Raw genomic sequence first — 144,179 nt, 5'->3', positions numbered from 1 at the left:
AACCACAGTTATAAATTTTATAAGTGGCATAGAGAATGATTTATGACAAAGGAAAATATGTATGATTCTAGGTGATTGACCTTGATTGAAAGCATCTTATCGTTTAAGTTGGACCAGTTTAAGTTGGACCCGAGGTAAGTAAAGTACTTACTTGTTTGATCTGTCCTTCAAGTTTGTTACTTTGTGAAGATTTAAGTGGTTGTAGTACGTGATTTGTTGTGTGTATTTATCGGAAAATTTTGATAACATATAATATGAAATTATGCATGTGATCAAATGAGAATATGATGGTGTAATTGAACTGTGTAACTGTGAGATAAGATAAAGTTTTTATTAAGCCTTTTGTAGGCTTGTAAGGGTAGCCTTTAAGGGCAGGCCAGGTTCGATTATCGAATATGAGTTGATCTTGCCTCCTCTATGTTGTTAAGATCTATGTGATCAGATACCACAGAGCAAGGTATACAACGAGCCACTCTGTTGGTAATGGCGCCTGAGGAGGTTTCCCATGGGATATTATGTTATAAGAAAGCCCTGCAGGCAATTGTGTTGAACATGGTGCACTAATTAAATGTGTCAAGATTCATAAAGATTAAAGATAAGATGAAATGCATTTATACATGTTGGATTATTTTTGTGTGTTAAATTATCTTCAGTTACTTTACTTACTGAGCGAAGTAGCTCATAGTTTTCTTATGTTGCAGGAAAGGGTAAAGATAAAAATAAGTAGAAGGGGGACCGAGCTGAAGCAGAATCTTGCCTGGATGATGTACATATGGCTACTTTGACCTGGGGATGGCCTAGTTATATGTTTTGTTATATGTCACCTAGTAATGACACGAGTATGGTTTGTATTATGGTTTTTGTTGGAGGAAAAAAAAATGCTATTGCTTTTATGATGAATTCGCAATATTATTGTAGTAAGTCTTCTTTTATTAAGTTATGCGGGTTGGGGCGTTACACGTCTTTTAACTGAATGTAATGACTGGGACTAGGCATTCGGTCGGTTCGGTCCAGATGCGGACCAAACCGAAAGAACCGAAAACTGAATTATTGTTTTTTCCCGGATCGAACCGGACCACACCGAAACCAAACCGAAATAATTCGGTTCGGTTCGGTCTTTCTCTAAGAACCGAATTTTTCTTAACAAAAATGAAAAAAACAAGTTGAAACTTGAAGCACAGGATCCAGGCTTCCAGCACAATAATCAAATTTAAACATCGAATGCAGCACATTTTCACAATAAACTCATGCTTCTCTGGAACACTTTGTCAAGCCAACATTGTCCTACTGAATTATCTACATAATATAAACAAATAACATATGAATACACTACAGGTAGCTTTTAATGGAGGAATACCAGAGCTGCTAGTTCTAGGTAGTATATAGAGAGATTCTGATATCTGAATCTCCGATTCTTGAATCTCTGTATGCAGCGTGTTTGGTTAGATTCTTGATTAGGGTTTAGATGGCCTGCGGCTGAAAGAAGTGGTCGGGGTGTCTATTGACTATGGTGGCTAAAACGTATAACTTATTATAACATATATTTTATTTTATATGTTTAATTAATATTAATGGTTCAGTTCTTTCGGTCCGGGACCGAATTTTTTTTCAAAAGGACCGGACATTTAATTCGGTCCGGACCGAAAAACCGAAAAAACCGAAATTCTGGAAAAAAAGGAACCGAACCGGACCGAATTTTCACTATTCGATTCGGTTCTTCGGTTCTGGTTCGATTTTGCTCAGCCCTAGTAATGACATACTAAAACTCTTTTAACTGAATGTAATGACATACTAAAACACTATTAAAGTGATTATCATTGTCAAAGTTGTAATAGTATGGCTAAACATAGGTGTAGAAGTTTTAGGCATGTAATTAATTTACTTGTCTACTGCATTGCAATGTGAAGGCCTATAAATAGATAGCTTGCTGAATGTAAATATTTGCATCGAGCAATTTTAAATATTTGATCTCTACCTCCATCCTAGTTCTTATTCTCTCTGTGTTAGATTAAGTAGAGATTTTATTAGCTCCTTTAATATTATAAAAGCTGGTATATTACAACACGTTATCAGCACGAAGCCCTACCGAAACTGAGAAGGATTATTCACTGAAATATATTGTTCTCTAGAGAAAATATGTAGACGCAAGCGTTTGTATGGTGGGTGAAAATCCATTTGTTATTTTATATATAGATATGTTCATAATATCAATGATAATAATGATATACACATTTATTATTTTTTACTTGTTAACACACCCTATTTAGCAGGATATTAAGTAATATTTATATTAATAATTTAAGTTAATAATTTTTGTGTTAAATTCAGATTATAATGACAAATCTTACAAACTTGTTGTTCATTGCATTAGACATTTCAGGGGATAATTATTTATAGTAGGTACAAGATCTAAAATTGCACATGGGTTCGAAGAAATTAAGCAACACGATAAAGATTAAAAAAACACGCCTATGATTAAAGAAAATTTTACCTCTATTATTTTTCTCCGACACCAATGCATGAAGATTATAATCTGAATTCCTAAAAGTTGAGGATCCCTTATTTTATGAAAAAATATAAAGGATAGGTTCGATCATTAGAAACTAGTTTATCAACCTGCAGCTGAAAATGATTGGACTAATCTAAGGGCTCATTTGGCAAATCTGAATTAAAAATATCTGATTGATTATATTATCTGAATGATCTGAGTCGATAAGTTATCTGAATTCAAAATCAATAATATCATTTGACAAATAATTTTTGAAATATCTGAATGAAATTAATTTATAATTTTACCTTGCTAAATTAATAAATATGTCTAACATAAAATTATTTATATAACTAATAATATCGTATTTATAGAGGATATAGGATTTTATTAATTATAAACCAATAAATGTCAAACTAAACTAAAATATTCTTTTGGTAATAATTAAAATATTTAAACAAATTAACATGTGATGTTATAATATTATTAGATAACATCAAACTTTCAAATTTTATACTAAACTCCACGTTTTACAAAATTTTGATGATTTAATGGGTTAGTTTTTTATTCTTTCATAAGTATATGTTACGCTGAATATCAAATTATTGACTAATATTTGCTTATCCACGTAAAAATGAGTTGCTGAATGAATGAGTTGTAATTTTATAACTGAACCGGGCAGCCTTATCTGATTGATACTGCTACTTCAAAAACCTTCCCAAATAAACTTAACGTCTGATGCGGTAAGCAGCAAGGTTCATTCAGCACTAATAAGAGGCAAACAAATGGCCCCTAAGAGTTCTAAGATTTTAATAGTGTTCGGTCATATAGCTTTGTCTTATTCAAAAAATAATTCTAGGTTTATTATGTGTGTAAGGATGTTAGTGAGAAAAGAAAGATCGACAAAATATATCCACTTTTCATTCTAATAATATCTACTTAGCAGAAATGTACAAAGAACGCAAGTTTGGAAATCTCCTTTAAACTCTCCTTGTTGTTGAGTAGAATCATGAATTGATACCTAAGAATCATCAATCTCGTCCAAAGGGATCTACCCCTTTACCAGAAGTAAATAACACGGCATTCTAGCAAAATGTACGTGGAAAAGGGCATAGAGGTGAATGAGGTCGTGATGGCTACCGTGAACGAGGCTACAGTCGTGAGCATTTTCGTCCTTATAACAACTCTGGTCACCATAAGTGGCAACCTGAAACACATAACAAAAGAGAGGCACCGCAAAGAGGGAAAATGACAATTTATGCCACAAGTATGTTATGGAAGGGCATTGGTCACGTATTTGTTATATCCCAAAACATCTTGTTAACTTATATCAGTCATCTAAAAGATCGAAAGAAAAATGGTGGAAACCAATTTCGCCAACAACTTAGATGATTCCCTCATAATAGCAACCGAAGAAATTTGCATTAATGTTTCGAACGAATCTAAGGGAACTCCCACGTGGGATGCTGAAGATTAGTTTAATAAATGTACTTATTAGCAACCAGAAGAATAAGCATTAATTGTTCGAATGAACCTAACATAACTCCCATGTGAGAGATTGAAGATTAGCTTTATATAATTACTAGTGTGCTTTATTTTGTTTGAACTATGTATTATTTTATGTTCTTAACAAATAAATTGTGTTTCTTAATTATATACGGAATGGATTCCAAAGATATATGCATTGCTGATTGTGGTACAACTCATACGATCTATAAAACCGAAAATATTTTACTCATTAACCAATGAAGCTCAAGTTGGAACAATTTCTAGCGAATCTAATATAATCGAAGGTTTTAGAAGAGCTAGTTTCGTCTTACCTAGTGGTACACACGTACATATTCCAAATGCATATTTTTTAGTAAGTCCACTATAAATCTTCTTAGTTTTAAAGATATCAGACTTAACACTTTTCACATCAAAACCACTTCTAAGGCTGGTAAAGGATATCTTCTTATTACTTCTGCTAATTCTAGCAACAAGAAAATTTTAGAAAAGTTTCCCTCACTTTTCTCGGAATTATATATGATGAAAATCAAAACCATTGGGTTACACAATGTCATTGCTTTTAAACTCATAGATTCAAAATCATTTACACTTTGGCATGAAAGATTAGGCCATCCTGATGTCTCTATGATGTATCGTATAGAAATTTTTACTTCTAATATTAGTTTCAAATATAAATAATAGTCTCAAATAGGGCTGAGCCAAAAACCTGAAACCGGTAAAAACCGGCTCGAAATCGAAACTGAAAAATAAAAAACCAAACCGATGTTATGGGTTCGATTTCGGTTATTGGTTAAAACCGAACTGAGAAAACCCGAACCAACTAAACACACACACACACACACACACACACACACACACACATATATAGTCCTACTCCAATAAAAACTACTAGAGTAGAAACTAAATAGAAACCAATGTGATTAAGTAGAATGATGCAGGTTTTGGGACCGGGGATGGACCCCCAGATGGCCTAGACGGGGTCTAAGTAGGGCCTCAGAGGGCCGGGTCGGGGCCCAGTGGGACCATGATGGGGTCAAGGTTTGGCTCTTTAAGCCTGTCTAGGGCCTGTGAGGAGCCTTGGTGAGGCCCTAGCGGGCCCATGGCGGATTGAGTGGGGGTGCGGGTGGGCCTGGGGCGGATTGAGTGGGGGCGGATTATGTGTTTGGAATTTTTTGGTGTTTAGAATTTATTGGTTATAAAAATTTGAATATAAAAATTATTAATATAATAATAAATTATTACAAATTTTCTTTATAATGTACTTATTATATATTTATAAAATCAATTTTCGAAAATAAAAATAACTTTTTAAAATTGTTAGAATTTTCAATTTCTCAAATTTTGACTTCGAAGTGAGAAATTGACTTAAAAATTGTTACACAAACAATACGAATAAACTATTTACGACTAATAAGCTGAGTTATAAGCCCAACCAAACACTAAATAATATTGAATCTTAATTAATTAATTACTATATCTATTTTGAAACATAAGTTGTTTAATTTTTTGACCTGGACTTCTAAATCCTTTGATCATGTAGTTAAATTTGTTATTTTCAAATTTTCTAAATAAAATATATAATTAGGATTATAATTTAAGATAATAAGATTTTAAAAATAAAAAATTTAAAACGTGTTTAAAAGTCAAACGACATATATCTTAAAACAGAAAAAACTAATATTTATTGTTTTTATCTTTGTAAGCATATATATATATATATATATATATATATATATATATATATATATATATATATATATATATAGGGTAGCACTCCATAGCATACCCTCTTATATGGAGTTACGTAGCACAACATTATAAATATATACATAATATATATTCTATTATATTTTTTATGAAATATAATTGCAAATTTTGATTATTAAACTGAAAACGAAGTTATACAATTATTTTATTCCAAAGATCATATAAAATTATGCAATATCTCAACATGATTCTATAACAGAATAATAATCATCCAGAATTATTTTGTTGTAGAATCAGTTTCGAAAATATATTTTTTTTAATCAAATTTTAAGTGTTAAATTACTTAAAATAGATTTATTTTATAGTATTTTATATTAGAATCACGTTTTATATGTATTCTATAACAGAATTTATAATAAAATTGATAAATTATAGTGGCGCGCTATGTAACTCCATATAAGGAGTCCCTCTTTTGAATGTTGGCATATATATATATATATATATATGTTCGCACAAAATCACGCAAGCGTACGTGGTCACAAGTAGTAAAGAATCAAATTCAGTTCGTTCCCACAGAGACTAGTGTATTCAAGAATATGCACTTATGCACCAATGTATGACTATTATTCAATGCTCGGACAATTAACAAATTCGGTTGGTTTTATCTAAATTAACTAATTAAGTCGAATTATAACTAAGAGAATTAAAATCGAATTACTATGGAGAATAAAACATGGGATTCTAACTTCATTATATACTTCCTTCAGAGTTATGCCTTATCGATATGTGATGATTGATAACTAATCAGATAACACGAAACTGATACACGCTAACTGTCGTTATACGTGCACCATACTGCTACACATCCACAATTAAGATAGAAGGTAAACAGACACCAATTATACTTAGACCCTATATGTCTATAGAATTTGAAAACATAACGGTTGAAGAACAAGTTATCTATCAAGATTACATAGGGCGATGCAAGATGGTTAAAATCACACCACTAATCATGTATATCGAATACATAATCCTATGTTCGCATGGCAAGTTCTAAATCAATATATCCACTGTCGCTTCAATAAAGATTAACACACAACTTAGATGTTAGCTACGCATCCAAGAAGAATAAGCACAACCAATACGAAGAAATCAAACATTCATCACACAAATAATTAAGGCAAATCAACTACTGAAATCCATGTATAAATCCGCTAGAATCCCACGATAATGATTAGTTCATAATCGAACTTCTCATCATCATGGGTTCGAATGTAAACATGGTACGGAATAGTCTAAACAATATTAAAAGAGTAAAGCAAGAGTTTCGAAACAAATCCGAATGAGCATCCAAAGTTACGCCTCCTTCGAAGAATTACAAAAGTAAAAACTATGAAATTCGATCTTGATCTTCTCTGTAGCCGTCACGTGCTCCTTGGAATGATTCTAGGTTATGTTTTTAATACCCCAAGTCTTTCTTGTACTTCCCCAACGAACGGGCCTTCAAACGGATCAAAAACGGTCAAAACGGGCCAAAAATCCCGCTCACAGCTCAGGCCGGGGCCTCACAGTGGCAGAATTCTCAGGCCGGGGCCTCACATCTCAGGCCGGGGCCTCACGGTGGCAGAATGCTTCTTTGCCCATAACTCTCTCCTCGGGCATCCGATTGCTTCACCGTTTTTTTTCAATGAAAGCTATGATTCTCCTCTTCATCCTCCTTCCAAGAAACCTACATAACACAACACTAAAAAATATCAAAAACACCAAAAGCTTGAGGCCATTCCATCGTTTTAAGTCAAAACGAAAGCTTCCAAGTGGATATGAAATCCACTTATCACACCCCCAAACTTAAACCGATGCTTGTCCTCAAGCATATACACACACACAAACAGTACTAATAAAATGCATGAATGCAACTAAATGCCTACACCTAATCGAATCATGAAGTGTAATCCTTGCTAACATGAAATCCTCAGAATATGCAACATTCTCGGCATTCATCTCTTTCACATATTAGCCATGTTCTCTTCCACTAACAAGTGTGAAGTGCATCGTGTGTGCTAGCATGCTCTCTAGTGAAACAAAACAAAGACCATCAAACTTCAACAGAGTCCTCACTATGAACCGTTAATCAGAATCAGGTTTAAACACTTCTTTACTAAAGAGTCAACTACAATTTAGGGTCACTAAAGAATTCCTATGCCTCTCCTATTTTTTCTATTTTTTTTTTCTTTTCTTGCTAAGTCTAAGGTTGGGACGCTTCACAGTGCAAGTGAGTCACGACCGCCATTCGACTCCGCTTATTCTATTTTTTTTTTAATCAAGTAATTCTCCAGTAATCAAGGGTTGTGAAAAGTCACCAAGAAACTGCTTATTTCTAATACATCTGCACTTAATACCAGCACAAGTACATGGATCGTCCCTTTCACATGGCATTGCATTCTACCCATTGATCTCAAAGGAGTACTTGATAAATTTATTCTCTTTTTTTTTTCTCTTTTTTTTTTCTTTTTTTTCTTTCTGAAAGGCGTGTTCATCCCTTAACTCCCCCAAACTTAAGATTTACAAGCTCTAAGTTCAAAAAGGGAATATTCCAAACTCTACGCCCGACTCAACGCAAGGACTCAAGAAATAAGTTAGTCTAAGTCTTATCTCTAGAGCATAAGTGTAATTACAATTTTCACACAAGCAGTTTCCAATTACAAGGCGTCACATATGATCAAGACTACTTGCCAAGAAATTATGCACATAAACTCATCATAGGACATCAACTTGGAAAACAACTTCAAGATTCATGCAAATGCAACTATATGCAACTACTAACACATACTAAACACAAGCATATATATATAAAAAAAACTAACTAATATGCAACTATATGCGATAATATGCTAAACTATATGCAACATGCAATCTATATGAACACACACTACTACTAGTCCTTAGATTACCACCCCCAAACTTAAAATATTCAATGTCCTCATTGAAGGTGATAAAAAGGATCGAATGTACCTAGAAGTCGGGTGGATCACCCTCCTCGGGTGGAGGATCAGGTGGTGAATATACCATGCCATCTCCAAACACTGGCCAATCAACCTCCACACCAATAGCTCGAAAAGCACTCCCAAGAGCCTGAGTCAAATCCTTTGCAAAACGGCGGTGAATGTCATGCATGTCATCTATGCGCCGTGACAGCCTTCTAAACTGCACATCACTTAAGAGATCTGGTGGTAGTTTGAGTTCGAGTATGGGAGCTTCTTCAATAGATGGTTTAAGATGCTCCTGAATATTTTTAAGCTCTGTTACTCCTTGAGACTTGAATGGAATACCAACCTTCCTCTTCCATGGAGATGCATTCAAGAACTGAAGTTGCTCTGCTTCCTCTTCACCTCCGAATTCAGCTTCACCTGTTAGAACCCTTTCCAAGATGTCAGTTTTCAGCCTTGGGTCAATTTCTGGATGAGCTGCAGCTTCTATTGGCTCCACCTTAAAGCATTCTTCTTCGTCAGTTGGAAATTTCATTGCGTTGAACACTTTGAAAGTGACACTCTGATCTTGAACTCTCATTGTAAGCTCTCCCTTTTGCACATCGATCAAAGTTCGGCCTGTAGCTAAGAACGGCCTTCCCAAGATAATGGGAATCCTCTCATCCTCCTCAAAGTCTAGAATGACAAAATCAGCAGGGAAGATGAGCTTATCCACCTTCACCAAGACATCTTCCACTATACCTCTCGGGTATGTGATGGACCGATCAGCCAGTTGTAATGACATGTTCGTAGGTTTCGGCTCCGGCAGCCCAAGTTTCTTGAAGACAGACAACGGCATCAGATTGATGCTAGCTCCCAAGTCACACAAGCACTTTTCGAAAGATAACTTGCCAATGGTACACGGGATTGTGAAGCTTCCCGGATCTTTCAGCTTCGGAGGTAATTTCTGCTGCAACACCGCACTGCACTCCTCGTTCAAAGCTACATTCTCCAATTCCTCAAGTTTAAGTTTCCGAGATAGAATACCTTTCATGAATTTAGCATAACTCGGCATCTGTTCTAGAGCTTCCGCAAAAGGTATATTGATTTGTAATTTTTTGAAAACCTCTAGAAATTTAGCGAATTGTTTGTCGAGCTTATGCTTTTGGAGTCTCTTCGGAAAAGGTGGAGGTGGATATACTTGCTTGACCCCAATATCAACTTTCGGGCTAGATTTCTCAGCTGAATCCTTGCTTGCTTCCTCGTTGATTTTATTCTTGTCAGCTTCAACAACAGTTTTTTCCACTATCAGACTCAGATGAGAGCACGGTTGTTTCAACCTTTTGATCACTCTCTTCCTCGTTTTGCTCTGTTGCTGATTCTTTTTCCTTTGTAACCTTTCCGGACCTCAAGGTGACAGCCTTTACCTGTTCTTTCATCTCTTTCTTACCCGGATTGGCCTCGGTATCACTAGGAAGCGAACCTTGTGGTCTGTTTATCAACGCGTTAGCAATCTGCCCAATCTGATTCTCCAAAGTCTTGATTGACACTGCTTGGCTTTTAATCATTAATTTCATCTCTTCCCATTCAGATCTTTCGTTGGAAGACTGTCCAGCCACCCCATGATTTTGTTGCTGGAATCCAGGTGGATGGAATTGCTGCTTCGGTGCAAACTGTTGTTGAAAACCAGAAGGGTTGAAAGGTCTAGCTCCTTGCTGCTGAAACTGCTGAAACTGTTGTGGCATGAAGTTCTGATTATTGCTCCAGCTGAAATTCGGATGATTTCGATTATTCGGGTGATAAGTAGCCGGAGCTGGCTGCTGAGATCGCTGAAAATTGCTCACAAACTGAGCTGACTCGCTAGATATGGCACACTGATCAGTGGAATGTGTACCCGCACAAAGCTCACAAACTGAAGGTGGCTGCTGAATCCCCAAGTTTACCAAAGAATCCATCTTCATAGTAAGAGCCTTGATTTGCGCAGTCAAGGCTGTAGTAGCATCAACATCCAGAATCCCTGCTACCTTGCCCTGATGAAGACGCTGGGTAGGATTCTGATATTCATTTGCAGCCACCATCTCGATCAACTCATAAGCCTCCTCATAACTCTTAGTCAATAGAGCTCCACCTGATGCTGCATCGAGCATTGGTCTCGATTGAGGACCCAAGCCATTATAAAAGCAATTAATCACCATCCAATCAGGCATCCCATGATGTGGGCATTTTCGAAGCATCTCCTTGTAGCGTTCCCAAGCTTCACATAAAGTTTCACCAGACAACTGAGAGAATTGAGTGATAGCATTCCTCATTGCAGCTGTTTTGGCCATAGGGAAGAACTTAGAAAGAAATTTCTGAGCCAGATCCTCCCATGTCGTAATAGATCCTGCAGGAAGAGAATGTAACCATCCCTTAGCTTTATCCCTCAGAGAAAACGGGAACAACCTCAATTTAATGGCATCTTCCGTAACACCATTGAACTTGAAAGTGTCACAGATCTCAATGAAGTCTCGAATATGCATATTAGGATCCTCTGTCGGAGAACCCCCAAACTGTAATGAGTTCTGTACCATCTGAATAGTGCTAGGTTTGATTTCGAAAGTGTTGGCCTGAATCGCTGGCCTGACAATGCTCGACTGAATGTCATTGATTTTCGGCTCAGAGAAAGCCTTAAGGGCCTTAGTATCATTAACTGCTGGTGGTTGATCATCCATTGTAATACTCACTTCTGTTTCTTCCTTAACCAATGCTTCTTTACGAGCCTGAGAACGTGTTCGCATACACGTCTCTCAAGTACCTGAAACACACACAAACGAACTAAAGTGAGAAAAGAATCCAAGTCACTGAACTTTAACGACCACTAATGACAAGCACATAAACTAAAATATAACACCGAGTCCCCGGCAGCGGCGCCAAAAACTTGTTCGCACAAAATCACGCAAGCGTACGTGGTCACAAGTAGTAAAGAATCAAATTCAGTTCGTTCCCACAGAGACTAGTGTATTCAAGAATATGCACTTATGCACCAATGTATGGCTATTATTCAATGCTCGGACAATTAACAAATTCGGTTGGTTTTATCTAAATTAACTAATTAAGTCGAATTATAACTAAGAGAATTAAAATCGAATTACTATGGAGAATAAAACATGGGATTCTAACTTCATTATATACTTCCTTCAGAGTTATGCCTTATCGATATGTGATGATTGATAACTAATCAGATAACACGAAACTGATACACGCTAACTGTCGTTATACGTGCACCATACTGCTACACATCCACAATTAAGATAGAAGGTAAACAGACACCAATTATACTTAGACCCTATATGTCTATAGAATTTGAAAACATAACGGTTGAAGAACAAGTTATCTATCAAGATTACATAGGGCGATGCAAGATGGTTAAAATCACACCACTAATCATGTATATCGAATACATAATCCTATGTTCGCATGGCAAGTTCTAAATCAATATATCCACTGTCGCTTCAATAAAGATTAACACACAACTTAGATGTTAGCTACGCATCCAAGAAGAATAAGCACAACCAATACGAAGAAATCAAACATTCATCACACAAATAATTAAGGCAAATCAACTACTGAAATCCATGTATAAATCCGCTAGAATCCCACGATAATGATTAGTTCATAATCGAACTTCTCATCATCATGGGTTCGAATGTAAACATGGTACGGAATAGTCTAAACAATATTAAAAGAGTAAAGCAAGAGTTTCGAAACAAATCCGAATGAGCATCCAAAGTTACGCCTCCTTCGAAGAATTACAAAAGTAAAAACTATGAAATTCGATCTTGATCTTCTCCGTAGCCGTCACGTGCTCCTTGGAATGATTCTAGGTTATGTTTTTAATACCCCAAGTCTTTCTTGTACTTCCCCAACGAACGGGCCTTCAAACGGATCAAAAACGGTCAAAACGGGCCAAAAATCCCGCTCACAGCTCAGGCCGGGGCCTCACAGCTCAGGCCGGGGCCTCACAGTGGCAGAATTCTCAGGCCGGGGCCTCACATCTCAGGCCGGGGCCTCACGGTGGCAGAATGCTTCTTTGCCCATAACTCTCTCCTCGGGCATCCGATTGCTTCACCGTTTTTTTTCAATGAAAGCTATGATTCTCCTCTTCATCCTCCTTCCAAGAAACCTACATAACACAACACTAAAAAATATCAAAAACACCAAAAGCTTGTGGCCATTCCATCGTTTTAAGTCAAAATGAAAGCTTCCAAGTGGATATGAAATCCACTTATCAATATATATATATATATATATATATATATATATATATATATATATATATATATATATATAGAGTTAAGTTCTATGGAGTACAAAAAAAATTGGAGTATTGGAGTACAAAATATAATAAAATATAATTTAGTCATCTAAACTTCATTTTTTCTGTTCTACAATATTTATAAACATTCAATAAACCGCAGATTATGTTCTACAACATAAACATTATAATCAAAACATATAACAATTACTTTTATAAATCAGAGGACATTATGTTCTGCAATATAACTAATAAGCAGAACAATAATCTTAATATTTGTTAAAATTGAAAGATATGAATGATTGATTGATAATTACGTTTAAGACAACTTATAAATGATAAATTAGGTATAAATTTGAATAATCAAAGATATTTTTTTTGATTAAACTAAAAATTTATGACTTGTACTCCAATACTCCAATGTTTTTGTGTACTCCATAGAACTTAACTCTATATATATATATATATATATATATATATATATATATATATAGGGTTGCACTCCACACAGAACACCTTAAAAAAAGAACAACACAGAACACTATTATAACACTTCATTTTTCATAAAAAATGATTTGTTAAGGTTATAATTACATAGTTAAGTAGTAATTAAACTTGATATATGAATTTTAACATCCAAACTCATCCAAGTTATTAATATGAAATATTATAGAATCCAGATTAGAATCAATAATAGAATCCAGAATAGAATCATATAGATATATCTTTTGCACGATTATTTTACATAGAATCATGTTATTTTTAATTTATATTTATTGTTAAACATGGTGGATACTATTTTTATTTATAATAAAACGTTAATCACTTTAAAATTTGAATTTAATTCAAGTTTTTGATAAGATTCTACATTTGATTCTAAAGTGTTTTGTGTTGTTCTTTTTTTAAGAGTATTCTGTTTTGAGCATTGGCCTATATATATATACTAGCTTATAACCCGTGCAATGCACGGGCGGTTAACATATTTGTTATTTTATTATATATATTTTAAAGTTACCTAATTTTATTGTAAAAATAAAATTATGATAGAATAACATGGTTTAATAAATTTTTTACTTAACAGTTGGATAAATTCTTCATAGTTAAGTCCGTCAAATGGCTAATTGAAAATTAGGTCGAACATATATATTTTAATGAGAATGTTAAAATATTTTCTTTTACATGTTATAATTTAAGGTGGCCTATAAACTCAGATATAAACTAACCAATCAACCTTTGATATTTTGTTATTAATAATTAATAATATGGTATAAAACATACGCATGAAACCAAATATCTCCCCATCATACTAACCTAAATTTAATGTTTTGGTTTAATTGATAATAAAAAAATATACTATAACATGTTATAAATTCAAGAGCTCCGTGGGTCGAATACCAAACGATTCACCAAACTCAACTAACTGACCAACCAAGTGAATTTTTATTTTTGGCTTTAATAGTGTAATAATATATAGTATATGACAGATTTGTAATATTTCTTTTAATATGAGATCATTAGAGTATTTAAAAATAATGTTATTAATGTATTTTGGTTGAATAATATCACATGTTATTTATTAATAATTATATTTAATGATATTATATTTTTATATATATGGCGCCCGTGTTAATTGTAAAAACTCGGTTTTTTTAGTTAGAAAATCTAAAAAAGATAAAGCGTTTTGATTAAAAAGACAATTACTATGTTGCTCGATATTATTTTAGAAGATTGAGTTTTTTTTATCTAAAAAATATATAAAAGATAATTTATTTTAGTTAAAAAGAATAATTGGTTATATATAGATAGGCCCGTACTTCGGCCCAAGTACCGACCGCCCGACCAATATAATAATACTCCCTCTATTTTTTATTATTTGACTTTTAGACTTTTGGCACACATCTTTACGTATAAATATGTCGCCCATGTCCGTATTAATTGTAAAAGATTAATTTTTTAGTTGGAAAATTTATAAAAAGATAATATATTTTAGTTAAAAAAGTAATTACCATGTTTCTCAATGTTATTTTAGAAGATTGAGTTTTTTAGTCAAAAATATAAAAAAAAATATTTCAATTAAAAGGATTATCTTGTTATATAGATAGGCCCGTACTATGGCCCAAATTAAAAAGAATAATTGGTTATATAGATAGACCCAGAATAATTGGTTATATAGATAGACCCGTATTTTGACCCAAGTACTGACCTACCAAACTTTTAATGTTTCAGTTTTAAAAGGATTATTATTAATTGGTTATATAGATAGGCCCGTACTTTGGTCCAGATTAAAAAGAATAATTATTTATATAAATAGGCCCAAAATAATTGGTTATATAGATAGGACCGTATTTTGGCCCAAGTACCGACCGACCGACCAAACTTTTAATGTTTCGGCTTTAATAGTATAGTATATATATATATATATATATATATATATATGGAAACCGGTCCACAGCCACCGGTGAATAAGGAGCGGTTTTCAGCCACCAAATCGTAACCATCCGTTGTTGTGATCCTACGGTTGAAAAAGAGACTCCCCGCAATGAAACATTGCAACCCCACAATGAAACATTGCGGGTATACTAGGCCCCGCAATGAAACATTGCGGGTATGCTAGTCCCCGCAATGTTTCATTGCGCGGAGTCTCTTTTTATTCTCTGGACCCTTTTACCCCTCCTTTCACATATTATATGCCCTGTACAATTTATTACATTAAATTGTTATCATTTAACATTGTTAAATTAAATTGAAAATATTGTCAAGGTTAGAAATACTGAGAAAATCTTGATTTTTCTTATTATAATATAGAAATAATTTTCTATATAATTTCTTTATATTTTTATCTTATCGACTCTTTTATGCCTCTTTGTTATACGGATAATTTAACTTATTTGAATATTATTGCTTGTTTCTTAAATATATCGAACACATGTTTGAACTATGTTGTTCACATGTTCTTTTAAGGTTAATTAATATTATGTAGCTAAAGTTGCATTATTTTATTACAAATTATTGAGTTCTTCCGATTCTCTAATGTACTAGCAGTATTTTCAAATATACTCGAACGTATTCAAATCAAAGATAAATATCGAAATTATGAATAAACATCACTTAAATTGGTTGAATATTAGTAAGAACACATATAATTAGTATTTTTTTGCTAGAATTTAATAATTTTTGACAAATTATTAACTTTTTCCAATTCTCGTATGTACAAGTAGTGTTTTCAAATATACTCAAACAAATGCAAATCAAAGAAAAATATCTAAATTATTAATAAATGATATTTAAATTAGTTAAATATTAGTAAGAATACATATATTTCTTTAAAAAAAAGTAGAATACATATATTAACATTTTCTAGCTAAAGTCGAGTAAATTCTTACAATATATTAAACTTTTTCTAATATTTTGAATGAAATAAGTAATATTATCCTCCCCGCAATGAAGCATACCGGGGATAGTTTATAAAATTTTCATCCCCGCAATGAAACATTGTGGGGATTATGTAGGGCTGTGCATTCGGTTAACTGAAAGCGAAACCGAATTTTTTTTCGGTTAACCGAAACCGAAATTTATGAAATCTCTGCCGAAAACCAAACCGAATTAATATCGGTTTATAACCGAACCGAATTTTAAATTTTGGTTAAAACCGAAAATCGAATTTACTAACCGAAATTCTTAAATGTTGTATGAAAATCTGAAAATAACTAACATAAAATGAAGATAAGCATGTTTCTTGCCGTGGAAGACTTGCAGCACATTAACAAAGTGAATCACCAACGGCAGACTTAACTACTTGAGTTTGCAGTTTACATTCCAAATCAAAAAAAAAATTCCTCAAGCAGCTAAAAAGCAACTATGCAATCACAGCAGGTCAGTAGCTAAAACATTTAAACATGCCATCTTGCTCACTCTGAAGTCTGAATCACCACCAATCACCATTCTTGAACCTTAACTCCTGTTGTAAGCGGCTAATTAAGTATGTAGGTTTAGGTCACAGACATAACCATACTATATTATTAATAAAAATATTAATTTTTTTAAAAGTAAATAAAAATTCGGTTAACCGCGGTTAAAAAGCCGAATAACCGAAAAACCGAAAAATGGAAATTTCGCTACCGAAAATCGAACCGAAAAATAAATTTCGGTTAACCGAACCGAAATTATTTCGGTTATTCGGTTCGGTTATATGTACCCCGCAATGAATCATTGCGGGGAGTTAAATCTTCATTTAAAAGGTGATTGGGTGAGGTGGATAGTTTATTTTTGAGTAAAATACAACTTGTGTACTCCAAATTTCCGACATATTCAATCTGTGTACCTACATTTTCATATATACCAATGCGTGTGTACAGAGTTTGGAGTCACGTGCGATACGTGTACATCCGTCAAAAACAGATCACTCCGTTTATAAATAAAGAAAAAAATGGTACTCCCTCCGTTTCTTTTTTCTTTTCTTGTTTGTGATGTCGGTACTGTTCATAACATGAGACAAATTACTAATTTACATCTAATCTATAAAATTAAATATAATCATGAGTGATCTTGTTAGATTTGTATTCACAAGTACTTAAATACGATAAAGTTTTTATATTTAATGCTACTACGAAATGAAAGATATTAACGATCAAAAATGCGTGTTGGCAAACGTGAAAAGTACAAACAGGAAAAGTATTTAGAGACGGAGGGAGTAGTTTCAAGTTTAATCTGGTGGCGAAGGAAAATAAAGTATGCGTCTTCCTTTGTACATAGTTTTATCGTCCGAGAGGTTTTGACTCCAGAGTACTCCCCCGTTCTTATATATTAGTCGCTTTGACTTTTTGCATGTATTTTGAGGTGCAAAAAAAATATATCGCTACACATTATTTTTCAAATTTTCTTTTTCTGAATAAAAATATAAATGTTAAACTTTTATTTAGAAAAAGAAAAGTTGAAAATAATGCGTAGAAGTATATTTTTTGGGCGCCTTAAATTACGTGCACATAGTCAAAGCGACTAATGATAAGGAACGGAGAGAGTAATATATAGGTTGTTGCCTGATCATCATGATCGAGTTCTTGTGAAAATGACAGAGTCTACATATACCAAACTGTGTTATCGCTTTTGGGATAAATATCAAGTATTTTAGATAATATATTTAGATTTTTAAAAATTTATCTCTTATTTATTTTTATTTAAATCAAATAAAACAATCAAAAAATTAAAAATAAATAGTTGATAAAATTTTAAAAATCTAAAAATACTAGTGAAAATAGTAGGACTTGGAATCTTTCATTTGGATGTAATATCATTCATAAAAAATGTGCGAAACTCAATATATAATACTTTCAAAATTTCGACTAACGATAGAGTGATATTTTTGATACAAATTTTTCAAATGAATATCTCATTTGAGTCAATTTGGGAATCAGTGACTCAATTGATACATTTGGACAAAACGAGTCACCAACTTGATATTTATCCCTATCGCTTTTATGTTAATTTTATCAATAAAATTGCGGGAGAAATTTTTTGAAAAAATAATTTTGATATCTAACCCTACTCTTGATCTAAGTTTTTTTTTAATTATTTCTATTTTTTTATTTTTATCAGTTTATGAATGATTCAGTATTAAGAAACAAAAATCTAAACCGTACCGAAAAAATTATTTATTTTGATTCTTCTTTTTTTAGGAGTATTTATTTTGATTCTCTTAAAAACCAGTTTAAATGTTATGTTGGTGAAATTTTGTTAATAAATTTTTCATACCAGATTCATCATGAATCCTAGCACTGTCGGGGGATATCATTGTATTAATTGTTGTTAAAATCATACTGCCTCTGTTTTGAAATATAGATGGCTTGACTTTTTTGAACGTATTTTTAAGTTCTTTGACCGCATGTTAAAAATCATTATTTTTGAAAATTTCTTTTTTTGAATAAAAATATATATATATATTTTTATTCAAATTTTTTTTTAAAAAACAATGATTTTTAGCATGTGGTCAAAGCATTTAGAATTGCGTGCAAAAAATGTCAAGCGACCTATATTTCCAAAGGGAGGGAATATCAAGTATTTATTCTCTAAAGAACATGTGTTGTTCTTGCATCACACATTTGTCATGTTTTGTTTTTATTTCTGAAACTACTTGTGAAAAGAAAGACGTGTACAGGGTTTGTTGATTTTGGGGAAGATTCTATCGGGTTTGATCATGGGTTACGGGTTGTATTGGTGATATAACCGTTACATGTCAAAAATGCAATTTGGTTACTCATCTCTTTAAACTATGACTAACGCCGTTAGTCACCAAACTAACGCTTGTACACGAACTGTAGCGATTCAAAAACTCTGTGTACACACATTGCAATATGTGAAAGTGCAGGTACACACATCGGATATTTGGCAAACTTGGTGTACACGCATTGTATTTTACTCTTTATTTTTCCAAAAGACACCCACCGTGAGTCATTGCGGGGAGTGCTTTATAAAAATGATAGCCCGCAATGATTCATTGTGGGGAGAATTTTTTTTTTAAAAGACACCCCGCAATGATTCATTGCGGGGAGGATTTTTTTCAAAAGACACCCCGCAATGAATCATTGCGGGGAGTATGTTATACATACAAAACACACAGTTAGATTCGAACACCCGCACCTTACAGGTATATGAGAGATAGTAATACCAGTTTGACAGTGGAAATTTCCTTGCTCTGGATCCATTTCAAAGATATATATACTTGTATATAAAATTCAATAATAAATGAATTTTACTATATATTAAAATGCATACAAGAATTTTGGTGATATGGTTACATTCAACTCAACTTATTGGGCTAATAGGTATTGTATGCCTTTCATACCTATCACGGGGGTTAACCGTCACTACCAAAATATATTATTTGGATTTGCACTCATTAGGGACGGTTCAATTGAAAGAGAAAAAGAAGACGAGTCTAAACTAAAACCAGTTTCAAATCCCCGCAATATCTCATTGCGGGGTGTTTTAAAAACTTTTAGTTTATTCAAATAGTTTATATTATTAAAGTTCAAATGAAATTATCTATTTTAATTCAAATAATATAATAAATAAATAGTTTATATTATTTAAAATTTAAACGGAAAATATTTTTAATATATATAATATAATGAATAAGTAGGTTATATTATTTAATATTTAAAAGAAAATACACATATTAATATAAACAATATAATAAATAAATTCATCTCAATTACAAAGCAAAAGTTTTAATTAAAATGGAGAAGGAACCTGTAGAAGGGTATTTACGGCAGGAGGAAAGTGGAGGTTTTCAAAAAGATCCCCCGCAATGTATCATTGCGGGTACCAAAGACCCCGCAATGACATTGCGGGTACTACAGATCCCGCAATGTTTCATTGCGGGTACTAGATGCCCCGCATTGTTTCATTGCGGGTACTTCAGTCCCTGCAATTAGAGGTGGCCAAACGGGCCGAACCGACTGAACCGACACCCCCCGAACCGGGTTTTTAACCGCCCGGAACCGTCTAAACACGGGCCGATTCGAAACCGGCACGAACCGATACTAAGCACGTGCCGAATACGGGTTGAGAAATGAAGAACCGAACCGTAACCGGCCCGAAACCGCTGGAACCCGCGAAACCGGCCAGATTGAAACCGTGGAACCGCGGAACCGCGGTTTGAACCGTGGAACCGCAGAATCACGGTCACCTACCTGCTGCACATAATTATATTAAAGGCCAAAGTTTTCTATTTTTCGGCTAAGGTGCTACTGTTTTCTTACTTCACTTAGTATATATAAAAAGTGCATGGTATATTAATTCTGGGAAACAAATATTAATTTATTTCGTTAACTATAAAAATAATTTACTTAATTTTATTTTGTTTTAGTTTTTAAATTTAGGTAATTTTCTTTAAAAATATAATTTAGTTAATTTTAATTCGGTTAGATTTTTAAATTTAGGAATTTTATTTTTAAAAAAATAATTTAGTTAATTTTACTTCGGTTTAGTTTTTAAATTTAGGTAATTATTTATTAGTTTACAATTTATTGATAATTAATTACATAATAATACTTAACAAGAATATTTCCAAAATTAATATTATATAAAACTTTATTATTAAATTATAAAATTAAAGAATTATTAAAAATTTACCTGTTATTATAAAACAAAATAAAATTAAAATTAAAAAAAAAAACAAAAAGCAGCACACAGTGATAGTAAGTGATTGTGACACAGACACAATTGATGAGTGATGAACCCTCGAATTATGAACCGCGAACCGCGAACCCGTATTAACCGGCCCGAACCGTCGAACCGTTTCACCCGTGTAAACCGTATAACACGGTTACGAATTTCGTTTTCTCCAGCCCGGCCCGGCACGGACCGGACCGCTAGTCTTGGCGTGCCGGTTACGGTTTCACCGGCGACGGTTCAGAAACCGCCTAAACCGGCCCGAACCGCACCGGCCCGCCCGAATGGCCGCCTCTACCTGCAATGTTTCATTGCGGGGAGATTTTAACATCAAACGGCTCTCATTTGGTGGCTCCTTATCCAACGGTGGCTGTATAACAACCCCATATATATATATATATATATATATATATATATATATATATATATATAGGCTCATGATCAAATACAAACCACCCTCTAAATAAAAACTAAAAACCACAGCCCAATCCAATCAAATACCAGCCCAGCCCAATTACTTTAACCTATCCACTTTCTAAACAGTCTGCTAGCGTGTTTTCTAGAGTCTAAACCAGTGATATACACGCACAATACATACAACATAATTAATATTCACACCAAAACCCCCATCTCTTTCGTGTTAATCGTCTTCTTCTCTCTAAGTCTGCTAATTAAGAGTGTTTCCACGGAGTTCTAAGTAATTACTCTGTGTTTTGAAGTCTCATTGAACAAATCACTAATTTTATAGGAGAAATCACTAGTTTTTGGAACACAATCACCATTTCGCAAAGAGAAAATCACTAATTTCTGAAGTGCATATCACTAATTTGTACAGTAGAAATCATCGATTTCTGTAGATGTATCAACAGGTATATTAAAGCTTTACCAACGTTATAATCCACGAGAGAGAGAGAGAGAGAGAGAGAGAGAGAGAGAGAGATCGTCGAGAAATGATCAGGCGAGGGGAAGGGAAAGGATGGAGGTGGTGATGGCAGAGAGAGGATGAAGGTGATGATGACGGAGAGTGGGCGAGGATGGTGATGGAGGGAGGGGCAGAGTTGGTGAAGATGATGGTGAAATCAGGGCGGTAGTGTTGGCCTGGGTGTGACAACGGAGGTGGAGATCTGTGAAGGTGGTGGAAGGGGCGGTAAAGGTGGGGTGGACGTTGTTGGTAGTGATGGTGGAGGCGGAGTGGAGAGATAGCAGTCGTGAACGAGGCGGCAGGAGGTGGCAGATGTGGAGGGAGCAGCGGACATGGAGTTGCCGAGAGTGAAGACAGAGTTTGAGAAGATGGAGATGGAGGTGGGGTTGTTAAAAGATTTAGTGATATTGTGTTTATAATTTAGTAATATTGCAGCATGGTTTTTTGTTTGTAGAATAAGAGGGTTTGTAGTGGAGTAGAACTCTATATATATATATATATATATATATATATATATATATATATATATATATATATATATATATATATATATATATATATATATATATATATATATATATATCCTAAAATCAAATTTTATGATTTATGATTTCTAAATGCACGTGTGTTATAAAATACTGATTAAAGTTTGCTATTTAATTCAAAATAAGAGACAGTAGGCATGGACGTAGAGCAGCCGGCGGAGCAATGTCTTCTCTAGGAAGTTTGTTCCCAGCTTCATTCCGGAAGCGTAAAGAGAAAGCTTTATGATTTAATGATTTAATGTTTAAAAATATTAATAGTCATAGTTAAGAGTACATGTTAGAGTAGATTGGTTTGTATGCATGCCTATGTATTGAAAGTTGAAACAGCAGTATGTGACTTGGCAGCAAGTATTTAGAAACCACGTGCTGCAGATACGTGTCAGCAGCATAACTCAAAGAGAGAGCGGCAGAAGTTGTAAATTGAACAAATCTGAAGGGTGATTTCAAAACTGTGTAGAAATACTATGCAGAAGAGGCAACAGGAACTAATATATATATATATATATATATATATATATATATATATATATATATATATATATATATATATATATATATATATATATATGTATATATATATATGTATATATTATATATATATATATATATATATATATATATATATGTATATTATATGAATTTAAAAATAATTTCAAAAAAATGAATATATTATATTTTATAAATTGGGCTAGTGTTAATTTCTTCCACATGATGCGAAATCCTGGCTTTGAATTTTCTAGTTGTGCTTCAAATTATTGACTTGACATTTGGTTTTGTTAGTATAAGTTATAATTTCACAACTCAATATAGGGATATCAGAATCCGGTAAGCATTCATATTAGGCTTAATCTCACCATCGTCCATCTCTTCTTTAAGCTAGATAATTATGTCAGCAACCTTAGTTTAGTAGATTAGTATGAGGGTCAAATTTCACAAATTATGCGCATAAATTTGTCTCGTTTGTATATTGTCTTTCATTTTTATATTTGTCGGTTTCAGTTTAACCGAAACAGAGCCAGTATCATCGAACCGAGGTTTTTTAAACCGAAACCGAATCCGAACGGGCAGTTTCTGTTTTCGATTTTAAAAACCGAAGATATATGGTTGCGGTTCCGGTTTTATCTGGAAACCGAGCCGAACTAACCCATGCTCTCCTCTAGTCTCAAACACACTGAAAATATTGCATAAAAATATCAAACTATCAATAGATAACATTTAATATGTTTGCAAAACGAACATTGAACTTTTGACTTGTCTTTTCCCGCCTAATTCCCATGTTTCAATAACATTTAGTACGTTTGCAAAACGATCATTGGATTTTTGACTTGTCTTTTCCCACTGATTCACATGTTTCCATCCAATGTCAACACTTCGAGCCATTTTTAACTATGGCCCGAGTGATCAGTACCTTTTAAGAGAGTAATGTTTAAGAGAAATTTAATTAAACACCTAACAAATGTTGAAAACATTATTTAAAATTCAACATATAAGCTAAATATATACTACAAGGATATCGAAGAAAAAGTGTTGACGCACAGAGAGGTAAAAAAAGAGGGTCAAGAGAAATTAGAGTTTTTTTTAACTAAAGGATATTTTAGTCTTTTTATATTATTGCGAGTTTTTGCAATTTTTAGTGCAAGTTTTTGTGAGTAATCGTAATTTTTAGCCAATTTCATAATCGTGCAAAATCGCTCAAACGCAACTTGTGAAATCCTCATCAAATCGCGATGGGCGGTTAATCGCGATTTTAACAACATTGCACACGACAACTTAACAAATCCAACATTGTCCTAAAATAAAATTTAATACCTTTGAATATATTAGTTCTCTAACAATGTCCTGCTCTGTCTTGAAACACTATGACATTTGAATCCAACAATATCCTAAACTAAAATTCAAGACCTTTGAAAATATTGGTTCTCTAACGATGTCCCACTCTGTCTTAAAACACTATGACATTTAAGAATTATCTCATATTCAAATGGCAACACCATGACATTTAAGAATTGTCTTATATTTAAGACATTAAGAATTATCTCATATTCAAATGGCAACACCATGACGTTTAATAATTGTCTTATATTTAAGACATCACTGATATGTTCTAAATCATATTTATCAATAAAAAAAATTCAAATCTCTCCATTTTAGCACATCTCTTTCCAACCATATTTTTCCTTCCTTGTAATAATAATTTTAATATATTATTATTTTAATAATACATAATCACGAGGCACTTAAGAATTTATACAATAAAATGACGTCATAAATTACTATGACTATTTATTAGGATATTGTTGAAAGCACTACGACTTGCCATTACTATATGTTGAACTTGCTCTAAAGTAATGGAATGCTAAACTTGATTGTATTGCCATATAATTTGGACCTAAATAGCAGAAAAACGCCTCTGAAACGGTTGCATATTTAGATGCAAAATCCTTATATAGTTGGTACCAAATTTGCAAATAAAGATCAGTTTCCGGATGGATTTCTGTTATGCATCCTAGGCACATCATCATTCTGTATAAATGAAATGCAAGTTGATGTACTTCGTTGAAAGATGAGAAATGGACAAATGTTCTGCAAATTTGGAATATTATGTTACAAAATGCATTGGAGTGCAAGTCCAAAATTTAGGAACAGAAAACACTTTTTTTGGGCCATGTTATAACAATAGCTATATTCATTTTGCATCTGGAATTAGACTTGCTCTTTACAAAAACATGACGAAGTAATAAGAAGTTGTGATTCGATGTATTAACACAAACCCTACCAACTCGATAGGGAAAGGGATAGAATGGTGGGAAAGGGGTCGACAACAGAAGAATAGAAAACAGCAGTAACCACATTACTTCCACAAAATACAAGCATAATATTAACAAACATACAAGAGGTACATATCAGGCTACTATAAGCTTTCACATACACTCTGAGTTGCATACCATCAATTAGCTCAAAAGGCAATATTAACAAACATACGAACAGTACCTCCAAAAAAACGTTGCTGAATGACATCTTCAAGGTTAAGCAGGCGAGCTAAGCACATTCCTAATAGAGAGTATCAAGCAAAATAGTTTCAAGTTCCTCCTCCCAGGTAGTCATATCTTAGGCAGCGGCATAATGTTTTCAGGATAACAACCCACAAGAGACACACTTACAGTACTGGAATCAATCTTTTCAAATTGTTCAACAAAATTAATCCTTCTATAAGTACTCCTTTCCATATCACAACAAACAATTTTCGGAATAGATGAACCAGTATTGTGATTTAAGCAAAGAAAGAACTCACTAGTATGGCTACTACCACAAGGCAGAGCATGCATCAAGTTCCAATCATACGGATAATCCATGCTCTCCATCACCCATTGCTCATTCTGATAGTCCTTCAACACCCACATCCTTAACTCAACATCATCGTATTCCAAAACAGCCAAGTAACTTCCGACCTGAATCAAACAAGGCCACACACTCGTTTCCTCTTCAAATTCATCCTCCCTGTCATCATCATCCTCCTCCTCCTCCTCACCATCATTACCATATCCATCTCCATCAGCATCACCCAACAAGGTATCAATACCAATCCCATCTCCCAACTTAATCACACGAAACCGTTCAAGACCAAGATCAAAAGCAAGAATCACCCGTTTATCCTTAACCAACCAATGTATCGCGCCATTAACACAAATCCCAGGTGTACACGGGTTAAAACTCACCGGAACATCCACATTAACCACCCTCCACGCCTTCAAACCTCCAGCCAACCCGAAAATCCCCAATTCAACTTCCCCTTCAACCCTCAACCCCGGAGCACCCACATCACAACAAACACCCACAACCTTATAATCCTTACTCCCCACATCAAACCCGAAAAAATACGAAATCATATTCATATTACTCCCAGGCCATGTCTTACTAGCACGATTAGGCAAAGGGGGCAGTGACAAATACTCTCTAGTACTCGGATTAAACACATAAACATCATCAACACGGTCTCGATAAAAAGTCTCGTGGGGCCGAGTATGAACAAGAAACATACCATTAACATTCTGCGAAACAGAAAGCTCAGCACCAGTTTCCAACACAGACAGCAAACAAACGGGGCGGCTGTCGAGTCTTTCATCGGTGGTCGACGAGATGAAGTACTGCTGGCCGGAGGCCTGGTCGTGTGTTGTCAACAACAAAGAGGTTCCATCGGGGCGATTGAAGGAGTTAGCGAGGAATCGATCCACGAATTCAGGGTTTTTTATGGAAGAGTACCAAGATTTTTTCACGGGTTTTAGAGCGAGAACGGATTTAGCGGAGAGTTTTGTGAAGATGTCGCTGAAAAGTACATCTTCCGGCAGTTGTTTTTCCTTCTTTGAACCCATTTTTGTTATATTTGATATGGATGGCTTTCTTCGCCGAACGCGTAATAACATCTTTAGTTAATAAAATTTCGTTATCACATATGAGAGGTACCGCATATAGCATAGGTATGCGAAAAGGCATTATTAATTAAATATATTTAATAGACAAATTATCTTTGTAATCATATACTTATACTTACATATAATTGGGGAAAATATGTATTTAATTGTATATAGAATCCATGATTTTATTCTTCAAAGTTCGACAAATTTAGTTTTATTTGAATCTATTTATCAAAAAGAGTTCGTTTTCTTTTATAATTTAATAACTAAATAAGATTAAATATTAATTAAATAATTATATATTTAATCAGTTCGAAAAGTCAATAATTAATCATAATTAACGTGTGTATATAAAAATTACTAATAACTTGGAGTGGAGGGGTGCAAAATTTACCTCGATATTGACAAAACAATTTTGTGTTTCAGAAGAATACCACCTCCATCATCACTTCAGCCCATAGTTTTCAAGTCTTGATGTCAGTAGGTTCGAGGAGGGGTATTCGATTAAAATTTTCATAAAAATTTTAATATAATAATTTGAATTTATAATTTATTTAAAATTGAAAGCGTTTAATCTAGATTTTGAGAGAAAGTTAAAGTTTAATATTTTAAATTATTTTGGATGAGTCAATAATTTATTGAAAATAAAAATTATTTTTATTATTATTAAAACATAATTGATGATGACTCAGATGACAACAAAACCACCTCTTTACTCAAAACCATTAAAGCCACTGACCGTCCATAGTTTTGGTTGCAAGTCTGGTTTTGAAGTATAAGAGCATCTCCAACAAGACGACGTATTACTTGGTCAAATGAGCTAGTCAGGCTGGGATTCCCAAGTAATGACGTGGCTCAACAATTTTTGAGCAGTTGTAATGGGCTTAGTTACTCGGTTTTTCGCTAGCTATATTACTCCAAAGGAAACTACTTATGCTCAATTATTTTAATATACATTTTAGAGAGTGACTATTGTTCAAATCAAATATTATTAAAATATGATAAAATAACTTTTAATACATCAAGTAAAATATATTTATTTCCAAATGATATTTATAGTTATTTTTCTTATTAAACCCATGGTTTAATTAACTTGCATACAAATATAATACTATATAAACAATATTAATATATTTAAATAATAATAATAAGATTTATCAATTATGAAATATGAAAAAGATGATATGCGTAAGTAGTGATGGAAATAATAAAAAATGAGAACTTAGTTGGATGAATTAGTAAAGGATGATAAGCAAGGGAGGGAAAAAATTGGTGGAGAAATAATTAATAACGAATAAAAATCAGCAGAAAATTTTAATATTTCTAGTATGATATATATATAAAATGAGAAACTGAAATTTAATACTTCCTTCGTCCCGCTCAATTGTTTGGGAACTCAAGACGTATTCAACACTCTCGTAAAATATAGTTTAATAATTTTTTTAATTTTTTTTTCTAAATAAAAGTTTAGTGTTTGAATTTTTTACAGAAAAATAAAGGTTTAAAAGAAATTATGAACTTATACTTTATGCGCACATTAAAATGCGTGAAAAAATTCGAACATACGAGAGAACGCAGAGAGTAGTGATTAAGTGATGGAGTAACTTATACGCATTATTGATGCTATTATGATGTTAGTGTTACCAAGAGTGACACGTAAATTTAGATAATATTATTTATTTTGTACTGTAGTTATAGGTATGCTGTGGGCGTTTGGGAAATGAGCTTCTCAGCTTTTTCAGCGTAAAAGTAGGCTTCTGTTTCACCTTAACGGCACGTATTTGGCTAAATATTTGAAGCACTTAGGATCTAAGAAGTTTTAAGAAAAGTTAAGTTTGATAGTTTTTTTTCTAGTGCAGCTTCTTCTGCTCTTTTTAATACTAAATTGTCCAGAATTATATGCTTGCATGACGGACAAAACACAATTATCTTTATTTTAAAATATCATTAAAATTAAAGTAGGCATTCTATTTTAAATCAATAAGTTCGCATGACGGACAAAACACAATTATCTTTATCTTAGGATATCATTATAATCAGAGTAGGCATTCTGTTTTAAGTCAATAGTTCTGGTCATGGAACTCGTAAAAGTTACTTATACGAAATCTAAATAATAAAAGGTTTTGTATTATTGTAATTTAAATAGTAAAATTTTTTTATTTTTGTAATTTATTTTTTTGATAAAATAAAAAAAATTTATACAACAAATTTATCAGACTATACTAACTTATAAGTCAAATTATCCTAACACTAAATGATTTATAAGTTCCGATATCCAAACATGTACTTTTAATAATATATAAATTCAAATCAAATTTTCACTTATAATCCACTTTTTCACTTTAAGCATTAAGTCACTTCTTTTTAAGTCCAGCTAAACGGTCCCTATAGTAAGATGGTTGGGATCGGAATATGTTAGTTTCTTATATATTCATGTTCAAAATTTTATTATCATATTCCATTTATATCTATTTCAATCCTGAAGAAATTAAATTTCAATCCGATCCACCAACTGGATCGGGTTTAACTAATAATACTATTGTAATGAAATATATATTTAATATTAATATAAAATAATCTTAATTTAACACATTCAATATTCAATATTAAATTATCAATATAATTCATTAAATAAATAAATAGGGTTTAAACATAAGTCTAAAAATTCCTAGCATAAACTCAAGATATTTTAGGAAGTAGAGTTGTCCCGTAAAATCATATTAACAACTCACGATTGCTTATGTTGAAGTCTTATATAGCAAGTTTTCAAATGTATACGTTACGTTGCTCAAATAATAATTAACTGTAAAAGGGTTGAATATAATTGTATATAATTTTCGACTTAATTAATAGAAAAAAAAACACAAATATCAAAATATCAAATTGTTGCTATTAGATTCTGATAAAAACTGTTACAAAACAATCTCATGAAAAACTGATGTTCTTGAGAGCTGCTAGGTCACATGCAATACCTGATTAAAAATTTACAATTGTGTAAACCTAAATTGTATTTATATAACACACGGCTCCTCTGTCAATTAATTTCTATTTATTTCAATACATATCCCAAATGATAACTACGATCCAATAAATCATTAAAAAAAACTTTAGCCAAGATTTTAGCAATAATATGTATCTTGTTAAGATATCGATCCTCATCCCAACGATGCCATATCGGGTCTTGACCGGCCTTATCAGATCCTGACCATCATTGAATCGGTATTTGTAACAATCTCCCCCAATTTATGTCTTGTGAAATAAAGCATAAATTTCTAGATTTAATGATGTCAAATATTTTCAAAGCATATGATTTGTTTACTTCTAAGGATCTTAAAAAATAGTTTTACTGAGAAACTCAGCTAGCTTCTCATCTCCTTTGATCACAGAAGTTTGATCAACTTTTCTTTTAACACTCTATGTTCATCAACATCATCATTTTTGAAACAGAGCCGCTCTTATGTTTCCGAGAATACTGAAGTGCAATCTTTCATCTTTAAGAGCAATGTATATCAGCTTTAATCCTTTTGGATTAAGATCTAACTGTCTTATTCCCTGAAATTCCTTCACTCTTGCAATTTTCCTCTCAATAAGCACTTCTTTGTTGAATAATGTAAATAACTGGGAATATACCCACCTGTATAAGTATAACATCCCAAACCCACAACTAGATGCATACCAGACACAACAACCCACCATAAATCGGTCCAAAAGTGCTAGCAAATTGGTATATATTAGTTGTTTGCTTGGGCTTCAAAAGGCCCAAATACTCTTTATCAACCGATGTGGGATGTTACAAACGCCCCTTCTTCGACGTCCTCGTCGAATTCACACATAAACTTACAAACACCCCCTCTAATAAATTTGACGTTCTCGTCGAATTTACACATAAACTTATGAAACTCGGGCAGTGCCCTGAAATTACACACCCAGAGGGGGGGTGAATAGGTGTTATGGCTAATATGACCGATTTTTAATGTTACCGAATAGTTAGACTGTCACAGACAGCTTGCTGTTAATTTTCAGAGTAAACAGTCAGCTAGCTAACAATGCAGATGCAATGCAAAACAAATATAATCAGTAAGCTAGCAACACAGAGAATTTTAGCCAGGTCCGACCCCTAATCCTAATGGTCTACGTCCTGGTCCCCTACCAACTGGTAAGAGATTATATTATTAATCAAGAAATGTCAACGATTACAAGATTTAATAATATAATTCCCTTTAACCCTTGTTCCTGTTATCAGCTTGTTGAAACCCCTGAACCACGAACCGAAAGCTCTCCAAAACCTATACTTCCCAAGTATACTCTTCTAGCTAACTAGTCCCTTTGTTCCCTTGTTTCACAAGCTGGATACACAGCAACAAACCTTTACACTTTGAACAATACAATGTATGAGTGTAACACAACCGAAACTATGAACTCAATATATATATATATATATATATATATTCAAATATAAGTACTAGAGCTCAAGTAAAGATTTTGCAAAGTATGTTGTATTTCAGAAGCTTGAAGTGTGTTCTTGTTATTGAAAACGGAAACCACACTCAAGTATATATACACAAAGATCCAACGGTCAATTTGCTAACAAAATCTAACGTTCTTGTTCCAACCGAACTCACGTATATTTTGTTCCCAATTTGAACGTTTAATCTTGTGAAGTTTACTGAGTAAAAAGCGTAGAAACGTAGTGAATATATCTCAGTAAAACGTTTATATAAAAACCATAATTTGAAATCAAATAGGAGTAGTTAAAGATAAGATCGAGTAAGAGATAAAAACTCCTATAAGTTAGGAAATCGTTTTTGGTTAAAACTCTTGTTTAATACTGAGCTCTAATATTTATATGAGTCATATATAAATATTAAAGTCCTTAAAAATCGATTCCTAATAAATCTCCATGATTTTAGGACTTCATCTTTATCCGCTTGCTTTCATGTCAGTATGCTGTGAGCCTGCTGATAGTCTGTGAACTTTCCTGTAAGCTTGCTGACAGTGAGCTGTCATACTTAATTCCTGAAACACTGTTAGCACAGATATATTTCTTTGATAGCTCGCTAACAAACACCAGTATCATGCTATTAGCTTGCTGGCAGTGTGATCATCAAAACCTTGAGAGTATCATGCCCTTGCACTTCTCGCCGGGTTTTTCGACAAGATTCTTAGTGGCTGCACTGCACTTAGGCTTTTTGAACTAGCACCAAGCTTGGTTGAATAATGACGTTTGAAAAGTGTAGGAACTGCTAATCTTACACAATAGGAAGCTAAAGAAGCTACTTAAATGATAAATATAGGAAGCACCAGGAGATGTTAATCTATAATATACCTTAAAAGAGATTTAAAGATCAGCGTTGTTTGTTTTCTTTCTCCTTTAAAAAAGATATTAATATTCAAATCTTTTTATTATTTCTTCCAAAGTGTTATATATATAATAAAATATTTGTAATCATCCAATAATCTAAGGCAATCAAAATAATTACTATATCCACAAAATAATTTCTTTTGGAATCCATAAATTTTGAAATAATGTACTATTTATATTTTTATATATAGCAAATGTGAGGGGTTTGAGATTACTAGAATAGGGTCATGTTCCTGTTAGAAACCTTAGCCTAGAATCCTAGAAACCTTCCTGTATTAATAAGGGTTCTGCAGCAAAATTGCACATGCAAAAAGTGTCATGTTTATGTATTACATTTTAAAATTATCTTCGTACACACACATCGATGCAAAAAAACATGTATTTAGATTTAAATCTTGAGAATCTATTTAAACTTTACGGTTTCTGCAATAGTTACTTACTGGTTCTATGTTTCTATTTTAAGGACTGTTTCTTTCTTGAGCGTGACCCTACTAGAATAATACAACTAATTTTTTTCTATATTTATAATTATATTTAGTTTAAATAATATCATCATTGATAAAATAACTATTTTAAATATTATTTACAAAATAAAGAAACTATTTGTATTAAGTCAACTGATTGTGAGTTCTGAAAAACATTTGAAAGAAAAATTAGATATTTTGAAGAAATTTTAAGTATATTTACTTCTAAATATTGCTAAACAAATTGAACTATTGTCGATTAAAAATTGTTAGGTATGGTCAATAATTTGTAATTTGATACATATTTGAAAAGAATATATCCTTGTTAGGATTTATGGGTGATAGACAACAGTCAACTTAACATTTTCATGTACTTAGATTTATCTAAGTAGAACATACTGTCACAGCCAGAGTATGTCTTTGTAGTGTCTTGTTATCACTGTCAATTGTAATGTTTGTATACTTGGAAGAAGTTCAATTCACATTGTTCATGCCTCGAGACGCGAAGACTAATGACAACAAGAATAAAAGACTTCTACTGTCAAGATGTTTGACAGCAGTACTACAAAAGGCAGACAGTTGCAAGATCAAGACAACAAGTTTGTATTTGACAGCAACATTGGCTGAAACTCCACAGACAGCAAGTTTCCGCTCGCATGACAGCAGAACATTGGCGTTCCTACCTAAAGCGTACTCTGGAAGCCACTATTATCCCAATTATTGTTTGACAACAAATTCTGATGTCCTTACGTCACTATCGTCGAAGATCTTGAATTAGATTTGATTCCACATTAAGTTAATCCTGTGGCAGATAAAGATGTTCAACTTTAGTATTGCCGCAGAAAAGACGTTCTATAGCAGACCTACCAAGCCTATAGCTTGAAACTCAAGGATACACAAAGTCTTGGATAGCTACCTAGAAAGGAGACAAGTCACTATTAATTCACTTCTGTTATGCTCAAAATAGTATGTTCCTAGGTTGCTTTTCATACAATGTAACAACTGTTGATTAGCATTTTAGGAATGTCACATGGGCTGTAATCTGTTAAGTAGCCGCAAAAGCAAAAGTCTACTTTATAGATCTGCAGAACCCGTGGTGGCCAAGTTAGGTTAAACTCTGATATAAGTATAGGAACCATAACTTGAGCCTGAGGGTGATTGAGAAGATCAAGCAGAGAGAACACCAAGGGAGTGAAACATAAGTGTATTCCTTGAGATAACTGAAGCTCGAGAATTATTTTCTTGAGGTTGTAGCAAAACAACAAAATAAATAAGCCATTTATTTTGTGAAGTTAAACTACAAGTGTTCATAACTTAGTTTGTATCTTTCTCTACTAATATAATTAAATCTTTAATTGGTTGTTGAATTAAGATTTAAATTTATTAGTATTGCATTCAACCCCCCCTGGCAATATATTTGAGGACCAACAATCCTAATAAAGGTTTAATTATCAAATGGGTCACTTATTCCGACCCAATGTATCATCCGCATCACTGCAAAAAATTTGGTCTCATATAAACCACTCAACAGACTAACGGTTGCATTCCGTTAAATCAAATTAAAAAAGCTAACGGTAGCCGCTGAGGCGAAAAAGTAACGGATACTTTTGCTGACTGTGTATTCCACTTCACTTCATTCCCAGTATATATAAGTGTGTGTATCCGGCGTTTTAGACTTGTACTGAAATCTTTTTGGTGTTATTAATATAAAATCTTTTGTCACATTTTTTTTGTTTGATTTATTTACTTTTTAGTTTTATTAATAGAAAATCTTTTCTTTTTGTATTTGATTTATTTACTTTTTAGTTTTACTAGAATTGAAAAAATCAAGAGCTGCAAAATTTAAAAACAAGCATAAATACTTAAGTTTCAAAAGAACAAGCAAACGAGTAATGTTAAACATCATGGTTCCCTAGACCAAACATAAACATAATTTCTCTAAAAGATAATTAAAATCAGTGAACATCCACTGCAAAAGAGCAAACATAGTCTTCGTTGTCATCATCGAGGTCTAGTGCAGCCTCAGGTATATTTTTGAACTTGAATTGATGCTTCGTTTTAGTTTATTTGTTTAGTTTAAACTTATTTTATTTCTTCATCCACGGAAGCGTCATGTCACTTGAACTTAACGAAAAAAAAGTTCACTTTAACATCTATTTTGATTTGATTTAACGGCATGCAACCGTTAGTCTAATGAGTGGTTTATGTGAGACCAAAAATTTCACAGTGATGCGGATGATACATTGGACTAGAATAAGTGATCCAATTGATAATTAACCCATCCTTATAAATAACATTATTTTTTGTATTTTGGACGAAAATAATATATCCCAATATTTTGTACTCATTTTAAACTTGAACTTTATCAAATTAAGAATATTATATACAATGTTCCGTTACTATGGAAAATACAAGAAAAACCAATAATTTTGATTTGCCCCTAAACTATTATGTTTTTTAAGTTTTAACATATTACCAAAAAAAATGCATTGATTTTTATATAACAAATAATTAATAACAATATATGTTATATAACAATACAAACAATGAGTACAGATTATAGAAGGGGGGTTGAATACAATCTATCAAGATTTTCGACTTTCTTTTATTAAAACAGATTGTATTCAAACACAAGAGCAATATAAATAACTAAACAGAAATTAAGAACAAGGCATTTCAAAATTTCAGGTGGATTGTTTTGTCAACTTGAGGATTTTCTATTGAATAACCTCTCAATTAAAATATACTCGACTGCTTACAAAAAGATTAAAGAGCAAATTTTACAAAGCTCAGTTTCAAGCCTATCTTAGCTGCTATTCAATTCTTGATGTTTTTGATAGAATGAAATGAAACATTGCATTGCTTTTATATACTAATACAAACTATATATATTTATACTAGTATGAAAAATCATACACCTACTCCATTCTTTGCAAATACAAAAGTAGAATTTCTTGATCTTTGACTGAAGATATGGCAGTTAAAATTCTTGTTGCTTTGCTTAAAATGATAGGCTTCGAGATTCACAATATTTGACTAAACCTTTTATAGTTTTGCTTCAAAAACTGGTGCAACACCTTTCGCATCAACTCATGTGACTTTTGTCCTTTTTCTTAACTTATAACTGTTAATTGATAATTTGTAGAACCATCAACTAATACCAGAGTGAGTAGCCGTTGATGGTTTCTTGAGTATATCAATTGATACTCCATTTTGAGCATAGCTGTATGTTGATGAGTTGAGATAACAGTTGATGATGCTGTTATTCTTCATCTATTGATACTTCTGAATAGTAGTTGATTCTTCACTTCACATGTCTAGTTTACATGATTTGGAATATTTACAATTTATCACCCTAACTACACATCCGTTGATAAAACAATTGCTACAACAGTTGATCAACTAACACATATCAACTGCTAAAGATACTACATATTTTACAACACCTCATCATCCGTTGATGGGTAATCTGATCAATGGATACTACAATTAAGCATGCCTCTGTTGATCAGCTACATTTTTGATAACATAATACAAAATTAAAATAATTAAAGTGCTTCTACATCATCAAGCATTACATATTCCTAACAATATATGATTTAATATTATATATTATAAAAAATTCATGTTCGCAATGTATGGACAATGTTGCTATAATATTACAATACAACCATTAAAAACTATATAGTTGAATAAATTTTACATTTATGAATCATATTTATATTATTACAACATTAGTCATCAATACAAACAAGATTTTCAAGTTAGATCAAAACTTACCTCCATTTGTTTGAATGTTTAACTAGCAGAGACTCTTGGAACGATCGGAGTATAATTTTTAAGTTAGATCAAAAGCACACCTCTATTTGTGGTTGTGTGTTAGAGTCATGGTAATAGAGTCATGGTAATAGCAGATGAGTTGCTGCACTCCGATATTAGCATTAGCATGTAATTGTCTAATTGAGCTTAAATTATGATAATATAGTTTATAACTTGCTACTCTCTAGTATCAACATTATCATGTAATTGCCTAATCAGGCTTAAAAATTCATTGCTGAACTATTTATTTTCATGCCTATAATATGTATTTTGTATATTATTAATAAAAAATTAAATATTTAAATATAATAATTTCCTTTTTATTTTTTTACATCCTAATTAAAAGTTTTAGTAGTTTTAAATGTTTTTGTTATATTAATTTAATTTTATACACATGAATTTATTTCAAGAATAAATTTGTAATTTTCAAAATAATACCTTACATAAAGAATATTATATATTCTTAAATAAAATATTATAATTTTTGATTAAATTAAATAATTTATAGGAAAGTTAGGTAGCAAACTAGCCACCAATAAAATATACTCTTTCTGTTTCAATTTACATGTCCACTTTTAAAAATAAAATTTGTTTCAATTTAATTGTCCACTTCAATTTTCAATGTAAAGTTATATTTACAAAATCAATTCCACTTCACATATATATTTCTCAGATCATCTTCATTTCACATGTTATAATTATTTAATGCAATTAATTCATAAAGATTCATTTTTATTAAACTGCGTGATTTTTTAAGATGGATACTAATTTAAAATGAAGAGTGTACAATATACAGTAGAAAAGGAAAATATTAAAGAGATGGGTCGGGCTTAAATGGGTAGTTGTAGTAGTGATATAGCGGCCCAGTGGGATTGGCGAGGAGAGTGCGAGTCCGAGGCCACTCCGCCAACAATTAATTAAATCGATCTGACGGAGAGGTTTGGGGGTTTAGGGTTACATCTAGATAACAATACAGAAGAGCCTGAATCGGAGATTAGATGGGGCGTCGCCATTACAGAAGCAGCGACTCGTCAAGTGATGATGATGAATACAAGAAGAACAAGAGAGGTAGAGAAGACGATGAGCGAGTAGGGCGTAAACGATCTGATGATGTCGACAAGGAGGTGGTTGTGGAGAGAGATGCGACCAAACTTCCTGATGATTCTGAAATCAAGAGGAGAGGAGGTAGTAAGAGAGATAGAGAAATGGATAGAGATAGAGATAGAGATAGAGAAAGAGAGAGATATAGGGAGAGAGATGGAGAGCGGGAGAGAGATCGAGAGAGATATAGAGAGAGAGACGGAGATGGCCGCCGCCGCCGCCGGGATGCTGAGGAGGATGAGGATAGGAAACACGAAGATGATGATAAGAAGAATGGGCGACGAAGCAGCAGCACCAGAAGAAGCGACGATATCCGTGATAGATCTGGTCGTCGGAGTAGGCATTCTGATGTCGATGATGATTTGGAGGAAGGCCAGATTCGTAAGACATCAAAAAGTGATGATAATGGTGAGAAGAGGACGAGTAGGAAGGAGGACAGGAGAGATGATAATTCGAAACAGGAGACAACTAATGTCTTACCTCCCCCACCCCCTCTTGACAGTCGGACTGGCGGGGTTTATATTCCCCCTTTTAAGTTGGCTAGAATGCTTAACCAAGTGGAGGATAAGTCTAGTGTTGAGTATCAGAGATTGACTTGGGATGCCTTGAGGAAGAGTATTAATGGTCTTGTCAATAAAGTTAATGCTACAAACATCAAGAATATCATTCCTGAGCTATTTGCCGAGAATCTCATTAGAGGCAGAGGCTTATTTTGTCGTTCTTGTATCAAGTCTCAGATGGCTTCTCCTGGTTTCACTGATGTCTTTGCTGCACTTGTTGCTGTTGTCAACACTAAGTTTCCCCAAGTCGGTGATCTTCTTTTGAGAAGAATCATTCTTCAACTGCAAAGGGCCTATAAAAGGAATGACAAGGTACCAGCTCACTTCATTCTTTCTCACATACAACCAACTACATTCTCTCCCTCATTTATTTATTGCTTTTGTCTTGTTTTTTTTAGCCCCAATTACTAGCCGCCGTCAAGTTCATAGCACATCTTGTCAATCAACAAATAGTTCATGAGCTTGTAGCTCTGGAACTACTCACAACATTGTTGGAGAATCCTACTGATGACAGTGTAGAGGTTGCTGTTGGCTTTGTTACCCAATGTGGGTCAATCCTACAAGACCTCTGTCCCCGAGGTTTGCATGGTTAGTATCTAATCCCTCTATCCCTTATGTGCATTATATATTGTAGGCTTAATTATAGTATATCGGGTTTCTGCGGCAACAAAATATTCTAATAGTTTATTTATCCAATTGTTTTAGGTCAACTGTTATGTTGTAATTACAGGATACCCTTGAAGAGTCTTTTTGAGTGTAGTTTGTAGTGATAAAACAAATTATAAAGTGTAATTGATATAGAGTTTATTCTGAGCTACCCTAACCACCCTAGTTTTAGAGAATTTTGAGTGAACTTGATATTGCTGGAATTAACTTGAAATATATATAGCATTTGAGGTTTATATGACAGCCTTCTAGCATAATAAAGGCATGAATTGAGGTAGGTATTCTTTGTGGAGCTGTTAGTTTTATGTCGTTTGTTGCATAAGCTTTGTAGTTAATTAAGCAGGACACTACTCTTTCAAAGTAAAACAAGACTATCAGGTGCTTACTCCGTAATTTTTCCAGGTAAACTCTATATACATCAAGAATTCAAGATAGATGATGATGATGCTGAGCCTCATATTATATGTGTTATGTGATTAGGGGTGATCTATAAAGCCATTTATGCCCATGTGTTTTGTATGCATATTGGCTTTTGGTCTACCTAGCAAAATTTGTACAAGTTGCCTCACTAGTATACCTTTTTATGCTATGAAAGAAAATTAAAGAATGAACTTTAACAAATGAATAGTTGTTGCTGGACTGATTGCAATTAAATAATCCACAATGTTTGACCAATCTCTTTAATGTGGATAGAAATATTAATGGATGCTAGGGAGGGGTGGAGCGAATGCTTAAGGCGTTGCATACACTTAAAAGTGTAAAACTTCTGGCATAGTTTAGAATTATGTAATACTTTGTCGCAAAATTATAGGAGAAACACATGGAGCTAAAAGGGAAGAGTTAAAACAAATGAGTGCAAATATTTTATGAGCTGTATGAAGAAAATAATTAGGGAGAAATAATTAGAATGGGTACAGGAGTATTTCTATCTTAAGCTCTATCTAATTATGTAACTGAAGCTCTGATCTTCATTTTTGTTGTATTTATATATCTATTTATATTTTTTATGAAATTGAACTTTGTTGTCTTCAATTTCTGTCACAGATCATCATTTAGTATGTTGATTATTAAATCTTATAGAGCTAGTTGTCAAAACTAATGGGTAAGTTTTATCGTTTAATCCACCCAAATCTATGTTATATTAATCTACCCAAACCTATGTTTTATTTATTATCCTGCATCAATTATATTTCTAACAATGTTAGTAAATAGGTTCGCGCTCAGAGAGAACTAGTAGTTAAAATAGAACCATATAACCACTGAGGTTCTGCTGCAGAACCCTAAATTTTAACTAGATTTTTAGGATCTAAATTTATTTAAATACATGTTTTTTGCATCGTTGTTGGTGTTCAAAAATAATGTTATAAAATAAAATATAAACACAACACTTTTTGCATGTGCAGTTCTGTTGCAGGACCCTTATTAATAATAGAAAGGTTCTAAGGGTTCTTAGGCTAAGGGTTCTAAGAGGAACATGACTCTAGTAAATATAATATTATATATTATATAATATAATAGGTCATATAGGCTTAGACTTAGGGTATGCATTGGTAACCCTTGTTATTACATACCACAGCCCTGCTCCTTGCTTAACATCTATTTTTGTGTTGGAATGTTTTCTGGCTTGAGTGTCCTCTACCCCTTTTGCTTCAGTTTTGTTATTGGACTTGAAGTTCTTTATTTGTGTAGATTTACTATTAGATGCACTCATTTACACATTTAGGAAAAGCTGGCATAAAATTTAGGACACTGTATTTTACGGTTTGCAGTGTAGGTTTATAATATATTCTTCGTGAATTTTATGCAGGTATTTTTGAACGTTTCCGTGGAATATTACATGAAGGAGAGATTGACAAGCGGGTTCAGTTTTTGATCGAAGGTTTATTTGCCATACGTAAAGCCAAATTTCAGGTGCAATTTAATTAACCGCAATTTTGTTCTTTGTTTGCTGATAGTGTTATGCTGGTCAATTAATCATATGAAGTCTTTTTGCAAATGCAGGGTTACCCAGCTATCCGTCCGGAGCTAGACCTGGTTGAGCAAGAAGATCAACTGACCCATGAAATATCACTTTTAGATCAAATAGATCCTGAGATTGCTTTGGGTAACTACTTCTATTTTACTTTGTTTAGCTTTTTGGTTGACCTAATTTATAATGGACTCTAATACTTTTAGCATGCGCCTCAGATATTTTTAAGCCAGACCCACAATTTATTGAAAATGAACAACGATATGAAGAACTGAAGAAAAACCTGCTTGGAGAAGAGTCTGAAGATGAAGCCGACTCAGATGCAGCAACAGATGATGAAGAGGATGAAGATGATGAATCTGATGAAGAGCAAATGAGAATAAGAGATGAAACAGAAACAAATCTTGTGAATCTTAGAAGGACAATCTACCTAACAATAATGTCTAGTGTTGATTTTGAAGAAGCTGGTCATAAGCTTTTGAAAATTAAGCTAGAGCCTGGACAAGAGGTATCTTTATTAGCTATCATTGTTAGTTGAAGTTGCCTTATATATTTGTTTGATCACTATATGATGAAATGTGCTTAGCCCATAGTTTTTGGTGATTTTTCAACTCATAATTTATCAAATGAAACATGACACTAATGACACAACTTAACTTCTGCTTCTGTGTTTGTCCAAATAGCCCCTTAAGGTATACTCCCTCCGTCCCCCTCCATTCTTAACATTGGGGGACGGGGGCTCGGCACGCATTTTAAAGCTCTCATAAAATATAGTTTGATAAAAAAAAATTTCCTTCTGAATAAAAGTTTAATGTTTAAATTTTTATACAGACCATGAAATTTAAAAAAAAAAAAGTTGTAAACCTATACTTTATATACACCTTAAAATGCGTGTCAAGAAGTTGAAGAAAAGTGTTAGAAATGAGAGGGACAGAGGGAGTATTTCGTCAAGAAGTCAGGAAAAAATACATTAAAGTTGGTTTGCTTGAGTTTATATTGTTCGGTAATCATTGTTATATATGTTTGTAACTCTAAGTGCTTTGCGTTAAGCAACCTGCAAGTTAAAACCTGTCTTTTCTTAATAGAATTATTTTTCTTATGTATACAACATCCATAAACTTTACACAAAAGAGAATCAGGAGAAGAGCCTAAGAATTAAACTTAATGATTAGTCCTAGACTCCCTAGTAGGGCTGAGCATTCGGTCGGTTCGGTCCAGAACGGGACCGAACCGAAAGGACCGAAAACCGAATTTTTAAAATTTTCAGGACCGGACCGGACCGAAGTTTGCATATGGACCGAACCGAAATAATTTGGTCGGTCGGGTCCGGTCCGTCAAAACCGAACTTTTTCAAAATTCAAATTAGATCTGTACTATAAAGAAAACCAGCAAGCATGATTAACGGCCATCAACAGATATACTCTTTTGATCATTGGATGTGTCATCCAAATCAGGAATTACATTTTGGAAGAAACAAGTATAAGCTTTGTGAGGGAGTTACTTTGATTCTCTAAACCTGAGGGAATGACTTGTAGTGATGCTGCGACGGAGTTTGGCTGACGAGCAGTGCTGTGTGTTTCATATAGTTAGGGTTGAGAACATGAGGCGCGGCGCCGCTGGGTCTGGGGTACTAGCAGATAGGTATAGCATAGAGCAGATCAGGATATTAGGTATAGATAGAAATAGTATAATATATTAATATGTTATTTAATATATAAAATAAAATATTAATTATATATAAAAGTTCGGTCCATTCGGTCCAGAACTGAAATTTTTTGATGGGGACCGGACCGGACCGTATTTTATTTCGGTCCGGACCGAAATACTCGAACAGACCGAAATTTCAGAAAATTAGGACCGAACCGGACCGAAATTATTCGGTCCGGTCCGGTTTTTCGGTTTCGGTTCGGTTTTGCTCAGCCCTACTCCCTAGTTACATAACAAATATGCCATTTGTCCCGAAAAACATTTCAGTACCAGGTTATGGCTGTAATTTTCATGATTTATTATTTAGTCCTTTATAGTTTCTTACTGAAGGAATATTTTGTTCTTTTTTACTTTGTTCAGTGCTCATGTTTCTTAGGTTTTTTCTCGGTGTTCTAATTAGTGACCATTATTTGGTGTTTGTAACCCGTAAATTAAACACTTATTAAGTGTTATGTTACTTATGCAGATGGAGCTCTGCATTATGTTGCTAGAATGCTGCAGCCAAGAAAGAACTTATCTTCGTTATTATGGTCTTCTGGGTCAAAGATTTTGCCTGATCAACAAGATTCATCAAGAAAATTTTGAGAAATGCTTTGTGGAGCAATATTCAATGATTCACCGGCTTGAAACAAATAAGTTGCGTAATGTGGCAAAATTTTTTGCACATCTTCTTGGCACTGATGCTCTACCATGGCAGGCCCTAGCTTACATACGGCTGACTGAGGACGCGACTACTTCTTCGTCTCGTATTTTCATCAAGATACTTTTCCAGGTAAATTTTGAAAATTTGTAACAGTAGTGGAAGTGAATGCCTCCGAAACTAGTCTCCATTAATTTCCTGATTAAATTTTTTTGAAAGTTATCGACTTAATTTGCATCATCTCTTTAGGGTTAGTTGAAATATCATGGTATTTATTTTTTTTCCTTGCAATTATATATATATATTTTTTCATACAACATAATTCTACTTATTTTATACGGTTCAGGAATTATCAGAGCATCTAGGGATTCGCCTTTTGAATGAGAGGCTGAGTGATCCCACAATGCAGGACACTTTCGAGTCGATATTCCCGAGGGACAACCCCAAGAATACGAGATTCTCAATCAACTTTTTCACATCCATTGGGCTTGGTGGCATCACTGAAAACTTGAGAGAGTACTTAAAGAATATGCCTCGCCTTATAATGCAACAGCAGAAGCCAGTTTCCGAATCTGAAGACGACTCTGACACTAGTAGTGCTGATTCAGATGCATCTAGTTCTGAATCAGAATCGGGTTCATCAAGTGAAAGTGAAAGTGAAAGTGATGACAGACAAAAGAAGAAGCGGAGGAGACGATAGAACGCGATATATGTTTCCGGGATATGGAATGGAATATTGAGGTGATTAATATCTGTTTTAAACCTGGTACTTGATTAAATCATTTGCAAAGTCAGGCCATCTCATGGCACATTGGAGAGTAATCTCATATAAGAGATGGTTAGATGAAAAGACGATGACTGTTGTCCACCTCAGTTTCTATTTCTGGGTAACTTGTAAGCGGTGGGATCCCCTGCATAGCATATGCAGTCTGAAGTAGATGTTCTGGCATGGAATCTCCTGGCCCCATTAAGTGAAACAAATGTATGTTTTGTGTTGATGCTTGCAGCAGTCTGTTAGTTTAAGGGGTTATTTTCTTATACATCAGAGTCTGCTTTATTTTTTAACACCCTTCGGAAGTTGCTTGAATGTGTTTTTATTTAAGTTTATGACCTAGGGTGTATAACTGATTAAGACATGTCAATGTTCAGTGAGTATTTATATTATATGCGTACTGAAGTTTAGGTTTATTTGATCCTAATATTGTGTTTGAGTTGTTGACTCTGTTGTCCAACTAAATTTTAACCGCAATTGAAATTAAGATGATGCTGAATTATGTGGTCGTTTGACTAGCTTTATTTTTCAGAAATAAGGGTTTATTTGATTATTTCTGGAAAAAAAGTATATAGAATTCTATTGAAATAAGCAATTATTTAATTCTAAATAACAAATATATGATGCCTCCTTAATATTTGTATCTAAAAATATGCCCTTAAATTTTGAGTAGAAGAGCTTATCTAAACGGCCCCTGTGCCAAGCAAAATTTGTTAACCATATTTGCTGAATGTGTGTAGTGAAGTCAGTTGGTCACAACTCACAAAGTAAAAATTAACAATTATCAAGCCATGGCGCCGTGATATTTGGTGGGTGGCGCCCACTTCTAGAGTTTTAAGTTAGAAGCACTTATTTGTACCCTTTGTGTAAAAAGTCGAGAAACACTTATAAAAAGCTAGGATTCCTCATTTTTGTTTCATGACATCTACTTTTTTCTTAAACACATTAATCACTTATTAGTTTTAACTAAATTCTAATTTCTATTTCACATTTTTTACTTTAAGTAAAAAGTATTTTATTTTAAACTCACCCAACCTCAATATATTTTGCTGAGAAGCTGATGTAAAAAGAGTCAAATAATTGATTAACACGTGAAGGGTGGGAATGAATAAGATTCGTGCGTGGGGTATAATTGCCCAGCAGGCCGGAGACCGAGTACAAATTAAAATGATGCTTCTCCATCTGTGATGGTGATATTTTGGTTGATGTAGTGATCGGGCAGAAGTTAGAGCCTTCAATACCCACACGACAGATACAGTAAGAAATGGAACATAAAAACATACCTCGGCCGACGTTAATGTCATGCAGTAACACATGCAACAAAAAAAAACAGGAAAATTGTACATAGTAATAATATTGGGGGAAGCGTAAGAACCAATAAATATGCACAATAATACTAATATTTTGAAAAGTATGAGACCAATAAAATGTAAATAATCTCAGAAATAAGTATTTTGGCAAGTGAAAATTTTCAAAGTATTGAAATTTTTTCAATTAATTCTTGATTAAATTTTAAAATATATTTTATCGATTCTACTCCGATTTTGTCTAAAATTTCTCAATTTATCAAAAAACTCTGGATAAATTTTGAATAAAGAGGATTATACTTAGATTTATTTATACCCAATAAAGTATAATTGTATTGATTTAAGATGTTTGATATCGTTAACTTGTTACCATTCTTATAAAATCGTTATTGATGCTCTCAGAAAATGATGATGGCTCTTTTCATGTTCAATGAGGATTGTGATTTATAATGCATGGGATATGTACCCTAATCTTGTAAATATTAACCAAATTGCCATTATTTTTATTGATTTTGTTAAAAACAATTAGTACTTGATCAATGATCTTAAGAAGGGTTTCTCAATTTTTCGATAGTATGACTTTCTCTGCAACTTCAGTCTAACTCTATGTATAAAGTACATTGTGGGTTTAGACATGATTGTGAATGAAATCCTGTCCAAAAATAAATAGATCACGAGTCATAACACAATGATGTCGTGACGATCATTATCTTAATAATTTATAAAATTTAAGATCTTAATAAGTGTGATAAATCGGAGGGAATATATATGATCAGGGATTAAAACCATTAGATTTTAATAATTTAAAAAATTTCAAAGAAATTATTTGAAGGTTTTAGTTTGAGTATATTGAAAACACATTATTCACAAATCGAGTGTTCACCAACCATCTCCAAGACTCCAACTACCCTTCTTAATATCTCTCACTCCTGTATCCATTTCCCTTTCCATGGTATAATTGCAAAATGGAAGCCACAGCCGCAGCTCATCTCGTGTCTTGTTCTGTATCTAGCCGGAGCAATAATGCCAACACAAGGCGAGGAGCACGAACAAGAAGCCCTCCTCAAATTCATTTCTTCCACACCTCAATTCACAAGAAAAGATTCATCAACAAGTGCGCATTAAGTAGCGATTCTGACCAGGGTTTAGCTTTCACCAAAGGAAGCAGCATGTAAGAAAGAAGCTCAATTATAAGCACTTATGTTATCAAAATTGTATTTCTCATTAAACTTATTCGTTTTAAAAAATTGTCAGTGTGATACCAGCGGAAGCGGAAGCTAGCTATGACATAGCGCCCAGTGTCCAGACCGAGCTCATAATGCTTTCTTTGCCCGCTATCGCGGGCCAAGCAATTGAACCACTGGCTCAACTCATGGAGACTGCTTATATTGGGAGACTAGGTATTGCTCTGTGTCACATTACATCAAATGGATGCTAGTTTGTGCAACGATTCTACGGGGTATATTGTTAAACAAACAATTGCATTGCAAGCCAAGACAATATTATTCTTTTCATTTATCTAAAAAGGGTTGATACCATTCATAAAAAATGTGCGAAACTCAATATATAATACTTTAAGAATTTCGACTAACGATAGAGTGATATTTTTGATATTTTTTTTTTGGAGTGACTCATTTGATTCAATTTTGTAATTAGTGATTCATTTGATACATTTAGACGCAGTAAGTGACCTACTTGATAATTAACCTTATCTAAAAATTGCTACATTCATAGACTCGAAATTTCAGAACAAGATTCATCTACATGACATTGTTCGTTTTATCCTTTTATATGTACTCTATATCATGGCTATGTACGCTTCTTTTGTTTTCGCCAACCATATTGGAAGAGAAAAGTCAAGGAACTACTCAAGCTACATCACTATATCAACTGTGCTTTTTATAAGAAACTAAGAGCAAGCTTCTTGTTTAATTTTGTGTGGTAAGTCTCTTATAAAACAACATTGACACCAGCAATAACGGCATGCTTCAAAAAAAAAAATCGGTAAAGGGTTAGCTTCTAAATTTGAATTTAGATTTTTTTACAAGTGAGATTCATTTTAGCTTATTTTTATGCTTTCTGTTTATAGGATCCCTGGAATTGGCTTCAGCTGGGGTTTCAATATCAATATTTAACATAATATCCAAAGTATTCAATATTCCTCTTCTTAGTGTTGCCACTTCATTTGTTGCTGAAGACATTTCTAAGCATTCAACCCAAGGTTTTAGCTCAGGTAAATGTGGTCCAGTCTTTTTTCTAAATAACTGCTTAAGAATAAGGGAATAGATATTACTGTATGGAGGGTCAAACAATAAGACTTGAAGTTGTTTGACAGCTGAGAGGATGCAGTTGCCCTCCGTTTCTACTGCATTAGTGTTATCTATTGGAATTGGTCTACTTGAGGCCACAGCATTATATTTCGGATCTGGGACGTTTCTTAGCATCATGGGCATATCAACTGTAAGTAGCAATTTAGAAGAAAAGTTATTATAACTAACCTATGTTTACTTTCTCCATGCTTATCTGCTTCAACTTATTATGTGATTAAGTGTTCTCATTTATATAAGTTTAACATGGTCTCCTCTGATTTAGTGGGTGGTTTTGATTGATTAACCATGATGCTGTGGACAGGCATCACCAATGCGAATTTCAGCACATCACTTTCTTCAACTTAGAGCACTTGGTTGCCCAGCTGTTGTGCTTTCTCTGGCTATTCAGGGCATCTTTCGTGGTTTCAAAGACACGGAGACTCCTGTGAAATGTCTTGGCAAGTATTTTGAATGACATTTTCCCAATATATGAATCTTTATTCGTTTCCAATCATGTTAACTTATCATCCCATAAATTTAACCTAACATAACTTGTTGCCAGTTCTTTTCTGTATAATTCATCTTTGAACAACCATGCGTCCTAAGTAAATATCAATTAATTATATTAACAAAGCAAGAGGTCTCGTACTTCAGCAAAGTAGAATAATATGCAGTTGCACGCGTATTAGTAAATTCCCATGAAGGTAATGCTAAGTACCTTAAATAAATGCAATTATTAATATTTAAGATGATTTAGGTTGTAGGCCATTATATCAGCCCATTACCTTAGCACTAGATTATCATTACTGTGTCATACTTAGGAGCTAAGTTTTTTTTTTTTAAAGCTTGGTCTCTCTTTTGCAAGACGCCAAGATGCCCAAGACACATGACTTACATACAAACAATACAACTTCAGTCCCTTGTCTCATTATTTTATTGCTGATTCCCCTCTTTCGAAGTTCAGAATAAATATAGATATATAGAGTTCCACTCTACTGAGAATTGAGAACTGATATGTATAACGGATACCGGTGACATGGACTTTACGTGTTTATTTATCTCTATTTGGTCTTGTGCTAGTATCTTATCAGCTTATATTTGGGATGTTGTGTGTAATATATATCCCAAATTGTAAGGCTGCCCAAAAGTGAAGGGGTGGCAATATCAGACACGACCCGAAACCCGACACGAACCCGACCCAACCCGAAACCCGATTTACTGAGACGAAAACCCAAAAGTGACCCGAAAATACCTGACGGACCCGAAATAGACCCGAAATGACCCGAAATGAGAATTTCATTTGTAATAACTTCAATTTTTAGTTTTATTCTATTTTAAGTGATTTTAGCTTGACCTGAAATCGACCCGATTGCTGATACGAACACGACCCGTTACCCGAAATTGCCAACCAAGACAAAATGCATATTTAGTGCCTTGGGTTTGTTGGATTTGAATTAATTTGTAATGCAGGGTGTTGTATATACCTCTTCAATGAGTACAGGTACTCCTTTAAGTGATGGTAAGACCAGATCTAGGAAGGCATTTGCCCATAAATTTGATGGTATTTTGTTGGAATTTGATGGAATCATGTACTCTGGCATTTAGATGATTAAATACATAAATGGGTGAAGAGCTATACATTCAGTCAATCCTTTGGGTAAAAGAGCTAAGCATATATTTAATCCATGGAAAAAGGTTGGGGGCATATACTGGGGGTAATTTGTTTAAATCTTTGGCTGTTCAAGTATGTTAAACTGCAATATTTCAGGCTCTTTGGTAAAGGTAGTGGTATAGTAATAAATGACTATCTCCCCAGAAGTAAATATCCAACTTTGTTGCTGGATTAATTACCTTTGATTCATTACCCACCCCCATGCCCCCACCCCACCCCACCCCACCCCCCACTCCCCCAATAGTTACTAAGCATACGCATGTCTAACTTACATATCTGCTTTCTGGTTATATTAAATGAAGCAAAAAATGAGTGTGCAGGTCTTGGAAATATGGCAGCAGTTTTCCTTTTCCCTATACTGATGTACGTATTTCACTTAGGAGTAACTGGTGCGGCCATATCCTCAATTTTATCGCAGTACGTGCTGTTATGTTCACTCATTTATGCTAATGTGATTGTGGCTACTTTTATTAGGCTGATATACCTGCAATTGATACAATTCCCATAAATATTCTCAGATATATAGTGACACTTTCCATGATATGGCATCTTAATAAGCGAACTGTACTGGTACCGAATTTGGAAAAATTGCAGTTTGGTGGCTATCTAAAATCAGGCAAGTGTTTTGTAAATGAATCTTTACTTGTTATTGGCCAAATTTGGTATACAAGATAAACACTGCATTGCATTTCCATAGCCGGTGCATGAGGTTATTTACTATTAAGTTTGTGTTGGTTAGTGATTTGATGCTAGTTCCTGCTGATCTGCTTATAATTGCAGATTTTAAAACTTGTTAATATTTTCTTATTTGCTCGAAAAATTTACCGCAGACTATGTTATTTAGCCAACTCTTCTGAAAGCACAATTTGTAAAGATTAATCTAAACAGTATATCATATGCATCTGAGGACTATATAGCAGATATGGGTTTCCATTTTGTTCCTGCATTGGCATTTAAAAATTGAAACTCTACATCTTGTAACCCGTCAGGAAGCATACTTATACTTCAAATTAGTACATAGTTTTTTACCAATAAAAAGAAAAAGCTATCCAGTTATTGTATGTCCCATGTATTTATCCTTATTGTCTATACACTTTCACACCAATGACCTGGCAACGTCCTCTTACAATTGTTTTTTTTCCAGGTGGTTTTCTTCTTGGAAGAACTCTTGCTGCTGTTATGACTGTTACTTTAAGTACGTCAATGGCTGCTCGTCAAGGACCATTGTCCATGGCTGCTCATCAGATTATCCTGCAAGTATGGTTGTCTGCGTCTCTCCTTGCAGATGCCCAATCTTCATCTAGTCAGGTAGCAATATGTTTTAATTGAATTAACATCACCATTAGATATTAAGGTCTGTGGCATGCTATCTTACTCATTTTTTATTCCTAGAATATTTAATATATGGAGATCAAGGTAGGTTTTTGTGATTAGTCTATAACGAGAACCAATCTATACTCTAAACAAGGGTGGGGCTATAAATACCTATATAGTATCTATGTGCATGACCTTCAGTGTCCTTGTTCAACAGCAATAATGATTCTTAATGTATAAGATTTTTTCTAAGAAGCTGAGATATGCAACACCTAAACTTATTATATATACTTGTGGATCAAGAAAGTTTTCAACTGGAATCTTCTTCTAGGTTATGCTCTTTAGTATGTATTGTCACTCAGACTACTCCGATTGAAGATTTCACAATAGCTTTTTGTTTTTGAGTTCATGCCATGCCATGTCAATTACGATAGCTAAGCTGTTTATATGTATGTAATGTTTTTTAATATTATATCTAATTTGAATTGTATCTTTAGGCTCTTATTGCAAGTTCATTTGCAAAAGGGGACTACAGCAGAGTTAGAGAGATAACTTACATTAGCATAAAGGTAAATTAACATTCCTCTCCCATTTTGTCGCTTCTCTTATGTTAATCTTTTTTCTAATTTGAATCCTAAACTTCCTTCCACCGCAAAGGAATTCTTCTTGGGGAATATTAGATAATGTAACAATCCCCTTTTTGGAAGTTGGGAAATAATAGACATTTTTTTGTTCTTTTATTTTTTGTGCAGTTCTATGTTATTAGTTATACTTTTAACTGATATCAATTTTAACCCAGGCAGGACTATTTACTGGCATCATGTTAGCTATCATCTTGAGCTTGTCATTTGGTTCGTTAGCTACTTTATTCACCAAGGATGCAGAAGTGCTAAACATTGTTAGATCTGGGTTATTGGTAAGTATGTATATGCAGCATGTATAGGGTCCATTGTGAATATCTATTTGATTATGTTGTATCTATGTTTTCACAGTTTATCAGTGCCAGTCAGCCTATCACTGCTCTTGCTTATATTTTTGATGGTCTCCACTATGGTATATCAGATTTCATGTTTGCTGCTTGCTCAATGGTAAATTTCACCTCTCACTCAGTAATTTTTTAAATTTGTGTGCTACACTGCATACTAACCTATTATTGATATATAATTTTTTTTCTATAGATGGTTGTTGGGGCATTGTCATCAGCATTTCTGCTATGGGCCCCTCCACTAATTGGTCTTTCAGGAGTTTGGTCAGGTTTGACCCTCTTTATGGCCTTGCGCACTGTGGCTGGTTTAATGAGGTATATACTCTAGCTATGTTAAAATTTTATCTGAAACTTAGCGTGGAGATATTCTATATATGCATCCCATGAATCCTCTTTTTCTACATCTAATTATTTATCTGAATCCTCGCTTTGAGGAGATTATCTTTTCATTCATCCCAGGAATCCTCCTTTGTATCATGTAGGCAAAGATTTACAACTCCTCACTTTGCAACTAAAATAAAATAGAATCTTATAACTGTAAAAAATAATCATAATGGCAGAACACTTAAAAACTACATAGTATTACTTCAAATCAACCGAGTTAGGTTGGTTATGATATTTCAGTAATTTTGTGTGTTCTTGGATCGAACCCAGACGTCATAGGTTTTGTGTGTTCTTGCATTTAAATTGATTTTGTTGTTAATCTTTAAACATTTTTTTGATTATGTCATTGTATATTAGTTTGAATGTATGTAAAATTTTCCTTTACAATCTTAAAAAATAGGGGCACCATTTTCAAAAATCATCTACGTCACCCAAATCTCTAGGGCCGGCCTAGAAAGACAAAATGATCCAATTAAGCCCTCGTCCTATTACTTTAATGTTTTAGGATGGCGGTAACTTAGCAAAATATATTTATGTCAATTTTCCTAGTACCGGCCTCTTCATATATGTATTTTTTTAGCAGAAAAGCTTCGTAAATAACCCGCATTCTGTTTTTGATTTGTTAATGTAAATTTCTGACTTCCATAATATTTTTTTGTCAGACTATCTTCAAAGAATGGCCCCTGGTGGTTCTTGCAGGACGTTCACGGAACTGAGGTTTGTTTTATGGTGTTCTATGTAGCCCAAGAATAACATTAGTCTAGTTTGCTTGATCCTCGTGCTATACTTCATGGACACTTGCGCGGCCTTAAGAGCACATGTTTAATCTGTTTAAAGCTTGTTTGAACACTTTCTTGTAGGTTGCTGTTTGACACAAGGACATTGGTTGTTTGGATCATTGACAACTGCATTTCTGCTCAGTAACTAGTACTGGTATATATATAATTTTGGCTTAAATATGTATTAGGGCCCGGAATTATTACTTATTTTTGTCAGTCGAGTGTACTCTAGAATTCTAGATTGTGTAATATGTTCTTGTTTTATTGCTTTGCAGCTTGTTTTAAATAGATGGATGATTCTTTTCATTGGGCCTTCAGCCCAAGAGAAGCCCATCAAGACTAAACCCAGAAGCCACAGTCCGTGCCAAGCACATGAGCATGCAGGAAAAAACCAATATAAATAGCATAGAAGTAGATCTAGAGCCTGTTTGTCCCGGCTTTAAGCTGTTTCTAACTTTAAGCTGAAAAATGGGGTTTGGCTGGGCTTTTAAGCCTCATTTTAAGCACTTCTTTTAACTTGCCAAACGGTACACAAATAAGTTGAAGCCGCTTCTCTTCCAAATAAGCCATTAGCTCAGGGGGGCTTTTAAGCCTCATTTTAAGCACTTCTTTTAACTTGCCAAACGGTACATAAATAAGTTGAAGCCACTTCTCTTCCAAATAAGCCATAAGCTCGGTTTGCCAAACACTCACATTCTGTCTGTGTAGTAAGTCAGAAGTCGGCTTAAAGTCAGTAATAAGCCAGAAGCTGACTTATTTTTATTATTATATTTTTAATAACCCAGAAGCTGTAAATAAGTCAAAATTATCTAAACAGACAATTTAAACTCCCAGCTTATCAGATAAGTCAAGTCATAAGTCATGTTAAGTCATAAGCCATAAACTCAGCCAAACGGGCTCCTGGAAAGGGGTTGAAAACTTGAGGATTATGCCCTCGGTAACAGACAGCATATTCATTCTCTCTAGTCTAACACTTTTGTTATTCTGGTGTAAATTTGAGCTTATCAGTACTCTAAATTTATTTTAAAGTGCACAAAATGATGTTGTGAGAATTATGTTATTGCAAATACATAAGATTATTCTTTATTTTATAGTTTCTTTCCGGGAAGGGGAGGCGTGAATGATTGTTTTAACTTTACTCTATCAAATGATTATTTTAGTGTTTACTCTATCATATGATCTTTACACGTACATTCTAAAAAAATGGCCCTTGTATTAGGGCCATTTTTTTACTTGGGAGAAAAATTACTTGGTTGCTTACTTGGTTGTTTTTACTGAAATTTTGAAAATGCAATCCCAAGTAAAATTACTTGGTTGCTTACAAAGATGAAATTTCAGGTGGGTTGTTTTTCTCCACCTGGAGGATCTTTTATATTTAAGGACCTCCCAAGTAAAGTTACTTGGTTGTCTTTATATAGCATTCAGTATTTCTCCAACTTTGTTAGAGATGCTCATACAGATAAATAAAACTTCACCAGCTCTGTTTCTGAATGTTTCTATGGGACGAATTTCTTGTATATGTCAGACTGTAACTGCTAAAGCCGTCCTTGATATATAGACACTAAGGATGACAATATTGATTTGGATATTACCTGGGACAGCTCCTGAATCAGTTATATCAGCACTCTTGAGGAGTCCGGTGATAGTAGTAATGGCTTGGCATCTTATGAAATTATCAATGCCAGTAATATTGATCCAAATGATGGAGAAAAGACAGATCAAACCTCACTAAATAAAGATGCTAGCATGGTTCAAGAGTTTCTTGTTTTCTAACCCCTAGGACATCGGTGTACAAAATCCTCAAGTTGATTATCGAAGAACCTGCTACCTGAACCTGAACCTGGGTCTAATGTTACAGATGAGACCCATGAGAGAAGCTAGTTTCTGGAGAGTACAGGATTAACGTCTCGCTGAAGAATTTGAGATTTGGGCATCAAGGATTGTCCAAGTGAAGTAATGATGATACTTTACCTTTGCAACATCAAGTTTAAGCAGTTACTCAGTTTTACTGCAATACACTTGCGATGCAATTCAGACGATGTTATCTGATATATACTCAGCAATATTGTTACTGATGAATAGGAAAACTTGAAAGTCGAGACTTAATCATGTTCCTCAACTATCAAGAGATTTTTTAATCGATTTGTGAATACACAGCAAGAAAAGAGGAGCCATGAAGTTGTAATCGATTTGTGAATACACAGCAAGAAAAGAGGAGCCATGAAGTTGAAAGAGGTGTTGAAGAAGGGGAAATATATTTGGAAAACTAGCATTCAGAATTAGGGGCTTTCTGGTTATGTTTATTTTTCTGTCTTTTTTCTGAGAGCAAGTTAATTGTGTTATCAATGTAAACGATGTCTCCCCAAATGTTCTTACTATCTTACCAAAAGAAAACTCAAAAATCAATCACCAACACTTAAATACAAAGCAATAAACAAATATTCTTGGAATGGACCAATATGCTGAAATTTGAAAATATTTGTGAAATATAGTTTTCATAATATGGCATTTTTCTATCGTTATATGTAACCTTCGGTATTTAGCCCCTTCTTTTTTCTAATCTGCCTAACCTCCTCATAAAAGATCAATTAAATTTTTAAAGATTTTGATCATCTCGAAAAATAACAACGAATGTATCATCTCTGTATATATATATGGAACAAGCAATACAAAATTCTGGCGCTGGTGTCTGGCCACCTACTAGACATTGGCACACTATATTCTGTTCTATTAACTTCTGTAATCAACTCTACATTGTTCTGTTAAGCACATGTCCTTTTGTACAAAAGATACAAGTAATGAGAACTGTTTTTGTACTGACATAAGCAATCAAACTATCAAGTCCAGAGCTCTTGCCGATGGTCCTATGTAAGAACATATATTCTGTTCATCTTATGTGTCACGAAAATGAGAATCGTGAAAAAAGTGAGAGCCCAGAACCTGTAGCATCAGTTCCTGGGGTTGACTGGACTTCAGCCGAAGATCGGTATGCTTGTTGACACTTTTGCATCTGCAGGTGAAATCAAATATGCCAGCATTCAGTATTTATTTCTAAACAAAGTAAGGATTTCTATTCCCCTTACACCTCTTTAAGCTAACAAACAATTGCTACCTTCCAGAAATAATTGATCATATTTCAAAGAGGTTTCAGCTTGAAAATCAGTAGAACTGTCCAAATAAAGTTTTATATTCTGGACTAATTTCAGGTCTGGGTGGTTGGAAATATATCAAAATTATATAAATTGTTTTTATAATCTTATTGAATTGAATTCAAAATAGTTAGTTATTTTATAGTTATAGTTTTAATAAATCGTGATATTTAGGAAATAGTTATAGATATTTGGTGAATTATTTTTGTTTACTTTTTATAAGTGTGGACAGGATTACTTATTGTCCAGTGGATTTGTTTTATTAAGGCTCACGGATGTAATTTATTTTATGGATCATAATAATAAAACACTACCGTTTATTTTACTTTTGTTTTACTTCTATTTTATTTATCGCCTTTTTTTTATAAAACATTGACAATGTATCAGAGCCTCATGAGCTCAAAGGGCTTGTAAAATTATACAGAGGTATTATTGTAATATTCCATAATTTTTAATATTATATTAATAGATTAATAATAATAAAGGATTAAAAGTGAATTATGCATAAAATTTATAATTGAATTAAAATAATAGGCCTAAAATATGAATCAGAGTTGTATTCAGATAACTGGTAAGTATAGAATCAGATTTTTAAACTCTTTATATCAAGGGGTTCGTTTGGTTGGGTGGTATTAGGTATGAGTATGAAATCAATCAAACACATGGTGTTTAGTTGAGTGTTGGAATGAATTTGTTTAATTTTAAATATTATTATGTTATTCATTAAATTATTTTATTTTATTAGATAAAAAACTATAAATACTTTTATTATTATTAATAACATTTATTTGTACATAGATCATCTGATAATTGGTATGGGATATTATTGATAATTGGTATGGGATATTATTGTGTGCATCTTTGTTCTAATTATCATCGAGCATGATGCGTGATTTTACGTGATAATAAATGTGTTACATGGTTAAGTTGTGTTTTTGAAAAAGATAAAAACATTATTTTGAGTCATTAGACTGTAGTTACTTGCTCGGCTTCGCCACTCATCAGTTTAATATTTCAAGTTTGGTGTAAGAGCGAGTTGATGTGCATTGCAGTTGAGAGTATTAAATTTGGAGAAGTTTGACGCATGGATTATAGATTGTTAGTTGCGCCTTTGTAATAGTTATTTTTGTGACAGATTTTTGAATTAATAAATTACGTTGTATTTTAGTTTTAAATAGAATATTAATATTCCGAGAAGTCAGCATGTTAAAATTATAAATGAAGGTAATCATGGGTCATCATGATGGAAGCATCACAAATTCGGAAAAAATTGAAGTGAAAGTCCATGACAGAGTTCGTTGTGGATGAAAAAGAATTTTTGTTCTGAATTGTGGGTGATTATATGTACTTCAGAGAAGCGCTCCAATAATGATATAGTTTTAGAGGGAAGTGCTCCAATAAGGCAATAAGTAGTTGAAGAGAAGTGCATCAAGACACGGATTTCGGTGAACAGTGCACCTAAAACTAAACCTGGCAATTCGGTACACGACACGAAAAGTTAGTGTTTGAAATTAGGTACACGAATCCTAAACGGGTCGGATATGGGTTTCACCTTCAAGTACATGAAACATAAAAGTACATGATATAAAAATAGACGACACAACATAATTGACAGGTCTACCTAAAAGGAGAGAAGTGCGCTAGTAAATACATTAGTGATTAAAAAAGTAAAAATTTTGAATTAAGGGGGAGTGTCGGAAATAATTCAAAATTATTTTAATTGTTTTAAAATCTTATTTAATTTGAATTCAACACAAGTAATATATAGAAAATAGTTATAGATTTTAGGTGAGTTATTTCAAGGTGTTTTGTTTAGCAGTAGATAGGGTTACCTATTTCCTAGCGAATTTGTTTTATGTACAACCTATATAAAGGCTTACGGATGTAATCTATTTTACGAATCATAATAATAAAACACTTCTGTTTTACTTTTAGTTTACTTTTATTTTACTTTTCAGATTCTCTTACCACCTTTTAGTTAACTGGCAGATTTCTACTGGCTCCAATTTTATTAATAATGATGACCCCTTACATGAGAAAAATCTCCATAAATAAACAGACGTAAATTTTGTTGAGCTATAGTTTGTCGTGCTCGATAAACAGACTGTCATATCCACAAATTACCACATACTTAAAATAAAATAAAAAGGCATTAGAAAGTGATGCACCTCTTCTGGACTAAACTGAAGGAGCATTGCAACCACTGGTAGTAGGGCACCAACCTCACCTAAAATCAGAACAGTTGTAATTAATAATAACTGCGTAGGCAATCACCGTATTAATTATTCTTACTTAAGAAATCTTAGACAGATAACAGGAAACAACTGAATTCGAGCATCTCCACAGACTTTAACATATTACAGGTTACCTGTTTCAAGAAGCTTTAAGATAACATTTTTAAGGTAGGTCATATCTACTCCTCCCCTCTTCTGCATTCTTTCCATATTTCGCACTTCTTCTTTCAACATAGCTTCCTGCACTCATAGCAAAGTAAGTCTGAAGAAAATACCAGAGAACATATCTACTTTAGAACATATAATAAGGATGGATTTATTTTTAAATATAGTTTGTTTAATTATGCAATTGAATTACTCATGGTTTTCTTTTTGTTACTGTAAATACATTTCTTATGCAAGAGAACTAGACAACAACCAAAAATTGTAACCGCAATTGAGATCTTACTTTGCCTTATTAAAGAAGTATATCCTAGTAAATGATGCAAAATTGCTCAAATACTATGCTAAAGTTGGCCTAAACTAAATTGCAGCAGAATAACTTTTCACCCTTTAAAGTAATGAATAGCAGACATCACAATCCATATATACCTGTTGGCTGTGCAGACGATTTTCTCGTTCAAGCTCCTCAATTTCCTCCTAAATAAAATTCATTAGTTCCTACCTCAGAGATACGACATCAATACAACATACTCTATAAATCCGTTACCTGAAGTACAAGAATGTGTCTTTGGGATTGAGCAAGCTCCTCCTCTCTCTGAGCTTGTTGTCGTGCCAGAATCTGTTAATATAAATAAATAGGACTGTAAAATTAGAGTTCCAACTTGTGGCTTCTCAGCCAGGATTTGCCAGCTGTGTATGTAGAACTGCGGCACTAAATTAAAGGCATATATAGCAACATGAAGGTTATACGGAGAATTGAATTAATACAGCTTCAGTGAACAACCAGATAGTACTACTCCTTTAGGGCAGCAAAAAGCCAATGAAATCGTAAAAGAAATTTGACAGACTATGACAAGCCAGCTTTGTAATATATCTTTTTTGCTCCATTAGTTTCAGGGACAACCAGATAGAAAACGCTACACATCCGCAAGGACAAAAGCCAGTGATCAAGTATTTAGCAAAGTCCTAATCCTATTATGTATTCGATCTAGGCTTCTAGCAGTAGTCATCAACTCAGTGACCTTTTCTCATCTACATTTTTAGAATCTCAACCTCTGAATTAAAAAATATAAAGGACAAGATATCAAGTTCAAACTCTTTCCTAGTTTGATAAATGACCTGGAGCAATAATGTAATATACAACTGAAGCTGACTGAACCTCTTAAAGAAATGACCTGGAGCAATAACGCAATATACAACTGAAGCCCTCTTAACTAGAAAAACTTATGAATTTCAGCTGACCAGCATGGCTGGCTTTCAATTGCTAAACCAAGAACCTAATGGTCCAAGTTTGGCCTACTTACCATGATAAAGCTAAAAACTGAAACCAAATATGCAGAGAAATGAATACTTTGATGCGTCTGCCTGTTTGTTATTAAGATAACCACTAGGAGAGTAGCAGATGTAACACTAAAATATCGGTTATACTATCCTAAACATAACTATTCCAAATTTCATATAACACATAGCACTTCTGCATAAGCACTACAAGATCAACTAACATCACACACGTGGGTTGTATATAGAATCTTTTCCTTGTAGATTTTCATAATTTGACTGTAAAAAGGACCAACCTAGTACTTCCATATAAGTTTATTACAGTCCGCAGAACTTTGATTTCACAAGTTCAGTTCAGTTTCTGGTTATAATTGCTAGAAAATTATACTAAGGAAAGCATAGCAGATAGTAACGTGTGTGCAGCAACCATTGCCTTATCCAAAATTTCTATGAATTATCTACAAATATTATCCATTCTCTTCAGAAAATGTGCTATTCAAGAATAAAGTAATCTCCAATTTTCTTATAGGCTGAAACCATATTATTAGTTTTCTATTTAGCTTAAGTTCTCCATATATCCCCAAATGTGCCCTTTTTATTACAAAACTAAAATAAGACTTAAAACAGCTTGCTTTTCGTGTCCCAGCTATTTGGACTTATTCATACTATGAACCAAAACACAGATCTCAAGGAAAAAAAGGCCTTCAAAAATACATAAAAAGATAAATACTGGCGTACCAGAATCTGATGTTCTGCAGCTGAGGTGCTAAAGCTTGCTGAATCCTGTTTCTGTGGAACTGTAATATCACAAAGTTGAACAGAATTAGTAAAGTGCCAGAGGACAGTTCCTGCAACCCTTTTAAGTATCACAAAAGACAATGAACGTTCAATTACAATACTATGAAAATGTCAGGGGGGAATAAAGAGAGCTCATACCTGTGTTCTGGTTATCAAAGCTATTGACCTAGAAATTTTACCCAATAGTCAGGTCATTTCCATCTTCATAAGAAAGCCAGTGTCTATGGAACACCATAGGTACATATGCACCCATGGGAATCCCGCATGGACATACACACACACACACACACACACACACACACACACACACACACATATATATGTGTGTGTGTGTGTGTGTGTATATATTAACTCGCATGTAAATGAGAGAATGGGAGAAATATACCAATGTTTTAGAAGATAGCGACTGATGAAGGTTCTTGTTATCATTCAAAAGTCTAGAAATTTCTGTGTCTTTCTCTTCAATCAATTTATCAGCGAGATCACGAAATGAGTCATGTTCTTCCTACAAGGAAAACATCCTGTTATCAAACAGAAAAGTATATTGACAGTCCTTATCAAAGTTAACCTTCATACTTTCAATTTTTTAAAGTTCAGCTTAAGGTTCTCCAGTTCTTTCTGAGGATTTTCACTGGATGCCAGCTGGTTTTGAGCCTTCAATGCTTCATATCTCACTGTAGAATAACATCAAATAACCAGCATTCAGTTTAAACACTATGTAACCATATTGGGATAGTTGAGAAGGACAAATATGAATAAAACATATTTGTTAGTACATCTCCAAGCTTCCTCTAGATTTTGCTGGTTCTTTTCCCACTTGGCCTTCTCTGATGCGTGGCTAGAAAGGAGAGAATTCAGCTTTGTTTCCATGTTCTTGATCTGCTGCTCTGCTTTGTATAGGGCTGAATCTCTGGAAAATAATGGAAGTTAACCTAATTAGAAGATTATTAAACCAATCCAAGTAATATGAGCCCAAAATGGCAGCAAGTACATGCATAACAAAAGACGTATAAACACAGAACATTATATCATGCATCCGAAGCCTTCAAATTTTATTACAAGTAACAAAAATGAGGCAAGAATAATGTAAGAAAGCAAATCGCATTACCAAAGAATTATTATATCTCACTTTCAGCCCGTCTATTGACATTTCTACCAATAATATTACCTTGAAGAAAGTTCCTTATCATGATCATCCAGAGCATTCTTTAGATCATTAAGTGCCTTATCCCTCTCAGCAGATACCGCTAAGATTTCTTTCTCCGCTTCCTATAGGAGAACAAAATAGCAAGCATATAATTATTACAAAACCAACAAAAAAGCAAGCTATTTCAAAATTTTAAAGATAAATGCTTCAAAAAGTTACTTTTAATGCTTCTTCCTGATCTTTGAGTAGTTCATTATTTTTTGCAGCAGCCAGCTCGGCATCCTTTTTTTGAAGAAGTGCATGTGCACGCACCTTGTAAGATGCAAATTCACCATCCAACCGCGTGATCTGCAAGTTAAAATTCAAGAGCATATACAAATAAGAAACAGACTAAAAAGGTATATTTTATCACGTTAAAAAATAAAGTGTAACTAGCTGATCTAATTAGCACGTAGAAGTGTTTACGCCCAAATGGAAATTGTTGCGGATAAAGGGCCAAATCTCAGCGGTTAAACTATCAATTACAGAAATATTCTCAGCAAGTGGAAAGACATTTTTTCAGGCAGAGTTTGAGAGGTTTGTTGGAGAATATTAAGAAAGTCAACCTAAGATCCTGACAGTTCAGTTTGTTTGTGCACAACAGTTTAAACTGAAAGGGGCTATACAGCGGCTAAAATGATATACAGTTACCTTACCTATATAGATAATATTAATAATGTAACTTGATCGAAGCATTAAAAGGTCTGTGAAGGGTAGAGTAACCTAGAGTACATGAATGTCTCAAATCTAGACTAGTTCATAATGCTGCATATATACTTTTGTTCATATCTTCTTGAACACCTTTTCCTCTCTAAATAATTAGAAACACTAACAGTAACAGGCATTGCAGTTATTTTTCCTCTCTAAATAATCTAGACAGCAATTGTTGAGAGAATTGGTGATGATAAAAAACATCGAGCATGGAAGTAATAAACACAAGTTGAAGCCAGTAATCGCGACAAAATGAAATGCAACTTTTGTATAGGAATTTTGTCTAGTGGGCTTAACCGGATTAAAAACATTGGATATGGGGATGCAAAAAATGCAAAAATAAAATAAAATGAATCCTGAATTTGTTTGAAAGGATATGGAGAGTAAAGAAGCAGGAGTCATTGAATATGACATGACAGCTGTCATTGATTCTGATTTCTGAAGAATCAGTGCAAGTTTCAAACAATATAATTAGAACTATAGCTACGAGTGCAGCTTGTTGAAAGCAAAAGGGTAAAGGACAGCTGAGATGAGCTAATAGCTCCTAAGTCCTAAGTAGTAAGTATTAAGGGCATGGCATACCTAAACCAGCACAAACCCTTACTTGAAACAATTTATAAGATAGACCTCAAAAGTCCTAAGTATTAGGAGTAGAGAATTTAAATCCTGTTCAGACTACTGCTCTACTTCCTAATCTATAAATTTAGAAAGAGGTTAGTTTTCTAAAATGAAAAATCAGAAGGTACTACAAAATTGGCTACCAGCCTACAACAAAATGAACATAACTATCTTATTTGAAGTCAAAATTGGCAAGCATAACATTTAAAATACTAGAATACCTCCTCTTTTGCAGTCAGTAACTCAGCGTCTCTCGTGTTTAGCAATCGAGTCTTGGCAGACAACTCCGATTCTAGCAGACCTGTCCAAAAAAAAGAAGGTTACACCTCAATTTCCACCAAAAATAGTACAAAAGATCCAGTACAATTATAGTACTTTTCATTTTAGCTGCTTCAATTTCTGCACGAATGCAGTTACTCTCTGCAGTCTCCAGCTTCCAATTGAGTGACTTTGAGGCGGCCTGCCAACTCTCTTTTTCTTTCTCCTAAATATATGAAATTAATGAATTAAAACATTAGAATTGTATAATATAACATCCTTTGATTATAAGCATGTCACCATTTAAAGCTTTATCAGATAAGAAATTTGGTTGAAAATGGTATTTTATTATTACAATTTACACCCTCTATCCAAGTTATGTAAACGGGTATAACTTTCAAAAATATTATAAGGTTGTGCGTATTATTATTTTTGTACTTCAGTTTCAAAATTCTGTATACGTACTTCGCATAAGTTGGAAAATAGGATGAACTTCTAGAAGCAATTTGTGCTGCATCACATATAACAGAGCACAGTAAAATTGGGATAAACAAGGAGATAAGTGTATCCTACCAGATAATCATCAGCTCTATAGGCTGTAAAATAATAGAGCAGGTACATAACTAATCTGAAAGAAAGTTCTTGCTTTCAAGAAAGACGAAACTGGACCTGAGTAAGACTATTTGAAAAAAGAGTTAATAGACCAGAGGGCGTCCTCAGGGGCTTGTCCTAAGGTCAGGTCATTTTCCAATACAATACTATACAGGTAAATCTGTAAATACAAAGCCCACCCCTTCATTCACGTATATCCCCACACTTTTATACAAGCTTTCCTTTTAACCACCGGCACCAGAGGCCAATCTCATGAACAGAATTAAAATTAAGTGCATAATATTAACTCTTAAGTTTCAAGTCCAGATGCCAATCCAATAAGTAAGACAGGGTTAGAAAGAGGAAATGCATAGTTGAATTGATATGATGTTAGTAATCTCAAAATTCGAATGCTTAAGTATGAGCTGAAGTAGACGAACAGACAGTTTTGGAATGGGTCAACCTCTAATCTTCACAGTTAGTATAAATTAGCAGAAGAAACGGACACATGTCACAAGATGAAGAGGCAATATACTCCGACTCCTTTCATGTGCAACTTATAACCCAGAAACAGCAATTATGTCAACAAAAAATCCATTTATCATTATTAGACGAATTTCATATAATGACATCTAGAGCTATAATAAAATAAAATTATGTTAACTAGTACTTAAATACTTCACAACATACATGCTCTTGATTAAGTTGCGCAAGTTCTCCCTTCACAGTGTCAATAGCAGCTCTAAGTCGCGCTACTTCACCGCTTGAAGCTGCATCCATATCTGCAATTTTTGACTCCCTCTCTGCAACCATTTTCTGGATGATGTAAAAGTGTTTTCAATAAGATAACGTTGATTAACTCAAAATTCAGAAGCACTTGCCATCTTACATTGATACACTACAAACCCAACATGAAATAAGTAAAGAATGTAATTTATAGTGGGACAATAAGGTTGTGGGTCTGGCGTTCATGTTACCACTTCTTTTGACTTATTTCTGAAGTAAGAAACAAAATGAAACTGATAAGGTGATGACAGCTTGTACCTGCAAAGAAGAGATAGTTTCGGTTGCTTTGCTTCTTTCTGATATCATATCAGCAACTTGAGCTTCATAACTTTCTACAAGCTGAAAGGGGAAAATGTGAGAAAATTTATATAGAATTAAGTCCAAGTGGATTGCTGGTTTAAAACATTTGAACTCTTTTGGACTGACCATTTACCTTTCGGTGTTTAGAAGAGAGTTCAGTCATCGAAGCTTTTCTTTTCTCTTCGGCTGCTTGTAGTAGCTCTTGCATATTTTCCAAAAGCTGAGAATGATTCAGGTTATAAATTTGCTATAACCAACGATGTGCTTTTAACGTATGAATGTCTTTTAATATTAGTTATGCCAAAATCAGGTCCCCATGCTATGAACAGTTGTAAGAATATAACAAATTATATTTATCTATATTCTAAAGTTTATTCAAAAGTTATGATTTATATGTTATGTTCATATCTCACTTCTTTTGAAATAATGTCTGTACCCTAGAATTTTCAATTTTTCATCATAGCTATTTATCATGTCTATTAGAAATAGACATACTTAACTGTTAATATTTTACTTAATATGCTCTATGTGTTACTAAATTGTGTGATATATAATATACTAATACTCGAAATGATGTAAGCTAAATAACTACTGTTAATATCTGAAGTAATAGAAGGAAGTAATGAAGTATTAAGACTATATCTTTCGATTTAACACAGGCTTTCAGTTAAAAGCTAGCATAAATATTTAGTCTTTTTTAATTTTAGCTACGGATAGATTATGAATAGGTTATATAAATCAAAATAAAAAGTACAATTACAATAACATAAGTATTAAATAAAAAAGGGACAAAGAAACTGAAAAGCCGATTGTGATATCAAAATATTTTCTAGACAAAAGTTTTTCTAGACAAATATAGAATAAATTATGCAACATAGATATAATTTATCTATGTCATCTTCTTTAGTTAACTTAGTATCAATAGAAGACAATTAGTAATAGTTTATTTAGGTATGCTTGATTCCTTGTATTTCATGAAGGTTCTTGGGCCTCTTGGCCAAAAAATAGCAGCGTTGAAGCATTGATAAGTGATAAGTCCATGAAATACTTTAGTGCTTTGACTTATTTTATTACATAACGATTATTACCTTCTGCTTCTTAGGTCTTTGAATCTTATACATTCAATTTGAGTGCATATATACAAATATATTTAATAATATGTAATTTATTAATATGGTTTATTACCAATATTATTCATTACTTACCACACATTCTATTCCTCCATTTGAAAAATTAATATATATAATTTACAAAAAATGCAGAATTAAAAATACTCCAAGTAAATTTTTTTAATTTTATTTATCTTTTACCTTTTCATTCTAATTAAATATAATATAATAATACCAAGTATATATATTAAATATAATATAATATTACCAAGTATATATATATATATTTATATAACAAAAGTATTTATTAAACGAAATATAGTATAACAGTCGACCAATTTAGGATGAAGGTGGCCCTATGCATTTTCCAGTGACCATTTTTTTAATGACCACCTGATGCTTAGTTGGCATATATGTAAATCCCTGATACATGAAAGTGTTCTTAGTTCTTACCCACGGGAGATGCTCTTAAATCAGAATACCACAGTTTTCCTTAGTAAAACTAATCAAAATAGTGCAACATATATCCAGCAATTCAAATTTATGTGAAACTTCTAGCAATAGGTCCTCCATTCAAATTATTTTACTTTTTTGTTGAAATTTACCGAAGAGTAAACAACGTAAAAGTCTTGCTTTTCTGTTGATGTTTTCCCCCAAGAGTATATGCCATAAAAATATGATTTTAAATAGGTCATCCTGCTTTAAAAAGTACCAAGTGATATGCAATTACCTGTTCTTTTTCTAAGACTGAATTTTGTAGCGCTCCAATAGCATCTTCTTTGGGTTGGAGAGAACGGCGCAACTCTTCTAGGTTATCTCGAAGCCTGTATATCAAGTTTTTAGATGCATGTTGGAATAAACCACTATGAGAGATATGTCAGCTAGAAACAGCTTAATAGCTATTACTAACTCCTTTCACAATGCTAATAATAAAGAATATCAGTAGTTAGGAATTTTAAATGATATTTCCAAAAATATGATGCATGCAATGATAAACAAGAGGCACCGACATGGATCAGAATAATAGACTTCCAATAAAAGCCTACAGACAGAAGGTAGAGATAGCACCAGAGTTATGTTTAATTCAGCTATATTAATTAGGTCTCAATATAGGTTACGCATATATAATTATAATGTATCTAATCAAGCTTTGTTCAACACTTGATATTATGATATGTTTGACTAGATATTGGGCTTATGTGAATATTAAACAATTCTAAGAGTGTCTAGACATTGTACTTATTGTTTGCGCTTCTCAATTGTTGCCTCTCAATATCCATAGCTTTCAGTGTTTCATTAGTTTGTTGGCGTGTTCGCTCCAGTTCCTCCTGCAAAGTAGACTGTTGCAACAATGCCCTCTCACACTTTTCATTGACATCACGAAACTGAGCTTCAATATCTTCTTTTTCCTGAAAGGGGAAACTCGTAAAGACAATTCAATTTAATACAGGGAAAAAAATATACTGTACTTAAAAAATATAAGCACGCAAAGAACAAGAAAGAAAATAAAAAAATAAAGATGAGGTCATGTCCCAGGTGTCAAAACATGTGCATTAGCAGCTAAGGAGTATCGTATTTAAAATTACTCCTTAATCAGAATACAAAGCTGATACAGAAAGGGAAGGATGGGAAACTCAATTCGAAATAGGGAACCGAGTATTAATCAGAATACAACCTTATAGGAAGGAAGTTGTGGATTCTAATAAAATCCATAAAATTGACTAAAAAGTTGTTAATACCTCCTCGGTAAAGGTCAATACAGATTTTACATATACACCCAGAAATGCCTCGGCTAAAAGCCTAAAACTCAAACCCTCGTCTTCTTGTTACCAAAAAAAGAGGGGTTGACTTGGCTATAATACAACAGATAGTTGTATAGGCGTCACTTATTTGCCAAGGCTCTAAAATTTGGAAAGGAATCACAATTACCTAGGATTTCATAGTCTACGCAACGCCTTTTGGTTCTTGGGGTTCAGGCAATGCCTAGCTGATGCTTAGGCACAAATGGCAAATTACAAATTTTTATTTCTGGATTCACATGTAATATTCTACCCTCAAAATTTTAATATATTGTGTTCTTTGGATCCTATGGTCCCTGAGCCCTGTTTGATATAATTGCATACAATACTAATATGAGTGTGTGTGTGTGTGTGAGTGTGTGAGGAAAAAGACGATAAAATGAATATTTTATTGAGTGCCTAATTCGTCCAAGGGGCTTACTAAATCTTCCTCCTCTAAAGTACAAACTAATCTCATGGGTCTCGGCTAAATAAGCATAAATGAATAACTAAAGCTCACACTCAGCTTCCTCAAGTGAAGGATTAGAAGGTGACCAGACATTTCATACAGCATAAGGGAAGCAAAAATCCGGTAGTTTTCAAATTCTGTTTTGCCCTCTGGAGTAAATTTGTCCATGCCAGAGAAGGTAAAATCAGACCACAGGCCTTCTAGCTCTATATGGATCCTGTTGTTTCACCTGATAAGTAATTTCTAAAGTAAAACTTACATAGTAATTAATTATTTGATTGTTTGTACAGTATGTAAAGGTAACTTAAAAGTGACTTATTATTTTTTTGCTAATTATTTAAGTAACTAATTAGTTGAATCCTGAAAAGTACAAAATGTGTAATTATTTTGATTTTTGTAATTTGATTGCATTAAAATGAATACTATCCCTTTCGAAGATAACTTCTAGTATTTTATTGTTTTTTTAATATTGTACATTATAAGTTATAGATCAGTGATAATTTTATCCATATTTCTAGTGGACTTATAAGTTATAAGCCGGAAACTATTATATTTTAAGTATAACCGAAAGTACTTTTAAGTGAACAATTTTTTTAAAAAAAAAATTACCTAAACAAACCCATTAGTGTTTATTGTCTTATGATAGTTATGTATGAGACTTAATGCTTTAAAAAGTTTTAAGGATGTCAAATACAAATGTTACATGAGAACATTAAAGGTTTTCTTCCATTAATTTGTAATTTAGTTCTTTGTATTTTGCTTTTACCCTCCGGTTAAAATTTGTTAAGGACCCTAATTCAAGTAAGAACTTAAATTTGAAGTGCTATATGTGAAGAGTATTCATTTAATGCTGAGAAGAGTAAAGAAGTATGAAATGTTAGATAAAAGACATACGACAATAATAAAAAGTATGAAATTTTTGAAAATAAGAAACCTTTTACATAGAAATAAAAACATATTTTTTTCATATAGAGTGATATGAAGTCAGTAATCATCGAAACAAAGTGAAACTAGTGGCACAAAAATCGAGAATTTGGCAAAGTAGAAGTTAGATGTGAGTTTCCAAACCTAATATTTTTTAATTTTTCTTATTTTTTGAGTCCATTTTCCCTTTTTTCTTCTTCATTAAGTCCCTATTCCCTTTTTAAAATTTTTCTTATTTATTGAGTCTAGCATGCTCTTTAACTAACTTTCCATTTCTACCTGTTGCTAAAATACTCTACAATCAACTACAGCCAACATACTTCCTCCAACAACTTATGGCTTATAAATATAGTCTTGTTAGTGTTGCTCTTATTATACATGAATCCAATATTGTATAAAAATTCGGATATCGTTAAAGATGTAAGATCCATTTGGCAGCTTATCACAAAAACTGAAGGGTTTGGCAGAGCTGATCATCTAACATGGTATAACAGCTGAAGCAGAGCTCTTATGTCCGAGCTCAACTACACCCAATATTCCCAAAAATTTAGTTTGGACAATATATGATTAAATTCCCAAAACATAGGCTCCTAGAGATCCTATATTAAGGCCAAAGAAACGTTTCAAGCAAGGGGATTGTTACAGGTATAATAATATCCCTTCAGTGGTTTCTCATAACACTTTAAGGGTTTTTATTTTTTTTGAACAGCACTAACATGATGGAGGCATTCAATTTGACACTTCGTAATTTTTTCTGTGATATTAGACTGAAGATCTAACTGTGGTACAAACAATCTGGCTTGCGCTTTGAGTTTATGGTTCAAAGGTGAAGTTGCATGAAAGGAAAAACGAACAGTGTATACATTGAGATATACAAGACCATATTGCATATATACAACTTATAACACATCTTATAAGAAAACCTAGAGACTATTTTACCTTCTGAACCTCTTGAATACGCTGTTTAGCACGTTTGTGAAGCCTACTGAATTTGGAATCAAGGTCAGAATACTTAACATCTCGCTCTTTTAGTTGTTCATCCATCTTCAGTTGAGCTAGACAAATAAAACAGAATACAATTTCACTTCAAAAGAATATAATGTAGTCTCGTGAACAAATAGGAATTAAGCTTGCAAATGTAATATAAATAGAGGAATGTAAAACCTTCAGCGAGTTTAGCAGAAAGCTCTTGCGACTTTGCATCTGCTTCTGAATAAACAGCTCGAAGATGCTTCAAAGCCTCCTCAGCAGCACCTCGTGTTTGTCTTTCTTCCATAAGTTCTTTATTAAGAGTATCTATCTTTAAATTTAGTGTCTTTGCATCCTCATCCTGACGAATTTCTCTCTCTAATGGGTAATGACCATCAAAATTCAACTGGACTCTATTTAACTCATGAAATTGAGATTTCATGTAATCGATCTGGAAAGAAAGTTCTAAAACCATTTCTAGAAGTTGATCTTGCGTATGAATATCATGTGGTTTAGTATCTTGAAATCCATTCTCCTTGGACAGATCTGCATCATGCTTTTGATTCGCGACAATTGGGTTTATATCCGTTTTTGTAGCATCTTCTACAAGATATTTGTTCTCTGTGAGTAGACCAGCATCATTCTCACAACTAGAAGCAGTATGATTTTCCTCAGCATTTATAACATCTTCCGCATGACTTTCATTCTTCATGGGAAGATGTTCAACGTTTTCATAATTTATGTCAACAGTATCAGCATCTAAGGAATCTTTTACCGGCATTTCCAGCACCTTACTATCTTCAACTTCGCCAGATGACATTTTTGCAGCCTCTAAATTAAAGAGATGCCTCCCTGTTATCTTCCCCAAGTTTTTTCAACAACTAATACCATATCAACTCGCTAGTAGGACCAATAGCATTATAATTTGTTAGTTCGTTGTTAGAGAAGGGAAAAAGTTCATAAAGTAGACATAATTATAATTGACAACCTACTATTTTTGTGAACACTACGAGTTAACTAGCACAAACTTCACTTGACAAGTTCAGAACTTCAAATGCACCTTGGGAAGTTTAAAAAGAAATGCAAAAAAGCCCATAAATGAAGAGCGATTCCTCATCATCCATGACATAGTATATTCAAAATTTAGGTTTAGACCAGTGAATGGGTATGGGGAGCCCGTTTGAAATGACAATGTGTATGAAATAATAATTTGGCTTAGTTTGTATGCGAGAATTCAGCAAGATCAATACACTTTTTCATCATCCAATACACTAGTAATTATCTCAATAGAGTTGTAAGCCCCTGCCGATTGCTATTAGCACCGATTGTTTCGGTAAAGTTGAAGTACACACACATCGGAACACAATAACACTGTAATTTGTTTTAGTTCAAGTTTACAAAACAAGGGAGCATAGGGCTGATGACAGAAGCATCATGAATTCTATAATAACAATAATGATGGATTATTTATGAAGTGAATAAAAACTCAAAGAGTAAAGTGCATATTGAGAAACTTCACTACATTGCAACAAAAATTGAAAGCAAAACAATTGAGATCTCTGAGAATAAAGAAGCGGACCTTTCAATTGGCGAATTAGAAAAAGATAACAGTGTGATGAGAATTGAGTAGATTGCTTGATTCACGAGGACTTGCTCAAAGCTGCAGATCTATCTAGCGAGGGTTGAGTACAATAATTTTATTTGTTTTATTGAGAGAGATCGCGAGCGGGAGCTGTGGTCTCGGTCTCTCTCTCTCTCGTTTTTTAACCGGAGCAAAGAGGTTAATGCCCAAAGTACTGTGTCAGTGATACTAATTGTTAAGTGTCGTGTGTCGTTTATTATATCATATGTCGTTTATTATATCATATAATAGGCCTTTTTACTTATTTCAGCCTGTTTTGGCTTAAAACCTGACTTTAAGCCATCTCTGATTTCAAGTTGAAAAATGTCAATTTGTATAATAAATCAGAAGTCAGCTTAAAGTCAAAAGTTAGTTTGAGGTATGTTTTTCAGAGACTAATTTTTTTAAACTTTTTTTGGTAAAATTTACTCCTAAGCCATAGATTACTCATAAATCACTTTTATTTTTATTATTATATTTTTAATGGGTTAATTATCAAGTTGGTCAATGAAGTGGGCTTAATGTATCAAGTTGGTCACTGAACTCAAAACGGTATCAAGATGGTCACTAAAGTCAACATAAATATCAAACAAGTAATTTGAAATACGAGTTCAAGCAATAAAAATATTATTTATAAAGTTTTACACATTATTTTTAAATGCTACCACTACCAACTATAATGTTATGACTTCTAGTATTTAAAATAATATATTTAGATTTTATCAAATTTATTTATTATTTATATTTTATTATATAGTTATTTTATTTGTTTTAATTAAAAATAAATAATAAATAAACTTGATAAAATCTAAATATATTATCATAAATATTAGAAGTCATAACCTTTTACATGGTTTTGATAACATCCAAAGATAATGTGTAAAATTTTATAAATAATATTTTTACTGCTTGAATTCATATGTTAGGATACTTGTTTAATATTTAGGGCCACTTCAATGATCATCTTGATACCGTTTTGAGTTGAGTGACCAACTTGATACATTATGTCCACTTAAGTGACCAACTAGATAATTAACCCTATTTTTAATAACTCATAAGTCATTAATAAGTTAAAATTATTCAAACAGACATTTTAAGCTCTCAGCTTATCAGATAAGTCACGTTAAGTCATAAGTCACGTTAACTCGGCTTTTACCAGTAATTCTGTGGCTTTTGTTCATCTTTACTCCTTGTCATTATACGTATTTTACTATTTTGAGATTTTTATAAAGTGTAGTTTTATAATTTTTTTTAATAAAAAATTAAATATCAAAAATTTATATAGAAAAAAAAGTTAGAAATATTTTGGAGTTATACTTTAAGAAGTCTTAAAAAACGTGTCAAAAATAATATATAAAATTGAATGAGACACATGAAATATCTCTTTTGCAAATTACTGTATAATAATAATAATAGTAATAATAATAATAATAAATTCATGGATAATCGGTTTCTTGAGAGGCTCCGCATTATAAATGAGATTTTATTTCTTATCAATATAATTAAGGATTAAAATTACAACAAATCGCACTATGTTGTACGATCAGGTTGCGATTTGACATAGAATGCTTTTTCTAACACATACAGCGCTTTTTAAGCGTTGTACATATTTCTCCGTCCAGCGCTTTAAAAGCAATGTATGTATTAAAAATATGTTTAAATCCTGACCGCTGGATATTCATCCAACGGCCATGAACTTGTATATTATCTAACAAGTCCCTAGCATACATATGCTAGGGACGTGAACCCATAAAAGAAAGCCAAAAGGAAGATAGTATTATATTACAGCATATAAAACACTGTTCCTTTTAACTTTTTTCGATACATAACTCATCGAGATAACAAGCCTATTTATAGGAGATTTTGATACAACGATACGGTATAAGTATGAATTTTCATCCGTGTGTTCAGATAAGATAAAGATAGGCTGCTTAAGATGCAGTGTATTGACAAATGGATTTTTAAGACTTGAGAATATATAACACCGACGATCACAACTAAATTTTCACATCAACGAACTTGTTGTACATCAATATCACTGTTTTCTTAAAGTTCATGAGTGTAGAAGAATTTTGATAATATGTGATTTGTTTGGTCGTCTTTAATATATCCATCTTTCAGTTGTTTAATAATACATGTTGAATTATCCTCAAATAATATTGTAGGATTGTTTGAGATTCTTAATAACCCGCATCATTTTATGATTTTTGAATATGTTTATTAATAAATTGTAACTAGATGCATTCCTTGCTCGCTTTATGAATTGCCAGTATCTCCGCATGATTTGATGAAGTTCTCGTCATAGTTTGTCATGGATCGTTTTCCGACCCGCTCCATGACAGCCCCTTAGTCATCTGGACTTGAATCATGCGAGTACGAGCCCTTCTTGACGGCGGCTTTCATGGTCCTCCAGATCTATGACCTGATGGACCGGACCAGCTCCTGATATCCGTACAAGATTGTTTGGCTCGAGAAAACGTGGCAGCTTGAAGCCTTATAAATAGGATACGTATGCCTCTTCTTGCACTAACTTAATTCTTACTGATAATGCTAGAGGACACTTTCTCTTATTTGCTCAAGAATCAAACACAAAATCAACTATAATATACATAACTCTTCGCCTTCATCATCTTCATAACATTCTTCTTACATTCAAGCAAGTTTTTGCATTTTTTGTCAACCATTTTCTCCCGTTAGCCCATTTATTTGTGAATTTTTTGGGAAAACATTATTATTCCGCCATGAAGTAGGGCTAACTAGTTAGTTTTCGAGAATAGAAACTATTAAAAATCTAATAAGCATGATAGTGAAGTAACTAAAAAATAAACTATTTCAAAGCCGAATAACAAATGAAGACATACCATTTTTGCAAGTGAGCCTAGATGCAAACCCAGATGTAATACAGAAGAATATTTTATTTCCGATAAACTGACCAAAGTGATGACCAATAAAAAATTAAGGAAAATAGGCAGCTAACTTCTTCACTATATCTGTGTAATTATCAATGTCCTTGTCCATGGCACCAGTCACCAGAGGATTCAATGTTCAGAAGGTAAACACAAACCAACTGTTATAATAGGTACATAAGATGAAAGTGGGAGCACAATTATAGGCGTAACTTGTTGCTTCTTGTGATTGATTCATCATAAGTACAGAGCAACTCATGGTGTATGCCGCAGTTAAAGATGCGTAGGTATTGCCTGGCTGACAGATGATATGTTAATTAAATCTTAATCCAGCTATGCAAAAACTAAATCATTTGCAGATCAACTGATAGAGGTATTGAGAGTCTGACTATCTGTCTTGAAAAGGGTTGATAGGCCATCACACTGATGAGTCAAGCTTTTTATCAGATAACTTCGCCGCCGGGGGAGCAATTTAATCAGCTTTATCAGCTCATATGTACGTGCTTCTTGACCAGAGTAGAGGCACAGCTCAAGTGGGGTTAAACCTTCCTAAAAAGATAAGAAGCACATTTTTAAACATTTATAGATTTATAAATAATAGTGGTTTACACCAGTTGCTTCCGGTTTAGCAGGCTAGCAGCAACTGAAATATTTCAATATACTAAAATAATATGACCCCACAGTACAACATAAATTCACAAGCTATGTACAGCTAATATTGGTGTTCTAATATTAAAAGCTAATACTTGTTGCTCTAACATTACACGTGCACTAAGATAAAATACAAGGGTTTGATTAATATAAACAGCACATGTTCAGAGATGTCTGCCACATAATCCCTGTCAAGTTTACCTTATTTTGTCTAAAAAGTTTCCAGGATATGAATATCATGAAACAAAGGACATTCTACGTGCAAAATATCTTTCCCAGGACAACCCACACACCCTACCTTATCAAGGCAGAAAAACCATCTTTCAACCATCTAGTAAGCTTAAAGAGCATACATGGCAGCACAAGGAACGAAACAAACAACATACGCAGACACCAGTGCAGATAGAGTTTTAAGAGCTAGAAATCTTAATCAACTGCTTTGAACAATAAATAGAACAGACAAGTACCCGATTCTTTAACGTCTTGTCGGCGCCCTTTATTAACAAAAGCCTTACAATATCTGTCCTACGTGACTGCACGGCCAGATGTAATGGCGTCCAACCATACTGCAAAGACCGCGAGAAGACTTTCATTAAATCACAGGTATGCTCATGCACACATTAATTAAAAGCAGATATAGAAAAGCTATTAAAGTTACATTGTCCTGCAGGTTAATATCAACATTGTATAAGAGCAGAATTTTAATCATTTGACTTGATGCCGTGCGTACAGCATAATGCATAAGTGTAGCTCCCTCCTGCGCAACCAAGAATTTGATAATTTGAGAAAGAATATTAGCCAACCAAAAACAAGGTTATGCAAACAATATCAATTAATGGAGGCAGAACCAGTATGGTTCATATTCTATTCAATATTTTGATAGGTACTATCAAATAGTGAGCAACTTGATCGATAGATAGAACACTTTCTACAACTAAAAAAAAGGAGAGTATATCAAAAGTTTATCGTCGATGAAGCAATAACACTAAGGCAGCATAGAGTAGAGCATGAAATTTGACCAGTACAAAGATAACAGAACCTCTCGTCATATGTGATAATGAAAACAGCTGACCTTTGGGGTGAATAAAACAAGGGGACTGATATTCACGGAGAAAAAACTATAAAACCAAATACTGGTATAAATATATTCAAGGTGACCACTCTTAAAGCATTTTAACAACAAGAAAATAAAGTGCAAGTATAAAGTTATCGTTTCTCAGCACAAGCAAACAACAAAGAGCAATTAGCCAGTACACACTCACTTCATCACGAACAAAAGGATTAGCTGATTCTCTGAGAAGAATATTAAATATAGCTTGCTTTTTGCCAAGTATTGCTCTGTGAATTGCAGTGAAACCAGTCTGTGATAAAACAATAAGTCAGGGTTTAGAACATGCAGTAAAATATAAACTTAAATCCAGTACTTTGATAACGTCTGCAAAATGAAAAGCTTCAGGTAATGAAACAGTAATAAATTATGCATAAAAAATGTGATCTTGATCGCAACAGACCTTATCAGGAATATTAATATCAATGCTATGCTTCAACAACTCAGTTAGAAGGTAAAATTCTCCTGATGCGGCTAGTGTATGCAGAGGCTGCCATTTACCCTGAGACCATTCCATAAGACTTATAAGCTGCAATGCTAGTCTGGATACCAGATAAGCAGATGTGAAAAACCTAAATTTATATATCACAACAAAAATTGAGGTAAAACAAGGTCTAGTTCATAACCTACTTTCAGAAATGCGTTTGTGATTTGACTTGAGTGTGTGGGTGGGGGGGGGGGGGGGGGTGAAATTCGAATTAAGAAGTCAAGCATCAGAACAGTTGATTTTTTTTTATTTTTTCCATTTGACAGCCATCAGGACAGTTGATTGGAAAAGCAAAAGATACCACATATTTACTAGACAGAGTTAATCACCAAGTAGCAAAATATCTGATTGTAAGAAATGAAGTAAAAACTATTTCAATTGAACTTACAGAAGTAGCAGATGCCAAATCAGGAACCCGCCTATTCAGCAGGACCTTTTCCTCCCTTGTGAACAGCTTGCGAGGACCTACTCATTTCAAAATATACATAAATTAGTAAACCTCAAAGCTTATACAAGATATTTGTTAGAAGAAAAGCTAATGACAGAGAAAATCAACAAAGTTAGCTAATAATGCTAAGAAGAGTAGAAACTAGAGAGCATTTTAATTATAAGAGATGGAGTTTAGCATAAAATTCTACATCTAAATTTCAGAATACCATGTTTATCAAAATATCAATGCACAATAACAGAGAAACATATATAATATTAAGAACCAGAAGGCATAAGCATCACTTTACAAATTTTAAATAACATAACTACATCAAAGGGGCTCAGTTTACGCAATCAAACACTTGGGAGTGGACAACTTAACTAATATTACTTTTTTTAAACTTTAAAGTTAAAACTGGTGTTGGTTTCAGGTTTGAACTAAATGTTGCTGAAATCCCGTACTTGGGACCAAACAAACAAGTTCAGAGATATGGAACTGAGGGAACAACATGTGATCAGCTTATGAAGCTGAACTTGTTGCAGCTTCTTATTTTTCTCTACTAAAAAACCTGGAACCTTGAACCCTGGGACTAGGTCATAGGGAAACCACACCCTAATGAATTATAGCTCGATATGAAGACGCAGAAGCAACATCTCCAGTTAAACTTTGTTTGTTTATAGCACATTTAAGACACTTTCAAAATCAGTTGATTGCTTCACCATCCACTTTAAATGTTAATAAGTAGCAAAAGGTATTGTCCTTGAACGAAATGAACGTTACATGCTTTCATCTTTTAATCTGCATTAGACAATTATAGACATTGCTTAATGCAGAATGAAGAACAAGATACAACAAACAAAGTATTTCCACATTCACTCACATATAAACAAGTTAAGCAAGCGCCATAATAGATAGATGAAAACAACCATATTGCAATACTTAAAAGGTTTAATTAGTGTCAAATTAGGATGGCAAATGAAGCATGAGGCTTATCATATATTCAAAAATTTTGCATTCGGAGAAATTAACAAGTAGACATGGTCATTTTATCACAAGGCACACAAATAATTAAAATTCCAATATCTGAATTTAGTTTAATAGAATGAGCAAAAGTTTCATTAGCTGCAGCTAAAATACCCTCTAAACTCTTGGGAGAATCGGGAATATAATCCCGACTATTCAAAAACTCAGAAACATCATCCAAGCTGCCACGATATACAGCCATCCTCGGATTTCTCGGCTTGGCTCTCCCACCAGCTGTGACAACCAATCTATCCTCTCTCTCGGTACTAAACTTCTCATCATCAACCTCATGATCACTAGTATCACCCACATTGCGATCATCGGGAAAAGTAGGATTATCAAGAACCACAGGCCTCAACTGAGCAAGCTTAGCATTTTTATAAACCACATACTCATTCTCCAATTCCTCACTAGTTTTAATAGGCTTAAGCAATTCTTTTCTCTTCTCCAACTTACGACCGAATTGAAGTTGCTGGGCAATCTTCCTTCGTTCCTGCTTAGTGATATTATAAGCTTCCTGGGCTTGTTTCCAATCGTCAGGAATCAAATTCTGAGGTTGAATTTGGGGTTTAGTAGAAATCTTGGTGGGGGGTTTATCAATAAAAGTAGAGGGGTTTTGAAGGGCAGGGTCTTCGAAAATGCCTTCTTCGAAAACAAGACAATCGCCAATAACATGTTCCGGCTCATCTGGGTATTCATCTTGGTGATTGTATTGAAATTGATCGAGAGATGGGGATAGAGAATAAATGGGTGAGCGGATTGGAAAGGGAAGTGGAAGATTTGTGGGGAGGAAGCAAGTATGGAAAGTGGTGGAAGCTCTGGGGTTGAGTGGTTGCAGGAGAAGCGGAGGAGTTTGCAAGGAGGAGCAACAGCAAGACGACCACATTTTATCTCAGCGAGTGTGTACGTCTGTCTCTCTGCAGTGTTAAATTTACTTTACTTTCGCTGCAATAAGTTGGTTATAATCGTTGAGCAAATTTGTACTAAAATTTACTCGACCTATAAAACATTATATTAACTTAAGTTGTTATATTAGTTGGTTATAATTTCTAAATAATATGTTATTAATACTAGTTATAACCCGTGCCGAGCACGGATTTGAATAAAATTTTAAAATTTGTTATTTATTTGAAGAATAATATCTTTAAATTATACCTATTTAAATTATTATTTTTAAGTGATATTTAAATTATTGTTATTTAATATAAGACTTTCTATATATTGAAATTTGATCCTACTTTAAATTTATTTCATAACAATATGGGTCCCCGTTCTATGGAGTCCACAAAATAAGAGTATTGGAGTCCAAAATTATTTAAAAATAATCTACTCGTTTCAATTTTAATTTTTTTAATCTACAATATTTGTAAACGTCTGACAATTTACAAGTTATGTTTCACAATATAATCGTTGCAATCAAAAGATAAACCAATTATTTTATAAATCACATAACCGTTGCAGTCAAAAGATAAAATAATTATTTTATAAATCACTAAACACTATATATGTTCTAAAATATAACTCATAGGTAGAATAATGATCTTAATGATTGTTAATGTTGAAAAATATTAATGATTAATTGATAGTTATATATAAAAAATTACTTAAAGATGGTAAATTATATATAAAATTGAATAATTAAATATATTATTTATGATTAAACTAAAAGATTATGATTGGTACTTACTGCGGCTGAAATGCGGACTTTATGAAACATAACTCTAAAAGTATGTTTTATTTTAGTAAAATTACTATGTTGTTTGATGATTTTTAAATTATGAAAATAATATGCAAAATCAACACAAATAAGTTCATTTATAGCGTCTTTAATCTTAAATAAAAATTCAAAATTTTAAGTCGCAATTATTTTATTCATTTAATAGGCAAACATTATATATAATTTTAGTTGGTGTTTTTGTAGATCTAATAGTTGTTGTAGTTGTTTGATAAACTTATATTGTAGTTTGACAAAATTAATTAACTTTGCAAAAGTAATTTGATATCAAATATTTTGACACAAGTCTAGAGTTTCGGTTCATTTATTATATGTTGCAATATGAACAATGACTTCATTTTCTTTGAGTTCCTATTTGTCAAGTCAATGTTACAACCGCCTTATTTGTCTTTATCGCAGTCTTCATTATAGAGTTGTTCCGTATATCAAATTATTTAAGTTTTAAAAAATTAAAACAAATAATTTTGTTGGTAATATATTTTTATTAGTGAGATAATTGTTATAATACAAAATCCTGTCAAATATAGAAGTTTTTGGATAATAGTAATAATTGTTAAATAAAAAATAATATGATGATGGCCAAATTTTGATATGAATTTTATGGAACTGTTTCATAAGTTACATTGTTAGCGCTTTAACTGTGCGGATAGGATAAATGTTAGTATATTACAAAATCCTAAACACCATAGAAGTCTTTTTATATAGTACTATAATAATCTTAACCAATATTGAAATTTTTAATAATAAAATCCGAATCAATATAGAAGTCTTTTCATAAAATTCTAATCAATATAGAAGTCTTTTACTGTCCCAATGAATATTGAGGTCTTTAATAATAAAATTATATTCAATATAGAAGTCTTTTGATAATAGTATTATAATGACTATAAAATTCTAATCAATATGAAAGTGACCAAATTTTGGTACTTTTTGTACTGATGTTCCATTGAAATGTAGTTTCGCTTATTAACAAAGGGTATTGATTTAGATTGTTATAAATAGAATTTATCAGGTTAATATGGTAATAAATAATTTGTATTCAGTGAGAAGGACGAAAATAAACCGCGGGAGATAACGCGGAATTCATTACAAATCTGTAGTGGTTCAACAAATATAGTCATCCACAAGGGATGGCTATAATTACACACAAGTGCTTGCTATGGAGTGCTGTTTTTTATGGATATTGGCTATAACTTTTAATTTTGGTAAGCCAACTAGATTTTTAGCCTTCGCATGGTTGGAGATGCTCTAACAGTACATATGTCTACATTCGAATACAAATTTAATTATTTTCTAAGCTTCTCTTTGACTAATTTCATAATCAAAATTTAAAGACTAAATTCAAGTTTGTCATGTTACAGATTGAATCGGGTTTTTTCAATTTTTTCAATATTTGAAATTTTAAATAATATAATTAAATTAGTACCGGCTAAAATAAAACAATACATTTTATGTTAATCGAGCGAAACATATATTAATTATACATTTTATGTTTTATATATATATATATATATATGTGGTTTCCATTGAGCCCAACTTATATATAATAATAATAATAATAATAATAATAATAATAATAATAATAATAATAATAATAATAATAATAAATTAAATTTCATGAGTAGCCGAATGGAATATTAGTTTAATATAAATATATCATTAACAACGAAATAAAAATATGTCAAAAAGAAAAAACAAAACAGCACTACAAATATTATTTGTTTCTATAACATCCTGACTTTTCGGAATGTTAAAACTAAATTCGCAATCATATACAACAAAATTTATTAATCTAAAATTTTATTACAACAATATCCATTACAAATGCGCAGCAAACATCTATAATCCACGTGTCAAATTTCTCCAAATCTAATATCCTCAACCTCCAATGCACATCAACTTGCTCTTAAATTAAACCTGAAAATTGAAAAATGGATGAGCTACACAGCTCTGCAAGTAACAATTTGACTCACGGTTAATCTCAAAATTAGTGGGCGGTTTTGTAAAACATTGTTCCTCAAGACAATAATAATTTTTAAAACAGTTGTAAAAGCAAATCCAACACAGTTCATATTCTAAAAGCAATCAGAATTTGAAACGAAAAACAAAAACATAAATAGAAACAAAAATCTTATAAATACCACAGTCTTGCTCTACTAAACCAGTGACCGGAATCTTATTCTTGTTCTTTGCCACACTTCATAGTGACTGGATCTAAAATTCGATAATCACGCGCCCTTAATACGTATCTCAAGTTGCACACTTGTGCGCCTACTAAGGGTATCTAAGGCTAGTTTCGAAACTATAGCGTAAATTACGAACGAGTTCAAAACATAGAGACTGTGTCTTCAAATATTCTTATGTCTTATATCTTGTAAATTTCGAAACAAAATTCTTATATTTTATAACAAAAATCTGAAATTCACATAACCCAAAAAAATATTTTTTGAAAATAAAAGTAAGTCAAAAAGTACTTACCTCACTGAGAAACTCAAGAATCCACATCATCCTAGATCAAATATCCAATCCCTAAGAAACCAACTAAAATTACTCATCTTGAACTCCAAATATCTCCATGATTCCAATATGCCCAGATCAATAATCTACTCTTTTGACCCCTTAAACAATATTTTTTTATGGAAAAACTTAAAATATAAAAGTTATAAAGGATGAAAAGATCTTTCAAAAAAGATATGAATCATCAAAAAACAGACTCATAATGAATCGGGAATTAAATAAAACGTCCGCTCATTCAGAAATTAAAGAGAAAAACAGGATCTAATAAGTTTTGTGATTTTGGGAACATTTCGAAACATAATATGACAAAACATTATGAAATAAAGTTGTAAGAAATTTAAAGATCATTTCAAAATATCAAGAATCATCAAATTTCGATAAGATTTTAATTATCAACGAATTTTATAAAAAAGCTGATTTGTGTATGAAAACCCTTATGAATTTTTGTAATAAAAACGAAGAAAAAGGTTGGCCAGCTCTCACGAGATATATAAAAGAACAAGGGAATACAATCAACACAAAAAGAGTCTCAAAACCCTAATTTCAGAGCTACCAGTTATTCGAATAAGTCCGATCCATATTTTAGACCCATTATCCTAATTCGATTTTAATTTCTAATCATAATTTAATACCTTTATTATTATTACTAGTCAATTAATATTATCCTAAAAATTACGGGATATTACAGCGGGCCTTCCCTCGTAGTGTATTGGTTATGGGACCAGCTCATTCCTTAGTGCGGTCCGTGGACCAAGGGATTAAGTTTGACTTGTCAATGGTAGTGAGTTTTTAGTTATGTGTCATGTTTTTAAGATAGGATTTTGGAGAGTAAATTTGAGAGAATTTGGGGACCAAATTCTTTATAAGGAGGGTAGAGTGTTGTTAGGAATCAATAAATTTGATGATTACATAAACACTTTGTAACTTGTTCAAATTAGAATCTTTATCATTTTGTCAGTTGTGATTGTTATTTTACTTATCTTGAGAATCATCAACGGATGGATAAATTAGGATGACTAATTGTAAATATCTAATACCATGTAATTTTGTCTAAGTGAATGTTCAACAGATGAGTCATAGTAATTCAACTAATGAAGGTTGTACTATTTTGATGGATGAAGATCAAGTTTTTCAACTGCTAAAGCTGGTACAGGGTTCGATCGATAAAGTTTGTAAATCATTCGCTGGATGAAGCAACTTTCAACGGAGGAAGCAAACAGCCGTTGAAAGTGACTGGAGCTTAATTCTGACAAGTCACATGGATCGATTACACTAATTTGGACATGGAAGCCTTTTTGGGACAATAAAGAAGAAGTATAAGCATACTTATCTTGTGCAATGCAATCTGGATCAAATCGAGAAGATGGTCAAAGATGAAGACTTCACAGAAGACATGCATAAGACAAATATGTGCGGCAAAGTTTAGTTTAGAGTGCAATTCTTGTATTCTAGTTAACTTTGTAAACCTAGAGTATATAACTAAGTTAGTAGCATCAGTTTAGAGTTCCAAGGCCTTTGCCTTGGAACTTGGTTCCAGATGCTCTCTTGTACCGGGGGTTCTTCCTGAATTTAATGTGCTTAAACCTAGCAGCCATATAAGCCATTGACATGTTCTCAAATTGTTCCATTTTCTTGAGAGTATAAAACTCGTCCTCCGGATCCATGAAAACTTCATCAACTTCCGCCTCAACAATCTTAGGCTTTGTAGGGGTGTATTCAAATTTGACCGAAGAACAATCACTCTGATTAACAGGGTAATCATTCTGGCCATAGTCAGTCCGTTGCTGATAACCAAGGTATGGTTCATCAGCTAAAACTACATCAGTCTTTTGCAGAGCCATACTCTTGGCTTCCATTGATCCACCATCATATATAATCTTTCTCTATTCGAGCTTCATCTCAAACGTCTTCAACTTTCCAAACAATCTCTCCAGAGTCATAATTCCAAATGCGCTTATTTCACGGATGGTCTCGGTCTTCACAACCAGATGATGTGGCATCACAAACGAGAACTTTCTGTTAATATCCTTTTGTGGATATACATGTGTTTCCATGCAGCAAGTTCATTTAACAGCAACATGAACCTCTCATAGATTTGAGAACTAATCTCACCAGTTATAGCCTTAAATCCTTCATATATATATATATATATCTGGCAATCAATATATCGTATTTGTTTTCCCCAACTTCTTCAAATCCCTCCATCAATGCCTCAACAACATCCCACATTTGTTTTGACGATTTTAGACCAACTATCAGGTGGGTCATTGTTTTATTCATTGCTTCAACAATGATGAGTTGCAGATTATGATCATGAGCAATGTACTCCTTTTCGGCTTCAGTGAATTCACTTTTATCTTTAGGAATAGATTTCTATGGAATGCGAACTCCATTTTCAACAGACTCGAGAATAATCTTCATTGGCACATGAGGTCCATTTTATAATATCCCAATGTACATGAAATTAGCAGCTCGGATGTATAACAACATTTTCATCTTCCGGTTGTTATAGTCATCCTTGTCGAATGGAAGTACCTTGATTCCTAACTTGTGGGTCGACATTTTTATCAGATTAAATTACGATTGAATGCTCAGCTAGCTTCTTGGTTTGGTAACAGATCTCAGATCTGTATATCGAATCGCTGGCTTTGATACGAATTGTTAGTCCCAATTAGACGTAGAAAGGAGGGTTTAAATACGTCTCATACCAAATATTCGTTATAAATTCGATTGCGGAATAGTTCTGTTCAGTTCGTCTATCAATCGTAATCAAATAACTCCAACAAGTTTGGGGGATATTCTTGTATTAGAAATAATCCTCGGGTGCTAAAAATCCAACACAAGCTTGGTTGTAGAGACTACAAATCACTAACACACAAACGATCGTCCTAATAGATTTTCTATCTTCGAACCCGGGAGTATGTGTAGAGAGTAAATGCACGTTACAAGTGCTGTAGTTGTTTTCAAATGAAAACACAAAATCCTATTTATAGATTTCAACATCTAACCATGGTTGGCTAAGTGATCCCGGTTCCCTTGGAGTGATCCTGTTTCTGTAAATTAACCATGAATGGTTAAGGTTGAGTAGTGATCCAGGTCCCTTAAATTTAACCAAGACTGGTTAAGGTGTAGTGATCCTGGTTCTCTTGTTGATCTTAAAACACTTAACTAAGTGTGGTTTATATTTCAAGTGGCGCCTGAATTTCCTTGTATGCACACTTGAGTTAGCCACAAAATAGGATGCTTGGAGTGGCGCCTGCAAATCTCTATGGAGGCTGGAGTGGCGCCTGAGACCTCAAGTGGCGCCTCCCGGAGTTGTAGAGTTACTCGCCTTAAAAAATATTTGACTTATCCTCAAGTGGCGCCTTACAATAGACACACTGTGACGCCACTCCATACTTTGACAATATCCTCCATTTTCTAAGTGGCGCCGGGAGTGACAAAGAGCTCCATTTATATCTCACTATTGACCTTGTTTGACCCTAAGTGGCGCCAGGTACACTATGTCTATCCATGTGGCGCCACTTGGGTTGTTGACTTAGCCAAATTCACAACCTCAAGTTAAGTGGCGCCTCTTAGCATCACACACATGTGTGTGTGTGTGTGTGTTTTTATGTATTAATTAATTAACACACACTTGAATTCAAGTGGCGCCAACAATCAATATATATGTATATAGTGCTATTTAAATTCTTTGGCTCCGCTTTATAATCTGACTAAAATCAAAAGCGCTTAACTTCACTTGATTTGTTACGACTTGATCAATTCTTTGCTGATTAAATACATCAAACAACTTCGTAGTACTAAAGTCTTGTGCATCAGTCTGGTTCACGAACGACTAATACTGAAGCAGATATTTGTATTCTTTACTTGATGAAATACTTGATCAGTGAATCCAAGTTTAATGTTTCTTTGAAAAACTGATTACGAATAATCTGTATAGATATACTAGAATATTCTAGTTCTTGAAAATTGATCGATAGGTAATCTTCGATAGGAGAAACTACTTGAACTTTATTTTTCACTGATGCTTGAACATATTAATGAATTTCTTTCAGTGGCTGAATGTTAGTCTCAGATATCTGGATTGTCCGTATGTTCGTATTGGATCTCCAACCTGTTGGTTTCTGTATCATACTTACGTATTGTTTCCTGTTCTTTTGTGGTGTTGAGTTATCACTATTACATTATGCTTTACAGTGTTGTTATATCTGTATGTCTTTGCACAGGGCTGACGTGTACAACTTTCGTCAATGCCTAGAGAATATTTGTAATCCCTTGTCATCGTCTTCCGACTAAGGCGAGCGTGGCTATCAGACTCTTAACTTCCGTCCTCTTCAAGTCTGATTTGTGCCATAATTTTGGCATGTATGTCGTCCATTGTTTTACATGTGTACTTTGTCAATTCATCTTAGAGAGGCGAGTGTCTTACTAGTTCTTGTCGTACATGATGAGATAAATGTAACTTGTTCTTGTCGGACTTGTCATGGTCGTTTGCGGCCACTTTCATTTTTTTAAATCTTGACAAGTACTCTCACACGGACTTGTCATTGTCGTTTGCGACCACTTTCATTTTTTTTCATCTTGACAAGTACTCTCACAGAATTTATGTCTAGTTCTGAATAATGGAATACATGTATTCTTCTCAAATTATATCAAAATCACGTGTTGTAGGTTGAGGGCGTCGACTATATCGATGGACGAGTTGAGTTGTCTGCTTGATATCTTATGCTATTATATGTATCTTTTTCAAGTGTTTAAGTTCATTGTATCTCCTAATTCTCCTCCCAGTTTTCCTCCATGAGCCTGTTAACTCCTTAAATGACGTCCGTTACAACAATTATCAAATTGAATTGCCTCCTGAAAAGATGAGTTGTTCTGATTTGATCTTCATGCTTATCCATATCTGCTCGTAAATATCGCGTCGTTAATACATCTCGTTATGTCACTGCTTTTTCTGTCGTGTCCAAACACCAGAAAAATCTGGGTACAACATGAAACACTATAATTTTAACTATGTTGGTCATGTTAGGGTTCGATTACAGAAAACCATTCAAAATCTTCTCGAACTTTGTTTATCATATTTGTTATTTAGGGTGACAAGAAAAAATGAAACTCAAATTTAGAATTATATATTTGTTCAATGTTCTGATAAATTTTATTTTAATTTTGTAAAATGAGACACTTGTATTTTGAGATTTGTCATAAAGGTGAATTGAGTTAACAAAGGAGAAAAAGAGGGGAAACGAGAAAGGAAGATTCTTTGTGTAGCATACTAAAAAGAGCAATGCTAGGGACCCCAAAATTTGTCCCCAAATTATTTTCCCAAATGACGTGGCAAACACATGGCGGAATTTGGTTGGGTGGTTTATGTGCATACAGGGGGTCCCATTATTTATTAGTATTAGTATAACCAATCACAACTTGCCACATAGATTTGGGAAAAAATTTTGGGAACAAAATTTGGGGTACTTAGCATTTTCCTACTAAAAAAAAGGGGACGCGGAAAAGTAATATCGGCAATGTGATGTTCCCCAGTACGGTTTACGAATCATTTGAACATGGAAAATGTATACATACGCCAACTGATTGAGTTTGGAATATTCACCACGCACGTAGGAGTAATATTAAAATTACATTTACTTGCAAAATACTGTAGTAGTAAAAACTTTTTACTAAAAAGAGAATCTGGGGCATTATACAAAGCGGAAGCTACAATCAACCAATCACTCAACCACCAAAGTTAGCGATCTTTTTGCCATTATTGTTTCTTTATAAATTAGGGAGTGAGCGAGAAAAGAATTGATTAAAGTGAGTATTTTTAGAATAATAGAATGCAAAGCACGTAATTTAATACTAGAAATAAGGAGATTTGGGGTATAATAGAGGGAAGTCGTGGACAAAAAGAGAGCGTGGGACTGGGGGCAGTGACAGTTGGGAAATGGCAAGAAATAATTGGCTGTCGATGTTCCCCATGTGTAATTTTGGTGATGATAGTCCTCGAGTGCTCATTCTCAACATACGCCAACTGGATGGATTCCCCCTATTCTAATTCTAATTGTAATACAACTACCACTAGCCATTAACTTGCTACTTCCTCTTCACTTTATTCCTAAACCCTCTCTCGGTCCGCTGCTCTGCTGTTTATACAAATCTCTCCCATCCACTGCTCTGCTGTATATTCAACTCTCTCCTCGATCCACTGCTGTATATACAACAAATCTCTCTCTCTCTCTCTCTCTCTCTCTCTCTCTCTCTCTCTCTCTCTCTCTCCCCCTCACCCCTCTCTCTCTCCCTCTCTCTCTCTCTCCCCCTCTCTCATTCACACACACACAAACAATGTCTGCGTCTGCGGCTGGGGATAATTCATCATCAGACAAGATGATATACCTACACGGAGACATGGAGCTCCGCATCCTGGAAGCACGTTCACTCCCAAACATGGACTTAATCACCGGCCAAATCTCTCGCTGCATCTCGCTCGATTCCTGCCGCCGTGCTCCCTCCCCCGCCGACCGCAAGATCGGCCACCACCGGAAAATTATCACCAGTGACCCCTACGTCACCGTCTCCGTCCCCCAGGCCATCGTCGCTCGTACACGTGTCATCCCCAATTCTCAGTCCCCTATCTGGGATGAACACTTTCACATCCCTCTTGCTCACCCTGCTGTCAATTTGGAATTCCAAGTCAAAGATAATGATGTCTTTGGCGCCGAAATTATCGGCACTGTCAAGATCCCTGCTCAGACGGTTGCTTCTGGAGAACATATTTCTGGTTGGTTTCCCATCATTTCGTCCTCTGGGAAGCCTCCCAAGCCGGACTCCGCTCTTAAGATTGAGTTGAAGTTCACTCCGTGTGACGAGAATCCGCTTTATAAGCACGGCATTGCAGGCGATCCGGATCATTTAGGTGTTAGGCACACTTATTTTCCTGTTAGGAAAGGTTGTCAGGTTCAGTTGTATCAGGATGCACATATTACCGATGATATCAAATTTCCGCATATTGAGTTGGATGGTGGGAGGAATTTCGAGCAAGGTCATTGTTGGGAGGATATATGTTATGCTATTTCTGAAGCTCATCATATGATTTATTTGGTTGGTTGGTCCATATATCATAAGGTGAAGCTGGTTAGGGAACCAACTAGGCCATTGCCGCGAGGAGGGGATTTGACTCTCGGTGAACTGCTCAAGTATAAGTCTGAGGAAGGGGTTAGGATCTTGCTTTTGGTTTGGGATGACAAGACTTCCCACAAGAAGCTCTTCATTAACACGGTAACTAATTTAATTTTATCTTAGAAGTTTGATTCGCACTCGCTAAGATTACTAGCTAACCTAACCTTGGAGATTGATTTGTAAGTTGTTTTTCTGGTATCGAGTCTAATTCTTGACCGTTCTTCCACTTATTTTTTCATGAAATATGCCAAAACATAGAATATAGCAACCCACGATTTTTGTTGGATATGTTTCTATATCCCTTGCTGATTGCGTTTGAGTATCGGTCAGAATTATGCTACTGTATATGCATTTCTTAGTAATCACATTCAAAAAAAGTCATTTAAGGGCTACACTTTACCTTCTGTGAAGTGCCATCTGAGTGAAATATTTGACTTGGTCAGCTTTTATTATGCTAGGGCTATTTCAACCATGATAATTTCCTTTACCCGAGAAATTTCCATCTAGGGCGTGAGCTAGAAGGTTTGAATGGGTACTAGAAAAACTCTCTCATTTGCAGGCGCATAACTCTGCCCTTTATCTCCACTGCCTATGACTGTATTTAGTATAGAATTATTTTACTCTATGATTTAGTAAATAAACCAAGAAACAGTGAAGACTGTTTGGTATCTTGATTTCTTTAGCATTACCGACATTAATGAAAATCACTTGTTAAAATAAAGTGATAAACCAACAAATACAGAACTGTGAATCAAGGGGATATTAGCTAATATGGGTAAAATATAGCTACACTTAATATCTTGCAAATGGGTTTATATCTAAAATAAAGAGTGTGACTTTAATCAAATTAGAGTTGCTTTGGAAGGACTTTGACTTAAAAATAACTGTATGGTTGGTAGAATGAAGAAGAGAAAATGGGGAGGGTTGTTCCATGAATATTCTATGGCCTGCCTGACCACAGATCTCTGTAAGAGAACTGCTTTTTGTCCAAGTATTTAATCTTATCTGAATGCGTGATCTTACCGGTCTACTGAATGATTGCATCAGAAGTTGGTCATAAAAGGGGTTAAATGGCTAAAGCATGACTGAACTCACTCCCAACTTGCAGTTGGGTCATCAACTTAAAATGTTTGTAGTGATATCAAACTATACCCATATAAGTCATCTGAACATTCGATCAGAGATGTTGTAATTATGCATAAAATTCCATCATCATATTAAAACCAAGATTACCCAAACACCTTTTTTATTGGATGTTTTTTTAAATGTGTGCTATGTAAATATAATGATAAATATGTAAGAGTACTATGGAATTCAGAACAGATAGAATCAAGAAGGTGATTAAAGTCATTAATATTAGAGCCAAAGGGCTTGTATCAATTATTTTAGACAGGCTTGTACGATTATCAATCACATCTCGAATACTATATATGTATATGTATATAATTGGAATTTGTAATATGACTGCCGATTCAGATTGCTTACTTATACTTAGAGCTGCTAACTAAATCATGTTATGCTTGCATGTATATACTATGTAGCCCGGAGATGGGTATGGGAGCATATACGGGGATGGGGACATGAAATGGCAATTTTAAAGTTACAGGGTACGGGTACACCATTTAATATATTAATTTTTCTTATTTATAAGATAGAGGTAATATTCAACATTCAAAAGATTAAACATTAAACTTAAAAGACACTATCATCCTCAAATATTAACATCTTCATATATCAACTCATTCTCTATTTCATGCACATCAAGTGAGAGTTCCACAACTCTAAGAATCCTACATCTTCTGCTTCAAAGTAAGCCCACCAGTTTCTAGGATCAGAAGAGTATCTCTTTGTAAGGTACATTATATCATCAAAGAAACCTGTCATAAGTGAGAATTGAGCATATTCTCACTTTTTATTTAGTTGGGGCGGGTATTATAGTCATCTTAGTATTCGAAACATCCCGAATTTAAAATTTTAGTTAGCCGTCCTCAAGCTTGGGTACAACACTGTTTGGCATCCCGTGCAACATATTGTGTGTGTCTGTATGTGTGTATTTATGTTTGTGTGTATGTATATGTATATTCACGTCAAACATTCTGTGGACAAAGCATGAACGGTTTGTAGGTTTAGTGAAGATGGATCTGGTTCGGTTATTTGTCGTCTTGAAATATCTAACTGGCAGTCTACATGGCAATATACAGTTAAAAGATAATGGATTCCATTAAAGTCTATAAAAGTGAGTGATCATGAATTATTAATGTTTAGTGACCAGTGTGCAAGTTTTTATTAGTCTAGTTAGTCAATTGCAAGCTTTTACAGTTTAATGGCTCAGTTGCATGTTGAACCCAAGTTTAATTATGTTTTAGACATTTAACCCGTCATATATGTAGGTGAAGCATGTGAGCATAGCCATATATTGTGAACTGTGACACTCAAGACATGTCACATAAAATTTTCCATATAGTAGGTAGGTTTACCCATTATCTGATTGACAACTGATATAGCTGCCCTCAATCTTTTTAGTCTAATTTTATTTCCTTACTTTATTTTTGATGAAATCATTTTAACTTTTATCTATCGTAGTAAGTATACTTTTGCAACGTGCACCTATTTTTGACCCTCACTATGAAGATATAAAACTCTGCAACTGTGAATATGTTTGGTATATGTAAATGATGGTTTTAACTGACAATTGAAAATGCAGGAAGGAGTGATGGGGACACATGACGAGGAGACCAAGAAATTTTTCAAGCATTCATCTGTGACTTGTGTGCTTGCACCTCGTTATGGAAGTAGTAAGCTTGGCTTTCTCAAACAGCAGGCAGGCCTAAATTTTGGTTCTGTAGATATTAGAATGATAAACGATGTCCTAAAACCTTTGTTTGAATTTTTATATACGTATGTGGATAAAATAATAGTTATGATATATTTACAAAGAAAGTATTTGTCGTAGTAAGCTTGAACCTTTTCTTTATTTATATACCTTACACACTGTAAATGTTGTAACTGATCTTATCATCAGTGTATCCACCACTGTTTTTAGGACTCATATATTTCACCTTATTCCTTGATTACCTATTAAGAATGTTTTTAGCAAAGATTAAATTTGTCACTTCAAGTTTAACATAATAGAAAATAACATTAATATACTGTTACAGTTACCATTTATTACTGGTTTTTATATGTTAGCATATTCTGAAATTGTGCCAAAATGCAACCAGAAGATTCACATATTGTGGCAAGATGGATGGTTGTGCATAGAATTAAGATTAATCATTATAATCAAATTATAATGGTAGATGCATGTGTACGAGCTTACACCATGTAATGATGATGCAATGTGTCTAAGCTACTAATCTCTATATATCTGATTTTTGATTCACCTTTTATAAATATCTTTCATAATCTTTAGACTAAACCAGCATCCTTTAGAAAACAAAATGTTAAATAATCTGTTATGGCTCTCTGTAGGTTGTTGGAACTGCATTTACACATCATCAGAAGTGTGTGCTTCTAGATACCCAGGCATCTGGTAATAATAGAAAGATTACAGCATTTATAGGTGGTCTTGATCTGTGTGATGGTCGGTATGATACACCCCAGCATCGAATATTCAAAGATCTTGATACTGTATTTGAGGGTGATTACCATCAGCCTACATTTCCAGTAAGTGGTTTCCCAGTGACTAGTTGGAATATATTTTTCCTTTTCTATATTGGAAGGCTTATACACGATCATGATTTTCCACACTTCTTAAAATGTATGTGTGCTCTAGTCATATTTCATATTAAAACTGTTTTGCTTCAAAAAATTTCTTTTGGGAACTTTATTGGTTTAGCCAGTCATTTAATCTTTTAAATTTAACAGTGTGTGTGTGTGTGTGTGTGGAGGGGGGGATTGTTCTAATTACTATATACAAAGGAAGGGAGGGAGGAAAGAGAAACAAGGGTACAATTCATTGCTTCAGACCGTTTCATCTCTATCATTCTCTGGAAGATAATGATTGATGATAGTATTTTAAGAAGAACAATAAAAATCTTTCACGAAAACAGAATTCCACAATCCATGCCGATAACAAGCTTTTTTTGGCCTATGCATTAATATCATTATATTATCTTGCTCATGGTGTTTATCCTTATACATCTTCTCTAAACTTAAATATATTCAAATAATTGCTCATGTCACCTTGTCCATTCATCTGTTAAGATTCTATATTTTGTCTTCACTAGGCAGGAACGAAGGCTCCAAGACAGCCGTGGCATGACTTGCACTGTAGAATAGACGGCCCTGCAGCTTATGATGTCCTCTTGAACTTTGAGCAGCGTTGGAAAAAATCTACAAGGTGGAGGGAATTTAGTTTACTTAAGAAAAAAATTGCTCGATGGAGTGATGATGCTTTGATAAAGATAGAACGTATCTCATGGATACTCAGTCCATCCATGTCTGTTTCAAAAGATGGTAAGCACACAGTCGTCCCTGGTGATGAACCAATATTACATGTTTGTAGGGAAGATCATCCTGATAACTGGCATGTTCAGGTATGGGTACTTTTTGGTATTACTTGTGTTTTCGACTCAGCATGTGTCATTTTAAAAAAAAATCTAATTACCTCTTTTTAAAATTATTATACAGATATTCCGATCAATAGATTCAGCATCAGTGAAGGGATTTCCCAACACTGTTGATGTTGCTCAGGAACAGGTTACTGTCTAAACCAGTTATCCTTCTATTTTACATGTGCTCTATCCTTTTTTGTGCATTGGTGTATATTTACATGCATGTGCAATTAGCTTGTTTTTTTGTAAATTGTTTACATTGCAATCTTTAGTAATTTATGTTATGGATGTGTGTTTAATGCTTCCTAACTAGAGTGTTTTTTTTCACCTGTCACTTTACTGCAGAACCTTATCTCAGCCAAAAATCAGGTGATAGACAAAAGCATTCAAACAGCATATATTCAAGCAATTCGATCTGCTAAGCATTATATTTATATTGAAAATCAATATTTCATTGGAGGATCATATGCATGGCCAGCATACAAAGATTCAGGTAACTTCTTTTGCTGCTTGCATCTTGCAGTTGTATTACGCCATTTTTTTGGTCCGTAAAAGTTTGATTCTGAAAATCTTGCAATTTACATTTTCCCCATGTATTGCATGTGGGTATGGTTTCCTATAAAATATAACTTTTTCTTGGTATTAATCAAATACAGAAATCTAAATACTCACAAGTGCATACCAAGGCTCTAATTCTCGACCTCTTATTACCTACGGAACTGAGATATATATTAGGCTACAATTTTAAGGGCACTATGTTGTCATTAGACCCGTCTCATTGTCTTTTCTTGCTACCATGAATGATTGATAGGCTTTTCTGGTAAGGAATATATCTAGTCCAGGAAGTCTTTGATGTGTTGCCTGGTTTTCTATTGGTTATTTATAACTCGTGGTTCTCCATGCAGGATGGTCATTGCGTACAATTTTCATCAATTTTTACTGTTCGTAGTTTATTTTGTATTATTAGTTCTACTCTAAAACTATTTTTTGCTTGCTGTTGCGCGATCAGGAGCTGAAAATCTAATCCCCATGGAGTTGGCACTAAAAATTGCTAGTAAAATAAGAGCAAAGGAGAGATTTGCAGTATATGTCATCATGCCAATGTGGCCAGAGGGTGTTCCCACTACTGCTACTATGCAAGAGATTCTCTTTTGGCAGGTATATTATATTTTTTTCTGGTAGCAACTGACATCACTCGCATGTTGAAATGATATGTGACTTCATTCTCTACAATAAACGGCTTCATAGCAGCATTGCTCTGTCATATATATTATATATATATATATAGAGAGAGAGAGAGATAGATAGATATTTGCACTTGTTATATATATTCGTTCTGGCTGGGATAGTTTGTGAGACAATAAGGCCTGTGCAGGCATGTGTAGCAAATATGGAACTACACAAAACTTCTGTTCTATCTTATCTGAATCCTCCAATAACCCCTATGTTTTAGTTTTAATACAGTATGGTTTTTACTTTTAAATATATTTTGAGATTAATTTGCTGCTTTTGAAAACATCAATTGTAATATCTATCTTTTTGTGTAATTATGAAACTTGTAAGTAGAATCCCCGGTAGCAAATTTTTATATCTTTCTGAACACTGTTTTTGGTTGGTCTGGGCTTGTGTGTTTATATATAAAGCCATAAAGGTATTCAAACATATGTATAAATTGTTATAGTTAAATAAACAAATCCATAACACTGGAAATAGCATATTTTCCTGCTCTGTCTGCATAACAAAATTTAATACACTGCAGTGGCAACCATACGAATCCAGATATATTTTATGTTAGGTACTAAGGTACATGGTACTAAGTTAATTTAAATTTGGTTTCCAGGGTTCCTTTGTTAGGCAAAAATTTTAAACCACTCTCTTTAAGTATGTACACAATGGTGTTCTTTACTTTTTGTTATATCTGGAAAGTGCTTTTTTTTTGTTTCTGCTAAGTGCTACCATAAGAGAAATTTAGAACCAGATATCAGGGATATTGTCTTCTTAATAAAATTACATGAAATTCGCATGATGCAAATATATCACAATGTATCCCTCTTTTTGTAAAGGGAAAAGAAACATTCTGTTTTGTAATATGACCATTCTCAATATTCAGCAAAAAATGTATAAACATTCTCATTACTAGTAGACGAGCTTTATGTATCATATTACTAAGATACATTATTTGCAGAGCCAAACAATGCAAGCAATGTACTCCATGGTTGCTCAGGAACTTAAATCCACACAAGTTGTAGACTCCCATCCTTGCGACTATCTGAACTTCTATTGCCTAGGCAATCGGGAAGAAATTCCAAAGGAAGCTAGTCAAAATTCTACAGATTGTAATCAGGTATTGCTAGATTGTTTTTGAATTTGAGTTTGTGGCAACATTTAAGTATGCAAGTATATTGAAACAGCTATAGAACTGCATGCACTGATGCTTAAAGAATTCCTTATTGTTTTCGGCCAAGCTTTAGTCTCTTTCGGTCACTTAGTAGCTTAATGTGAGATTTTTTTTCTTAAGAAAAGAGTTGCTCAATGATGTCCTGGGTGACTACTTAACCTTTTTCAAGAAACCTAGAAGATTCATGTGTTAAATTATTCTGTTAAGATAAAGTGCTAATTCAATCTAAATTTCACAACATGTTTTAATTGATTAAATTAAGAATTAAGTAGATGTAGCCAAAAAAATAATAGCACCTGCTCGGTCAATAAATTCAAGGACCTAAAAAGTATTTTAATTATATAATAAATATTAATGTATCTCGCTTCAAGTAAGAATATATGGATTAAAAAATTTTCTAAAATTTTTGCGATCACAGAAGTAAAAATAGCTAAGATCACGACACAATTCTATCTATAATGGTTTTTCCCCACCAAACCTCACGTTTACGGACCGGAATATATATATATATATATTCAACTCTACAAGCACATTAATCAATCATCAATGTTTTCGGGAATTTTGGTAATAATTATAGGCTGAGCAGTACCATATGTTCAAATTTCAATGCTTTAATATGACTAAAACCTTGAAACTCCTGTAAAGTTGACCTTGCTTATGTCTTTAGGTTTCCAGTGCACAGAAGTTTCAGCGGTTTATGATTTATGTGCATGCCAAGGGGATGATTGTTGATGACGAATATGTGATTGTGGGATCTGCTAACATTAATCAGAGATCTTTGGCTGGTACAAAGGATACTGAGATAGCAATGGGTGCATATCAACCCCATCACACTTGGGCTGCAAAGAAGCATCATCCGCAAGGCCAGGTTTGCCTTCCTTTCTTGTATGACCAACATTAGTCTTATCTGTCTTCACTCTTTGAGGGGTGCTATTTAGTACTAATATGCATCGCTTTTATTATAAACTTTAGTATGCTCCTTAGATGTCAAGCCCTCTGCAGAATATATTATTCTAGTTTAGCACTGTAAACTGTGATTTTTCCTTGTTCCCGCTGATATGATACTGTTATCTATCCAGGTATATGGATACAGGTTGTCACTATGGGCTGAGCACCTTGGAATGTTCGACGATTGCTTTGTGACTCCAGAAACTTTAGAATGCGTAAAGAGAGTGAACGACGTTGCTGAAGATAATTGGAAACGTTACACAACTGAAGCCTTTACCCCATTGCAGGGCCATATTCTTAAGTATCCTCTCCATATTGATGTTGATGGAAAGGTGGGTTCTTTACCTGGACATGAAAATTTTCCCGACGTTGGTGGCAAAGTGATTGGAGCTCATTCTGCTGGAATCCCAGATATTCTTACAACATAATACAAATCCCAGAATTGTATGCGTCTGATATTTTTTTGTTTGTTAATTGTTAAAGACGGTGTGGGGTGTTGAATTCATGAATCTGTCCATTATTGTATTTTGTGCACAGCTTTGTACATCTTGGATTATAATTATGATAGATGTAAAAAATAGGGAAAGAGCGATAGATGAGATGTTTGAACCTGTTTATGCTGAATTATAATTAGGCTGGGTACAGTTGTTTGTTTGTAGTTGGGATTTATTAATCAGTTGAATTGTAAGTTGTGACTAATGGTATAATTTATGGTTGATTAGTTGTATTTCCAGTAGTAAATAAATCTCTCTTTTCAAACCAGTGCTTACAGCGAAACCCATATGCAAACTCTTTAGAAAGATTCTGATACTGAAGTTTGTAAATACATATGTGAATATGCTCCAGGAAGATTTTAAACTTATACAAAGTCGAATCCAGTCGAATGGCTTTCCAGGGGGATCATAGACAGTGGCGGACCCAGAAATTTTTCTCAGTGGGTTCCTTATTTTACTTTATTAATATAAATAATAAATATTTATTTAGATATCAATATTTAAATTTTTTATATTAATATTAAATGTTAATTTAAAGAACACCGGAAACTAAAAAGTATATATTTAGGCAAATATCTTAATAAATACAAGATTTTAAATTATTCCGAACACCATTCGCCCAATAGTTAATAAGATCTCTGAATTATTGAGGTAAATTATGAGTTTGGTAAATATTTTAGTGGGCTCTTGCTAAATTTTAAATTAATTTTTAACTGAAATTTATCTTATAATTACACTTCGGTGGGAAGTTGAGTGGGTGCCGGGGAACCATAGCCAAGGCTATGGGTCAGCCCCTGATCATAGAAAGATTATACAGCAATCTTATTAGTTAAAAACGGTCAATGTTATTTGAAGAAATTTGAGTTTTTTTTTAAATTAAAAAATATAAAAAGATAATAATTTTAGTTGGAAAAGATAATTGATCATATAAGTAGGCCCGTAATTCGGTCCAAATACTGACCGACCACATTTTTAATATTTCGACTTCAATAATATAATAATAGATATAGTCGTATTTGAACTCTCATAATATTCTCATATATTTAAATACTTTAAGTTTAAATTAATACCTAAATATATATATCGACTCCATTCAAAACTACGAAATAAAATTGAATTGTAAACCGGTGAATATACCCAAAACTAGAGACTCGAGGGTGAGAGTTAGGGGTGTACACGGCTCGGTGAAACCGACCGAACCGACCGAACCAAGCCAAACTGACCATATTTCACCTGAATCAGTCTGAATTTTTTTGACCCGATTAATAACTAGATTAAAAAATGAGTAACCCGATTTAATTGGGTCGGATACGGGTTTCGGTTTTTTTAACCGATCCCACCCAACCCGATTAAAAAATATTATATTACATATAAAAATCATTCACCCCAACCCAGTAACCCATAATATGTTAGCCTAGTCCATTTAACTAATTGTTGACTTGTTGTGTTTTGCTGTGCTTTACTAATTGTTTTTGTTCAACTTAAATTTTAAATTTATTGTTGTAGTTCTGTAACTTCTGGTATCGAGCTTAACTTGATATTGAGCTTTAATTGCTTTGGTCAGTGGTGCAGGTTTTTAAGATGTTATAGTGCTTAACTCATTTTGTAAACACCGGGTATTTCACCTGCTTGCCGTAGTACATTCAGTTAAAGTTTTATCTTTTGATGTGTCGAAATTTGTTTTGCTAAATTATGAAAAAAAAATATTTTATATTTCATAACCCGATCAAACCGATGCGAACCGATGTAAACCTAAATAATACAAATTGATTTGAGTTATGAATTTAATTTTTATGATTTAGGTTGAGAATTTGAAAACCCGATTAAATTAGATTGGGTCGTTAAATTCCTTTAATTCATCCAACCCGAACCTTGTACACCATCGGTGGGAGTAGTCCCACGAGCGAACACGGTGTTTGACCTATCAACATATCCGGGAACGTAGTTTCAATCAATAACTTAATTAATAAAAAAAAGAAAAAAAAGACTCCGTAGGAGTAGAATTTGTTATGGCAAATTGCAATTGCATACACGTATATATCAAATCTGATTAAACAAACACACATCTATCTTATTGCCTTCATTCATTTCATAGATGTTGAACAAAAACTAAACGAATCGCAAGAATTAAGGTCAGGAGAGGGACAACAATGGCGTCCAGAGGGAGACGAGGAGGTCCAATGAGAAAGAACTCATCATCTTTATTCTCATCATATAATTTGTTGTTTGGAGCCCTCCTTATATTTTGTTTCTTTCTTATCATTCTTCTTGCTTTTGGTATTCTTTCTATTCCAAACTCTTCATCGTCGTCATCATCATCGTCAGTACCTGTACAACATTCTCGGAAAGCTCAAGATCTTACCACCATCGTTCACAATTCTGTCAAGAGGTTGTTATCTTTTTAATTTTTGTTTTTATTGTTTAATTTGGATTTGGATTTGATTTGATCTGATTTATTGACACTCTTATTTCACGTGGGATACCTACATTTTGCAGTGATGCTGTTGAGGATTATGATGAGAGAGCAGATCAGTGGGTTGAGGTCATTTCTTGGGAACCTAGAGCTGTTGTTTATCACAGTTTTTTGGTGGGTCTCTCTCTCTCTCTCTCTCTCTCTCTCTCTCCCTCTCTCCCTCCTCCCCCCTCCCCCTCCCTCACCCCCCAACATATGCATTAGTACATCAAAGGTTTGGAGCCTATAGGGGATCAGCCTTTGCTACTAGGCTATTAAAGAATCCTCCTTTGATGTTCAATTCACATATGCTTCCCTTCTTGAATATGTCGTTGGTTTGTCTGTGCTGTACTCTTGGATTATTATTATTATTTTATTTTTTTCATTTCTACACCTATGTAAATGCATTTGTGTTTTTGGATGTTGTTGGTCTTTCCTAGTGTTTTTGGATGTTGTTGGTCTTTCCTAGAGTGATCGGTCTTTTTCAAAAAAGAACTGTATTTTTTGTATGTAGGATGGAATCCTAAACTCATAAACAATGAATGCTTTGGAAACAGTATCCTTGGGTGTTGGAAATCTGATTTGAATATTCTTAGGGTTTCTGTAACCTGCTTAGATACATTGAGAATTTCTTTCAATTTTGAACATATTGCCTTGATGATGGTAATCAGGGCTCACACATCTCACATGCTAACTGATTCATGTCACAGCTTTAATAGTTCTATTTAATGCAGCTAGCTATATTGAGCGCGCTTCTTCTTTTAAGTGCTAAGAACATTACATTGTAATTTTTGTTCTATGGAAGTCTATCTTGTCTTAGCCTGACCAAAATCAAATCGAAATGCCATTCCTTTTGCAGTCAAAGGATGAATGTGAGTATCTGATCAATCTTGCCAAGCCTCACATGCACAAGTCAAGTGTTGTTGACAGTGAAACTGGAAAGAGTAAAGATAGCAGGTCTGCATTTCAATCCCATTCTGCATCTTTTAACATTATTAGATTTTGGATTCTCAATCATATACATCACTACCACCCTTTTTCATGTCTATCTATCTATATATTAATATGTGCGTGTGTGTGCTTTATGCTTCTGATCTATGTTTATCCAGGGTGCGGACAAGTTCTGGGACATTTTTGGCAAGAGGGCGTGATAAAACAATACGTGAGATTGAGAAACGGATTGCAGATTTCACTTTCCTACCTGTCGGTATGTGATTTGAACTACTACCAGAACATTTTCATCTTATTATTTTTCTCCATCAAGCAGTTTTCTCTACATGTACAATGTTGTAAAATCCTTTTTTATTATTGAAGGATTACTTGAAATGAGTTCTTGCATCGCGCAATATTAGTATTTGTTATTTTTCGTTTTAATCTAAACTCGTCGCATTTGCTATATGCTAAACTTCTATTAACTTAGAGTATTCAGTTAAAAGCCTAGATAAGCTCCCTACATTTCTCCAAAGCATTGATATGCAGAAAATTTGATATATATAAGGGTGCATGTGTGAGCCTGTGTCCATATCTTCTGCTTGGCTGAAAATGGTATAGTTTAACATCTACCAAACATAGCAAGTTCAAGCTTCAACAAATCATGTGAGTGCTTTGGTTTGAACGTGATTGATCCCAATTGTGTAAAGGTTCCAATGATTTTGCTACTTATAGAAGTATGATAATTAAACTATAGGATCAATGGATCATCTCGTGCTAAGTCTTCTTTTTTATTTATGTGTGCATTATAAAGCCAGGAATGCAACCTGATGATTCCCATATCCCCAACCCCCTCTATACAATACTTGGATTCATGGGGATATTTGGATACTTATAAAATTTCAACTAATTTTTTCACAAATTGTGCAACATAAATAAATGATATAACAGAAATTCTTGTGTTTTAGATGCTTATATCATGTATTTGATTCGATTCGCATAGTTCTTAGATTCTTTACTAGATTTTATCATTATTTATAACATCAAATATATACTTATAATTTCATATCTTTGTATTTGCCGAATTCCCATATCCACCCACAACCATGCTTCTTAGTTATAAACTTATGCTTTCCATGGATTGTGTCCACGGAGGCACGGACCACAGTAATGGTTTTTTTGTTTCCCTCTTTTTGCTATTTGATGACTAGTTTCTTCTTTCAAAAAAGAAAAGAAAAGGATGATTAGTTTATTGTATTTTACAAGAAGTTTCTGTCTCTATGATAATCAGGGTTCAGTATTTGACATATTCTCATTCTTTTATGTTCAGAACATGGGGAAGGACTTCAAATTCTCCACTATGAAGTAGGACAAAAGTATGAGCCTCACTATGACTATTTCCTCGATGATTTCAACACAAATAACGGAGGCCAACGTATAGCTACTGTACTTATGTACCTGTAAGTATTGTATATCCTCTAGGATCCTTCCTTGCAGTTTAGCTTATCTCTCTTCTGTTGAGCTTTTCTGTCCCTGTTGCACTTAATAAATCCTCCTGCTTCTCTCACTAGTAAATGTTGTTTTACAGATCAGACGTCGAAGAAGGGGGAGAAACTGTTTTTCCTAATGCTAAAGGTAATTTCAGTGCCGTTCCCTGGTGGAATGAGCTATCTGAATGTGGGAAAGGAGGATTATCTGTAAAGCCAAAGATGGGTGATGCACTGCTATTTTGGAGCATGAAGCCTGATGCGACTCTGGATCCTTCAAGTTTGCATGGTTAGTATCAGTTTCTTATTGCCCCAACTTCCAGTGAATGAATTACCGATCATGTTGATCTGTTGGACGGGCTTCTGTGCTTAGAATATATGTCAAATCTAAAATACTGCATATGTCTGAGTAATCCTTATGCCCAAATAGAATGTTAATTCATTTTTTTTCATCGCTAGGTGGATGTGCTGTTATCAAAGGGAATAAATGGTCCTCTACAAAGTGGTTACGCGTGAATGAGTATAAAGCTTCTTAGTAGGTAAGGTTATACTTGATACTGAAATTTGAAAATTCAAGACATGGAGCTCTATAGATATATAATTAGGCCTGTAAAACAGGCAGTTCTTCTCTATTAAATTTTGAACTCTTTAATGATTTTCATATTATATAAATTCAAGTAGTTACGTGATCAAGATGACGTTGAGTACTAGCTGCATGTTACTGATTGAGTACTTGATGTCTCCTGAGGTCAAAGCATTTGCATAGCCTCTTTTGTTCTTAAATATGATATCTTCCCTTTCAAGTGACAACATGTATGTATACAAAAGCATATGAAGCACTTATCTGTTTTTGCTTGAAGATAAATTTTTGTTACTGGTCCACAGATTTATGAAAACCCATATTTACAAAATACGTCAGGTTTTAGCTGTCAAAGGAATTAACTGATGATCTCTGGGAATAATTGCCGACATAACAGATTCTGTTAATTCCTAGATTTATTTGGAGATTCAAAAGCATAAATTGTGTCATAATTGACTGACTAATTGATTAGTTGTACATAATAGGACATCTGGATAATAGCATGTAATCAGCTTGTATTTAGCCTATAATCTGCCTGTAATTAGCTAATACTCCTATAAAAAGGGTACTCATCTCCATGAGAATACAGCAAAACATTTACAGTCTAATCTCTTCCTAGTTATTTATCATTTGCTAATGAGCAATTTTTGTATTTTGGGCAAACAATCTTTTCGAGCAGCATCTATATTCTCTATAGTATATTCTATTTTCTACACATGGTTCTAAACTTGTGCAACACATTTAACTTTACATGGTTTTCCAGCATGGATAGCGTTTCCTTCTAACACCATCTCCCAGGCATTACACCATTTTGGTGCAACTTTTACACTATTTTGGTGTAAAAAATAATAATCATACTGTTCACAAAATCTACTGTTCACCTGCACTATATATTACACCAAAAAGATTTTTTGCATATAACAAGATATATTCCCTCTAAACATTGCAAAAGTATTTGTTTGTTGGGATATAATAAGATATAAATGAGATATAGATGGTATAAATTTGTTTCCTTAACAAACACAAGGATTGAAAAACTCTATAATGGTGTAAAAATTTCACCAAATTTTGTGTCACACTATTTATTTGGTGTAATTCTTACACCATTATAAAGTTGCATTGGAGTTGATTTGACGCCAAAAGTTGCACGATTATAGAGTTTTGGTGTTGGGTCAGAGATGCTCTGGTTAGTTAACGCCTGAACTTTTTGTGCGATCTGGGTAGGTAGACTCGTCCTCTATACCATCTAAACTTATATTCTGTACATAAGCAATACATAACATTGGCAAACATTTGAGAGGATGATTTTACTGAAAGGATGTTTTAATTTATCATAACAGACTTCATCATTAATCTTCTTGCAGGTGGCTAATGTTGTACACTTCCTATAGGCGCATGTCACAGATTTTTCATGAGAGGTCCAGAAGTAAGCATGGAATTAATTGCCGTATTGAACTAGAACTAGTAGCTAAATTATCTAATCTGTCTTGCCTTGCTACATCATCATACCAATATTGTACTGCAAAATACTTTCTACACTACCATTTGCTGCACATTGTTAGCCAATCTTTGTTCATATTCACATATAGAGAATAAGGTCTGGGGTTCAGTTGTACTAATTTCTCCAACAAATTTTAGACGACAACTAGCATTTGCTACCAAAGCGGAGATAATGTATACGGGACAAGCAACTGTCGTCTTGGGTCATGAAATCAGGGAGCTTCCTTAATACCAGCTGGATTATCATCCAAACACCTGTTTGGATTCATAAGCACCTCATTTTAAACCATACATACTTATTCTTCATTGTCCTAATCACAGTTATGAGATATGTTTGCTTGATAATAATATTCCTTGACTTATTAAATGTATGTTATTAGTTCGAACATCATAGTCCATTTCATTTCCTTGCTTGTTAAGACAACAGCACAAGGTTTAAGTGGGGTTCCTCTTCATTAATCACTCGTCTATACTTCTTCCGTCCCGTTTAAACGCTTGTCACGTATTTTGAATTAATTAAGACTTGTCTTTTGCGTCGCAAAACTGCCACCTATATGTAATAAGCAACCTTGCCAAATGCGAGATAAGTCGATTTCATGAAGGTTGGCTCATATTTGGATGGCTAAATTCTTATATTCTTTATATCTTATTGTATGAAATATGTGATTATGAGAATTCTCTTTGGACTAAGGATCTGTAAATTTCAGAAGGCGTCATGATTAGGATTATATTAGATCTTTCGAATCGAACATGACGTGGATGCAGAGGCTCTTTTATTGTAAACCGTGTTGAAAAACGTGCAGAAAAACAAAAGGGGTGTTTAGGCAAGTTATTTTTTAAATCTTATTTTTAAAAATATATATATATATATATATTTTTATTATTTTTTGGATATAATTATTAAAAAAATGTTTTATATTAGATATTCAGTGAAAAATGATTTATTTTTTAAAAAATAGAATGTTATATATTTTTATCTAGAAATAAATTCTTATTTTTTGGAAAATAACAAAAGCAGGATCACTTATTGGCATTGCTGAAAAATAAGATTAGCTGATGCCTGGATCACAAATTTCCTATTAACTCGCTGCAAAGAAAAGTTATTAATTAATGACAATACTCGTTGTGTTCAAATTTAGACCAACGAAAACGAGTCACGGAACATTCGGAAAGAAAACAGCACAATCTTTCACGGTTGCTTAATATACACGTAATAAACAACTTAAAGTTTGAAATTGTGGGGCGGTTTGTGTGAGTTTAAATTAAATGGTTCTTACTTAAAATAAAAAATGGAGTAGAATTTAGAAGCAAGTTAAGATTTATAAGTGATTAAAGTGTTTGAGATAGGAGTAAGTAGAATCTCTGAAACAAAAACTAGCATTCCTAGTTTTTATAAGTACTTCTTGAATTTTTACGCAAATGGTACAAAATAAGTGTTTTTAATTTATAAACTCACAAGACGGCTTTTAATCCGTTGCCAAACAGCCTCTGCATTTTAAAAAAGAAAAGAAATTTTTTAATTAAACGGTCAAAAAATTTAAAAATATGTGTCAAAAAATTAAACGATTTATATTTCAAAACGGAGAGGTATTGAAAATATCTCTATTTTGAGCCAGCACAGAAAGAAATTACTCCCTCCGTCCCGTTGGATTGTTAACATCACTTTTTGGCACGCTTTTTAAGACCTCTATAAAATATAGTTGCATGAGGTTTTTTTTTATAAAAAAAATTCTGAATAAAAGTTTGATGTTTAAACTTTTATTCAGAAAAAAAATAAATTAAAAAAACATTATAGAACTATACTTTATAAGAGCCTCAAAATGCGTGCAAACAGTGAACGTTAACAACCCGGTGAGACGGAGGGAGTAACTACGACTACTACGATACTCCCTCTGTCCCATTTAATTGTATACGTTTCTTTTCAACTGCTCGACACGCATTTCAATGCTCTTATAAAACATAGTTCCGTAACTTATTTTTGAGATTTTCTTTTTCTGAATAAAAATATAACATTCAAACTTTAATTCAGAAAAAGAAATTTTTAAAAATAAATTACACAACTACATTTTACAGGAGCATTAAAGTCCGTGCCGCATCCCCGTCCCCCAATGTATACTACTCAGGGGGACGGAGGGAGTACGAATTAATGTCTTTGTTACAGAGTTGGACCCACCAGCATCACAAATATCTACTCAACCACCAATTAGACCCGGCAAATTCTAATACGACACGAATACACGACACGAAAACGACACGAAAATTTAGTGTTTGTGTTTGCATTTTGAGTACACGACACGAAAAGGTACACGACACGAAGTACACGACTGAGATGTCGTGTCGGTTTTGTGTTTACCCTTCGGGTACACGACACGACACGAGGTACACGAAATAAATATAATTTAATAGTTAAATATTAATATTTAATTATAAATATGTATATTTATAATAAATATATGTATATTTTCTTTTAAAATAATACATAGTTTATAATATTGTAAGTGTAAATGATTTAAATATATATATTTCATATTATTTTGTAAATTTTTTGCCTAGAAATCTAATATTTACATTAATTTATATATTTATTTATATTTATATTTAAATTCGATTTTACACGAAACACGACACGAGAACGACACGAAAACGGAGGTACACGACACGAAAATACACGAACGCTAAACGGGTCGGTTTTGTGTTTGGCCTTTGAGTACACGACACGAAAAGGTACACGACACGAAAGTACACGATCTGCACGAATTGCCAGGTCTACCACCAATTTTATCTCTCCAGAGACCATGTTTTAGAGAGAGGAGAGAGACCAACGAAACGATCAAGAAAAGAAGAATGAAAGATAAATTGGTGGTTGATTTAAAAGCCCCCCTCTTGAGACCTCCCCAAATTAATAATCCCCACAACCCAAATCTCTCTCCCTCTCTCTCATTATACAGTACAGAGTACTAGTGTCCCTTAAAAAAATTCAAACTTTGCAAATCTCTCCATCAACCCACAAATTCGATTGATTTATCAGACCATTTAAACAATTTCGATATTGATTTGATGTGTTAAAAGGAAACTGTACCAATTCCAAGTAGGTTTGTTTTGTCAAGGACAGACTTAATTAGGAAGCAATCTCCTTCTTTCCTTCTTTCCTTCTCTTTGGTGTGTATATGTAAAGAGAGAGAGAGATCATTTCTTCTTATCTTTCTGTTTTATAACTAACCAAATCTCTTTCTCAAATCATGGAATTTTATGCATACCCATCTCGTTCTTTGCCTCCTTCATCAACAATTTCATCTTTTTCTATATCTAATCTGGTGTTTAAGGTCAAAGAATATTTCAGCTCTGCAGTTTCTGTTATCTTGGGGAATGTTTTCTCTGCTATCTTTACCTTTTTCTTTGCATTAGGTCAGCCTCTCTCTTTTCCCTTTAATTTTCTTTCTTGTAATTTATCTTCACATAATTTTTTTATATTGGTTTTTTATGATTGTGTCATTTGGGTTTTGCAATTATGATTCTTATCATATTTGTTTTAAACTCTGCCATTTTATTGTTTGACTGGGTTTTTAAGATGTTGGGCTGTGAAATTGTATTTCAAGATTGTACCTTTTTGTAATGATAAGAAGCTGGATTCTTTTGTTCAAGTTTGTTGCCTGATAATTGGAGTGGTTACATTAGAATTGGAGTTTTGATTTGGGCTAGTATTTGATGAAATAATATGAATTGTCTTGTTGCTGCAGTGGGTACTTTGTTAGGGGCCATGACTGGAGCTTTAATAGGCCAAGAAACGGAGAGTGGCTTTGTTCGCGGGGCTGCGGTGGGAGCCATTTCTGGTGCTGTTTTCTCCATTGAAGTCTTCGAATCATCCCTCGTTCTTTGGCAGTCGGACGAATCTGGCCTCGGCTGTCTTTTGTACTTGGTAAATACTTTGGATACCTTACTTCTTTGCATTAGCAATTTGGCCTTTAGGCTTTAGTTTGGTTAATAGATCTTTTCCAAACTGTGAGAAAAGAATTCATGGATCATCGGCAGTTAATGGATATTCGTATTTCTTTCTGTTGGGATTTTCTCTTATTCCTTGATTATAACAAGGGTCTATGCTTAATTGACCACTGTGCTGAGAATTTACAGATGGGTGTTCTTTCACTAAAGGGCTGTGCTTAATTGATCACTTTCTAATATCTTTTACAGATAGATGTCCTTGCAAGCCTTTTAAGTGGTAGGCTTGTTCGTGAGAGGATCGGTCCAGCTATGCTAAGTGCAGTGCAGAGCCAGGTAACATGCCATTTTGTTATTTACTTGATCCATAGCTGTCCAAACCTCTGCTAGTTAACAGCAGCAATATTCAGTAAAAGTTGCCTAAATATGTTTCTTTATTAATCAATTAGATGGGAGCTGTTGAAACAAGCTTTGATGATGTGCACAACATATTCGACATTGGTGGTGCCAAGGGTTTGGCAGGAGATTCTGTTGAGAAAATTCCCAAGATCAGAATTACAAGAGATCACAATGTAGATGCTTCTGGCGAGAAAATCTGTTGTTCAGTTTGCCTCCAGGTAGGCTGCCACTATAAAACTTTTATTTCTACATATTACCTATTACTTCCGTTCTTAGCTGAATTCTTCTTGGTATATTTTTGACATAAGAGTAATGTGTTTGGCTTTATTCAGGATTTTCAGCTCGGAGAGACTGTTAGAAGTTTACCTCAATGTCATCACATCTTTCACCTACCTTGCATTGATAAATGGCTGGTGAGACATGGTTCATGCCCATTATGCAGAAGAGATCTATAATCGAGGCTTTATTTGTAAATAACAATATGAGAAGAGTCGTTTTGTTTGTAATTTTAAGTGGTAGGTGACCTTCCTATGTTGTCATTTACCCTCAGCTATACCAGTTTTTCAGATAGTCATTTTGTAGATAGTTCAAGAAGTTACCATGAGCTTGATCATTGTACATGATCGTGCACTGTATAAATTTTAACGTTTACTACTCTCTGTAACTGTTGCATATCGGACTCCCATTGTTAAGTACCCTGCTTATCAGTTGAATGGCATTGCATCTCTTAATTTTTCGGATATAGGCAATTGCAGAATTATATTTTAGAACAGCCATTGAAGAACTGTAAATACTCATATGTAATTTTCTACTGAAACTTTATCCATATACCCACTGTTACCAGGAGAGCTGTCAGATTATACCTCATACGAAATTATTAGGTTTCATTGACAATGTTTTAGCATCTTGAAGATTTTGATTTCAGTACTACCTTCTTGATGCAGATTGTATATTTACAGATGCTGGTGAGAATAATTATGGAGAGAGGCTAAATGTATTGACAAATGGGTTTTTTTTGTTGCTTTTCTTGGTGTGGATTTCCTACTTTTAGGTGAGTTTGGGATGGTTAGATCAAATTGAATTTTAAATGATTTTGTTCCCTAGTTACAGCTTACCTTCAAGGGTGTATTTGCCAAGGATAGGTGGAAAAATAGAGATTTGACATATGGTTTTGTAGACTTTTTGTTTATTTAGGGGAACCAAGTCAAAAACCTTGCTCAAAAACGTCACATGAGAACAACCACAGCTTTGGCCTTTGGGGGCCAAAATATTAAGAATAAAACTGAGAGGTAGCTGGCAGATTGGCATTTATTATATGGTACAAGGAGGACAACTACCACTATATTTTGCCTTTATTCATAACCTTCCTATTCTCCCCCCTTGGTTTCTATAGAATTTAATACCACTTGTCTGAAAATATCTTTCTATTTTCACAGTAAGTACTAACTAGAGGAAGATGATGATAATGTGATGTGTTAATCATACTCCGGGATTAGTCGAGGTGCATGCAAACTGATCTTGATTCCCGGTATAATGAAATACTTATGATTAGAGAAATACTATCATCTGGAAAGGCAGTAGACATGCATATATGAAGTCCTGTGGATAACATTTAAAGCAAGGGATAGTGGGCTTTGTTGTATTGATGGGAAGCTGATGCAGGTTGGGTGAATCTAAGCTCCAATAGATATATGAACTTCACTGTCATTATGTGGTACCTCCAAGGACTGAGCTACATATCCTCAAATATGTATAATTTAGTTTTTGTATCAAGAGATTTATTAACTATGGGAAAAATGAAATGTGCCATAATAACAAATCAGTGATTTAGTAATGATGCACTTTGAAATCCAACCTCACATACTTTGTAAATGTGAGCGAGTCTAAGTGCCTGTTTGGCCCATGCTTTTAAGCCCGGCTTCTGGACTTATAAGTTAGAAGCACTTATTCGTATCGTTTGTGTAAAAGGTCAAGAAATACTTATAAAAAGCTAAGAATACTAGCTTTTCCTTGAAGCAATGAAAATTATAAATATTTTCCTTGATCATCCCCGATTCAGAGTACAAAATTCATTTCATTCTCACCCATTCTATTCCATCCAAATGAACACAGCCTAAGGATAGATGAGTGTCAAGGAGATTGAGATTAAGATGTATATATATTAAGAGTTGTTTCCCTGAGGACCAAGAGTTGAGATAGCAGGAAAATTAACACTGCCTCGTTAGATGGTTCTTTCACATGCAACATGGGGCAGAAAAACAGGATACAGGAAAAGCGGAAAGCTTGGAAGATTAGAAAACACCATGAAAATGTGGAGGGGACTACCCAATTGAATGCTGCTCCAGGAATTAGATTGCAGCAGCTACCCTATTAAACTCTAAGCAGGTAATAAATCCAAACCGGGCTCTCCAAATAGTGGGCACCATGTTTGCCCATGAGGCCTGGAATACTTTTTGCTTTAAGCTCGTAGATTGGATCCAAATATCACACTTATAAGTTGTAAGTGTACCCGAGACTCGTCAAACAAATTTTTTGTTTCGCAACAATATCTACATGAATATTTCCGGAAGATATGTCCAGACTCTAGACTATGTGCTTGCTTGTTACCCTTACCCTCTATAGTAGTTTAAGTAGATTTTGCGGAAGGTTTTCGTGTGACTAACTACAATGATCATCATCTTGTAGCAGCATTGAAATATTTATCCCGGAAACAACTTAAATTTTGATTCCAAATATTCTTAATAGCTTCATTGCGTCTATATAAGAACACTGGATGTAGAGCGGAAATTAGCATCCAAGAAATCCCGTGCTGAACAGAGGCAAGCAACAAAATTGCGTTCCGAGAAGCAAATTTTTGCTTGAGCAATTTATCCTAGCTGAGGCTATACTTCAACCACTTATCTGCAAAGGTTTAAGAATTTTGGGCTTATTAAACTTAAATCTGGTTCCACTTTTCAGAGAATCACTGGTTGCATATCAAGGCTTATTACACGGAATCCTATATTTATGAAGCGAGTCAGGCCGGGCTCAAGCAAAATGGGGGTACTGTGCAAAAAAGAAAAATTAAAATAATAATTTGTTTATGTTTCAAAATCTAGGAAGCATAAGTGCGGGTGCGGGGATGCTTAGTGCGGGTACACGGGAATTCAGCAAATTTTAAAATTATGGGGATTCGGGTGCAGGGGATTCGGTACCCCTCCATTAGCTCGTTAATGACATAATCAATACCCCTCCATTACCAATAATTTCAAATAGAGCGATAAATTAACCCTGAGGTAGCTCTACTTTCGGAGCATGGGGTTCAGAGTCAAAGAGATCTTTATCTACTAATCGATCATCTTGTTACTCAGTGATTAAGTCGCGAGCATGTAACCATTTCTTGATATTGCTGAACTGCAGACAATGCCTAGTTTAGAAAGTAAGCAGTACAGAAGATTATTTCAATTCTTATCTTTTACAAGAATAATGCAACATGTAGGCCAAAGATGGGTGATCAAAGTGCTGATACAGAGGCTTAAAATGCTTGAGATGTCTAGATACCAGTGCTTCAAGTTTTGATATTGATAAGATCTCCTCGAAAAAGATTAAATGAGCACGAGTATGGATGAAGAATCAACCTTTCCTCGTGACTAAAATGCGTGCACTAGTAAAACATAAACAATGACAGAAACACGGAAACTGATACCTTGTCATCTTCTTCCCTACTGCATCGTTTCTCCAAGAGTTTCTGAGCAAGAATCTGTTGATAGCCTGGTAAGAAGACTATGCCCCTGTTTGGGCAACGGAAGTTCCTACTGCTTTTTACGTTTTTCTTGGCCCGTTTGTGTAAAGTAGTGAGAAGTTTTTTTAAGAAGTCGTGAGAAAGAAGTTGGCAGTAGAAAATGCTAACTTTTCTTTACGACTTCTGCTTCTTTTTCAAACATTTTAATAATTTATAATTTTTAATTCTGCTCCATTTTTTTATTTTAAGCAAGAAACTACTTTTTTTAAGTTAACTCAAGCGGCCGCTCTAGTTCCCTTCCCGCGCGGGATAAAATCTAAAGTACACCTCCCACATTCTTAGAAAGCTGACGATAACTATGCAGACTAGTGAAGAAGAAAATAATAATGCACGGAACTCTACCATGAACCAAACAAAGAAAGGAAGCCTGTCTGAAAACCTGTTAACAAAAAATCTGGATTGCTTTCGTTAGCATACTGTTTTCCAGTTCAACATTAATTTCGAAAAAAGTTCATTACTTATTCATCGTATCTGTAGGAATTAAAAAAACAACTAAATTTAAATAAATAAAAAAGAGGAACTATTTGTTTAAGGTTTGGGAGAAAGATTGAACAAAATTTATTTCTGTTGTAATATGGATGTCTAGAATTTTGTAGAAAAGAGTCTCTTGACTTTCTAGTTCATACTGTACAACTTATATATTTTGACCTTTTAAATTCTTGTAACTCCCTTGTACATATATAAAGTCTTTATGTTTTACATTATAGATCATCTCTCTCAAATATAATATATTAATCATTCTTAAATGCGTTTTATCTATAATGTATTTCTAACACGTTATCAGCACAAATTGCTCAAAATTTTGAAAGCAGTTTAGTTTGCATAAGGATTCAAAAGGAACAATCTCTCTTATCTCATTCAATCGAGAGGTATGAAAATGTTAAATAATATAATATAATATCACACTCCCTCTATTTTTTAATAGATGACGTTTGACTTTTTGGCACACACTTTTAAGTGCTTTGACCGGGTAGTTAAAAGTATTATTTTTGAAATTTTCTTTTTCTGAATAAAAATATATAATCAAAATTTTAATTCACAAAAAAAATCAATAAAAAATAATAGTTTTTATTATCCGGTCAACCCACCTAAAGTAAAGTTACGTGCCCAAGTCAAAAGTGACATATACAAAAAAAACGGAGGGAGTATATGATTATTTATAATTTACATGCGTTATCTTGATTACAATTCTTTCAATAATACTATACTACTATTTTAATTTTCTGGTTTTGTACTATTTTAATCTTCTGGGGTTTAGCCCCGTAATTACAAATCTTGAATCTGTCACCATACATGTTTATCTTGTTACAATATAAAGTCACTTAAAACTCTGCATGTGTTGCCTTCCGCATAGTAAATCATGTCATTTCTTTGCATTATTTGTCAACCATTACTTTGGCTCTTCAGATCCTGTAAACATGTTATATGTTGTAGAGGAATGTTACTAAATGTTAGACTCATGCCTCAGCAGTATGACATTGAGTATAATTTTTGAGTTTTTTTTATAATAAAATTGAATAATATTGTGTTCTTGATTTGGTTGAGTGATTTTGATGCCCTAAATTCATGTAAAGTGGACACTTTTAGCATTTCGTTGTTGGTGACTAACATGAATACAAATTAACAACGGTCAAGAATCAAGAGGCTTTGTTGTGAATCTTGTTGATTACAGAAATGACACAAGTTTTAAATATGCAACTAATATTAATATTAATGCTAGTTTTGTGCATATAATTGTTTATAAATCTTTAAGTATAAGAATAAAATTTTGTAGCTCATCCTCTGTTAATTTTATTTTATGTGCAAGAGCATCTCCAAGAGACTCCTAGTTGGCCCTTAAATATAATATATAAATCTCCAACAAGCTCTTTAAACAAGCTCTTAAGTCAAAAAATAGAGAGCATTACTAAAATGGAAGCTCCAAATTCCAATAGACTCTTAGAGGCTCTTCAAAACCTTAAGAATCTCTACGCTCTCCTCTCTTTTAAGAGTCTCTCACTCACTCTTAAGTTATATTTTATTATAAAGTAATACAAGCACCCACTTTCTCTTTCCACTTTTGTATTGTACTCCTATTCATTTAATAATAAAATATTGTTTAAAGAGTGGATATAAAGAGTGTTGTTGGAGATGAATGTACATTAAATTGTTAAGAGTCAATATTTTATATTATATTTGAAGAATGATTTAAGAGACTATTGGAGATGCTCTTAGCAATTTAGTACAAAGTTAAGAGTGTAAACTCCAACAATACTCTCTATATTTCTTCTCTATTTCATATTTTATTCATATTGGGCTCCACTATAACAAAGTTAAAAGGAGATGAATTGGAAGGAAGGAATTTTTTATTGTAAAAAAATAAGTTAAGAGCTATGTGGTGGCTCTTAACTTTGAGGAGAGAGGAGAGAGAAACAAGAGGCTCTTAGTGATTTAAAGGTCCACTAAAAATCTCTTGGAGTAACATTTTTCCTCTCTCTCAAATTTCAAGTTAAGAGCCTAAATGAAGAGTCTCTTGAAGATGCTCTTATAGTTTAGAAATAAATTTAGCGGAGTAACCTTTGTTGATAATCATTTATAATTATTGCATGATGAGACTAGATATTTTAACGTATTAGCTTATATAATTTTTTTTTAATATTATAGTTGTGATATATTAGTAAACTAAACCAAGTCCAACATACTCAGTATATCCCGCTTAAAGCCGGGTCTGAGGAGGGTAAAGTATTCGCAAACCGTGCCCCTGCCCTTGAAGTAGATTAAAGTAGAAAGATTATTTCCGTGAAGAGCTTGGCTTAGTGCATAATAAATATAACAAATAAAATAGTGTGTTATACAATATTAATATAATACCTTAGCTCATGGCCTTCTTCACATGGGACTTACCTCAACTTTCCCCATTGTCAGTGATGGTTGGTGAAGTCCGGTGGAGGAAACGAATGGAGAAATCCTAAACCATCACTTTCACGGATTGCAAGGTTGAAGGCGTGGGAGAAAAGAGACTATTGCAAACCAAATTATAACATAAAATCTTGAAATCTTACAATGATCTGAAATAGAGATATTAACTGGATAATAACCGTCACTGTGCACTTTCTTTAATTTACTTGATTACTTCTTGTATAATCTATCCATGTCGGTTCTGTAATTTGTTGTCATGAGGATGATGATGATAAAAAAAACATCGGAAATGCGAGTGAGGTCGCCGACATTGTCAATATTCACCCAAATAATGTTTCATCGTTGTGCACGATACCGATATTTGTAAGATTATTTCAACGATTTCACTCCGGATATATTAGTCTTATTGTAATATACTAAATTTATTGTTTTTTTTTTTGATCACAGATACTAAATTTATTGTTATTCTGTTTGTAATAAAAATTCAATATATTTTAGAGCAACTCCAGTGGGCTCCTCAAACAAGTTATTAACTCTAAAATTTAGGAGGATATGAAAAATTAGAGCTCCAATGAGCTCCTAATAGCTCTTTAAAAATTTAAGAGCTTCCTCTCTCTCTTTTCTTTTAAAGAGCATCTAGGTGCTCTCAACTTATTTCCTTTGAATAAAATAATCACTTCCTTCTATTTCAATTCACTTCTCTCTCCAACTTTTCTCCTAAATAATAATAAAATATGAGTTAAGAGCAACTATAAAGAGTAGCATTGGAGCTCACACGTTATTCAATGTACTAACTCACTAGGAGCCACATTTTATATTATTGTTTAAGGAATGACTTAGGAGCACCATTGGAGATGCTCTTACTAACACTTTTTGTATAGTTTACGAGAGTGAAGTTCTACGGAGTACATATAAACATTGGAGTATTGGAGTACAAATCATAATTTTTTAGTTTAATGATAAATAATATCTATGATTATCCAAATTTATATATAATTTATTATTTAGAAGTAGTAATAAACATAATTATTATTAATCATTAATATATTTCAACTTTAACAAGCATTAAGATTGTTGTTCTGCTTATAAATTATATTACAGAACATAATGTCCTACGATTTATAAAAGTAACTGTTCTATCTTTTGATTACAATGTTTATGTTGTAGAACATAATCTGCAGGTTGCTGGATGTTTACAAATATTGTAGAACAAAAAAAAGTTAAGATTTAAATGACTAGATTATATTATATCAATCTTGTACTCCAGTACTCCAATATTTTTTGTACTCCGTAGAACTTGACTCTAGTTTACGATATGTCAAATTTTATAAAACTTGAATTCGAGGCTCTTGAGATAACGAGAAAGAATTACTTGTCATGCATATTGGATATCGAAATTAACTTGGCTACAAAAGGTCTCGGAAATACAATAGAAGAGGAAAATCAAGAGACTGAGCCAAACCGAGCATAAGCTATGATATTTCTTCGCTGCATCTCCATGAAGCACTTAAAAAAAATATCTTATAGTGAATAATCCACTTAAATTGTGGAAAAATTTAAAGGATACTCCCTCTGTCTCTTAATACTTTTCCTGTTTCTCTTTGTCACGCTTGCCAACATACACTTTTGATCATTAATATCTTTAATTTTGTATCAATATTAAATATAAAAATTTCACCGTATTAAAGTACTCATAAATACGAATCCGACAAGATCACTCATGACTATATTTAGTCTTCTAGATTAGATGTAAATGAGTAATTTGTCTCATGTTATGAACAGTCCCGACATATCAAATGAGAAAAGCTTTTAGAGACGAAGGGAGTAGATATGATCATCAAAAGACCATGATTCATCAAAAAGCTCTCGTTATGATTGGATGCATCTGAGGCTGCATACTCATTTTTATTTCTTTCAACACATTCATAAATTTTACATTCTCAACTTCAGTTTTCACAAAAATAGGTGTCCTGAGTTGAATTATTATTATTAGTATCGACTTCGATACCTACATCTTAATAAGTAAAAGATGCAGAGACGTCTGTCTAATCACCCATTTATACAACATACTCTTCAAGTACTTGATCAAGAATCTTTTGATAGCTTCTTGCTAGTTTCAATCAGAAATTGTTTTCATAATTTACTCACAAGACTTACCAAGTATACATTTCAAGTCAAATCAATAATTAAAATTTCGACCATATAAGATTTCACAAAAAATTATTTTGATCGGGCATGTGCCCTTTATATGCTCTTATATTTTATGTTAGGCTGGAGTGATTTGTATGTTTGTATGTTTTGTTAGCTAGTGTGGTGTTCTAAGGATCGTACTCCTATATATGTACAATCCTAAGAAAATCACACTAGCGAGAAAATCAAGGAACCCTCTTATCCGCCGTTGATCACATGGGTTAATCCAACGGTATTAATTATTTCCATAATTAACAATAGTAATAAAATATTTTATACCAAATATATATTTGTATAAAAAAATATGCCAAATTTATGACATTTTAATACCATATTTAAGCAGATATTTAATATATCTTAATTAGGTGGGAATATCAATCAAGACTCTCTACAAATAAGGTAACATCATGCATCACAGCATCAGTATACATAATCAATCAATCATCAATATATATATATAAAGGAGGATGCGGGCGTCTCTAGAATTGTTCGATTCAGTCTTCTGATTTTTCTTAAATTTCGGATAGAAAATATAATTATAATTCAAAAAAATAAGGTTTAAGAATTCTAAAGATAATATAATTCTTTTTTTATCAGATTTTTTGAGAAAAAATAGGTAAAGTAGCTAAAAAATAGTAATTGTAGAAGAGATATAATTCCAAGTAGTTAAGAAGTAGAACTCTTAACGCGTCTCTAGAAACTCTCCGGTTAATTTTTCTACTCACAATTTTTTGTCTAAATTTATAGAAAAATCATAATGCCGCCGCGAAGTGCGGCTTTTTTCACTAGTTTGAAGAATAAAAGAAAATATCGTCGAAGGCTCCTCCATGATCCAACCTAACACCACCACCACCACCGTAAGGCCGAGCGAAACCCTAGATCTCCTACAGATTGCAATACTAGGCACAATCTTGACAAAAATAGACATCCCCTCCATCTACTTTGTGGCTTCCACCCGCAAATCAATTTCTCTGCTTCTACCATCTTTTTTTTCACCCCCCACTTTCATCTCCTCGTAAGTTGTTTATATACAACACTCATTTTCATCTATTATTGTGGTGGGGGTTAGTAAGAAGAAGAAATTGGCTTTGAAGCTTGATTATCAAGATATCATGGATGTTTGGTTTATAAGAGCAACTCCAATGCAATGCTATAATTGGTTCTATTGCTATATTATAGCATCAAAAGTAAAAAAACTCAACTCCAAAGGGGTGCTATATTTGTATGCATCCATGCATAGATGCATCCTTGGTTCTATATTTGAAACCAAGGATGGATCCATCCATGTTGCCACATCATCAACAAATAGAAATTGGAAACTAGTTAATGAGTTAGGTAAAAGTTAAAGAGTTGGTTCTATATAGAAGTTAGGTAAAAGTTAATGAGTTGGTTAAATTTGAAACAAGTTATAGAACTTAGCATTGGAGTGCAAATTTTATTTTAGCACCAAAAAACACTTTTTGGTGCTATATTATAGCAATAGCAATAGATATATAGCATCTAGCATTGGATTTGGTCTAAGGGCTCACATGTTATTAATCTTGAATCAGGCCCGGCTCAAACAAAACGGAGAGCCTGTGCTAAAAAATTTAAAATAATAATTTATGTTTGTGTTAAGATCAATATCTGTTTATATTCTAAAAAAAATAGTTGAAGAGAAATAAAAATTATAGAAAATAAAATATTAATAATCAAAATATAGTCGATATAGACAACGACACTAATACTCAAATAAATATTATAAGTCATAAGTTTAGAGATTATTTTTCAATTTAACTATTATTTAAAAAGTTCACAAATTTAAATTTCAATAAATTTCTATCTAAAATCAATTTTTTTCTTTAACTATTATTAAAATGAACCCGAAATCTAAAAAAGATAACATTCTTGACTGAAAAAAATAGATAATTTATTTGCATATTAAATAATTAAGTGTATTAATCTAATAAAAATATTAAATAGTTTTTATTAGTAAGAGAGACTTTAGAGGAGTAATGTGATTGGAGCAGTTAGGATGATAGACGGGCTTTTGTTTATATCATGCGGAGATCAGGAAATTTTTTTAAAATTGGGGGCCTCAAAAATTTGGGACCCTGTCCTATTAGGCTGTTTGCACACCTCAATAGTCGGCTCTGTGTTAGAATCAAATTTTGCTTTAGATATTGTGCTTAATGTTCTTCATGATGAAATCGAATCTTTCTATGAATGCGAGTTCAACTTTTCTTGATTTGCGTGGGGATTGTGAATCTGGGTACATAATTATATGTATCAAAATAATGACTAGAAGTTTCACCCTAAAAGGGAGGGGGAGGGGGGGAAATAAAGGAGAAATAATGGGTCTGATGATTATATATCAATTGATAGGTGTCGAGGAGGTCTGCAAGTATGGTACTCCCTCCGTCCCCTTTTACATGTCCATTATGCATTTCGAGGAGTCAAATTGACCAATTTTTGACTAAATATTACAAATTATCTACTCATTATTTTTAAAATCTGAAAGTTGCGTATTAAAATACACTAAATGTACTTTCTATTGATATAATTTTTATTATTTTTCTCAATTATCTGATACATGTAAAGTTCAGTCAAAATAAAGTCAATTTGACTGGTCAAAAGTCAAAGTGGACATGTAAAAAGGGACGGAGGGAGTATATTTAGACAAGATCAAAGCAATTGGAGTCTGCTGCGGTAGAATCTTTATTCTGGAAATCTGAGTGATATTAATATTTTGATGCATCATAATTTCTTCGACGGTACTGTTTTTGATGTTATTGTGGCTCCTCGCAATCTCGCTATTCTCCAAGTGGTCTGCAGAGTCGATGTTTACATTTATTTTGTTGAGTGTTATGATCAGAATTCTTTTATGAATAAAGAACATAAGGCGTGCGTATGATATGTCAACTGTCTTTTTAGGTGTTCTTATATTTGTTCTTTTTAAGTGTTCTGTTATATTGTCGTCTTCATTTTCTTGATGTTTTAGTGTGTCTCAACAAATTCAATGCCAATGACACACTCTTGTAAATTTCGTTAGATAGCACTGTTTTAGATTTGGCATAACCCTAATTTTTGTAGAATGCTTTTAGCCATTTTTAATATGATTTTGTTGTGTTTTCTAAAAATAAATTAGAATTTAATACTCCCTCCGTCCCATTTTATGTGACCTCATTTCCTTTTTGGGACGTCCCAAAAAGAATGAACCTATAAAGATTTACTATCTTTTTCATAATCGCATAAAATTATTTTATATTAATAATAGAATGAACCTATTGATTATGTCATTTACTACCTTTTTCTTAATCTCCGTGAAAGTCAAACCAGCTCACATAAAATGGGACGGAGGGAGTATAATTTAGTGATGCATTAACGAAAATTTCGCTAATTGATGTATTAAATTTATATATAATCATAATCAAGATTTTTAATATGTTTTTATTTTGTATTAGAGATTTTAAATTATATAACCAATATTGTGATAAGAGTTCTAGTAATAATATAATATATAATTTAATTTTGTTAATGTGATCAACTTTTTTAATAAATACATTAAGATTCTACTAAATTTTTCATTGATATTCTACTAAGTGTCACATTAATAATTTTAATATTCTATTGAGTGTTTCACTAATAATATTAGGATTCTATTATTTTAATAATAAATATATTAATTTTATATTAATTTCTATTATAAGATTCCCTAACTACATTAAGATTTTATAAGAAAAATTATCAGGTGCTTCGTAAGTCGTTCATATATATAATATGATTTTATAATGTGTTTTTTCTAAATTAAGTATCATTTTATTAATGTTATGTTGAGTGTTATGATGATAACTCTTATATAATACCCCCTCTGTTTCATACTACATGTCCACTATTGAGGACAAAAAAGTGTTTCAAATTACTTGTCTATTTTCATTTTCGATGAAATGTAGTCAAAATTTGTATTTCCAAGATGAGGTTTATACCACATCTTTTTATGTGATATTTCCTAGATCAAATATCTTCCACATATTATACTTGGTCAATGTAATAAATATAATAATAAATGAATGTTTGCTAAAAAGTTAGTTTTTCTTAATATGCGTAATTTATTCAAAACTTTTTCTTAATATGCGTAATTTATTCAAAAGTGGACATGTATTATGAAACACAGGGAGTAATGAAGAACATAATACAATACATGAGTACGATATGTGTAATGTTCCTTTTAAGGGTTCTTATATGTATTCTTTTTAAGTGTTCTCTTATATTGTCATTTTTGTTTTCTTGATATTTTTGTGTGTCTCAACAAATTCATGTATTGTGAAGATTCACTCTTGGGCACAAAATTTCTTACAGAGTTCTCTATTTATGTGAAGTAGAATTGGACATACATTTGAGAGAAATTAAGAAAGAAAATTGAATAAATCCAAATAAATCAAATTCTACAAATTGTTCCATGATACACTCTAGCAAATTTCGTTAGATAGCACTGATTTAGATTTGACATATTAGAATGCTTTTGGTCATATATCATATTATTTTGTTATGTAATTTTTAAACATAAATTGGAATTTAATGTAAAATCATAGTGATACATTAATGAAAATTCTACTAATTGATGTATTAAATTTATATATAATCATAATTAAGATTTTTAATATGTTTTCATTTGTATTAGAGATTTTTAACAATTTCACCAATATTGTAATAAGAGTTCTAGGGATAATATAAAATTTAGTTTAATTTTGTTAATGTGATAAAGATTTTAATAAATACATTAAGATTCTACTATTTTTTTGATATTCTACTAAGTGTCACATTAATAATATTAAAATTCTATTGAGAGTTTCACTAATAATATTAGGATTCTATTATTTTAATAATATATATTTTTTTATATTAATTTTTATGATAGGATTCCCGGTGCTTCGTAAGTCATTTATATTACTTCAATACAAACTAAATTAGTCTAAAAAATAAAATCATTCTATGACCAGTTTTTAAGCACTATTTTTAACTACAGAAATCATCAGTTTGTACATCACAAATATCTATCTTATATATCACGTATATCTCAAATATAAATATATAGATACATATATATACAACATATATAATCATTTTCACCCATATAATAACGAATTTCCTATTAGTATTATCAACATTTTTCATGACTTTCACCACCACTTATCACTACTAATATTCACCACCTCTCAATTTAAATTGAAACCTTTTTAATCTATGTGTATTATTTTTTATTCTTTTCTCCCATAAAATATGTCCGATATATTTTAGCCGTTCAAAAGTTTATTAGCTAAATTTTGAGAATATAAATACGCGAGCTTTTCTTAAATAGAAAAATTTTATTTTAAAAAATTTCTTTTTTATATTCATAATCTTGCGTTTCATGTGTCTTTCTCCAAGATAGTAGAAATTCTTGATCAAATATTTGTCATATTTCACAATCTCATTTTTAAAAAATTATAATAAACCAATATAATGAAAATTTATAATAATTGAATACATATTTTTTTTTATCAATATTTTTTATTTGATTTTTAAAATAAGGAGAACAGGGATACAAGTTAAATAACCTGAGGACGACGACGAATAGATTCACAGGCTGTATCTATCATCTACATAGGCCAGCATCTGCTCAGCTGTTTCGATGAGATACACAAACAAGATTCTCCATTTCCCCCAAATCTAAAACCCTAATTTCAATCAAATGCTCCCTCCCCCAATCCAACTCATCATAATCATAATCATAATCTTATAAACCCCAATGAAATTCGCAAACCCTAGATTACTAATCATGCAATTCCAGCCACCTAAAGCATCCCCAATTGAATTCAATCTGAATTCAATTTCACCATCCAACGATGATTCTGATGATTTCAATTTCGCGTGGTACGGTAACATCCAGTACTTGATCAACATCTCTGCTATCGGCACAATCACTTGTATTCTCATCTTTGTTCTCCTCAAGCTCCGTAGTGATCATCGTCGTTTACCCGGTCCAACCGCTATCGCTTCCAAGCTTCTTGCTGTTTGGCATGCTACTGGGCGTCAGATTTCCCTGCATTGTGGTGCTGATGCTGCTCAGTTTCTCTTGATTGAAGGTGGTTCTTGTGCTCTTCTCGTTTCGCTTGCTTTTCTTGATGTTTCGGTTTTGCTTCCGCTTAATATCTATGCTGGAAATGCTCCGATGGCTGATCAGTTCTCGAAAACTACTATTACTCATATTACCAAGGGTTCTTCTTTGTTGTGGGTGCATTTTGTTTTTGTTGTTATTGTTGTTGTTATTGTTCATTTTGCTATTAATTTGATTGAGAGGAAGCTTAAAGTCACGAGGTTTAGAGACGGTAATGGGAATCCTAGTGATCCGGGTGTTAATAATTCCTCCACTGCTATTTTTACTGTGATGGTTCTAGGGGTGCCTAAAAATTTGGGGTTTGACAAGACTCCTTTTGTTGAGTATTTTCAGCATAAGTATCCGGGGAAGGTTTATCGGGTTATTGTGCCTATGGATTTGTGTGCTTTAGATGATTTGGTTACGGAATTGGTCAAGGTTAGGGAGGATATTTCTAAGTTGGTTAGGAAAATGGAGTTGCGGGATTTGGGTGAAGATTATTATGAGAGTGAGTATGGGTTGCATGGTTCCTGGAGGAGAGTGAAAGATCTGTGGGGCAGGTTTGTTGATGAGTTGGGTTTGTCTAATGAAGAGAAACTCAGGAAGTTGCAAGAGCGTAGAGCTGATTTGGAGATGGATATGGCAGCTTACAAGGAAGGGAGGGCTAAGGGTGCTGGAGTTGCATTTGTGGTGTTTAAAGATGTGTATACTACAAACAAGGCTGTTCAAGACTTCCGTAATGAGAAGAAGAGGAGGGTTGGGAAGTTTTTTTCTGTTATGGAGTTGCAGTTGCAGAAGAATCATTGGAAAGTTGACCGAGCACCGTTGGCAACTGACCTTTATTGGAATCATCTGGGCTCCACAAAGCTTTCCCTGAAATTGCGGAGAGTGTTTGTCAACACATGTTTGTTGTTATTGCTTCTGTTCTTCAGTTCTCCTCTAGCTGTCATAACTGCCATCAAGAGTGCTGGGCGTATTATTAATGCAGAAGCAATGGATAATGCTCAGATTTGGTTTGCTTGGATTCAAAGCTCAAGCTGGCTTGCGACCTTATTCTTCCAATTCTTGCCCAATGTTCTTATATTTGTGAGCATGTATATCGTGATCCCTTCTGCTCTCTATTATCTCTCCAAGTTTGAGAGACATCTTACTGTGTCTGGGGAGCAGAGAGCTGCACTTTTGAAGATGGTTTGTTTCTTTTTGGTGAATCTTATCCTCCTTAGGGCACTGGTTGAATCATCTCTAGAAAGTGCTATATTGAGTATGGGTAGGTGTTACTTGGATGGTGAAGATTGCAAAAGGATTGAGGAGTACATGAGTGCTTCTTTCCTGTCAAGATCCTGTCTCTCGTCTGTTGCATTTTTAATAATAAGCACTTTCTTGGGGATATCTTTCGATTTACTAGCTCCAATACCCTGGATTAAGAGGAAGATTCAAAAGTTCCAAAAAAATGACATGCTTCAGCTTGTACCCGAAAACAGTGAAGACTATGCACTGGAGAGTTCGGATACTGAAAGCCTTCAGAGGCCACTTATGCATGATGGAATGTTTAACACAGCAGTTGGGAATGGGGGATCAGTTAATGGTGGTTCTGGATCAAGTGAAATTGATATACCTGGGCAGGATCTTTCTGAATATCCAATTAGCAGAACCTCACCGGTCCCAAAGCAGACGTTTGATTTTGCACAATATTATGCATTCAATTTGACGATATTTGCTTTGACCTTGATATATTCCTCATTTGCTCCACTTGTGGTTCCTGTTGGGGCTATTTACTTTGGATATAGGTATGTAGTAGATAAGTACAACTTTTTATTCGTGTACAGAGTGCAAGGTTTTCCTGCTGGCAATGATGGGAGGTTGATGGATACTGTCTTGAGTATCATGCGTTTCTGTGTCGACTTGTTCCTCCTTTCTATGCTCCTGTTTTTTTCAGTCAAAGGAGATTCCACGAAGCTGCAAGCTATTTTCACTCTAGGATTGTTAGTTATGTATAAAATTTTGCCTTCTGATAATGATGGCTTCCAGCCCGCTCTATTGCAAGGCATGCAAACTGTTGACAATATTGTAGAAGGACCAATAGATTATGAGGTCTTCTCACAACCCAAATTTGAATGGGATACATATAACTTGTGATTATGAGCAGCCTGTATCTATACAAAATCCTTTTGTTGTTGGTTTATGCATACACTATATCTATGAAATATTTACTGTGTAATTGTGTATGCATGCTAACTAGTAACATATGTATTGTTTTGCTAAAGTTATAGAAGTTATAGAATTACTAGATCAGGTACTACAAGACTGAACCATTAGCAGGCAGCATTGTTTGTGGTTTCTCATATTTGTTTGTGGTTTCTCATATCCCTACTTGTGCTTCCTGCCCGTTGGTTATGTTACTCCTGCCCTCTTTCCCTCCAAGGATCGTGTATACTCTGTAGTTTTTCCTTCTTTTTTAACGTAGGAACTCGCAGCCGCTACCCGCACTTAAGATAATCACAAATTCTCCTCCCTCTGGGATTCGAACCTGTGACCAAGAGGATACAAATCCCCTCTTTAACCAACTGAGCCAACTCTTGCGGGCCTTTGTAGTTTTTAACAGTCAATTGATCGGTAATCAATATTATATATAAATGTTTATTGTTTTTGAAGTTTTGTGTTAACGTGTTAGTAATTAATACATAATATGAAGATGCTGTGTTTAAAATGTCCAATTTTTTTTTTTAATGTGAACAGTTGATTATGTTTATTACAATTAAGTCTACGTATTAAGAACAGCCAAGGAGGTGGAAAATATAGGTGGACCAAATGAATTATAGGCAACATGAGAAATAGAGAAAAATGAGGAAGTGGAACTAATTCAACTAGTCAAGACCAACCCCTATAACTACTCTCAGCCAAGCATCCAACTACTCTGTGCCCTTCACTCTAGCAGCACCAAGCTTGTCTCAATGTGGTGGTTCCACTCATCAACATCTGGTACTTTCATCTCTCTCTTGCTCTCGCTAATATATGTTGTTGCTAATGTTTAGATCAACACTTGCTATTTTGGTCCAAGTTTTAAGGTATAACTGGACAGGAGGAGTGAATACATCAGTCACAAGTTCAGCACTTGTGGCCTTGATTTACTTTTCATCTGGAGAGGGGAATATATTCAAAGGAGTTAAATGCAACATTTAGCCGATACGAGTTCAGAGACATCCAAGCTGCGGTTTGGGAGTCATAATCACCCTGTTTGCCCTAAGCCTCGTCGCCTTGGATCAGCTGTTCCTGAACTTCTCAAGCCGCTCAAATGCAGCAAACACAGGTTCATTATTTTTATCAGTACAGCAATAATTCTTGTATATATAGTTCATGCACTTAGTAAGTACATAGTTCTGATTCAATTATTCTCTCTTTCTACTAATTTCAGCCAGCTGAATCCTGATTACAGATCTGGAATTCTCGGTGTGATTGCTGAAAAGGTAAAAAGTTTACTATCCAGATATACAAAGTTCATTCACATGGAAAGATTGACAGCATGAAATTCGATCCATGAGTACAGAGTACACTAAATTCACGAAGCATTATCAGCAGCATTTAGCGCTACTGGTTTACATGATTTTAAGTGCCTAAGTGTCTAACAGTTGCATTAACAAGAACAAATACCTTTGAGAATCAAGAACGCAACTACATCCCATACTCCCTACTCCAGGCTCTCCCCCGGGAAAGCATAAGATAGGAGTACACATGAGAAATTACAATAATAATATCCATTTGCATGTAAAAATCTCTTGTTTGTGTATGTATAAAATGGATGCATTTGTATGCAGACAGCAGAGGGGCGCGAAATTATATGCTCAGGATGCTCACCAACATGTTACACAGGCTCACCTCCTAGCAGAACAGATAATCCATTAGTCCATGACGTGCAATTCGTTCATCAGATGGAACCCTTCTTGCCATTAGCAGCTCCAAGAAGGAATCTTTCTGATAAATTTGGTTTTGCCTCTGCCTCTCCAGCATAATCCACTTGGTCCTCGAAATCCTATATAATGAGGATATTTTGTAGCAGAACTAGTATCAAGCCTCTTTATACTTGCATGACTTTCAGTCTTTAAGTGTAAATAGCATTATTTTTAGGAGTGAAATTGTATCTCTGTAAATAATGTGAATTTTGCAAGTTGTTGACTGTAACTTCAGTTCATCCTGAAAAATAATAAAAATTATCCGCATCATTAACATTAAAAATCCATTTTTTTACTACTCCCTCTGTCCCATTTAATTGTATACGTTTCTTTTCAACTGCTCGACACGCATTTCAATGCTCTTATAAAACATAGTTCTGTAACTTATTTTTGAGATTTTTTTTTCTGAATAAAAATATAACATTCAAATTTTAATTCAGAAAAAGAAATTTTTAAAAATAAATTACACAACTACATTTTACAGGAGCATTAAAGTCCGTGCCGCGTCCCCGTCCCCCAATGTATACTACTCAGGGGGACGGAGGGAGTAGGTAATTTCAGGGAACAAACTAAAGTTATAAATAGGTTATACTATCTGCGACAAGAACCATTCTGCCAATAACTCGTAATTTGTCCGCCCCATCATTTTTTTACGGTTTAAACGTCCTATGCAATTCTCTACATTTCAAAACTTATCAAATATCTTAAAATTTTATAATATAAATATCGACTACTCGTGCTACTTTTGTCAGTTATACTTATTTTATACATAAAATATCAACCATTCCACCACTATCCTCACTTTTCTTTCTTCTTGTTTTTTTTTCCCACTTTTACTTTACTTATTTAATAATCTCCGTGCACATGACTGACCCTTGAGTAAGGCGATGAAGGTGAACGCCTAGAACACCATTATACGAGAGGAACCAAAAAATATATATACTTTATAATGATAAATTTATGTAGTTATATATTTACATGCATTTGAATTGATTAAATTTTAAAACAATATTTTTTATTATGTCATTGTAATTGATTTGGATGTATATAAATTTTTCCTTTCCAATCTTGAAAATTTAGATATAATTTTCCAAATTCGTCTAGCGTATTCAACCTGTCGGTGGCCAACTCAAATGTAAATATTTGGACGGAACGGGAAATAGGCATGACATCTGCATCGTCCATTGACATTACACAACAGCAACAGGTCAAGCCCAACCAAAGCACAGCCTCTTCATATGCAAAACATGCTAGACAAGTCCCGGCGACTCCAGAATAATCTAGATACTGAAGCAGCAGCAGCAGCAGCTTGTGTCGGAAGTCTGTCATTTATTCCCAGAACAAATCAAATTTTAGACTGTGGTGTGCCTGCAGCCGGGATACAAAAGATGAGAGATGAAATCGTATACAACAGCCAGACTATATATTTAATTACCTAAACAAAGAAATATCAAGATCCCTAAAGCCAAATTTTTCCAAACAAACTGTCTCTCTTCCATTGTGCTCAAGGCCGGCCCTGACTTTGTGCCTAGTATAATACTACCTCCATCCCAAATTAGATGTTGCCGTTGACTTTGAGCACGTAACTTTAGGTGCATTGACCGTCTACTTCCGAAATTTATTTTTTCTTTTATAAATGAAAATTTCATATTTTAATTTTTATTTGCAAAAATAAAATTTTAAAAATAAATCACGTATCTATGCGGTCAATGAACCTTAAATTGTGTGCCCAAAGTCAACGGGGCCATCTAATTTGGGATGGAGGGAGTACTCAACCACTCGTCAAAATGACAATACTCTGCATATATGCTTTCTTATATAACTTATGTTAAGGCTCCCCAGTGATGAGATTTTTATTCATTTTATCATCAGCACTTGATGATTCTGATGCAACAAATTTATAAATAGAAATAAAATATTAATGCTCTTTCAAAATATTATGATTGGAACAAATAAACCTCAACATATAAATTTAGAAGACGAGAACAGGACATAACAAAATTAAGCTGGACGGAGGGATGATAAAACTACATCCTGCAAAGAACTATCTCTTTTCATGGCTGCTTTAAACTCGTCGAAAGTAACCTTTCCGTCGTTGTTGGCATCCATGACATCAAATATTTCGTCAAGTTTTCCCTGTTCTGTGATATCTAATGGGAGGCATTCATCAGGCAAAGCCTGCAAATTTAAGCACATATCTTATGTTTTTCCGATAGTATACTATTTGTCGATCATAAAACCAAAAGGCAACAGGACTCAGAGGCCGTTTGACTAAACTTATTTTTCATAAATAAAGGGCTTATTTCTGGGAAAAAGTACATAAAATTCTACTTTTTATCTGAAATAAGCTCTTACTTTTTTGTTAAATAACTAATATGAAATCCCTGTTTAACATTTATATCCAAAAATATTATAAGAAATTGCATGTTTTGTTTGAAAAAATAAGCCCTTAAATTTGATAAGTAAATTTTGCCAGACAGGCTCTTACTCTCAGCATTGAAGCCACTTCGTCTTTACTAATGCAACCAAATCCATCGGTATCATACATCTGAAATTGGCAAAATGAGAGTTTTAAATCAGCATTTACGTTGTCGGTTGCAATACTCATGATTAATTGAGTTGAGAAATTGTTGCTCTTTTTCAGGACAGGAAAGGTATTGTTGCATACCTGAAAGCAAAGACGAAGCGCCTCATCTCCCTGGGAGTTCCTTAAACTAGAAAATCCACAAAGTATCTCTCTCATGACTACGGTACCATCACGATTGTTGTCAAATAGATCATATATCCGTGGTGCCAGAGGAATTAGTGATGACATTTTCATAGCTTTCAGAACCTGCTCAAACTCGGACAGTGTGGCATTCTCGCCATCTGCACATCTGCAACTCCACAGAGAGGTTGTAAGTAGAACTTATATGATGATTATGTGTCAATAAAAGAATCAACATCTATACTATATGAATTGGTACTTACATTTTCCTGAAATGTAGATTGAGATTTTCAAGTTCATCAGGCTTGAGGTCATAAGTACCTACTAAAGTTTTTAGCCTTTTTGTCCTCAGAAATACGGTGCTACTCCACATGCTAGCTATTTCAGCTGCACGCAGCTTGCGACGTGCATTAAACCTATGCAGACGTGTGACAATCTCCGGATCAATATCTCCTTCATGAGCCGAATCTCCAATGACCCAAGAGTGCTGAAGAACCAAAACAATTATCTCCTTCATTATTTATTTTCTAATGTAACAGATACTATTAAGCTTAATGAACTTAGTAGCAGCTTACCTCTCTGCAGTGGGTCGTTGTTGAGGATCAACGGCTCGTAGATTAGAAATTAAATCCTTTGTAGATGATGATATGTTCTTCCATGTCTTTTCATAAAAGCTGAACTCTCCCTGCATGTATTCATAGAAATCACACAGAAATCCGCTCTAGGGAGATGAAAAAATTCCTTGTCCTAAACCTAAATATTATCAAATGTCTTAAAATGTGATTCCACTTTAAGAACAGAGTGTTAGACAATCTGTGCAAAAAACCAATATATGTGTTTGTGTGTGCGAAATAGAAGAAGAATGAGGGAGACAGATTAAACAGAAGGATATGAAGAAAATCCGAGTCCAGTGCGAAACTGTCCCCTTAAAGCGTATTCGCCTCCTCACCGTATGTGTGGAACGAAAGCTTCCCAGGATAAAACGGATTGCGATGTCGTTAACAAGAACGGCACCTTCGGCGAGCTTGAATCGAGCAAGACAACTATCACCGGAGAGATTTAGGGTTGTGGTATTGAGAGAGAGAGGAGGGGGATGTGTTTTATGATACAAAACCCTTAAACCTATATGGGCATTTATAGGTGCAGAAAAACTTGTGAACTATTTTTTTCCATAATTAATCGTCATTAATTACAGAATCGGTGTAAAACTTGCATGCCACACTATTCCATAAATAATATGAAACAGAATCAAATAAATATTTGCAAGTTATTATATCCCATATATAATCTGAAACAGAATCAGATTAAATATATCAAGATATACACCATATCAATTAATCTGAAACAAAATCAAATTAATTTATGCCATAATATTTGAGCCAAATTCCACTTGGAAAAAATAATTTCCATTATAAAAAAGATATCATCATATCTCACACATAATGCTCAAAATATTATTTACCAATACGGGACTTATACCCATATTTTCCAACAATCCCCCACATGGGTGAGATTGGTGATCTTAGTAGTAGCACACACCTGACAGACAGACAGACAGACACAGGCTTTGACTTGGTGATAGTTTTCTTCGACCAGATATAGCATACGATTGGTAGAAAATGCTCTTTGAACCTTCGCTTGAGTAAGTATACCGACTTTACTGGTAGACAGTAAACGTGCTTGTCCTTGAACTGTTCGACCGTTTGTGTAAACGATGATATACTTATCACTATACCCTTTCTGACTCGTTCAGCTCTCATGAGTATGTCCATTTTGGCCATGGAACATCGTCCTGGTTCTGCGGGAGTTTCTAAAGAATTGTGCCTCGCAATTCTCCTTTGAAGCGGCCCCACTTTTCTCCTACATAGGTGATATTTATCTTATAGAGTAACCCGCGTTTACTCAACTGAATTCCATGCGTGTACCACTCCATGTATTCACCAAAGATCATTAAAAGGTTTCACTGTTTCTTCATCATAGGAACAGGCCAGGGGTTACCCCCACAGTGATTTGGTCATCATGATTTAGTTGTCCCATTGAACCAAGTTCTTGGGATCTCCAGTCAGCAATGGTTGGGTGTCCACCATGATGCCGTTAAGCAATAGGCTTAAGACCCATTCCTCTCGATGATTTCTCAACCACTTCTGTTGATAACCCTTTGGTTAGCGGATCCGCAATATTATCCTTTGACGGTATATAGTCAATAGTGATAATTTCGGTTGAGATTAATTGTAATAATGGAACTATGTGGCCGTTGTATGTGACGGGACTTCCCATTATACATTGTGCTCTGTGCTCTGCCAATAGCGAATTGACTATCATTGTGTATCCCTATTGCAGTCACAGGCCTTGACCATCTTGGAATATCCTCAAGAAATTGGCGTAGATATTCAGCCTCTTCGGCGCATTTATCTAAAGCCACAAACTCAGCTTTCATTGTGGAGTGAGTTATTACCGTTTGTTTGGAGGATTTCCATGATATTGTCGCTCCAGCTAGTGTAAACATGTAGCCACTCGTAGACTTTAGTGCCTTTTTGCTAGATATCCAGATCGCGTCAGTATATCATTCTAATACTGCTGGGTATCCTCCATAGTGCAGTCCATAGTCTCGAGTTCCCTTTAGGCACCTAGTACCCTAATGATTGCTTTCCAATGATCAGCTCCTTAGGCAATAGTTTCATATTCCATCATGAATTGAGCTATATTAAATCCGTCTATTTTAGGATTTCTATGATATGGTTGTCTACCTGTGTGAATTATACTCACCAATGACTTTTAATTTATTAAAGTCAAACATCTAATTTTAATACTATGTCCATATAGTACAATTAGATACATCTTGCAAAGCAGCCCCAACTCATGAGTACATGACATAAACTTAATTTCAAAACAATCACTTCCTGTGACCAATTTCCACTATACTCGTGCATCTACTCAGTTTACCAACTGTGTAGTCCATGTCTAATTTTGTACGAATTTCATAAGTACAATAGACTTCCAATCGATCATTGAGAGATCATCTCATTGTACTAGGATTCATACAAAATTCATACCAGCTGATTCTAATCAAATTAGAAATCAATTAAGCGACCGTCTCAAGATTCAAGTCATCATCGTCTGACTTGTGTCCTAGACTGAATAGAGTTTTTAAGTTTTTAATTATAAAAATTAAAACTTCAAGTCTCATTAAAATTTCTCGAGATGATCCTTTCTTTATTACTTTTAGTAATGATCAGATCATTCGCGCGTAATTACATACGACTACCATTTCATTCGTAAATGGCGTAAACTCATATGTCAATCTATTGATTATCTATCAAATTAACATCTCAACATTGGCATATTTCACATTTTGGTAATCATTTTACCAATTATCAGAGTCTTCAATTCGTTATATTGATATTACCAATTTTTAGCGTCCCAAAATTAGCAATTTCAATTTGCCTTATTACCAAGTTTAAGCGTCACCAAACTGGTAATACACATCATCTATTTACCAAATTTGAGCGTCCTCAAAATGGAAAATTAAGTCATTTAATTTGAAGCCATTGCTTATCATAGCAATATCAAATTCCGCATGCCACTGTTTGTGTGTCTATTTTGATTTACAAAATATTTCACCTGATCATAGTCTTTCTACACTTGCCTTAGCAACAAACCCTCATGTTGTCTCACGTAGATTTATTTAAATCTCTATTTAGAAAGACTGTCTCCATGTTCATTTGATTTACTTCTCAATTTCGCAAAGCGACAATTTTTAAGTATAATCTTAATGAACCTTATTCTCATAAATCAAGAATATATCTCAAAGAATATCAGGTCTTCACTTTGACTGTAAACCAAACTGTCAGTCTGACCTTGTATATTCTTTTAACCCACATACCTATTTTTAAAAAATTCACTTGGGTCCTAATGGCATCTTCACAAGAAGATCCACATAATTTTAGATATGATTCAACAAAATTGAACCACTCTTTCCATTCTTTAACACCCTTTTCCCCATAGAGGATATAGAGAGTTTAAATTATCCGTACAATACCACAGTCTATTTTCTAGCGTGCATGTCAGAAAATTTTGACTCATTGACTTCTCAACTTTAGTCAATTCTCCCCTTAATTTATTCTTTCATCAAAGAATTACTAGAGGAACACATAGCTTCCTACAAGCTTTGAGGTTCTCCATTGAGCAGGGACATTCGAGACCATCATATGTATATCTCAAGTCTTTTACTCAATCTCATATTTATCCGAGAGCTTACAAGCTCACTTGGATTAATTATGGATCTACAAAAATGCACAATTCTTATCAAAGTACCCTTAGACTCCAAAATTTGCAGGATGTAATCAGACACAACCATTGTCTATATCCATCCAAAATATCTCAATTATTTTGGATCTCCTTTTACCTTTACAGGTAATGGTATCAAGACATCTTCTGGATACCCCCACATTTTAATAATATTTAAGAATGTTTTTTACATTCTAAAACTCGTAGAAAATTCTACAATTTCCTCGTCAAGATACCCCCACAACTTCATCATTCTTAAGAATGTTTCATACATTCTAGAACTAATAGGAAATCTAGTTATTTCCTTTCAGGATATCTTATTTAATATGATTAGTGTCCAAAACGACTAATATTTTCATATTCAGTGATATTCTAACTTGATCAAAATCGTTTTCTTTTGCTCATTAAAGCACGATGCAAGCTTGCAGCTACTTCATTAAAATAAAGCGAGTAATTTGCAGTTGCCGAATACACTCAGTGTGAACAACAGTTCACCCAGTGATTATTCAAGTCCATAATCATTTTTAACCATCTTAAAAAATTAAGAAAGTGGCCAACAATCCACTTCTTAGCGCTAGCGTCCTTGTTTTTATACTTATGGTCAAGTGACTCCCATGCGGCCTTAACTGTTGGCTTCGAGCTATACACAATATACAACGAGTCAGCCAAACCATTCAGCACATAATTCCGGCAGATATAGTCGAAGTGCTTCCATGCATCAACTGCAACCACCGTCTGCGTATCGCTCTCAGCAGTGAGCATAGGTGTCTCTTCACTCAGACAGCGAGACAAATTCAGTGTGGTCAGGTAGAACAACATCTTCTGCTGCCACTGTTTGAAGTTCGTTCCGTTGAACTTTTCTGGCCTTTCGGCGTGAGCAGTAGGCACGTGAGGCATAAGCGGCACAAAGGGCGCAACTGGCATTGTATGCACAACAGTCACAACCGACAGAGGAACATGTCCTGCCGTGTAAGTGGAACACTGAACTGACCAAAGGTCACATGTCCCGCTGAACAATAGCCCGGAGGCGTAGGCCCAGAACCGTAGCCCGAAGGCGTAGGCCAGAACCGTAGCCCGAAGGCGTAGGCCCAGAACTGTAGCCCGAAAGCGTTGCCCCAGAAACAGGTGGCACACCCCCATCTGGATTAACCAGTGCGTTGGGGTTAGCCTGCAACTGCTGTGTCTGACCCCCATCTAGATTAACCAGTGCGTTGCGATCAACAGCCGTACTGCTCGTGTGGATTGCTCCATTAATATTCTCCATTAAATCGGTTTCGAAGAAACAAAACAAAAACAAATCGGATTAGTCACAAATGTAAAAATAGATACGCTTTAAGATTGTTAGACAATCTGTGCAAAAAACCAATATATGTGTTTGTGTGTGCGAAACAGAAGAAGAATGAAGGAGACAGATTAAATAGAAGTATATTAAGAAAATCCGAGTCCAGTGCGAAACTGTCTCCTTAAAGCGTATTCGCCTCCTCACCGTATGTGCGGAACGAAAGCTTCCCAGGATAAAACGGATTGCGATGTCGTTAACAAGAACGGCACCTTCGGCGAGCTTGAATCGAGCAAAACAACTATCACCGGAGAGATTTAGGGTTGTGGTATTGAGAGAGAGAGGAGGAGGATGTGTTTTATGATACAAAACCCTAAAACCTATATGGGTATTTATAGGTGCAGAAAAACTTGTGCACTACTCTTTTTCATAATTAATCGTCATTAATTACAGAATCGGTGTAAAACTTGCACGCCACACTATTCCATAAATAATATGAAACAAAATCAAATAAATATTTGCAAGTTATTATATCCCATATATAATCTGAAACAGAATCAGATTAAATATATCAAGATATACACCATATCAATTAATCTGAAACAAAATCAAATTAATTTATGCCATAATATTTGAGCCAAATTCCACTTGGAAAAAATAATTTCCATTATCAAAAAGATATCATCATATCTCACACATAATGCTCAAAATATTATTTACGGGACTTATACCCCTATTTTCCAACACAGAGTAACGGAAGTTCATGCTTTAGAGAATTAACAGTAGATAACAGCTCAAGTAGGAAGGACTTACTGCAATTATCATTTGTTGCTTCTGTCGATTTGATTGTGCAGTGAAAGGAGGATACCCCGAGAGAAGGATATAAATAATCACTCCAAGCGACCACAGGATCAGTGAACTCTTCCACGGAGCTCAATCCAAAGTCCATAATTTTCAGCGGAGAGCCTTTAGAATTGTTCAAAAAAAGACAATTCTCAGGCTTCAAATCTCTATGAACTATATTGGCTCGATGAAGCGCTGCTAATCCAGCTGCAATCTGGCGAACCACAGCAGCTGCTTCAACCTCAGTGTACTTTGACCGAGCCACAATCCTGTCAAATAACTCGCCACCAGAGCAAAGCTCAAGTATGAGGTGGACTCCAGCAGGATCTTCACAAACATCGTATAAATGAATGACATTAGGATGAGGCGAGAGACTGTAAACCTATATATGTTCTAAAAGTCGGTGATCAATCAGGATTGATAAATCTAAATGTCCGTGTTTAATTTGGGATGATAATATTTTTTGTAATCCTTGAAATTGTAGTGCTCATCTGAAGCTAACTTGTGATGTAATAATTATTGTAAGTGTTTGTTTATTGTATAGTATGTCACTTTGATTTTGTAAGTGAATTAGTGAGGTTTGCTGTATAATGTACGTACTTGTGGATTCTAATATAATACCAATTTGATATGCAGAGTTGTTTCTTGTTATAACTTGAAACAAACTTATGAGATAAACGTGATCCATAACTCTCCTATTCTTAAATAACATACCTTGAGTCTACTAGTTTGTTGCGGCTTTTACTATGAGCTTAGGTTCCTTAGCTTTAGGGACCTCAGCGAAAATAGATTAGCTTTGCTTAGCGACAACTAGCGAAAACAGTTTTTGAAAACAGAATATATCAAAATTTTACTCTAAAACAGCAGTAATACCCTGACAAAGAAAACAACACCTAAAGGCCAAAACTTTTAATCGGGAGGAGGATCAAGTAGTGCTAGTAGTAAAAATGCTCTTCCTGGGAGAGCAGAGTGCGGTCCAGGGACGGACCCAGGATTTAATTTCTACCCGGTTGGAGTAAATTTTTCCTTTAACACAATTTAATAAAAATATATATAAATAAAATATTCTAAAAACATAGAATCATAGTCATGACACTGCTAAATGAGCTGGTAATCTTGTTCCAACAAAGTTTCTCCGCTGTTCTGCCCCTATATAGCGATATAAGGATCCGACGATGTACACACATTCGTTTGACAACTTCGCTTGCATTTTTACTGTGCTTCTGCGTTTTAATTATCTAGAACCAGAAAGCAGGGGCAGTTTCAATGACTCTCCAGGTTTTTCTCCAATACCTCCAATAAGTACTACAAGGACTCTCCAGGTTTTTCTCTGACAAGCTTCAATGTCTGACAGTATTATGGGGCCTTTTGACTAAATTTATTTTTCCAGTTATAATGACTTATTTCTATAGAAAAGTACATAAAACTCTACATTTTTCTGAAATAAGCCTTTATTTTTTGTCAAATAACCAGTATGAAAAACCTCTTTAAGATTTATATCTAAAATATTTATAAAAAATACATTTTCTTAAAAAAATAAGGACTTATTTTCGTAACACGGATGTTGTCAAACAGGCACTATGTTGTAGTGCAAGTCACCAAAATTATGGCCATGAAATGTTGATTGATGTAAATACAATATCATCAAGATGAACTCTGTAATTACAGTCTGGAAAATTATTTTTGGTGTTGAAAGCTCATGTATATCTTGTACAAATCTCCTTAGTACGCAGCTGTATAAACCTTTCACATTAAACGGCAAAAATTAATCCTTATATAGTCTCAAATCTTTAACTGATCAGTTACAGAATGTCATACATATATTGCAAATGTATTTTATAACTATCTCATCAGTTGGCGATCCTATGTAAAAGGCAATTCATACAGCAACATACAAAACAACCGCAAGTAATTTCAGTAATGTTTTCTCATCGGACTCGTGCATTCATTCAAGTCTTTTGCTTGGAACATGCTACGAGATGATCTGGTGAAGCTCCTAGAATTTGCAACATGGAAACCTAAGAATCCTCTCTATCTTTTTATGTTCATTGTACTTCGGCATCCGCTCTGGACTGCCATTCATTTCCATGTTCACACTGCAAATGTAGGTACATTTGTGATAAATATATAATGGGTCTTTCTGGTGTGTGCACGTGAGCACACACTAACAACTACTTTTTATTTAGGTGGATGGTTCTCATTGATGGAGATTTTTGTGCATGTAGAGGCCATCATTATTAATGAGATGAGGGCCAATAAAAAATCCACCACCTAACTAAAAAGTGGTTGTTAGTGTGCGCTCATAGACACACACTAGAAAATCTGATATATAATTACTATTGAGATAACATGAACATTTAGATGAAGCCGGTGAAAAAAATAAGTACAGGTGCTTACACCGGGAAAGCAAAGGAACCTGCACTACTATCAGAGCGAGTTGACTCCGACAATGTTTTTTGTGGTGTGCTCTCCTTCACCTCAATTATAACGTCGGTATCATCACCCCCACCTTTCACCTCGCTCAAAGGCAACTTCTTACTTGACTGAACACTACTCTCGTCAACCTGCAAGAAACATAGGTTGGGTAAAGAAAGCAAACAAACGTTTAATACATAATAGGTTAAATATTTCATGTATAGTGAGGTCCCAAGAGCATCTTAGAAAAGGGTGCTAACCAAAGGTGTCAATATTCTCAAACTATAGAATATATATTAATAATATGTACTAATTTATATAGAACATAATAAATATAAGAAAAACAAAATCACTTTCTAGTTTAATAATTTTAAAAAAAAATCAAACCCCGAAATTTTCAAAAGATTTTGAGTCAATTGTACAAAAGGCTCAATAAATCTTTTGAAGATAATCATGATATCGAGAAATTTATGATGTCTCAAATCTTCCCAATCACTCGCCTTCGCACACTCACTATTTATAAATATTATATATCTATAAATCAGAGAGATTCAGTTGCGCATTGCGCTTATGCTCCCCCTCGCTTCAAGAGATTCATGTTGCGCATTGTGCTTATGCTCCACCTCGTTTCAATTTACAAACGCATTGCGCTTATACTCTACAGTGCTTCGATGCACATCTCAAATTCTTTAACATCGAAAATTATTATCGGAGAATAGACATAGCAAAGAATATATGATAATGATCAAATTTATATAGGTGTTTATATTTGTAAAGTTAGATGGTTGACATGTGCATGTTAATTTCATATTTTCACAATGTTTTTTCATACCATGACTTAAGTCATGAAAATTAGATGTTCGCATCAAAGTCAGATATTTTTCATCTATTCAATACTATTATTATTATTATTATTATCTTCTATATATTATCGTGTTTCACATTTTACATTGTGCTTATGCTTCAGGAGACTTGTCAATATTGAAAATTACAATAGGAGAAAAAAAGAGATTTGGAGAAGTTTATATAGGATAGAGAATTCACGGTGGTGATGAGAATTATATAGGTGTTTCTATATGTGAAATTAATTTTTTATGGTGTGTCATTGTTTAAATCATCAAAATTGGATATCCATATCACGATCAAGTAGTCAATATCCTATATCGATGATAGCATCATGAACCGTCACCAAAAGGATTAAAATGAGATTCCAATAACAATAATAAGATTATCAATTGAAGAACTGATATTAGGCTCTCCCTTCACACATGTTCTTTTCGGTCAAGAGTGACCATTTTTATTTAATCAAATTGCAGAAAGAAAAAAAAGCTAACGAATTACATAGACAAACATCTATATATTTCAAATGAGTACTGTTCTTGCATCAAAAACTGATTAAAAATAACACCTCAACTAGCATTTACCTCATTATCCGAAATCATCCCCCCATCCTCGCCCACTTTGAATTGCAAGCTCTCAGAACATTCATCAAACACAGCCTTCTTCGAACCCCAAGGAAAAATTTAAAAATCAAAAATTCAGACAAACGAAAAGAACTTAACAAATATACTAACAAAAAAAAAAAGAACCTACTAATGAACTGCACCTTCTGATTACGATTCTTCCCAGCAGGGTCCTGATTCCGTGGAGGCGACTTCTCTTCCACCAGATCAATCCCTCCCTTTCCATTAAATTTGAAGACGATATAGTCCTTGTCTGCAATCGAGGGTTGTTCTGTATCCTCAATCTTTGTTCTGCTTTTCTTCTCTCTCGAATTGTTTCTCTCGCGGTCTGGCTTAGTAGATATCATGGCGCTCTCGTCTAGCAAATCACAACACAAATACTATTTGAAACAAAATCTATGAGTAGAAAGAAATACGAGAAATAAGGAACAAAATCATAGCATAACAGAGGGAATAGGCAATTATGTAGTATTCAAGTATTTAGCACAAAAGAAACATGCATTACAGAATATGCATATTACACAACTCAGCAATCGAATCTGAAATTCAAGAAGATACCGTAAAAATATTCGTACACATATTCATTAAATTCTTCGCTTTTCGTCAAAAAAATATTCCTCAACTAAGCAACAAAGATTCAAGAATTATAAAAAAACAAAAACTTTTTTATTACAATTTACAACTTTCTGGTCATATTTTTTGAATGCGTATGCGCTGGCAGAAGCAGAATCAAGGCCCGGGCTAAAAAAATAAAAAATAAACTAGAATTATGAATCAAGAATTATTTTTATTGAATTTCGGAATTCGACTCACATTGAAATATGAATATCTCTTTTGTGTACCTAACTGAAATTTGCATGCATAAAGAGTAGAAGCACAATCCTTAACACTGCTCCATTTGAGTGGCAAACTCATTCTTGAAAATCTTGGATGAATCTAAGAGCAAGCCCAATGCAATTCCTTATTTTCAACCCCTAAAAAAATATTATATATTAATGGATACCTAAAATATTGGGGATAAAAAGCTATTTTGCTTCAACGGTGTTCCCTATTTGATTCCCTATAAAATTAATAGGGGATAGGGAGTTACGTTGGAGGAGCTGTTTTTGTTCTCAATCCTCAAATCTTGTCCATGTAGATCAAATATAGATAAGGAATGGGTGCATTGGAGTTGCTCTAATGAAACCAAGAAGAGAGGATTATAAAAATCTAACAAGTGAAAGCTGTCCGGAGTTGCACCGAGTTTTTATGATTTTCCTTGATTGTGTGCAAAATGTATAACTTACGTGATTAATGGCGTCGTGATTTACATGGCAACTGTTTATGATTAGCTTCAGTTTTTAGTTATGATATTGTAATAATCACGTGGAGATATGCACGGTAAATATTTATGATTCAGCCGATTATTGTTTAAAAAAATGCTAAATCTCATAAATTCATATACTCCATCCGTCCGTTCCAATTTACATATTCTTTTTGAAAAATCATATTAACTAATTTTTGATCAATTATTAAATAAAAATTAATTATTATGTTAGTAAATAGAGAATTACATATTAAAATAGACTAGATTAATTTTTGATGATATTTTTTCAAAAGAAAATTTCAAGTATATAATACTCCCTCTGTTTTTTTATATGACACTTATGATTTGTGCACGTATCTTTAGGTGGGTTGACCAGGTAGTAAAACTTATTATTTTTAACTGATTTTTTTTGTAAATTAAAATTTTGATTACATATTTTTATTCAGAAAAAAAAATTTCAAAAATAATACATTTAACTACCGGGTCAAAGCACTTAAAAATTTGTGCCAAAAACTCAAACGTCATATATTAAAAAACAGAGAGAATATATATAAATTCAATCAAAATAAAGTCAATTTGACTAATCAAAAGTCACAAGTCACACACACACACATATATATATATATATATATATATATATATTGGGACGTTGGGAGTAATACTTTTGAAAAATAAAGTCAAATAATAAATATGGTTGATCAAAAGTTTAGCCATGGATTGTGATTGATTAAAACTAATTCAAAATTTATTGATTGGTTAACTAATTTACACATAACTAAAATTTGGAGTGTTCGCTAGAATTTTAGTTGTTGTTTCCTAATACGAATGGTCTAATTTTATTTTTTTTCAGTCATATGAATGATATAAAAATTTAGTTTTGGAAAAATTTACATGATTGATCTAAAATTTAGTTGCGAAAGAATTAATAGGATTAGTCTAAAATTTTGGTGGTAATCTTGATTGGTTAAAAATAAATTAGAATTTATTGATTGGTCAACCGGAGGATGGTTATACTTCTTCAAAAAAGAAACTCAATTAATGAATATGATTAGTTTAAAAAATATTATGAAAAAGATAGTGAAAAAATAAATATGATTGATTAGAATTTTTTTTAAAAAGATATTGAAAGAATAAATATGACTGGTCTGAAATTAAATTTTATAAAAATAACTACAATTTTTCTGAAATTTAGATGCTATCTCTAAATATGATTGGTTTAAATTTTAGTTGTGACAGAGGTTTTTTTGACTAAAAGCGAAAAATTCATTCCACTGAAACTCAGCCGAGACAAACCTTCGAACTGTCAATTACAGAAATACAAAACAAGCTAAACAAATGATCGTTTTGTTTTTAGATCGCTTAACACATAAAATATATAAATTCTTTAATCTAAACAATATTACAATCATATCGCAAATAATCCGACCTACATCTGAACATAGTAGCATTACAATTGAACTTCATATAAGCATAAT

General features: G+C 33.7%; 10 protein-coding genes, 1 non-coding gene and 1 pseudogene across 13 annotated transcripts; 8 read left to right on the top strand and 4 right to left on the bottom strand.

Moving 5' to 3' along the window:
* The first annotated feature begins 10,875 nt into the window (after window positions 1-10,875).
* LOC135151894 (small nucleolar RNA R71) lies at window positions 10,876-10,982 on the top strand. Its single transcript, XR_010290801.1, has one exon. It is a non-coding gene; the product is annotated as a small nucleolar RNA R71 (small nucleolar RNA).
* Window positions 10,983-25,428: 14,446 nt separating this feature from the next.
* On the bottom strand, window positions 25,429-27,059 carry LOC108210372 (putative F-box protein At3g23960). Its single transcript, XM_017381620.2, has one exon. The coding sequence runs from the start codon at window positions 27,019-27,021 to the stop codon at window positions 25,702-25,704; it is 1,320 nt and encodes a 439-aa protein (XP_017237109.1). The 5' UTR covers window positions 27,022-27,059; the 3' UTR covers window positions 25,429-25,701.
* Window positions 27,060-37,501: 10,442 nt separating this feature from the next.
* On the top strand, window positions 37,502-44,488 carry LOC108214655 (uncharacterized). The gene is made up of 7 exons (XM_017386782.2): window positions 37,502-38,630; window positions 38,717-38,906; window positions 40,792-40,895; window positions 40,986-41,088; window positions 41,172-41,461; window positions 43,127-43,432; window positions 43,647-44,488. Exons 1-7 carry the CDS (start codon window positions 37,656-37,658, stop codon window positions 43,998-44,000), a joined length of 2,322 nt encoding a protein of 773 aa, XP_017242271.1. The 5' UTR covers window positions 37,502-37,655; the 3' UTR covers window positions 44,001-44,488.
* A 1,752-nt stretch (window positions 44,489-46,240) lies between these two features.
* Window positions 46,241-53,955, top strand: LOC108210402 (protein DETOXIFICATION 45, chloroplastic). Its single transcript, XM_017381666.2, has 15 exons — window positions 46,241-46,550; window positions 46,634-46,779; window positions 47,469-47,612; window positions 47,715-47,839; window positions 48,011-48,146; window positions 49,681-49,777; window positions 49,879-49,976; window positions 50,505-50,668; window positions 51,172-51,243; window positions 51,474-51,590; window positions 51,667-51,762; window positions 51,853-51,974; window positions 52,706-52,760; window positions 52,904-52,976; window positions 53,098-53,955. The coding sequence occupies exons 1-14, from the start codon at window positions 46,345-46,347 to the stop codon at window positions 52,913-52,915; spliced, it is 1,590 nt and encodes a 529-aa protein (XP_017237155.1). The 5' UTR covers window positions 46,241-46,344; the 3' UTR covers window positions 52,916-52,976; window positions 53,098-53,955.
* A 1,489-nt stretch (window positions 53,956-55,444) lies between these two features.
* On the bottom strand, window positions 55,445-71,972 carry LOC108214647 (protein GRIP). The gene is made up of 22 exons (XM_017386771.2): window positions 71,722-71,972; window positions 70,338-71,042; window positions 70,113-70,228; window positions 67,242-67,411; window positions 66,733-66,826; window positions 65,027-65,113; window positions 64,852-64,932; window positions 64,498-64,623; window positions 63,334-63,442; window positions 63,180-63,259; window positions 61,810-61,938; window positions 61,612-61,712; window positions 61,220-61,353; window positions 61,020-61,117; window positions 60,829-60,948; window positions 60,582-60,609; window positions 60,384-60,442; window positions 58,915-58,986; window positions 58,797-58,844; window positions 58,340-58,445; window positions 58,140-58,198; window positions 55,445-55,832 (listed from the first exon to the last, which is right to left on the bottom strand). Exons 2-22 carry the CDS (start codon window positions 70,960-70,962, stop codon window positions 55,722-55,724), a joined length of 2,553 nt encoding a protein of 850 aa, XP_017242260.1. The 5' UTR covers window positions 70,963-71,042; window positions 71,722-71,972; the 3' UTR covers window positions 55,445-55,721.
* A 2,688-nt stretch (window positions 71,973-74,660) lies between these two features.
* Window positions 74,661-79,320, bottom strand: LOC108210447 (ankyrin repeat domain-containing protein, chloroplastic). The gene is made up of 7 exons (XM_017381731.2): window positions 78,483-79,320; window positions 77,304-77,380; window positions 76,832-76,930; window positions 76,583-76,681; window positions 75,979-76,077; window positions 75,788-75,886; window positions 74,661-75,218 (listed from the first exon to the last, which is right to left on the bottom strand). Exons 1-7 carry the CDS (start codon window positions 79,252-79,254, stop codon window positions 75,030-75,032), a joined length of 1,434 nt encoding a protein of 477 aa, XP_017237220.1. The 5' UTR covers window positions 79,255-79,320; the 3' UTR covers window positions 74,661-75,029.
* A 9,286-nt stretch (window positions 79,321-88,606) lies between these two features.
* LOC108214541 (phospholipase D delta) lies at window positions 88,607-98,422 on the top strand. The gene is made up of 10 exons (XM_017386603.2): window positions 88,607-89,892; window positions 92,498-92,614; window positions 93,265-93,459; window positions 94,023-94,331; window positions 94,426-94,494; window positions 94,695-94,842; window positions 95,359-95,507; window positions 96,535-96,693; window positions 97,415-97,615; window positions 97,827-98,422. Exons 1-10 carry the CDS (start codon window positions 88,960-88,962, stop codon window positions 98,121-98,123), a joined length of 2,577 nt encoding a protein of 858 aa, XP_017242092.1. The 5' UTR covers window positions 88,607-88,959; the 3' UTR covers window positions 98,124-98,422.
* Window positions 98,423-100,139: 1,717 nt separating this feature from the next.
* LOC108215471 (probable prolyl 4-hydroxylase 10) lies at window positions 100,140-105,526 on the top strand. 2 transcript variants are annotated; one of them, XR_001805945.2, is made up of 9 exons: window positions 100,173-100,578; window positions 100,686-100,776; window positions 101,501-101,598; window positions 101,751-101,848; window positions 102,902-103,031; window positions 103,160-103,347; window positions 103,518-103,597; window positions 105,003-105,064; window positions 105,277-105,526. XR_001805945.2 is itself a non-coding variant. In XM_017387987.2 (8 exons), exons 1-7 carry the CDS (start codon window positions 100,340-100,342, stop codon window positions 103,592-103,594), a joined length of 921 nt encoding a protein of 306 aa, XP_017243476.1. In that variant the 5' UTR covers window positions 100,140-100,339; the 3' UTR covers window positions 103,595-103,597; window positions 105,003-105,526. The 2 variants fall into 2 exon arrangements, 1 of the variants encoding a protein (XP_017243476.1); XM_017387987.2 differs by having other exon boundaries at window positions 100,140-100,578; window positions 105,003-105,526.
* A 2,448-nt stretch (window positions 105,527-107,974) lies between these two features.
* Window positions 107,975-110,215, top strand: LOC108211257 (NEP1-interacting protein-like 1). Its single transcript, XM_017382806.2, has 5 exons — window positions 107,975-108,543; window positions 108,876-109,054; window positions 109,327-109,410; window positions 109,524-109,691; window positions 109,806-110,215. The coding sequence occupies exons 1-5, from the start codon at window positions 108,378-108,380 to the stop codon at window positions 109,926-109,928; spliced, it is 720 nt and encodes a 239-aa protein (XP_017238295.1). The 5' UTR covers window positions 107,975-108,377; the 3' UTR covers window positions 109,929-110,215.
* Window positions 110,216-123,924: 13,709 nt separating this feature from the next.
* Window positions 123,925-126,645, top strand: LOC108215068 (CSC1-like protein At4g35870). Its single transcript, XM_017387401.2, has one exon. The coding sequence runs from the start codon at window positions 124,110-124,112 to the stop codon at window positions 126,591-126,593; it is 2,484 nt and encodes an 827-aa protein (XP_017242890.1). The 5' UTR covers window positions 123,925-124,109; the 3' UTR covers window positions 126,594-126,645.
* Window positions 126,646-126,773: 128 nt separating this feature from the next.
* LOC108215070 (uncharacterized) lies at window positions 126,774-128,692 on the top strand. Of its 2 annotated transcripts, none has more exons than XM_017387403.2 (4): window positions 126,774-127,436; window positions 127,537-127,764; window positions 127,870-127,921; window positions 128,270-128,692. In XM_017387403.2, exons 2-4 carry the CDS (start codon window positions 127,625-127,627, stop codon window positions 128,462-128,464), a joined length of 387 nt encoding a protein of 128 aa, XP_017242892.1. In that variant the 5' UTR covers window positions 126,774-127,436; window positions 127,537-127,624; the 3' UTR covers window positions 128,465-128,692. The 2 variants fall into 2 exon arrangements, with proteins under 2 accessions (XP_017242892.1, XP_017242891.1); XM_017387402.2 differs by having other exon boundaries at window positions 127,516-127,764.
* A 1,713-nt stretch (window positions 128,693-130,405) lies between these two features.
* Window positions 130,406-141,745, bottom strand: LOC108212664 (calcium and calcium/calmodulin-dependent serine/threonine-protein kinase-like; annotated as a pseudogene).
* Between the last annotated feature and the right edge of the window lie 2,434 nt (window positions 141,746-144,179).

Source organism: Daucus carota, chromosome 3, assembly GCF_001625215.2.
Source record: "Daucus carota subsp. sativus chromosome 3, DH1 v3.0, whole genome shotgun sequence".
Lineage (NCBI taxonomy): Eukaryota > Viridiplantae > Streptophyta > Magnoliopsida > Apiales > Apiaceae > Daucus > Daucus carota.
This window is presented reverse-complemented; position numbering and strand designations above follow the sequence as displayed.

Coding starts and splice junctions, on each gene's coding strand:
- LOC108210372 (XM_017381620.2), bottom strand. CDS start 27,021: ATGTTATTACGCGTTCGGCGAAGAAAGCCATCCATATCAAATATAACA.
- LOC108214655 (XM_017386782.2), top strand. CDS start 37,656: ATGGGGCGTCGCCATTACAGAAGCAGCGACTCGTCAAGTGATGATGAT. Junction 40,896..40,985: donor TACGTAAAGCCAAATTTCAG/GTGCAATTTAAT, acceptor TTGCAAATGCAG/GGTTACCCAGCTATCCGTCC. Junction 41,089..41,171: donor AGATCCTGAGATTGCTTTGG/GTAACTACTTCT, acceptor CATGCGCCTCAG/ATATTTTTAAGCCAGACCCA.
- LOC108210402 (XM_017381666.2), top strand. CDS start 46,345: ATGGAAGCCACAGCCGCAGCTCATCTCGTGTCTTGTTCTGTATCTAGC. Junction 47,613..47,714: donor AACCCAAGGTTTTAGCTCAG/GTAAATGTGGTC, acceptor GTTGTTTGACAG/CTGAGAGGATGCAGTTGCCC. Junction 51,244..51,473: donor TAACTTACATTAGCATAAAG/GTAAATTAACAT, acceptor ATTTTAACCCAG/GCAGGACTATTTACTGGCAT.
- LOC108214647 (XM_017386771.2), bottom strand. CDS start 70,962: ATGTCATCTGGCGAAGTTGAAGATAGTAAGGTGCTGGAAATGCCGGTA. Junction 66,827..67,241: donor TTGAGAAGCGCAAACAATAA/GTACAATGTCTA, acceptor CTTGATATACAG/GCTTCGAGATAACCTAGAAG. Junction 61,118..61,219: donor TCTAGAGGAAGCTTGGAGAT/GTACTAACAAAT, acceptor GTTATTCTACAG/TGAGATATGAAGCATTGAAG.
- LOC108210447 (XM_017381731.2), bottom strand. CDS start 79,254: ATGTGGTCGTCTTGCTGTTGCTCCTCCTTGCAAACTCCTCCGCTTCTC. Junction 76,682..76,831: donor ATATTAATATTCCTGATAAG/GTCTGTTGCGAT, acceptor GTTTTATCACAG/ACTGGTTTCACTGCAATTCA. Junction 75,219..75,787: donor ACAAGACGTTAAAGAATCGG/GTACTTGTCTGT, acceptor TTATCTTTTTAG/GAAGGTTTAACCCCACTTGA.
- LOC108214541 (XM_017386603.2), top strand. CDS start 88,960: ATGTCTGCGTCTGCGGCTGGGGATAATTCATCATCAGACAAGATGATA. Junction 93,460..94,022: donor ACCATCAGCCTACATTTCCA/GTAAGTGGTTTC, acceptor TGTCTTCACTAG/GCAGGAACGAAGGCTCCAAG. Junction 94,495..94,694: donor TTGATGTTGCTCAGGAACAG/GTTACTGTCTAA, acceptor ACTTTACTGCAG/AACCTTATCTCAGCCAAAAA.
- LOC108215471 (XM_017387987.2), top strand. CDS start 100,340: ATGGCGTCCAGAGGGAGACGAGGAGGTCCAATGAGAAAGAACTCATCA. Junction 103,032..103,159: donor GCTACTGTACTTATGTACCT/GTAAGTATTGTA, acceptor GTTGTTTTACAG/ATCAGACGTCGAAGAAGGGG. Junction 103,348..103,517: donor GGATCCTTCAAGTTTGCATG/GTTAGTATCAGT, acceptor TTTCATCGCTAG/GTGGATGTGCTGTTATCAAA.
- LOC108211257 (XM_017382806.2), top strand. CDS start 108,378: ATGGAATTTTATGCATACCCATCTCGTTCTTTGCCTCCTTCATCAACA. Junction 108,544..108,875: donor TACCTTTTTCTTTGCATTAG/GTCAGCCTCTCT, acceptor TTGTTGCTGCAG/TGGGTACTTTGTTAGGGGCC. Junction 109,411..109,523: donor TAAGTGCAGTGCAGAGCCAG/GTAACATGCCAT, acceptor TTAATCAATTAG/ATGGGAGCTGTTGAAACAAG.
- LOC108215068 (XM_017387401.2), top strand. CDS start 124,110: ATGAAATTCGCAAACCCTAGATTACTAATCATGCAATTCCAGCCACCT.
- LOC108215070 (XM_017387403.2), top strand. CDS start 127,625: ATGCAACATTTAGCCGATACGAGTTCAGAGACATCCAAGCTGCGGTTT. Junction 127,765..127,869: donor CTCAAATGCAGCAAACACAG/GTTCATTATTTT, acceptor TACTAATTTCAG/CCAGCTGAATCCTGATTACA. Junction 127,922..128,269: donor TCGGTGTGATTGCTGAAAAG/GTAAAAAGTTTA, acceptor ATTTGTATGCAG/ACAGCAGAGGGGCGCGAAAT.